Source organism: Perca flavescens, chromosome 15 (genome assembly GCF_004354835.1).
Source record: "Perca flavescens isolate YP-PL-M2 chromosome 15, PFLA_1.0, whole genome shotgun sequence".
NCBI classification, from domain to species: Eukaryota; Metazoa; Chordata; class Actinopteri; order Perciformes; family Percidae; genus Perca; species Perca flavescens.
Genome location: NC_041345.1, coordinates 28,569,904 through 28,713,254, shown reverse-complemented (window position 1 = coordinate 28,713,254; position 143,351 = coordinate 28,569,904). Strand labels below are relative to the sequence as shown.

Sequence of the window (143,351 nt, the reverse complement as noted above, 5' to 3'; positions counted from 1 at the left end):
CATTGCTTGTTGAATAGAAAACAAATGATTTCCATTTCCAGTTATTTATCAAATTTAATTGAACGTAAAAGGCGCCACTAAAAACAGAATGAGATTTCCATTATAAAGTGCAGTTTTCTACTGATATTTTCTTTCAACTAAAACATCAGAGTGTCTATCTTTCAGGATGTGTTTTTTGCGGCAGTTGATATCGCGATAAAAATAAAAAACAAATATATTGTGCAGCCCTAACACGCACCCACGCACGCACACCCATTAATGCTAACACCAGTTCCCATGGGTCGCTCTGTTCTGACCGGCCTAAGGCCCGGTTTCCAGTCCCAGTATAAAGGCGTGCTCTGCCTTACAGGTGCTGGTGAACAGTAACCGCTTAGGAGAACGCGTGGTCGTCATCCCGGGGAAGGTGGAGGAGGTGACGCTGCCTGAGCAGGTTGACATCATCATCTCGGAGCCCATGGGCTACATGTTGTTCAACGAGCGCATGCTGGAGAGCTACCTGCACGCCAAGAAGTTCCTCAAACCCAATGGTGAGGAGCTTTGGGGCACAGGAGAATGACATATGGGATAATACAGGAAGTGGTAGGATCAAGGCTGCTGAAGTAAAGTAGCAGCATATACAACTGTTTGTTTTCTTAGGGGCAATTTTCAAAATGGATATTTTTTTCTGTATATGCGTTACCGCAGACGGCGAACACAAAATGGAACAAATAAAATGCAGAACATCCATGTTATGTACTTCTTTACAAATGAAAAGTCAGACTGACATGTGATGTGCATTCTTTTTTAGAACACAATTAGTTTTTTAGAAATGTCTCACAATCTATTGTCTCTAGAAGTTAAAGATGGGAGAAAAAAAAATCACGGCACTCAATACTATACTATCAAATCACAATGCTTCTAGAATCGCAATACCAATCAAATGGGCCCCTATGTATCGGGAAAGAATGGAATCGGGCCAAAGGCAAATCGTCCCAGCCCTAGAAACTTTAGATAGTTGAATTGTTAGCATGACGAGGCCACAGTGAGTACACACAAATATATATGAGGGTGCCATGCGGTAATGTTTCAAAATGGGTAATCCAAATCTCATTCTGTGTTGTAAATTGCCACCAGTCCATTAGTCTTGTTTTTGACAGGCCTCGTCTGCGTTTCTGTTTCAGGTAAAATGTTCCCAACCATCGGTGACGTCCACCTGGCCCCCTTCACAGATGAGCAGCTCTACATGGAGCAGTTCACCAAGGCCAACTTCTGGTGAGGAGGGAAAGGAGGGTGGTAATGGAGGGGCTACAGCTTAATTGCATAACACCTAAAATAAGTGTTTAATATGCCGTGTTTCTCTATGGTTGGCTATCGTCTGGCTCGTAGCTGAGCCCAAGGGTTCTGTGAGCTGAGCGGGCTAAAAATATCTCCCAATGCCAGGCCGTATCTAAGGTCTGTCCTATTTACTGGAGCAGTGAATGTTTTCATTGCATAAGGACCATGTGGGATGAGAATGATTGTTCCACGTATTAACTCGAACCCTCAGGGGTTACCAAAAAAACAGACTTATTTTTTTGAAAGAACTTCAGATGTTCAGTGGAAAATGTGTGAAAATACGAATGAATGGTCTTCAAAAAATGTATTTGGCAAGTGGCCATGGTATAAGTGGGTTTATTGGGTAATTAATAGACTCAGGAGGAGGCAATCGTCCTTTGCTGCGCGTCAAACAGTTCTGGCCTCCCCGTTGTCCCATTACTTCCTGATAATGGACACTTTAGACACTTTTGGCATTACACCCAAGGTAATCTATACTGTACTTAAAGGAACACGCCGACTTATTGGGAATTTAGCTTATTCACCGTAACCCCCAGAGTAAGACAAGTCCATACATACCCTTCTCATCTCCGTGCGTGCTGTAACGCTGTCTGACGGCTCCAGCAGCATCAGGCCAGCACAGAACATGCAGGTGAATGGTTCCAGTAATCCTACTGCTCCGAATAAGTGACAAAATAACGCCAACATGTTCCTATTTACATGTTGTGATTTATAAGTCTGGCGTGTACAAAAAACAACGTAACATGAGACACAGCCGTCTTCTAACTGTAAACAAACCGGGAACTATATTCTCAGGCGGAAGAATATAGTACTTGGGCGGAGTGATATGCTTGCAGCAAGCCTGTCTGAGAATATAGTTCCGGGTTTGTTTACAGTTAGAAGATGGCTGTGTCTCATGTTACGTTGTTTTTTGTACACGCTGTGACTCTACAAATCTCAACATGTAAATAGGAACATGTTGGCGTTATTTTGTCACTTTTGTCACAATTGGGAGCAGTAGGCTAGTTGGAACCAGTTACCTGCAGGATCTGTGCTAGGCTAAGCTAATGCTGGAACCGTCAGACAGTGTTACAGCACGCACGGAGATGAGAAGGGTATGTATCGACTTGTCTTACTCTGGGGGTTACTGTGAATAAGCTAAATTCCCAATAAGTCGGCGTGTTCCTTTAAAGGTATAGTAAGTGATGTTGATCCAATAGACTCTGTCAAATTTAGCGACTATCTCCTCACGGTCACCTAGCTCTCTATTTTCTGTTAATACGCGGCCCTGGCTCTGTAAATGGAAAACAAACTGCCAAAAAACCCTATTCCAGCCAATCAGCAACCGGCAGCGACAGTTGATAGTGGGGGAGGAGGGGCAGCACGTGAATGTGCCTGCCGGCCAGTAGTTATCTGTCCGTGAATCTGGGGGGTGGAGCTTCTGAAGGGGAGTTAAGTTCAAATATCGACTATCTCTGCGCAGCATCACTTATTGCAGGGAGTCAGAACACACCTAAATCAGCCTGCTGGGGTTTGTGGTGTAATTTCAGCTCTTAATTTAGTAACGCAGGAAAGCTGGATGAATATCGTGACGATACTGCACTGATATTTTTGGCTGCTGCAATCGTAGTCGTGTGAAGGCGATATCCCAGAAACGCCTTGAGGGAATCTCTTCAAAGTTGGCCCAAACGTCGACTGGAACTCGAGGATGAACTGGTTAGATTTTGGCCGTAACTGAGGAATTCGTACGCTAATTATGACATAACAGGGCTCCAGACTAACGTTTTTCATTAGGAGCACAGTGGCCCCCTACTGAAACTTACTTTACTTTATACTTTATTAGTCCCATCACTGGGAAATTTGTCTTGGACACCGTGCATAGTCTAGTCATGCAAAGCAACATGATCAAAGTACATAAAAACACATGATCAAATACGTAAAAACACAATAATAATAGATCATTCACACAATACAGCATCCAAAAAAAAAAAAAAAAAAAAAAAAAACTTTTAGGTGCGCAACCAGAAAATTTAGGGGCACACACCGTAAATCAACATGCTAACCAAATATTCACATTTCTACTAATTTCCACTGTATTACTAATCAATACTTTGATAATAGATGCAGAAATTACAATGTGCGGTTTCAAATTCAGTGTCACTTTTGAAGATGCAACATAGAAGGCACCATTGCTGTCATGACAGTAAACTAAATATTTAAAAAAAATATACCAACTCTGGTCTACAACTACAATGAATTCACCTTAAAATTAAACATGCATTGTTTAGGCTACTACCCTTAGGGTTGGGTACCTTTCGCATCTGAACCAATATTGGTACAGATACCTGAAATTATGGTACATTTTTTCGGTACTTTCCCTCTGTAATTACAAAACAATTATTTCAGTTGTAAAAATAATTCCAAACCTATTTATCCTATGTACTTAGAACATTATGTTATTTTATTAGAATATGTTACTCTCTAAAGAAATTAAACAAAAATAAAACCCCTCCCTCTCTCCTTCCAACCCCGTCCCTACAACCTATTAAATTGAATAATTATTAATTTCTTACTCACTGTAACTTTTTTTAGCCTGTTGTATTTTCATCATGACCGTTTTTAATTGCTCTTTAATGTTTCATGTAAAGCTCTTTGAGTTGCCTTGTTGCTGAAAGGTGCTGTAGAAATAAAGTTGCCTTGTCTTACAGCCTCAGCCTGTCAGTCAGTCACCAGGGCACAGTTGCACACTGTTGAGCCTGCTGCTTGTCTCAGAGGAAGTGTAACGTCAACAGCACCGTGACTGTTTTTAATATCATAACGCAGCAAACGCTGTCTGTGTGAAGTTTTTAAAAACTGTTACCATACTTGAAACCACTTTATCGGCATCACTCGCTGTGACTTCAACAAAACAGCCGACGTAGTTTGTGCCGATCGCACCTCTACGTGTGTGTGCGAGTGTGTGTGTGTTTGTGTCGGAGCACCGCTCTCTGTCAATTTTCAGAGGACAGATAAGCTTGCGCTTACGCGCTCAGGTACCTACGTTTCGACATTTAGCATGTAAAAAACGGGGGCAAATTTGCTGGTCGCACATGTGCGACTGGATGTAAAATTCAGTCGCACACTCTCAAATTTTGGTTCGCAAAATGCGGCCATTTGGTCGCAGTCTGGATCCCTGCATAACATTTCACACAAATGTCTAATAGGATCAAATAATAAATGGAGATTTCATTTCCAAAAAGGTCAACTTCACCATGACAACCTAATGTTCTACAAAAACACTTTTCTGGCCATTATCCATTGCCATACCTCAGGAAGAGACCGGAAGACATTTGGTCGGATACTGAGTTAATGACTTATTATGAAACGGTGGTGATTGAATAGAACGTCTGTGGTGGCGGGTTAAAAATGTGTGTGACGCATCCAGCTTTTTTATTTAAGTCCTTTTTTAAAGTCTTCACTACAGACGTGGATGTAAAACTGCAACTTGACTGGTTGGCGGAGGCCTACAACCAGGTGTGTAGTCTTGTAGTTTGCTTGCTCGTGGGAAATAGTTGGGTCTTTGTAAATTATAGAGTTGGGTCTAGACCTTCTCTATCTGTTAAGTGTCTTGAGATAACTCTTGTTATAATTTTGATACTAAAAATAAAATTGAATTGAATAGTCATCTGGTGTAAAGGGTTAGGGTTGCTTCCGTTGAACCACAAAAAAATATGTTTTTGGTTATCATTTTGGGTCCAATTTAAAAGTGAAATGTGACTTTGTTGTTTGGCCCTCAGGTACCAGCCCTCCTTCCATGGTGTAGACCTGTCGGCCCTGCGGGGAGCAGCAGTGGACGAGTATTTCCGCCAGCCAATCGTGGTATGTTATCTCCTCTCTTCCCCCTCTCTCTACACGTCTCTACGATGTGTAACAGCCAATCGCCAGTATTATTAGGGCTTGGTAGAAGCATACTGCGTGTTTATTGGCTCACTGACGCTGAGGACATTTACTCCTTAGGTATTCAAATTGGGTATTGAATGACGAGGCATTCTTTGATACTTGATACTTTAGAGGCAATCGTTGGGTGCCTAAAAAAAGTATCGAATTTGGTACCCAGCCCTAGTTAAGTTGTGTGAAACTGGATTTGTTGTTGTGCTTTCCTCCATAGGACACGTTTGATATCCGTATTCTGATGGCCAAGTCGGTCAAGTACACAGTCAACTTCCTGGAGGCCAAAGAAGAGGATCTCTACAGGTCTGTGTGTGTGTGTTTAGTAGGTATATTAAATGTATGTCATACCCAGTGTAATTAATGTCTCTTTCCCTGCCCTTTCTTTTGGGTTCCAGGATAGAGATTCCCTTTAAGTTCCACATGATGCACTCGGGCCTGGTGCACGGCCTGGCGTTCTGGTTCGACGTGGCGTTTATTGGATCAGTGTAAGTCACCGACAGACACATGACATCTTAAGAAAATAAGCACCAAGCACAAGTGGCTGGTAAATTTGCTTCACTCATCCCCAAAAAAAATCAGTGGTTACCTATTGAGTGGCTGGTAAAAATGTAACATTCACTAGCCATTTGGCGGGTGGACGAAAAGTAAATTTTTAACCTTGGCCTTAAACGAGTCCCACAGTGTTTTCTTGACCTTCCACCGTCTCTGTGCAGGATTACAGTTTGGCTGTCCACAGCCCCCACAGAGCCTCTCACCCACTGGTACCAGGTGCGCTGTCTGCTGCAGTCTCCCCTCTTCACCAAGGCCGGGGATACGCTGTCCGGCACTGCCATGCTGGTGGCCAACAAGAGGTACGATGCTTCTAAAAGTGGTTCTCTGCGGCATGTTGATCCACCCCTTAAGCGTGATTTGTGGTTGTGCGGAGGCTCCACGCAGAGCTTTCGCCGTAGCCTACGTAAGTGGCCTGAAGTTTATACTTGTGCGTTGGTGTGTGTGTGCGTCGATGTCTTTTAAGAGAAAAGCAGGGCCGTGTGTGTGTGTGTGTGTGTGTGTGTGTGTGTGTGTGTGTTTTGAGTGCGTGGGTAGCGTGTGGTAGAGCGAGTGAGAAAATGACATCAATAAGCTTCTGGGCGAGCAGCGACTCTCGAGGCATAGTGGGAGAACCAAAGTGTCTCCCCTGTGCTTTCTGACCACGGTGGGAAATCTGTAGCAGGAGAAGTTAACCCTCTCCTTGATTTCATGTTGTTTATGGAGAAGGAGAACTAGGAAATGACTTGGACTTCTCTTTATAGATCCTTTTGGGATGACTCCCGCAGGGAAATTGGATTTCCAGCAGCATATTTCAGCTTACAAAATACTTGTATAGAAAATAAAGAGGTATAAAAATACATTATAGAAAATACAGTATAAGAATAACAATAAACTTTTAGCTAAATATAGGAAGTAAACAAAAAGTAAATAACTAATAGTATTAAACTATACAAATAAAGATAAATATATAGGACTGTGTATGGCATTGTGTTATTAGACAGTGAATAAATGACATAAATTAGCAGTTAAGAGCAGTTAGTGTCCAGTTATGTATATGAGTAGAGTAGAGGGGGGGGGAGAGATGCACCGCAAGTATTGTTTGTAGTATTGTTTGCCCTGTGTCGTTTTTACACTTTGGGTTTTGTACGGTTTAATACATGAGATATAATATGTTAATAAGTGAGCTTTAGAGGTGTTGGTAGGCGGATGTTGTTACACTTGGATAGAGCCAGGCTACTGTGTGCTAAGCTAAGCTAACCGGCTGCTGGCGGTAGCTTAATATTTACTTTTATAGACATGAAAGTGGTAGCCATCTTCTTATCTAACATTTAGCAAGAAATCTAATATGGGTGTTTCCCAAGATATCAAGGTCTTCATGTCAGCCTTTTGCTGATAAAGCTGCTCACGTGCATGAAAATCAATGATATGAATCATCATAAGGATATGTTAACATTACGTGATTTGTGTTTAATTTATTTGACAAATCTGATCTCCCTGTCAACAGACAAAGCTACGACATCAGTATTGTTGCCCAGGTGGACCAGACAGGATCAAAGTCCAGCAACCTCCTGGACTTGAAGAACCCCTTTTTCAGGTGAGTTGGTCTCTTGACCCCAGTAACACACCTGGGGATCCGGGTGGCACCGTTTCACCATGTGAGATGGGGAGCCCTTCCTGTCTCCCCGACGTTAAACGTGTGTGTGTTTTGCGTTTTGCAGGTACACAGGCACCACCCCCAACCCCCCTCCTGGCTCACACTACACCTCCCCGTCCGAGAACATGTGGAACACGGGGGCGGCCTACAGCATGAGTCAGGGGATGGCTGTATCAGGTGACCACACATAAACACTGGTAGATGAGCGCAATCGTCCACGTGTTCACACGGGGGCGCCCACCCATCTTCAGATTTTTCAAGTCACGGACATGCAGAGTATTTGACACGTTAAGAAGTTGGGACTATCGATACATTTTGGATAAAAAAAAAACTTTGCACTGGTAAATAACACCAGTAATAAAACAGGACGGAAGGACATTTTCAGCTAACAGCTCCACAAACCTGGTACACTGGGAGAGACTTCTGGCCGGCTACACACTGGATGCGTCGCGTGAGCGTGTTCGTTTATTTTTCGGCTCCCATGTAACAGGTTAGAGCTTGCACGCTGCCTGCGTGACGTCTCAGAAAACGCGCGCATGCTAGAAATAGGACAGACGTCTATTTTCACGCAAGCGTGTTGGAAGCGTTTCCAGACAAAATCGAATAGGAATGTTTATGTCATTTTGACATGAATACATTTAATAAATGACATTTTGATGCTTGAATGAAATTTATCGATTTTCAAATATTGCACCTGTCAATACAGAACAAAATATTCTGTAGCCTATTTTGCAATACTGCCGACGTTGTCTTTGCTGTAATCAAGTCAGTATATATTTATGTTTAACATGGTATTTCATTTTATCAATGGGAAACATCCATGTGTCCAGACAAGGCTAGCAGCGGTGTGCAAAGACATAGAAAACGCCACGCAGCCAGTGTGTAGCCGGCCCTAGAGATATATAGAAACTTACGGGTCCTAGTCTCGCATTGCTAGACCTTCCTGCACGGCGCTGCGGAGGAGGGTCTGGCTAGTCCGCACAGCAGTTGTTGTTTGGACAGACCTGCCCCCACTGCTCAAAAAAATAACTAAAGATAAAATTTCTAAAGGGAAACACTGGAAATTGTGAAACGCTTGTCAATTTGTTTCCATATTTGAAAAGTCTCTAGCTCTACCAATCAGACGGTCGGTGGTTCGATCCCTGGCCCTGCAGTCCCATGACGAATGTGTCCTTGGGCAAGACACCGAACCCCGAATTGCTCCCAGATGCTTCGCCATCAGAGCGTAAATGTGTGTGAATGCGTATCTGATGAGCAGGTGCCTCGGCCACCAGTGTCTGAATGTGTGTGTGTGAACGGTGAATGGTTCCTGAACTATGTTAAAGCTCTTTGGGTAATTGTTAAGACTAGAAAAGCGCTATATAAATACAGTCCATTTGCATTTTACTTGGTCTCGGTTTAGGTGGTCTTGACTTCAACACTGACTGCCAGTGTATTGTGATGCAGGAGGTTGCCCCCGGTTCTCTCTCCCCCCCCCACCCCCAACCCCCCCAATCCATGTTATTCGCAATATACATCCAATTGGTGCCCATGTATTGTGAAAGAATCAAATCGGGACAAAAGCATATCGTCCCAGCCCTACTGTGTATAATGAGAACGCTGAACGTAGCGGTTTCTTTGTAGTAAGTGTTGATTGGTTTGTTTTGTGTCTCCCCCTTCCTCCAGGGATGCCTGCAGCTTATGACCTCAGCACAGTCATTGGCAGCGGCCCGTCGGCGTCTCACAACAACCTCATCCCCCTGGGTACGAATCGCACTCCTCCCGACTTCTCAACATCTCATGGTACTTGAAGTAGCGGGGAACAAAAAAAAAAAGCAGAGCAACAGACACAAAGTCTGCAGTGCAAGACGCGCATGACAACAGCTGGTTTAAACAGAAATGTTCATGCACTGTGTGAGCACATGACCGATGAAACGATTACTCTGCGGAATATTTTCCCCCAAACCAAAGGCTGAAACAACCTTTTGAGGGACAGGAGATGGGCTACGAATCAACAATTTCACAATATCTTTGTGTAACTCAGTAGTTGATGTTTATAATGTGATAATTAAATGTTTCTACAAATAACTGTTGAGGTATATGCTTCTTCCCTTTTTAACTTTTGATGACATTTCAACTGCTATTAACTCTTACTCTTCATTCATGGCTTTCTCTTCAACTGACATTTCAACTCCTTTTAACTCTTACACTTGAAAACATGCTTCAGATCCTTTCAGGTCTTGTCCTTTTGAAAAACCAAGAAATTGTGTTCAGCTCTTCTAACAGTGAAAACACACCGGGCGCGTAAGCCCGCGAAGCGTAGATACGTGCCTGATCTGTGCGGGCCAACGCAGTCGCTTCTCGCCCCTGTACGGTTGCATAACATGGGCGGCGAAATAAAAATGGCTGCGCTACACGCCACCTGGTGTGTTTTCACTTTTGGTCCCACAACTTTCGCTGTTCACACACAACGCACTCCTTCATGCGTTCAGTGCTTCCACTTCAACTCACGCCATCTTTCAGTTCATTGATTTGAAGTGGCACTCCTTTCCTTCAGGTCTTCCGCTTCAACTAACACTTCACACTCAATGTATCAGCTCCACTTCAGCTGACGTTTTAATTTCATTCCCTACAGTGCTTCAGATTCTACTGAGAACATCCCACAGCACTTAGAGTTGCACTTAGAGTGAGCTATTTCAGCACTACAACAGTGTTACAGCTATTTCAAATGTTTCAGCCGCTTAATTTCAGCAGCTGGCACACTTGCATGTGAAAGTGCCATGTGATTGGTTGTCTGACAACATAAACATTACAGGTTACATTACTACTCGTGCGTTCGTTTGTGTGTGTGTTGAGCATCTACCTTGTGTTTTATAGCTACAAACAAGTAGAAACAGGCTAAAATGTGTTGTAGTGCTGCACATATTAACGGTGCTTTCCTCTCTGATTGGTCACAGTGAACACCGGAATTGTAAACCACACCCACTCCAGGATGGGCTCCATCATGAGCACAGGAATTGTCCAGGGTACGTCCATATGTCACTTATTTTTTATATATATAAAAACACCACAGTACAGACACAAATGAGTTACCTTGTCTTACCAGGGTTTCCGCGGGGTCTTAAAAAGTCTAAAAATAAATAAATAAATAAAGTAAAATTTTTAAAATCCAAATTTTATGCCTTAAAAAGTCTTAAATTCGCTTAGTATTGTGTTCTTTGTCTTAAATGACATGGTGCTCTTTGGATGCTTTTATATAGACTTTAGTGGCTCTCCTAATACTGTATCTGAAGTTACTTTTATATAGACCTTAGTGGTCCCCTAATACTGTATCTGAAGTCTCTTTTATATAGACCTTAGTGGTCTCCTAATACTGTATCTGAAGTTACTTTTATATAGGCCTTAGTGGTCCCCTAATACTGTATCTGAAGTCTCTTTTATATAGACCTTAGTGGTCCCCTAATACTGTATCTGAAGTCTCTTTTATATAGACCTTAGTGGTCCCCTAATACTGTATCTGAAGTCTCTTTTATATAGACCTTAGTGGTCCCCTAATACTGTATCTGAAGTCTCTTTTATATAGGCCTTAGTGGTCCCCTAATACTGTATCTGAAGTCTCTTTTATATAGACCTTAGTGGTAATACTGTATCTGAAGTCTCTTTTATATAGACCTTAGTGGTCCCCTAATACTGTATCTGAAGTTACTTTTATATAGGCCTTAGTGGTCCCCTAATACTGTATCTGAAGTCTCTTTTATATAGGCCTTAGTGGTCCCCTAATACTGTATCTGAAATTACTTTTATATAGGCCTTAGTGGTCCCCTAATACTGTATCTGAAGTCTCTTTTATATAGACCTTAGTGGTCCCCTAATACTGTATCTGAAGTCTCTTTTATATAGACCTTAGTGGTCCCCTAATACTGTATCTGAAGTCTCTTTTATATAGACCTTAGTGGTCCCCTAATACTGTATCTGAAGTCTCTTTTATATAGGCCTTAGTGGTCCCCTAATACTGTATCTGAAGTCTCTTTTATATAGACCTTAGTGGTCCCCTAATACTGTATCTGAAGTCTCTTTTATATAGACCTTAGTGGTCCCCTAATACTGTATCTGAAGTTACTTTTATATAGGCCTTAGTGGTCCCCTAATACTGTATCTGAAGTCTCTTTTATATAGGCCTTAGTGGTCCCCTAATACTGTATCTGAAGTCTCTTTTATATAGACCTTAGTGGTCCCCTAATACTGTATCTGAAGTCTCTTTCCCGAAATTCAGCCTTGGTGCAGAATTACAGCCACTAGAGCCAGTCCCACAATGAGCTTTCCTTAGTATGTGCCATTTCTGTGTCTGTAGCTATTGAGGAGGAGAGAGGGGGTAAGGTGGAGGGTGGGAGTGTGGCCTTGACCAACTGCCACTTTGCTCGTTTGAAAGCCATGATGTCTCTCTCTCATGGGTGGGCCAAATTCTCTGGGCGGGCAAAGCAGAGAAAGGGGAGGTAACCTTTTCTCTTATGACGTCATAAAGGGAAGATTCCAGATTGGCCCATCTAAGCTTTAATTTCCTCAAAGGCAGAGCAGGATACCCAGGGCTCGGTTTACACCTATCACTATTTACACAATATTTCTAGCCACTGGGGGACCATAGGCAGGCTGGGGGAACTCATATTAATGTTAAAAAACCTCATAAAAGGAAAATTTCATGCCATGGGACCTTCAAATAATTTTAAACCGGTCTTAATTTTTCCTACGTCTATGTAACACTACCTTTTAATGCTCATTGAAATGTTAGTTTTTTATTCCATGGCCTTGTAGTTCTTTCTTTCGCTCGTCCAAATATAATTCCCTGTATATGTAGAGATTATTATTATTCTGTGTCGCTTTTATTCAATTTGAAAACAATTATTTACTTTGCAAGTACGTTTGTGACTCTGCATTTTGTTGTTTTTTAATGTCGCGATATATAGGTCTTAAATTTGACTTGGTAAAACCGGCTGAAACCCTACTTACAGGAATGTACCATTCATGCATCTTCAGTGGGAATGTTGAATAGGGCCGGGCAATATATCAATATGAGGCTAGATATTGTCTTAAATTTTGATTTGGTAATATGACGCAAGTGGTGCCTTTTCCTGGTTTTAAAGGCTACATTGTAGTAAAGTGATGTCATTTTCTGAACTTGGCAGACTGTTCTAGCTATTCTATTATTTTCCTTTACCCACCTAGTCATTATATCCACGTTATTGATGATTATTTATCAAAAAATCTCACTGTGTAAATATTTTGTGACCGCAAACAACAGTCAATCCTACAATATTCGGTCCAAAATATTGCAATATTTGACTGTCTCCACATCGTCCAACTCTAATGTTGAACGGGATGCGTTGTTTGTTCCCATCCAGGAGCCACCACAGGCCAGTCGGGTCCCAGCAGCAGCGGTACTTACTATCCCGTCACCAACCAGTTCACCATGGGGGGCGCTGCCATCTCCATGGCCTCGCCTATGGTCATCCCCAGCAACACCATGCATTACGGCAGTTAAGACCAAGACCTCACACAGACCTCTTCGGCCTCCCCACCCCCGCATGACAAGAGATCCCCACCCCACACCCCTCCCCCCCAACCTCTCCCAGTGGAGAGCCTCAGTGTCGTCGTCGTCCCCCCCCCACCCCCCCTTTCAACCCTGACTGACGCATCAACTGCAGCCAAATCCAATTATACCAAAACCGGTGCTGTGCTGGCACTGCCTCCTCCTGTTCGTCGTCCTCATTCTACCCTGTTCAGTCCATCACTATATGAACGGTCGAACGCTCTCACATCCGTCCAGACTCTTGTCTTGCAAACAGACGAAACCTGCCCCCCCTCCCCACCCCCTCCCTTGGATCCATTGGGACTTTAACGCCTGGTCCGCTGAGATGCACAGCCGTTCTTGGGTTTCCACCCTCCTCCCTCAACATGTATCTCGATCCCTCCACTTCCCCTCCTGTCTCGTTTTTATTTTTTCTAAATGTGTCATAATGGACCCCCCCCCAAAGAGTTTCTTCAGAACCTTTCTTCCCTTAAGAATCACCTCGCTGCCAGATACCAGCACCAGTCCGTTCCTACGATTCTCCACACCTCTATGACAGATCTACACTGACGCTTTTCATTTGTACAGTAGGACACTATCATCATCATCTTCAATACTCCTCTCTGGGCGGCCATCTAGGCTTTTTATATCTGATCTAATCTTCAAGGCCCCACCGCACTCTCCTCTCAAGAAGAGCAAATCACAAGCGGACATATTTTCCCTGCTTAGTTATGGTTTTTAGGCAGATAGATATATATATATCTATCTATATCTATCCGCAAAAATGAAGCCATCTACCCTAAGGAATATGGGAAAATATGCTTATTTTGTGACTTGGACAAACTGACCTTCTAGTTCCGCTCAGTAGCCACTGCATGGTCCTCCTTGAAAGCAGTGGTGTTGATGTAAACGTCAGGTTGCGGGAGAATGGCACACTGGTCACCTTCCACGCTCAGTGATAGAGATAAACCGGCCCTGTAGTCGTCTCGTCTACTCTAGATTGGAGGTTCCAGTCCCAACTGCTAATACCTCAGCATACACTACACTGACTGGAAGTGGGCTCCGTGCTAGCATGTTAGCGTACATCACATCAATTGATAGTTGGTTAATGGTTACACAATTTTCTGTATTTTTCTTCTTTTTTTTTTTCTTTTTTTTTTTAAAAGCTGCATGAGTTGATATTGTTGATGCTAAAAAGCCCCAGGGTGTTCACATTACACACAGGTATTTGATCTATTGTTTAAATGCCAATATTGATTAGTGCAGCTTTAAATATGCCTGTACACACCTGTGATGTGGTTAGCCTAGCCTCACTCAAAGGCTGGACGCAATGGAAAACTACCCCACTGTCGTTCTCTAAACTCGAAATCCACACCCGTCTTTAATAGTCAGATGTTTTCAAAGCAGTGTGCCGGAGGAATTGTTTGACTAACACGCCGCACGTCTTCATAGTCGAGCTGCTGGTTTGAGCACCGTCCAAAGTGAAACAAAAACCCAGCTGATACTTTACATTACACTTTTTTTTTTATCTTCTCTTACAACCAATTAATAAAAGGGAGTTTTTGTAAGGTGTATCTTGTCTTGATTCTTCGACGGAGCTAGTCTAACGTTTTGTCTTGCCGTCAGTCTTAGCACCGAGATGTGTCTCTGTACCAGACTCACTGAAATCAAATGAACGGGTCTTTTCATCGGAGTGTGGGTTCGGTGAACAAACGAGCATATTTCTGGTAACGCTGGATGGGTTAGAGCTGCTATAGGTTCTAATTCGCTCACTTTTGAGGCAGGGTTCTGGCCGCATCGCGTACGATCGTGTCTAAAGGGAAATAAAGCGTAGGCCCTTGAGTCTCTGTAGTCGAACAACACACTGTCTCTCCTTAAAAGCATTCTTGTTTAGGGCTGGGTACCAAATTCAATACTTTTTAGGCACTGACCAAATTTCCTCTTAAGTACAGAGTATCGAAAAATGCCTCGTCGTTCAATACCCAATTTCAGTACCCAAGGAGTAACTCTCATTATCGTCCGTGAGCCAATAAGCACGTAGCATGCATCTACCAAGATCTAATAATGCTGCTGATTGGCCGTCTAACGTTACACGTCGTAGAGACACGCAGGAAAAACTCGACGATACACCGAGACAGAGCTCGCGTAGTAGGAGCTGAAAAATAAATAAAGATTTGTGCTGTAATGTAATTTATTTTTGTTTTTATAAAATTGGTATCAAAAAAAGTATTGTATCGTTTTTAGGAAGTTACGGTATTGGTATCAGTACCGGTATCTAAAATCTTTGAACGATACCCAGCCTTATTCTTCTTGCCTTTAAAGGACAATTCCAGCGCGAAATGAACCTAGGGGTTAATAACACGTGTTACCCACTCTGTCGTTCTCTGGGACATGTTTTCATGCTAATGTGTCTGTAGCTTGAAGCAAGCTAGCGCAGACCGCTGATTAGCTTACAGCGCTAGTATTCGGGGCACAGGGAAAGTAAAAACAAATTGCTATTTTATACCACTAAAAAGTCTCAAAATATCACTTCAACGTTAGCATAATGAGGGTCCTTAAATGTTAACCGAAGCATTGAGAACATTGTAAGTGTACAGATAGTTTATTAAAAAGATAGATTATAAAGACAGTAGCTCCCAAGACGGCGGCCGCCTGTATGCGGGAAGGCGACTGTCTTCATAACCTATCTTTTTAATAAAAGATATGTTATATCTTGAGCCTTATTAGTGGTATAAATAGCGATTTTGTTTTTACTTTGCCTGTGCCCCAAATACTAGCGCTGTAAGCTAATCAGCAGTCCGCGCTAGCTTGTTTCAAGCTACAAACACATTAGATTAGCATGAAAACCTGTCCCAGAGAACGACAGAGTGGGTACACATCTGTTATTAACTCCTAGGTTTGTTTGGCGATGGAAATATTCTTTAAAGTTGTACACACAAACGCCGAAAGTAGTAGTAATGGGGGGTAGAAGTTCAACACGTAAGGTGACCAATGTGACAGTCTGCCAAAACCTTTGTGTCTTAGTTGAAGCTAGAACTGTGAGCCTGCTGCTGCATCGCCCCATGTTTTCATCGAACACCCAGCTTTTTCTTAAATTTTTTTTAGCTGAGGACATATCGGCAGCTTCTCCCCCAGCCAGTCATTCGTTGAGCCAGATTGCTCCGGCACAGTTGGGAGGAGGAAGATTTTGTGAACGCACCAGTTAAGGACCTATGACCCAGGTGGCAGCCTGCTGGCTGCCGGAATGAGAGGAGCTGTGCTTGGATTGGCAGCATCCCAGTTTACATCCTTGCTTTTTATTTCTCTCTCCCCCCTCCCTGATTCTCCTCCCAACCTCCCTTTTTGAAACTGTGAGACTGTCGCAAAGAGACTTTGATGTCGAGGCGTGGGAGACTGGGCCGGTCCGCCCACTGCCTCCCTCCTCGTCTGTTCACTATGTATGATCTCCAACATATCATGCCCCCCCCACCCCGACTCGACACCTTCATCCCCCCCTTTTATCAGTCACGGAGAGAAGGACTGACACATGTATGCATCGCTTCCAGTGTCACAACTATCGGACTCGGTTCGTTTGTAATTTACGAGTTAGCAAGTTTTAAGAGAGCTGAGAAAAAAAAAAAAAAAAAAAAAAAGTCTCTTTGTAGGATTAACCTTTTTTTTTGTTATGTTTTATTTTGTTTTTGTTTTCCTTTACAAAAAAAACGACAAACGATGAAAAAAAAAAAAAGAGAGCAAATTAAATGTGGTGGAAGTTGTTCCAAAACCATCCTGGAATCCGGTGTTGTAGTACTCCTTAATGTGTCCAGTGGACTGTGTGGACAGACCAGATGTGGTAGCTGACCTATAGCGATCATGTCCCTTTTTTGTCTTTGAATCATTGCTCTGTGTGGTCAAATAGTGGCTTTCACTTTTATCATGGAGAAGTGTATGTGTGTCATGTTCTATAACTTCTGTGTTAACCAACCAGTAATAATACCTGGTTCACTGTTCACATTGACTCTTGTGCTCCAGACAGCATCAATACTGCAGTGAGCTTTCAATTTACTTTACATTACGTTACATGTCATTTAGCTGACGCTTCTATCCAAAATATCTTGCTCAGGGACACGTTGGTTTATGTATCGCAGTGGGAATCGAATCCAGGTCTCCCACACCAAAGGCATGTGTCATATCCACAGCACCATCACCACCTCAAAACTTCTGCAACAGTCTTAAACACACTCGGTCATGGTCAGTAGAGTCAGGGGTTTCAGCTCAACGTGTTATGGACACGACCCATATTAAAGGGTATGTTTGTGTGTGTAAGTGAGTGATAGGAACAACAACCTTTGGAATTGGTCCAGTATTAAGTTGTAACCGACAAAAAATGTTGTGGACTAAAAAAACGCGTCATATCACTTAGAGCACCTTTTAATATTCGAAGTGTCTGACAACATTATGGAAAGGATCCCTTCAGAGATAGACCTTTATAACCTCTTTAAGACCTTTCTATTTAACCAGAAACAGCTCTGAGGTCACTAGTGCTAAACCCACCAGACTCCATTTAAATAAACAATACTTCTAGCGTGTATAGAGCAAACCTATTTCCACATGTAAATCGGTAAACTATGTGTTTATTTCAACCAAAACTACAGTTGGGTTGTTGGAAAAGTGGAAAGACGACCCAAAACGGCATTTCGTAGTTTTATTTTGTTTTTCGACTTTGAATTAAGTGTATTTTATGATGCTGGTGGCTTTATGAAAGCAATTTTGCGGATGTTTAAAAAAGGATCTTACTCTTTAACAGGTCGACCTCCTTAGAAATCCTTTCCATAATGTTGTCAGACACTTAGAATATTAATCTGAGCCTGTCCGAGGCAAAACAAGCACTTTTGTGAATGTAAATACAAGCTGGACAATTGTCCCATTAACTTACACTGTAGCTTGTTTCTCCGCTGCCGACTGCAGCGATCTCGCTTAATACTGACCAACGTCAAAGATTGTTGTTCCCATCGGTCACTTAAACACACAAATATAGGAAAATAGGGTCCAGGTTGAAAACAACGGTAATTACCCTTTTAACATTGTATAATTAGTCGCCCTATAGTGGCCATAGTTATTATGACATTAAGACCGAGAAAGTCCGTTAAAGGTGGGCAGGAGGCATGGTGGGTGGTTCCAACAAACAGGACTTTGATCCAGGAGAACGATGATAGTGTTCCGTTTGAAAATAAAATAAACCAAGAGTAATTTAAAAATTTACGGAACAAACTGAACTACGTTACGTTCTCTGTCACGTGTAATTGGGTCATGTCCGTATGCACAGAAGTGAATATAACCAATGAAAGTTGGGAAACAATATACCAATTTCTGCCTGTGGAGATGGATGGCTGATTACTAAGTGAACTGTAATTATGGAATTCTCTACTTTATAAAAACGTCTGGATCAATGGAAGTACATTTCCAGGATATTTGCCTGACATCTGATGTCCCTCACCGTCCGCTCTCTGTGTTGCTGTTCTCAAACTCTGTTTGCTTCGGGAAAAAATTTTGAAGAAAAAAAAATGGATCGTGCAAAAAGGCAGGCCTGCTTGGTTCTTTTGGGGAATTATGGCAAAGCAGGGGGCTTCAACATTTTGTAAGCTAAAGAACCTTTAGCTGAGAGAGACAGAGCAGAGACCCCCTACTGCATATATTATATAAAATGAAGTTGCATATTAAAGGAACACGCCAACTTATTGGGACTTTAGCTTATTCAGCGGATCCCCCAGAGTTAGATAAGTCCATACATACCCTTCTCATCTCCGTGCGTGTCCTAACTCTGTCTGACGCCCCCACGGCTAGCCTAGCTTAGCACAGATCCTGGAGGTAACCTGCTCCATCTAGCCTACTGCTCCCAATAAGTGACAAAATAACGCCACCATTTTCCTATTTCCATGTTGTGATTTGTATAGTCACTGTCGGTACACGATGCGTTCTGCCTTCACGATCCGTTGTGCATATGCGCAACACATGCGCGATCCGTTCTGCATATGCGCAAAATGTTCGCGCATGCGCTGTAGTACGAGGATTCACGACATTGCACGATCTGTTCCACACTTCCGGTCGACAGCCAAGCTAACGTTAGTTTAGCTAACAGCTAATTCGGCTAACCGCTAGCTGAGACAGCATGTAATAACTTTAAAAGACCCTCAAAATAAAACTTGAAAATAAACGTTAACACATAGAACAGCTGTTACGTCAGTTCTACTTTACTTGTGCTCATTTAAAATACAATCAATCAATACTTGACTCCCACTGGAGGCTAGCCATAGGCTAGCGTGGAACCGATCGTGCAGGTCGTATCCTCGGTAAAACAGTATTATCTTGCGCATGTGCAGAACGGATCGTGTAACGACAGTCACAGCGTGTACAAATAACAAGGTCACATGAGACACAGCCATCTTCTAACCGTATACATACTGGGAACTATATTCTAAGAATGCAAAGCCCTGCTACTTGGGCGGAGTGATTAGCGCAACACCTCAAAAGCACCATTGTTACTCTCTGCTCCTCACCACGGTGCTTCTCAGGTGCTGCGGGCAAATCACTCCGCCCAAGTAGCAGTGCTTCGCCTTCTGAGAATATAGTTCCTAGTATGTATACGGTTAGAAGATGGCTGTGTCTCATGTGACCTTGTTATTAGTACACGCTGTGACTATACAGATCACAGCATGGAAATAGGAAAATTGTGGCGTTATTTTGTCACTTATGGCATTTTTTCCATTACGTGGTACTTGCTCGACTCAGCTCGACTCTACACGCCTTTTTTGGTTTTTCCATTATGAAAAAAAGTCCCTGGTTCCTGCAAACAGGTACTCTGTTTAGTACCACTTCTGTTGAGGTTCCGAGCGAGCCGAGGAGAGGCGATACGAAAAGGTGACGCGAAAACCTGCAGACTGCGGATTGGTCGGAGAGAATCGTCACTAATCACTGTGTCATTGGGAGCAGTAGGTTAGATGGAGCCGGTTACCTCCAGGGTCTGTGCTAAGCTAGGCTAGCGCTGGGGGCATCAGACAGACGTAAGACACGCACGGAGATGAGAAGGGCATGTATGGACTTCTAACTCTGGGGGATACGCTGAATAAGCTAAAGTCCCAATAAGTCGGCGTGTTCCTTTAAACTGGGCCTACAATAACTTGAAGCGCAGTCTAAAGACTTTAGCATACCTTTTTTGGCCATAAAATACGAAGGTATTAAAATAATTGTTAACATGATTTTATAAATCCTGTTTTAATGTTAAACATACACATGACTGACTGAATCCATAGGATGATGACCTGTGGATGGTAGGGGTGGGAATCACCAGAGGCCTCACGATACGATCTCATCACGATACCTATGTCAAGATACAATATTATTGTCAACCTCTGTTTTATCTAAAAATATACATTTCTCCGTTCATCTCACTTCAATTTTATTGCTGCAAAATGGGATTGTCAAGCAGACAGACTGACCAACACATGTATCATAAAAGATCGATACTTGGCATCTGTGTGTCGATACAGTATTGCCACGAAAAATATCGCGATACTATGCTGTATCCATTTTTTTCCGGCACCCCTAGTGGATGGCTACCTTACCTTACCTATAGGCCAGTTTGAATATCATCAGTGTATTTTCACTAATAGCAATAGAAGCTTGGCGCCGTCCAAGACGATTGTGATTGGTTTAAAGAAATGCAAACAAACCAGAGCGTTTTTTTTAAAAATTCTATCCCAGTAACCAGACGGCACTCCGCAGCGCTGTGGAGTGCCGTCTGGCAATGCACGACTGATAACGTTCTCCCCAGACCACCGATGCACGCACACTCGCTGTGGTAGAGCACTGAAGGCCGTGTGGAAAGCTTCTGTACACCCCAGAAAAAGCTCAAGTCTCATCACAATGGCCTGATGTACGCTGCACACTGATGCCATGAAACAAGCCATGCGAATTCCAGTTCAGATACCCCCTGTGGAGGAAATGCCAGACGACCCAGTTGGACACGCCAAACGGAGATGGCATCATCGATAGACTGCTTAGCTTTTGAGGTATGCTAGCATATAGTTTTGTAAACTTGTGTGTGACTTTAGCATATAAATGAACGTCTAATAGCCTACATACAAGTTCACACAATGCTGATGAAGCCTTCCACTGCCAGGGAAAGCAATCTGCGACTGTTGGTTCTAAGCATGGGCACGCGGAGGCAATGCAAATAAAAAGAACCACCAAAAAAAAAATCCTTCACTCCAAAAAAATAAGAATTTGTGCTTTGTCCTTGTCGATTCAAACAATCCTAAATGTGCCACATCTAAATAATGTTTATGAGAAGAAAATGCATGATATAGTCTACTGGTTCTTACTCCACCGCACTGAAATGCAAAATATTTTATCAATCGAAAATGTTAACTGCAATATTTTGAAGACAATCTCATGACTGTATGAGGATAATGAAATCAAAGTGTCCTTTACTGACTTGATATCTTTTGGAAATTAAGAAGTTGATCTACATGTTCCGTGGTGTTATTGTACTTCCTCTTCATTTATTTGACAGCAAAATTAAGATTTTACATAAAAACGAGAATATAAAATACCACCAATTAATAAACTTGAGGTTTCCAACCATTTGGCTTGGAAACGCTATGTCTAGTTGGATTCCTTTGCCATGTTTTAGATGTAAGGCCTCAACAGGTCAAATAATCAAATATTTCACACAAACAAATCAAAGATTAGAAAACAGTATAGAACCTCTGGACTAAACAACCTAACTGTAAATATATGAGCTAAAACTAGCTCCCGCTCGAGAGCTACAACAGTAACTTGCTGCTTTAACATTGACGCTTAAGTATGAACTATCTAATAATGTCATATATGATGCAACATCACAGAAACATTATACTGCCGAATAAGAACTTTCACTTTTGATGGTTAAAGTAGCTGATAATACTTCTGTGCTTTAAAATGTACGATTTTTCACTAGGGCTGCAACCAACGATTATTTTCATTGTCGATTAATCTAGTTGTTTGGTCTATAAATTGTCAGAAAATGGTGAAAAATGTCAATTGGTGTTTTCCAAAGCTCAAGATGACGTTCTCAAATATCCACAACTCAAAGATATTCACTTTACTCTCACAGAGGAGTGAAGAAACTAGAAAATATTCACATTTAACAAGCTGGAATCAGAGAATTTTTACTTTTTGTTTCATAAAAAATGACAAACCGATTCATCAAGTATCAAAATAGCTGGTGAATAATTTAATAGTTAACAATTAGTCTATTCATCTTTGCAGCTCTAATGTACACATTGCAGATTAAAGAAGCTACAGCAGCACACTCTCCATCCTACAGCTCACCCAGAGACACTGAGGATTGAGACCCAAAGAGGAACCATAACCCAAACCCAGGATAGAGGGGTTCTGTGAAAGTGGTGCTGAAGGTGTGGAGAAGGATCCGTTTGTCAGAGTAGACTCTGTAGAAGGACAGAAGGCCAGCAGGCCAGTCCACATACACTGCTACTCTGTGAGAGATAGAATGGGGTAGAGGAATGTCTGTCCTTGTGTTATTGTGACAAATCGAGTAACAGTTCACTTCAGAGCACTCCAGACTCCACGACTGCTCGTTTCTTCCGAACCTGCAGTCGTCGCTGTCTCCCCCCCGATAGATCCCGCCGTAAGTCACTGATATGACAGCCTCTCCATTCCAGTTCACCTCCCAGTAACAGCGACCGGTCAGAGCTTCCCTGCACAGCAACTGATGGCAGTGGTCGAATCTCTGCGGATGGTCAGCGTATGGCTGCTCGTCGTCCACCCAGGTCACCTTCCTGTTGTTGTTCGACAGCTTAAGGTATCTGTTTACGGTGTTTGTGTCCAGTGTGAGTTCACAGGCATCTGATGGGGGGGAAAAAAAGCAACCGGTTTATTAACTAACGCACTTTATACTGTATGTTGATTTATTTTTTACATTTTAGCTATCATTTAACATTGTTGTGGCCTAAAGTCATTCTTACATTCTACATTTATATAACATTTCAATTAATTAAATCTGTTAGATAAATATAATTTAAATCATCTATTCTTAAACTTGCAAAGACTGGGCCATAAAATGGCAACAAACATTACCATATTAATAAATGCTCATTTAGATCTATTAGTAATTTAAAAAAATCTAATTAAGAGCTGTTCATTTTATTAAAAACTTCATAATGACTTAATAATGACTTATTTTTTTCAAATAGAGTGAAATGCAGACATAGAAGCATTTTAATTCCACTTCCAACATGAAGGGATTAAGTGACAAGGCCTTTTTTCGATACTCAATACTTAATATGTAATTTGGTTGGTGCCCAAAAAGTATTGAATTCAGTAACCAGCCCTAGTAATAATAAACTCTACTGGTAAAGGGAGGTTTAGCCAATTCTCCATCAACTGCTAAGCACTCCGGATCTTGTTCAATAAAATATTGAAACTGTAACCTCATCTCATATTGTACTTTCAACGCCAGGAAGGATCTATTTTTGTACAAACACAATCTTATGCCATCATATAATCTTTCATTTTAAAATGCAACAGTTGATAAAAAAGTCAACACAATGTAGTTTTTACACTTACACTTCCTGACACCAGGTGTCAGCCTCTGCTCTCCGCAATCATCCATCCTGGAGGAAGAAACAAAGAAGCTTCCTCATCAGTAATCTTCATAAACTCGTGTGTATGTATTTCATGCACATTTAATGTTAGTGTATATACTTAATGGCTCTGACAATTATGTAAGGTAATTATGTAAAACCTGTCTCTAGTGTCTTGTCTTAATAAATCAAAGTTATAATCCTTTTCCATCCTAGTTGATTTGCGGGCACCTGTGTTTACTGGTGTTAACATTACACGTGTTGAACAGCTACTTACACAGCTACTTGAACAGCTGTAAGAAATACAGCAGAGACCTAAATTTAAAACTGATGCAATGTCTATTTGTGTGCTATTTGTCACTGGTGTGTTGTCTGCCCATACCTGAGTGTGTCCAGTCTCCACTTTGGATTCTTGAGTCTGGCAGAAAGCAGCTTCACGCCTGAGTCTCCTGGATGATTGTAGCTCAGATCCAGCTCTCTCAGATGGGAGGGGTTGGATCTCAGCGCTGACGCCAGAGAGGCACAGCCTTCCTCTGTGACCTGACAACCTGACAGTCTACTCACACACACACACACACACACACACACACACACACACACACACACACACACACACACACACACACACACACTTTGTCTTCTGTTGTCCATACCTGAGCGTGTCCACTCGCCACTTTGGATGTAATGAACAAATTGTTGAATACTGACCTCAGAGTTTCCAATCTACAGTACTGACTCTTCAGTCCAGGAGAGAGCAGCTTTACTCCAGAATCCTGCAGCTCATTGTTACTCAGGTCCAGCTCTCTCAGGCTGGAGGACTGCGAGCTGAGAACTGAGGCAAGAACTTCACAGCTTCTCGCTGATGCTTCACAGCCACTCAGGCTGAGGAACAATTTCAGTCAGACAAATCATATTTTTAGAAAGAAAACTAACTGTCTTACTCTTAATTTCCACTGGTTGCGGAACGGCCCCGTCAGTACCCACCAGTTCCGGATTTGTTAAGTAACGGCTGCGGCCATGACTGACAGCTGAAGTCACGAGGACCCACAAGTTCTCGCAAATTCACAAAACCAACAACAGTTTGTTACAATCCAGAGGAGTAGAAGGGAAACAACTCTGTGCTGTGTTTTCAAGGTGTAGTGCAGGGATATATGATCCGCTGTGAGCACGGTGTATTTTATTTTGAAAATTAACAGGATGTTTTATCTTGTTTCTGTGCTCGAATTCCTGTCCCGCACAATCTGAATTGTGCTGAATGGCTGCGGAGCTCTCCGGTGTCCGGTAAAAATAAATGCTCTGCGTATCGCCGGTGCTGGGACACAGTTGGAACGCAGACGTTCCACAGTCAGTGGAAATACACACATTGACTTTAAAGATTATTTTTTGGGTCTTTTCCCTTTATTATAGTGACAGGGATAGAGAGATGGGGGATGACACGCAGCAAAGGACCGCAGGTCGGTATCGAACCCAGGTCGCTGCAAAGGTCTCAGCCTACGTGGGGCGAGCGCTCTTACTGGGTGAGCTAGAGGCCGTCCATGGATGTTGACTTTAATGGAAACCTATTGACTCCGCCGCTGTTCCGCAGCCGTTCCGCAACCAGTGGAAATTGGGCATAAGACAGCAAATCAGCAGCATTATTAGATCTTGGTGGAAGCAAGCTGCATGCTGATTGGCTCACTGACACATATTTACTCCTCAGGTATTGAAATTGGGTATTAAATGATGAGGACTTTTTCCGATACTCGATATTTAAAGGTCCCATGACATGGTGCTCTTTGGATGCTTTTATATAGACCTTAGTGGTCCCCTAATACTGTATCTGAAGTCTCTTTCCCGAAATTCAGCCTTGGTGCAGAATTTCAGCCACTAGAGCCAGTCCCACAATGAGCTTTCCTTAGTATGTGTCTGTAAATATTGAGGAGGAGAGAGGGATGGGCAAGGTGGAGTGTGGGGGAGTGGCTCGTTTGAAAGCCATGAGCTTATGACCTCATAAGGAGCAAGATTCCAGATTGGCCCATCTGAGCTTTCATTTTCAAAGGCAGAGCAGGATACCCAGGGCTTGGTTGGGGGGACCATAGGCAGGTTGGGGGAACGCATATTAATGTTGAAAAACCTCATAAAGTGAAATTTTCATGCCATGGGACCTTTAATATGTAATTCGGTTGGTGCCCAAAAAGACTTGAATTCGGTACCCAGCCCTAGTAATAATAAAATCTACTGGTAAAGGGAGGTTTAGCCAATTCACCATCAACTGCTAAGCACTCAGGATCTTGTTCAGTAAAATATTGAAACAGTAACCGCATATATCAGCGCCAGGAAGGGGGTTACATGAATTAAACCTAACCAAGTAGTTTTGTTTGAATTCACAACTTAAGCCATGTGTTCCCCGTGTTTAAAACAGCGACTGTAGTGGAGTGTCACAGTTTGACACAAGGCTACCCATTGCGTTGACAAGTGACAAAGTGTTAGTATGTGACGCCTTGGGATGAGAACGTGTCCATAAGTCCAGAAGAGTTGTATCATTAAAGAATGAATTGAGCAGCCAGGACGTCTTTGAATTTAGTGTTAACTATATACTATAGATAGATAGATAGATAGATAGATAGGTTGATTGATTGATTCTGACCTGAGCGTCTCCAGTGTACAGTGTGGACTCGCCAGTCCAACAGAGAGCAGCTTCACTCCAGAATCCTGCAGCCCGTTGTTACTCAGGTCCAGCACTCTCAGACTTGAGGACTGCGAGCTGAGAACTGAGGCCAGAGCTTCACAGCTTCTCTCTGACAGATGACAGCCACTTAGCCTGAAGTGATATAGACAAACACTTACAGTTTCTATTGTCCACAGTGTAAAAGCAGCACAATGTATTGCTTATTGGTTTTTAGGTGGTTTTAACAACACACACTGCTTTAAAAAAGGCAAATAATGTGATTCTGTACTCGGAAACAAACTGGGAATGATCTTCTTGTCTGTGGGTACTACGGCTGCTAAGTCAAAAAAGTGTCTAGTCGAGCAAAGTATGTAAATTAGGTGCTCAATGCAACACACCCAGAGGGCATTTATAAGAGGCCTGAGGCTACATCCCCAATAATATGTTTTACCGCATAACTTTTGCTATGTTTACGCCTGGCGTCCACACTACTCTGGCTTTTATTGAGCCCCTAAAACAGAGACATTTAGAAACGCTGCTGACCCCATTTTAGTTTGAAAACTCCAGGGTTGCGATTTCATCTGGACGGGCAAAAACGGAGACCTTTTGGAAAAGAGGACGCAGACACCCATGTTCCCTTCCTTATTGGGACTTATTTAGCATGCCTGGCAGCTGGATTTTTGCAGTAGCACAAATCCTGCGGGAGAATCGCAGGATCACATATTGCACGAAAATTCATCTTGTCAGGTTTCAAGTAATGCGTTTGTGTCCAAAGCAGCGGTCCAAACCAATCAGCGTCCGGTGAGGAGCTAATAGCAGCCAGGGGTGTGGTTTAGGTGTGTGTATTGGCTGCAACTGTTGATTCAAAACAGTTTCCAATGACTGCTTCTTAGATGGTTCTGTGTAACAAACAATCTGGCTAATAAGGTTAGGTCCTATAAGTCCCGACGTCTCCTTCCGTGATTTGCCACACCCTATCACGTGACTCATTTTTGGAAGGAAACAAACATCAGCCTTGACTACCAGTGGTTAATTCAGCATGTATAACGAACTGTTGTGCAGTTAAATTTAGCATTTTATAATGCTACAACTGCCTACATTAACATTACATCTTTAAGTACAACGTGGCAATGGTTTGTATGTATAGTTATCAGTGCACCTACAGAGCTTTGTTTGAGGCTTTGATGACTGGCAGCAGCCTCAGGAGACCTTCCTCTGAAGCAGAGTACTTCTTCAGGTCAAACACATCCAGGTCTTTCTCTGATGACAGTAAGATGAAGGCCAGAGCTGACCACTGAGCCGGAGACAGTTTGTCTGTGGAGAGACTTCCTGAAATCAGGTACTGTTGGATCTCCTCCACTAGAGAATTTCCATTGAGCTCGTTCAGACAGTGGAACAGATTGATGCACCTCTCTGGAGATGGATTCTCACTGATCTTCTTCTTGATGTACTCAACTGTTTCCTTATGGGTCTCGGAGCTACTTCTTTTCTTTTTAAGCAGGCCTTGTAGGTGAGTGCGTTTTGTTTGCTGTGAAAGACCCAGGAGGAAGCGCAGGAACAAATCCAGGTGTCCATTTGGACTCTGTAGGGCCTTGTCAATGGCATACCTATGGACCTCTGCTGTAGATGTGCGGGAGAAATATAACCCCAGTCTTTTAATGGTTCCCTCTGTCTCAGGCATTACATTTTTGTTGCCATTAATGAGTGACATCTCCACATAAAGAGCAGCCAGAAACTCCTGAACACTCAGATGGACAAAGCTAAACATCTTGTCCTCATCCTTCCTCCTCCCTTGTTTAAAGATCTCTTTCAACACTTCTGAATACATCGAGGCTCTACTGAAATCAATGCCACTCTCTCTTAGGTCTTTCTCATAGAAGATCAGGCGGCCTTTTTCCAGTTGATGATAGGCTAATTTTGCTAATGACTGAATGTACAGAATTGTTTGGCCACACTTCTTTTTTGTCTGATCAATCTGAAACTCCAAGAACTCTGTGTACATCTCAGTCAGGGTCTTGGGTAACTCGCCATTTTCATCTGCTCTCAACACATTGTCCAGAACTGAAGCGGTGATCCAGCAGAAGACTGGGATGTGGCACATGATGTGGAGGCTCCGTGATGTCTTGATGTGGGAGATGATTCTGCCGGCCTGCTCCTCCTCTCTGATCCTCTTCCTGAAGTACTCTTCCTTCTGTGGGTCGGTGAACCCTCTGACCTCTGTCACCATGTCAACTAAGTCAGAATGGATCTGATTGGCCGCTGCAGGTCGAGTGGTTATCCAGATGCGAGCAGAAGGAAGCAGATTCTTCCTGATGAGGTTCGTCAGCAGCACATCCACTGAGTTTGGCATTGTCACATCAAAGTCGACTGCCGATGTTTCATCAGTGAAGCAGTCCAGTTGAAGACGGCTCTCATCCAGTCCATCCAAAACAAACAGAAGCTTGAATTCACTCTTGTCGTAGTTGGTGTTTCCTGAAGCCTGTAGTTTTGTAAAGATGTCATTGAGAGCCTCACGCTTGATGTCTTTGCTCTCCCTGATACATTTGTGAATGAGCTCTGCCAAACTAAACTCTACTCCCTTCAGTAAATTCAGCTGGCGGAAGGTAAAAAGGAATAGAAGGTGCACATCTTGATTGGCTCTTCCTTTAGCCCAGTCCAACACAAACTTGCGCACTAGGAATGTTTTGCCGATTCCTGCAGTTCCATTGGTCAGCACTGTTCTTATGGGTCTGTATTTCCCAGAGGGAGGTTTGAATATGTCGCTGGAGTCAATTGGTTTCTCTGTTCCTGCTTGCTTCCCTGCCATCACAATCTGAATGACCTCATGCTGTGTGTTGATGTGTACGTCACCCCCGACTGTAATGTACAACTTGGTGTAAATATCATCCAGAGGTTGCTCATCCTTCTTTTGTGCCCACCCTTCTTGTGCACATAAAAACGTGTCTTCGAGGTTTGATTGGAACTTTTGTTGGTAATATGTGATTGGTTGTAGTGATTCTGATGCTGGCAATGTCACATCTGTATGGAACAAAGTAACATGAAAAATAGTATTAGTATCGGTATCATGAAGCCATTTTCTGACTTTTTGATGATGGGTTACTTTTTGAAGGGAGCCAGGAGAGTATTGTAAGTCTGGTGAACACAGCGAACTATTATCAGGATAAATAGCACATTTAGAACATTTAAGTCCAGTCACCCTGCAGCCTGGTGGCTCCATTTAAGGGCACTACTACATTTTCATGTAAATACATCCACAATTTCTTACGTACACATGTATCCATATTGATCCTAATTATGTGTTGACATGTCAAGGCACTACTGTATTGCAATGGACTATCCATTTCCTCAAGTAATTATTCAATTTGTCCATTTGTAGGTTCAGGGAGAAAGTTAGTTTTTCCATATTATGTATTTCTTTTAAAATTCAAATCCATTCCCCTCTAGTTGGGGGCTCTTTAATTAGCCATTTTCTAGTTACAGCTTTCTCATCAGCTGCCAACATAATTTTTTATCAAGTGCCTATCACTAGAATTGATTATGGATGTGAGATTGCCAAGATATATTGTACAGAAAACATGTTTAATGTCAAAGCCCATTATTAATTTAATCTTTTCCACTATTTCTAAACTTATATTGCTGGGGTAGCAATATACGTTTAAAAAAAAATAGAATTACTGATCTGTTAAAGCCAAATCGTTGCAGTGTTAAATATAAATATTCCCACCGGACAGAATCAAATACCTTTTCGGCATCAAGGTGGAGAACTACGGATTTATCCTTTTGCTCATATGCTCCATTAAGTGTAAAGCCCGTCTTACGTTCTCTTGTGTTTGTCTGTTCTTAAGGAACCCCGTTTGGTCATCACCTATTATGTCTGGAATTATGTCTTCTAGTCTTTTTGCAATGATTGAGGTGTAAAGTCTGTATTCCAAATTTAGAATCGATATTGATCCGTACGAACTGCACTTGGATTTATCTTTACCCATCTTTGTAATTACTAAGATTATTGTTTGTTTCAGTTTACTTTCACACTGCACTCTGCCAAACGCACCAAACACTGTAAACACGTGGTTGAAACGGTGGCTTGTTTATTGGACAGAATATCCAAAACTCGCCGACACTTCTGGTCTCAGAAATAATGGAGCAGCAACAAATTTCTTTCAAACTTCTTGGGTTTTCTGGTTCTGCTTTAGGTTCTAATATTTTAGAAGAAGGTGAACATTGTGAGCAGCTGACAGACAACAAGTTAAGGAGAGAAAGGGCTCTGATGAGAGAGAGAGAGATGATGATGATGTGTTGTCACACAGACGGTAAGCGATGTGTGGTCATAATAGCTTATGGATCTGAAAGTCATCATCCATTAAATCATATATAAGTGTGTAAATTGTGTGCATGGTTGAAATTGCAGGCTAGTAAATGCTCTGTTTTTGGTTCACTTCCTGTATTTGGGTTGGATCGTGTTCTCACCTAAAGTGAACTGAAGTCTAGTTCACCTGGAAGCGAACTGAGACCACGGTTTTCTAAGGGCATTTTCACACAGACAGCCTTTAGTTTGGTTGAATCGAGCTAGAGTTCATTTGCCCCGCTGGTGCGGTTCGTTTGGGCAGGTGAGAAGGCGGCAATCTAACTTTGGTGCGCACCAAAAGCGGACCAAACAAGCGTACCGAGACCTGCTTGAAGAGGTGGTCTCGGTACGCTTTCAATCGAACTCTGGAGCAGTTTGTTTGTGGTGAGAACGTGATACGTACACGAACCGCACCAACTATATATACTCCGCAAGCGTAATGACGCAATTTGCTACACTTGGATTTTTCCAGGTGTCAAACCAAACCACACCAAACTGACCGAGGGCAAATCTCTCCAAGTTTACTAACTCACCAACTGATTCGCACCAAAGCAAACAAACTACGGGTTTACACACCAGCCTGAACAAACCGGACTATCCGACCAAACGCTTCGTTTTAGACTGACCAAACGAGGTAGGTGTGAAAGCAACCTAACTTAAGTTTAAGTTTAGACGTTTTCAGTTAGACTTCAAAACAGACATGAAAAAGGATAATGAGAGAACAGCTTTATGTAACATTGTTGTCAAATGCTTTAACTAATTGAGTTTCATTTTAATTTGTACCTTTCTTTAGTAAATTCTGTGCCAGATCTCTCATGTTGAGCTTCTCTAAAACCACGTGGGCCTCTGTCAGAGCTCCTGGAAGGCCGTAGGTCCGCACCATCGCATCCACCGTTTCCCGCCTTTTTGCTCTCTCCAGATGACACACTTTGATGCCTTTCTGACACAGGTGCCATTTGAAGTTCTTAAAATCCTCTTCTTTCAAATCCTCCAGAGTGTTAAAGAGGTCCTCTGTTGTCATTGTTGACCAATATGACAGCTGTGGACGTAAAATGCAGTATTTAGACCTCTTCACTCACAGATAATCATTTTAATATGGATTAATATGGTACTTTCTTGGCAATTAGTTCTACACACAATAACCAATAATGAGAAATCCCACTCATGATACCCACTGCTATAATTATGAGTCATATTTCTATATTCAATTCAATTCAATTTTATTTATAGTATCAAATCATAACAAGAGTTATCTCGAGACACTTTACAGATAGAGTAGGTCTAGACCACACTCTATAATTTACAAAGCCCCAACAATTCCAGCAATTACAGTAATTCCCTCAAGAGCAAGCAGTGCGACAGTGGCGAGGAAAAACTCCCTCTTGGGAAGAAACCTTGGACAGACCCAGGCTCCTGTCGAGCCAGGTTCCGTTCGAGCTTTCTGCCTGTTAAAACCCATTGGTTTGTGGACTGCCGTTTTGAAGCCTTGAGTTTAGAAATTTGGTGGTCACCATCTTGTTTTTTTTAAACCGGACGTGATGATTTTTTTGATGAGAGGGTGGAGCTGGGGATGATGATGCCGAGCCAGTGTTGTTTATGGTTGCAATGGCGCTGCGCTAATTTTAAAACGCTAAAGAGGGGAACTTGCAGACTTTCAACCCTTCTGAAGCAAGGCATCCAGTGGAAATACCCACAGGTAAACGTGGACCAACGGGTACTGGTGCCATTCATCTGCATGTACCGCAGTACAGAAAATCAGCAAACTTTCCCTTAAGTTACCAGCTAACGCTAGCAGTAGGTAGCTAGCTTGGTTGGCAGAACGCTTTACAAGACATTTTAGGCGGCAAAAATGTTCCAATTAACTAATTATTCGATAAAGTGAGAGGGTCAAAGTTTAAGATGAAAACACTAACAACACCCAAAAACAAGTTCAGGTCTATATTAATGTTAACCCATGCCATGGTTAGCATTGCTAAGCCTCCATTATGATTGACAGGTCGGTGTGTAGCCATGCCACCTAAAGCATCCCCTGCTTTATGGTTATTTTTTTAAATAAATGGGACCGTAATTTACAACAATGAACATCATGCTGAGTTGAAGAAGACTTAAAACTAGCAATTGGGGGTGACCTCTAGCTTACATATATTTTCAGACGATTCACCATTTCCAAATTAGGAATTACATCAATTACAACCCAGTTATTATGGAGCTGTTGATGGTTCACAAGACCATTGAGAAAATGCTACTCTAGTTGTAGGAAGAACTCAAACTTAGTTTAGAAGATAAAGGAGACTTTTGTGAATGTTGAGGTACCGCTGGCCTTTTTTAATCTCCTTCGTGAATGCTTTGTGAGGCATAGACAGTCCTCACTTTAGATGAGCTCACACAAAATACTAAACTAACAACTAGTAAATGCTTTCTAACTACCTGAATTAGTCAAGAATTACTGTATAAATACTCACTTTAAATGAAGTCAGACCTGATCCTTACCTAGTAACTGCCTAAATTAATCATGAATTGCAATATTATTAAAACATCTATTAACCCACTCACTAACCATTAGTGCTTGTCTAAATCATATTTATAAATACATGCATGTTTAATTAAAGTAAAGTATGGAAGTATTAGCAACAAATGTATTTAAAGTATCAAAAGTACATATTATGCAGAATGATCTTATTTTTTTATTGATTATTATGAATGCATTAGTGGTTGTATATGTATATATATATACTGTATATATAATGTTATATATTCCAACATTAATTTATAAACAGAAAATAATTAATTCAGTTTTCAATCAGTGGACATACAGTATGTGGCAATGAAGATGTTAACGCTGTATACTATTAAATTAGATGCTTATTTAAAAGTAAATACATGGTATTTAATAAAATATAATTCTACACTCATTTAGGTTTTTGGTTCTCTAATTTGCATATTGGATTCTATGACAGAACCTTCACTATTACGATGATGTTGATGTCATAGTTGTACATTCTGTTCTCCTGGAGCTTCAGGTTCAGCTAGACTCGAGAATCTCTCTTATTTGGTATCTGGACTGCTCAGCTATACAACCCCTCTAATAAGACGTATTCGTTCACTGCGTTCAACAAACCCGTTTACTGGTTTTCTCTCGTTCCGAACTTGACTTCTCTTCAAAATGGACACCCGCGTCATTGTTGAACAAATCCAAAGAATGAGACCGTCCTCTTTCTCAGAGGAAGAGCGACACCGCTACAAAGCAGAAGTGAGTTTTAAGTTTGTGTAAATGTAAAGGTGCACTGTTCATATTTATGTTACATTGTATAATGATGGTGTATCTGTGAGCTGCTTCAAACTGTGCGGTACTCAATCTGTGTTGCAGAAAATGATGCTGAGGCAGTTTCTGCTCATGAAGCAGCAGGATCAACTTCCTGATTATTTATCAGTCGGAGACATGAAGTCCTGGCTGCTGACAGGAAGAAGCTTCCTGGAGGAGTGAGTCAAAGTCATTATTGATGCGACCCATATGGAAAATTACATTAGAAGGATTTTAAAAATGTTTTAAAGTTGTAGAAATAACACACTCTTTTTGTTTTTGACAGGTTTCAGGAAATAATTGACAGGAGAGAGATTGATCATGTGTTCATAGCTGAAGTGGTGAGTACAATATAGAGGATCTTCAGACTTGAGAGCGATATTTAAATGTTAAATAGTTTAAATTGAGTCAGCTAACAGTCCTGTTGAGACTAACTAAAGAACGGTGTTGACAGGCCTGGACCACGGCGAGACTCTTCTGTCTTGGTCAGATGGAAGAAGAGCTCCTGGAAGAGCTGGACAAAGAACGGTGTCTTTCCCAGCTGTTCAGCAGGAAGGTCACACTGGAGGGCCTTCAGATGCTTGTCTCAGTCGTCCACCCGAAAGCAGAAAAGGATGCGCAAACCTGCCTTTCAGCCCTGCACAGCAAGCTGCTTGACATCTTTGGTGGCATTCAGATCGCCAGCGGCCCGCTCTATACAGGGGACGCCAAACCAGCAGAGCTCTTGGAGCTGGAACAGAGTGCTGCGGCGCTGTTACCAGAGGTGGTGGACACTGCTCTTAAGTTTCTCCTGGAAGAACCAGAGCGGGAAAACAAGAATGAAGCCGCCAGTGCTGCGATTGGCAAACTGCTGACTAACTCAGCATTTCCCTGCCTCTCTCGGCTTGGAAGGGTTTCTGAAACCCTTCTGCTCCGTGTCTGCACCGAAGAAGCTCAATCCATGGTCGAAGTCATCTCTAACAGGTTCGACAGGTGCTCCAAGTCCTTCAAGCTGATGGACTATGATGAAAGCTATTACAGTGCTACAGAGGGCGTCATCTCTGCCATTCAGGATATGGACCGTGAAATGCAGACTGATGCATCCATCCAGGCTCACTTTCAGCTGGAAGAGGGACCTGTGGAGGAGAGGGAGGCTTCTCCATGGGTTGCTCTGGATAAAGAGGTAGACTTTATACCAAAAGATGTTACAGAGGACACGTACAGAAAAGAGGCAACCCTGGTTCAGGACTCTGTCGTCCAGAGTATGGCCAATGACGAGCAGATGGATGCATCCAGCCAGGCTCAACTTCGACTGGAAGATGGACACCTGGAGAAGAGGGAGGCTTCTCTGGACGTCTCTCCTTTGGAGGAGCTGGAAGGGGGACTCGTGGATGAGAGGGAGGCTTCTCCACGCATCGATCTGGATGAAGAGGTTGACACTTTCCCAAATGATGCGACAGAGGACACATACAATAAAGAGCACAACCTTGTACTGCAGCAGGAGGAAGTGGAAGTATATGAGACACAGGACTTCCTGGTTCAGGACTGTGATAAGAAGAAGAAGAAGAAGAGAGTGCGTGCCTTTTTCTGTGGTTTCCGGAAGATGATGACATGTTGCTTTTGTTTCCACTAAGCAATAAATCACAGCACTCCCTCTGCAATAATATTGTTAAATACATTCAATAAAACTATTAATTTTAAGTCATTCATAATTCTCTCTGTAATTATACTGTTTTTGCATAGGTGTCAATTTTGAGTAATAATCAATTCAACATGCCTCATGAATGCACATGAAAACAAGTTAAAATTCCATAATTTTCAACATGAATTCCAAAAGTGTGAGGCTATTTGCACCCCTGGTACAATTAGCAGTGTATACTATTCATACCCTGGTGCAATTAGAAATGAACGCTATTCGTACCCCGGTGCACACAGCAATGTGTTCTATTAATACCCCGTCTGGTACAAATATCAATGTATGCTATTCGTACCCTGATGCAATTAGAAGTGAATGCTGTGTTCTTTTAATGACTGTTTCATCCAGACAGAAATATCATAAGATCAGTCTTATTTTTATGATTGCTGTTTGTCACAGTCTCACAGACTGTGTCTTTAACCATTGCCGCAACAACAGAGGGTTTATTTCGTATTAACATCTTTATTTGTATTCACATCTGTTCTTTACTTAAGTAATTCAGATTTTACATGACAACGGCATGCAAATTATCCAATCCAAAATGAAAGAAACAAGATCTCTTTACTGGGGAAGCATATCCCAGACTCCTGGGCCATAGCTCACTGTTCCAACCACTCACCTGGCAGTTCTCGTACAATGTGGTACAACCGTTGACCACTTGGTGTCTTTAAGCCTCGGTTGCTAGGTAACCATACTGTAAACAAAAAATAGGTAACTAACAAACTAACGATGTAGTATCCATTTCCGCTACAAATTCAATTGTTATAAACTTTAGAGACAAAACTTTCTTAATATGCCAGTTTCTGCTGTCAAGGAAGATGAACGTCCGCCATGATTTCCGTGCACGCCTGCAACGTGTTTTTGTTGTTACGTCACAGGGTGTGAATAGCTCAGATGTGTGGCCGAGGCTATTCGTACCGGGGTGCAAATAGACACTCCGATTCCAAAAACCCTCAATATACATGAAACATAAAGTTGGTTTGATTCAGGTAGCATCTTTTAAAATAATGTCCTACTTAGTCAGCATTTCATTCACTTGCTAGTCTATAGTCACGACATTCCACTTCCGATATTGCTCAGGTGCCGGAGGAAATTCTGCCGGATGCATGTCTATTCGCAGATGTCCGTTTCCTTCCGCTTTCTTCGTGTTGGAATTTTAAACTCTGGTCGATTTAACTGCTCCTCAGATCTCTGCAGGGTAAATCCAGACAGCTAGCTAGACTATCTGTCCAGTCGGAGTTTTCTGTTACACGACTAAAACAACTTTTAAACGTACACACGTTCCACCAAAACAAATCCCTTCCCGAGGCTATTTTGCATTGGCGCCGTGCGGAGCTTAGTACCACCCGTGACGATTAATGTGATTGGTTTAATGAAATGCTAATAAAACGCTGTGGGGACCAGCCAGACCCTCCTCCGCAGCGCTGTAGAGGAAGGTCTGGCAAAGCGAGACTATTCCCTTGCTTACATAACAGTATATGCAACAAAAAAGTCAGCTGACTGGACTGGACACCAGATGTATTCATGTTTCATAGTTTTAATACATTTTAGCTCTGTATTTTAGTCAGCTAAACACGTCTCTGGTTGAAATGGCCTACATTGCCATAGTATGTGACAGTTTGGAGTCAGTGTGTGTGTGTTGTCCTGTGCTTTTGTGGTAGGGAGAGTGCTGTCGCAGCAGCGCATGCGCCAATAACTACGAGGCCTACTACTTCTCAGCCTTGAGAATGACAGCTTTAACTGATGTGGAGACTATTAAAGTTCTGCCATTCACTCCCCAATGCCCGTTGCATTAGTAACATGTTTCGGAAAAGACAAATGTACAACAACTTGTCTCCTAATCAGTTAATCAATTTCAAGGGTTCTTTTTAGGAGGACTTTGACATTACTCACTGTATCTCAGACAGATCAAAAGATCTTTTACCTTGCTGCACGCAATTACCAAGTCAAGACATAAGCTGTGTTTAAACTGTTCCCTATCATGGAAATAGTGCACTATATGGTGTGTTTGCCATTTTGTAGGTGTGTTTGAATCCTCCGCGTTTAATTTCATTCACAATATAGTACACTATAAAATCAGCACAATGCACTGCTAATTTGAGTGTACATACAATGTACCCTACATTTTACTCCCGTGTACCAGAATGCAACGCTGTCCTGTTTTCCCGGAGGGACGAGAAGAAGAAGGAAATGGAAAAAATGGAGCGGGATTTCATTTCTAAACATTGGAAATGTAACATTTATACAACCTTTTACTCTTCTCCCGAGTGAGTGAATGAACGGAACGGTTTCGAACACAGCTATAGTAGGAGATGTCAGCCTCTCAAAACCCAGCTCACAGGGCCAGTAGAAGCAGAAAATTGTACTCAAGGAGGAGGTCTGCAAGATGTCTGTTTCTTCCCGGGGATCAACCCTCAGCTCAGTTTTTTTTATAGTTTCTCCCAAGCATCAGGATATCGGTTTACGTCGTATGTTATTTGGCCCAGAATGCTCTCAGGTGCCATGTTTACAGTGGGTCACTTTGACCTGCCTTAGGTCCGGCCTTGACTGTCTGCGTTTGAGTCCTCCTTCCTCTACAATCGATCCAGCTGATGTTTGGTTTTTATTTTATTTTGTTGAAGAAGACTATTGAGCTAATAATGATTATATAATCATAATGTGGTAACACGACTCGGGTCATCAAACTTCCTCAGATGAGCTCTAAACAATTCAAGGAAATAATTCTATTTTCTTATGAGTTAAACTGAAAGTACCCTACACTAAATGGTAAAGAACCCCCCAATCCTTTTAACAACAACAATTTTAAATGGAGAGATCTACATAAGCAAGCGTACAAGGTCAAACATAGGAATCTTACCTTGTAGAAGCTTGTAGAATATTTGAACCCGCGTACCGTCTGGCAGGAGTCTGGCTGCTGCATTGAAGTCAAAGAGGTTGAGAGGAGGAGACAAAACATGAGACCACGCTGACACTTATTCTGTGGCTCTGTGGTTTAACTTTATTAAGTAAAACTGAAATTTCAACTAAAGCTCAGTTTCCTTTCTCAGCACCATGCGAGAGTCAGAAAGCAGACATGTTTCTCCTGTTCTTGCCTCATACATTACAGCATCATCGAGTACTTCTATTGCGCACAGAGCTGTATAGTAACGAAGTAGAACTACTTCACTATTGTACTTAAGTACTAAAAGGCTGTATCTGTACTCTACTGGAGTATTATTTTTTTCTCCTACTTCCACTTTTACTTGAGTACATATTTTCGATGCGTTTAATACTTTTACTCTGATACATTTTTTATGTGCTACATTGTTACTCGTTACTGTTGTGAATTCCTCACGCTAAGGAGACTGTGTAGGTTACAGTTTGTGTAGTTATGGCTACGTTAGTTACGTACGATATATACAATATTCAGTATTTGTTAATAAGTGATTAATAACCCACTGTTATAGCAGATAATAGTAGTTATAACAGCTGTGACATTAATGTACCTTTTTGGGTTTATTTCAGAAACTTCCTTAATATATCCAGCAATGTGCAGCTTGTGACTACTTCCACTTCAGTGGGGTGCTTAAAGAGCACTTCAACTTCTACTCAAGTCACTTTTTTGAGAGAGCATTTGTACTTTTACTCAAGTATGGGTCTCTAGTACTTTATACACCTCTGATCAAGCAGCATCAGTCAATACGTATTTGAGTGAGACCCTATAGAGGCTAGAAGGTGAATATTTTGTCCAGCCGCCTCTCGGTCAGCTTTGCAAAATGTATGCTTTGTGTTGGTGCCGAGACAAAGGATGTGAAAATGCTGACACATTTTGTCTGTGGCTCTGTGGTTGAACTTATATGTAAAATTGAAACTTCAACTTCAGCTCAATTTCTTTTCTCAGCGCCGTGTGACAGTTAGTTGCGGTAGAACAGTAGAGCAGGCCAGAGCCGTGCAGAGACCTCTGAAGGGACAGGTGCTCAAGTATAAAGAACACATTACCATATGCATAACATCTCAGTCCACAACAATCCCCACCGATTGGTCCCAAAACGTTGGCATTTGCAGGATGGCTCGCCATCTGTCGTGGCCGACACCGAATGTTTTTGGTGAGCCGTATATGATGGATAATAAATGGAAATCTGCAGTTTACATTAAAGGGTAACTACCATTTTTCCAACCTGGAACCTATTTCCCTATGTTTTTGTGTCCGAGTGACTGATGGGAACAACAATCTTGGACAGTGGTCCAGTCTTAAGTGAAATCGCTGCAGTCGGCAGCAGAGAAACAAGCTACAATGTAAGTTAATAGGTCCAGCTTGTATTTACCTTTACAAAAGTGCTGTTTTTGCCACTGACAGGCTCAGGTTAATATTCTAAGTGTCTGACAACATTATGGAAAGGATTTCTAAGTAAGGAGGTTGACCTTTCTGTTAAAGAGTAAAATCCTTTTTTAAACATAACAAGTCCACCAGACTCCAAGTAAATAAACAGTAATTTTAGCATCGTAAAATACACAGAAATAAAATAAAACAATAAAAAGCCGTTTCTCTTTCTTTCCACTTTTACAACCAGCACAACTCTAGTTTTGGTTGAAACAAACACATAATTTACCGATTTACATTTACATTTACCGACAACATATTAAATATGTTGGCTCTGTACACGCTAAAAGTATTGTTTATTTAAATGGAGTCTGGTGGGTTTGGCGACTTCAGAGCTGTTTCTGGTTAAACAGAAAGGTCTCAAAGAGGTTTTAAAGGTCTATCTCTGAAGGGATCCTTTCCATAATGTCGTCAGACACTTAGAATATTAATCTGAGCCTGTCAGCGGCAAAATGAGCACTTTAGTGAAGGTAAATACAAGCTGGACAATAACCCCATTAACTTACATTGTAGCTTGTCTCGCCGCTGCTGACTGCAACGATCTCGCTTAATACTGGACCAATGTCAAAGATTGTTGTTCCCATCAGTTACTTAGACACAAAAAAATAGGGTCCAGGTTGAAAAAAAAGGTAGTTACCCTTTAAGCGGAATGTTTTTTCTGCTTAAAAAAAAAGTCTATCTTGAGATAACATGATTACAAATGGAAAATGATTTGCGTCATGGCTTCTGAAACGTTCTGATTTGATCCCTTTACAGCTGTTCTGTCTTATTTTTTTCTGCTGTAGGTAACCAATGGAATGTAACTAAGTACTGTACTTAGTACAAATTTCAGGTACTTGTACTTTACTGGAGTCTTTACTTTTCATGCCACTTTCTACTCCGCTACATTTCAGAGAGAAATATAGTACTTTTTACTCCATTACATTCATCTGACAGCTTTAGTTACTTTAAAAATTAAGATTTTTGCACACAAAACACATGTAGTTTACAAAATGCAATGTTTTATTATAACATTTAGAATGGCCTACAAGTCCAGCTGAAACGATTAGCAGTTTAAACCATTAATTGACAAAACTGTTTGGATCGTTTCCAGTTTCTAAAATGTGTGGACTTTTCTGCATTTTAATACTTTCCTGATGATACTTACAGTACATACTTTTACTCAAGTAACATTTTCAATGCAGGACTTTTACTTGTAACAGAGTATTTCTATAGTGTGATATTAGTGCTTTTACTTAAGGATCTGAATACTTCTCCCACCGCTGTAGGTAACCCAAATAAAGTGCCTGACGTCATACTGGAAATACCATGGAGCCGTGGCATGTGATGTCATCGATAACGGTGACCGTAGTCATTCAATAACGATGAGAAATGGGATGAAGCACGCTTAACTTTATTAACAAAATCCCTAAACACCATTACAGTAGGGAATAAATACTTCTGCAGACATAAACATAAACCTATTTCTCAATTTACAATAACTCCTAAATGCAATTAAAGCAACTGGAGTCACTTTGTGTTTCTTACAGGCAGGAGTGGTGTCATCAGCAGGAGCCCGTCTCCGGTCTAAGTTCATTACAGTCTATGATTGAATGCATTCATAAGCCTGCACTACTGTCTGGAATGGCTTCCTTCCTATAGTAGGCTAATTGGTTAATAGACAACATGTCAGTTATCAAGCAGTGAGACTTAAGGGTCTTCAGCCACTCTGTGCAGCTGTGCAACTGAGCTAATGTTAACTTCAGCATACTAAAAATGCTAACATGCTGACAGTTTTGTAGTAGTGCTTTGTGATGTGTTCATCTTAGCTGCGCATGTTCACATGCTAACATTCGCTAATTAGCATTGAACACAAAAGTACAGCATATGCTCGTGAGAAGGTCATTCCTTATTTAGTCAGAAACCAAAGTATTACATGGATAACATGGGAAAACACATGTTCTTACACTTTTGGCAACTAAATTTAAGGTAGATGCTAGATCGGATCTACTAGAAGCGTCGACATGGTTAGGTTTCGGTTAGTCTATATCCACGACGTTCCACTTCCGGGATTGCTCCGGTGCCGCCGGAAAATGTGCCAGATGTCTGTCATTTGGGCTAGCTTCCTCTTTCTTTGTGTTGTAAATGTAAACTCTGGTGGACTTGTGAGAACTATGGTTAGCTGCTCCTCAGATCTCTGCAGGGTGAATGCAGACAGCTAGCTAGACTATCTGTCCAATCGGAGTTTTCTGTTGCACGGCCAAAACTACTTTTGAACGTACACGTGTTGACAAGTTCTTTCCCACGGCTATTTTGCAGTGGCACCATCCTGCGCTTAGCACCGCCCAAGACGATTGTGATTGGTTTAAAGAAACGGCAATAAACCAGAGCACGTTTTTTCTCCCATCCTGCTGTGTGGACTCGCCAGAGCCTCCTCCGCAGCGCTGTGGAGGAAGGTCTGGCAACGCGAGATGAGGCTTAGGTATATGGAGTGGGGATTGGTTGGGGTAAGAATCCAAGGGGTAAGCCAATCGGAGGCAAAATAAGGCGGGCCACAAGGCACATCCTTTGATGTGGACACGTCTAGCGGATCCGATCTAGCATCTACCCGAGTGGGATGGCAATTGGCCCGTTTCATGGAATGTGACAGAAACATGTCTGTGCTGTGCAATGTAAACACAATTGGAAGGGCAAAAAAAAAAAAAAAAAAAAACAAGTTCACACATTAGTGCTAGCCTTGCAGTCACCTACATTATATAGCTTAAATGATCGGATATTAAATAACTTAAATTATCTGATTCTTCCATATTTGGAGCGGTTCAAACAAACCATGTAAAGTCCGCTTTTTTCTGTTCCTTTATGAACTCTACAATAACAAAAAATAATCATCAGCTTCATTTGGGCAAAAATAATCATGGCGGCAGCCCCTAGTTTTGCTGCCCTCACAAATGGAAGTTTAAACAACTTTAGAGAGGGGTGCACAATTTCACAAACTTCTTTGTCATCACTTTCTGAGAATTTATGATGATGAATTTATCCAGTTAACAAGTGCTGACGTGATGCCAGAGCCTGGTGTAACTAACTCTTTTCTACAAGTGTTGTCCATCTGATACCTCGTAAGAAGGAACGATTGGTAGCAGTTTGTTTTATGATTGTATTTAGTTTAGAAGGGACGAGTACGTCTCTTTAAAACTCGCGTTTGAATCTTCACAGCGTTAAGGAAGCCATGCTAGACTGATAAGATGCAACACTCCCTGAAACATCACAGTAGAAATGTACAATTATTGCAGTGGACAAGTGCTAGTTCGGTCAAGGGAGAACCACCTCAGGATCCGTTAGACAAACGACGCCACGCAGCCATCACCGCGCTTCATCACACAGAGAGAATTGAACAGATGACACAATGGCAATAATCAACATTGCCTAAACCCGCCCGGCTGTCTATACATGGTTTAATATCTGCATGTGATTTCCTAACACGACAGAGACATCCTTCATTTCCTCTCTCCTCCTTCCTATTGGTCAGTGGGCTTTGGTGGCCGTTGTTATGGGAACTGGGTGGCTTGTAGGGAACGTTGTCGGTACATGGACCGCCGTCTGGAAGAAGTACATCTGAAAGAAAAGAGAAAACGTGTACTAGTCCGTCAAGGTTTAATGTGTACAACTGATTAGGGCTGGATCCGGATATGTGAATATTCGTTGAATGGCCAGGTATTTGATTTTCAATTTTGGGATTCAAATTATTATTATTTTTTTTTTTTAAAACATGCATGCAGGCTGAAATTTACTGTGGTGTTTTGTCGGGATTAAGCTGCTTGCTAATTTCCCGCTAGCCGCTGGCTAATTTATGCAGCGCGGTGTCGTCCGTCTCGGCCAAGAACGGAGAAATGTTGAGTTACGAGTGAGCAGTCTGATGTGTGTAGAGGTCTGTGTGGTTATACTGTAGCAGCCTGGCGTCGTTTTCTAGGCGATTTGATAAAAGGTAAAGCTAGTACGACATACGTGCATAATGCCAACACGTGTGTACACTGCGTAGGTCGTCACTTGTCAGACAGTCGGGCAAAAAACGCAGCTCTTTCCGTTTGTTTTGAATGCCTGGGCCAAAAAGTTACGTCCAAATCAACTTTTAGAGAAAAGCAACCCGACCATCACCCTGCGGTGGACAATCGTGTAACGTTAACCGGCGGCTATCAGACTCGTCAGTTGCGGCGTGCGAGTCCCGTAACATTTAAGTAAAAAAAAAAAAAAAAAAAAAAAAAGGTACGAAGGTAACAAAAGCAAACGAGCACTGAAATGCCCAGGAGTTTGTGTAACAACAGGATGACTGTTTCCTGCAGTGACCAAAGCAGTCGCTTCATCTCTCGCTTCGTCGCATTTTATTTTTTCTCTTTTTCCAAAGCCGCCTTCAGGTGCAGTCGGAAAAATAGGTTTCCCCCGCCGCTGCTGCGGCCAACCGAAGCTTTGGATATTCGCTGTTGAAAAGCACAAAAGCTTCGAAGCTTAAAAAAAAATTGTATTCGGTACAGCCTGCAAAGAAAACTCCCGCACACTGTCTAGCCTGACTTGCAAAAAATATATAAAGTTTATTAATAGGCAACGTTTGGGTACAGTTGGTACAGCCTGCCAACTATTACGAGGGCCAATCCAAGGAGCTCACTAACCTTGCAGCCGACGGCCAGCAGCGTGTGCAGAACCAAGATGGTCACAACTGTCGCCACCGCCATCGCCTTGGTGTCCTCCCGGACAACAGGCCAAAAGGTGAGGACCAGGACGGAGCCGGAGATCACCATGGCAACCAGGATCAGTGTCCAGCGCAACCACTCAAATGGAATGATCCAGAGAACCTGGAGATGACAGGGTTACATGTTGTTCACTGACTAGGTTGACATGCACATATTATTAAAGTTTTTTTATTACGTGGCTCTGACGATTGTGATTGGTTTAAAGAAATGCCGATAAACCGGAGCACGGTTGCGCTCCCATCCCCGAATGCGGTGTGGACTAGCCAGACCCTCCTCCGCAGCGCTGTGGAGGAGGGGTCTGGCAAAGCGAGACCACGGTGACCCCTGACATGCACGATGGACTCACCGAGGTGGGGATATAGATGGAGAGGGAGTAGCCGTAGACACACACTGTCTCCAGGAAGGAATAGCCACCGATCTGCCTCTCGGCCCCTTGCCGCCAGGTCAGGAAACCCCAGACGCCCATCGGCACCAGCCAGGCGTACACGAAGATCACTACTGCAGCGATGGTCACTGTTGTTAGCAGAGAGCAGACTCAGCATGACTGGGTAAAACTGAGCCAAAGTGGTTTCCGGTTGATCGAAGAAGAGCCTTGTGTAGGACTCACCTCTGTGGAACTGCGGTCTGTAGTGGTACGAGGGGTTTCCCAGCTCGCTGAGGAAGGTGGACAAGTTCCCGCTGATCGCTACCGAGAACACCAGAGTCACACAGATCCAGAATGGACCTGCACACGCACGCACACACAATTATATATTACTATACACGAAGACTTGAGTGACTGCTTTGATGATCTAACTTAAACTACAGACGCTAATTGATTTGAGTTAGTTTTTAAGAAACATTGTAAACATTCCAATTCTAGCTTGTGAAATGTGACTATGTTCTAGTTTCTTCTCTCCTCTGTGACAGTTAACTGGATATCTTTGAGTTGTGGAGAAAACAAGACGTTGGAGGAACGTCATCTTGGGCTTTGCGAAACAGTGAGCCACATTTTTTTTTTTAACCATCTTCTGACATTTTGAGATTGATCACTCCCAACAATCTCTAACGGGCATCAGAAAGGTGTCAAGGAAAAACACAAGCAGCCGACAGCTGACCAGTCACACTTCTCCGTAGTTGCTGCAGACCCGGCGTGTGGTTCCATTTTAAAAATTTTTTTTTGAGGAGATGCACGTCAACTAGCGCAGCCTACGACTCGGCTACACACGCTACAACACACAACTAGAAATCTAGCTTTAATAGCACATAAACCATCTGTACAGAGGCTCTTTAACTGTAGAGAAAATGAAGAATACTAAAAGCGAATGTAGAATATATTACGTTTTAAGATCTCAATGTGCTTACCATACAGATCTGGGTTACTCCTAAGGTGGTGTTTGACAAAGTTTCTTCCAGGTAATGGCATCACTGAGCCCTTAACTCTGTCCAGAACCTGCATCATATGATGGGGGTGTCAAGCAAAAGAACAGCCTAAAAGTCAATGTCATGATAAAATATGTACATGTATTTCTCTGAGCTTGGTTTATCATAAAGAATGTCTTGTATCCGTTGGTCAGTAACAACTGCAGCTGTATAAAGAGTGTAGTTGTAGAGAGGGGAGGGGCTCGTACCTGCACTGTGTCCACGTTGAAGAAGGACTGATAGTACTCAAAGGTCCAGAAGCCACCACTTGGTTTCTGTCCTCCTAATAGCTGGACACACGGACACACACGGACGGACACACACGGACACATACACACACTTCAGCTGCTGTCAACTGAAAACATCAAGACTTTGTGAGAACCAGTGTCATGGTGACATTGGGCAAGTGGGAATTTCATGGAAATGGGAAAGCGGGAATTTCAAAATAAAGGCGCGTCTTAAAGATGACGATATGTATCGATATTTTCACGTTGTATCGATAGAATATTGGATCTTTAATGATCGAATCGCTATATCGATATATCGTCACTAGGGCTGGGTACCCAATTCAGTACTTTTTAGGCACCGACCCTTATTGCCTCTATAGTATAGAGTATCAAAAAAATGCCTCATCATTAAAGATCCAATTTCAATACCTAAGGAGTAAATCTCATCAGTGTCAGTCAGCCGGCCAATCAGCATGCAGCATGCTTCTACCAAGATCCCATGTTTGTGATTGGCTGTCTAACGTTACACATCGTAGAGGCACGCAGGAAAAACTCTATGTTACACAGAGAAGACAGGGCTCAAGTAGTAGGAGCTACAAAATGTTAAAACATTTGTGCTGTAATGTGTAATTTTGTAATTTCTTTTTGTTGTATAAAATTGGAATCAAAAACCAAAAAGGATCGTTTAGGAACCGGTCACGCCATTGGTATCGAAAAAGTTTGAACGATACCCCCCAGCCCTAATCATTACAGGGAACATACGTCAACACAGATACTTAACTCACCTCTGAGCTCTCCTCCCGGCCCTCCTCATCCTCAGAGAGGTCTAGTTTCACATCCTCCCCTCCTACCGTTGCTGCTGCTGGAGTGCTGGTGTTTGAGGCAGACATGCTGAGCGTGGAGGCCCCCGGGTCTGCAGACAACAGCTCTGCCGCTTCCTCAAACTCTGCATGCATGCATGCATCAACAAACACAGGCAGTTAGTAATAGTGGTGATGCTACAACGGGCCCCAGACTTCAGTGGACCGGCGGGCGGGGGGGGGACCGGAAAACTGGGTGCACCATTTTGCTACGGTTTCCGGGTTAAACATGTTTCTTCGGAACGGTGTGAAACGTGCGCAATGGGCTTAGAGGAATGTTTTCTCTCGTTTAGTGGCTGTGTCACAGGTGACACCCAATCAGCAGAGATGTGCATGTAAACTAGCCCTAAATTCGCCCCTTTACTGTTAAGAGGACCATGACCATCATTTACTGAAGTCTTTGTCCAAAAAAACCACGCCCTTCTATTGCTATTCTGTTAGTGACTGCATCACCACTGTTTTACACCAGGACTTTTATTTATTTTTTTAACCATTCACCATCTAGTTTAAATATTGGATCTGTGTTAACTGGAGGTCTTGTTAAAAAAGCACCATAACATACACTTCATCATTAACATATATCATGGAATATATCCAAACCAAATATAGTCTGAAGTAGGGCTTTGGTTTACAAACGCATTGTAATTATTTCCATTCAGCCACACTGTCCACAATCCTTGTACACCTGGTAAAAAAAATATATATTTTTGATTTAAGATATATTTACATTTCATAACATAAATACATAATTTACACTTTGCCTATAAAAAGGCCCCAAACATTTAGCTTAAATACCCTTAACCATGCATCTATCAGTCTAGGAATGACAGGAAGGGAATGGAGGGAAGGACAAAGCAAAGCCGGACAGATGGAGAATTAAAACTGACAAAACGCTACAGCAGAGTGGTTAATTTAAAATGACACAGTCTTTACCTTGGAATTGTAGATCATTGGGACTGGCCATTGCTTCAGTGATCAAACAGCAACCTCACGCAAGACCTGGGAGAAGATGAACACATGTTCACATACCTGCAGGCTGCTGGGTAGACCTTACTGACTGATAGATCATCTCTTCACAGATCAAACAGCAACAGCAAGCTCACCTATCAAGTTCTTTTACGTATACACTTCAATGTTCAGCGATCCCCAAAAGTCCCCAAGTAACACGTTACCATTCTGCCCCCGACTTTGTACTCTTGAGTAGTGACCAGCAAAGATTAAACCAACCTGTCCGCAGGCAGCAGGATGTCCCCGGTGGTGATCAGGATGATGATGGCGTGTCAGACAGGGGCCACAAAGCTGTGACAGCTAACACTAGCTAAGCTAACGTTAGGCTATGTTCACACAAGCGCTCATGTTTCTCATTTGTTTGAAGATGCTAGAATGTTAGCTAACGTAAGAATATGACACAGTCCGAATAGGTTTAATAAACTACTAGTCATACACCGCTAACGCCAGTCTTTCATAAGGAGCGCAACTGCTGTCTGTAAGCTGTATAATAAATAAGAAGTCTGTACGCTGTGAATGCTAGAACGTAGTTCCGGGACACGTCACCACGTAAACAAAGCAGTCACGTGACCCAGCTTCGCCTTCTTTTTTTTAAGGTTTGTTGATAAAAAAAACAAAAACAAAAAAAACACAACACACAAAGATGACGAAGAAATGTAGCATACTGTGTAATGCACAGTTATGCGACACACTGGATGCATTTACAATTTATAAAATATATATATTTTATATATGTGTTACAAATACAGTAATCTTTACCGGATGTACAGTCAGTGCGGGGAAAGCGAGTGTTCAAGTGACAGCAAGCGGAACGTTTGCGTGTAGAGTTTTCTGTCGGAAGATTAAAAACGAGTCACCTTCGGGCGGGTGCGCCATTTTGGCTCCATGTGAGCTGTCTTCTTGACAGCAGCCAGCATGTTTCTTGTGCGTGAAGGTGACCGCACGAGTGAATAAATAAACCCGTTGAAATGGCTTCGTTGCGTGTAGCGAGGAGGATGTTCTGCGCGGCGGCAGAAACGGCAGCAGCTCCGGTCACAAGCAGCAGATGGGAAAGGCTGAAAAAGAGTAAAGCTGGTGAGTAACGCTAACGTCAGTGTGGCTAATAAGGTTACACAGGGGAAACCGCTAACGTCAGCTAACTTTCGACATACGTTAACATTAGTTTATCCTGCTGCCCAATTCACTGGTCATATGATGTTTGTAGAAGGTAAACAATATATTTGTATTACTGTTGTAGCTTGGTGCTGCCTTTATAATGTTGCTAGTGTAGTTATGCCATGTTTTCATACCACTTAATAACCCCAGCAGTGCATTCAACCTTTATTCAAACTCGAAAGATCATTGAGGGGCGGCCCTCACTTACAATGACATCGACTACAACAACACAGGTAATACTGGCTTGCATAGCTTGATATTTGTCCAACACCAACAACCAACATTTTGGAAACCAAATTAGCAATTAGTGTCCTGTTTTTTTTTTTTTTTTCTCGAACAGTGGCTGCATCTCATAACTCTTAATTGATGGACCTTTTTTTTCACAACAGACATTTGGACTTGTCATAGTAGGAAAAGCAGAGCTGAAATTGATAACCTTAACGATGGCTCAATTCCATCAAGTGTCCCAGTAATCTATTTCAGTGAGTCAGCATGCACAATACCAGGGCCTCTCCTAAGTGGAATGCAGCCATCATTAATGGTTTTGAATACACCTGTGCTTTTCCTACTATGATATGTCAAACATGTCTGCCGTGAAAAAGGTCTATAGCTCCTCGACTTGGTCCTCGGCTGAACCGGTGCTGTGTTCCTACTGGTTTCCAAACTATCTGGTTTCCGTATATTGTGTTTACCTAACAGCAAACATGTCACCTCAGCTTAATAATAAACTCCTTAAATAATTTTAATTGCGTTGCTCTGTTGGAGTTTGATTAGAACATCGCTTTGGATATGAATCATTCCATAGAGACACATGCTTGGTTAATTCGGAGCAAAGCTCAAATAACGCTGTATTGCAAGCACATTTTGCAAACACAGGTATGTTTTGTGTATGTTTACCGTTTTATCTGCGTTAGAGCTAGGGATGGCGAAAACTAAAAATTTTCTTGACCGGTCACCGAGCCTCATTAACCGGTTGAAACCGGTTAACCGTTTAGTTTAAAATATGCTACGCTATTTGAAATAACAGCCATTTCGAGCCGCGCCTGCAATTTCTCAACTCTGAACAGCGATGTGCGCGCACACACACACACACACACGCACAGCAGAGCCGAGGTGTGTGCGTTACTTCATGCAGCACATGTACCGGTAACTGGCTGGAAACGATAGCTACAGCTTATACATTATTTACTTCCGCTGGCGCAGATGAACTAACGGTACACTCGTTAACTGTAAAAAGCCTACAATAAACCCTCCATGATTAAAGAGTCAATATTTATCAATACCCACCTACCTGTTCTACAGGCAAATTTAAACATGTAAAAACCGATATTTCAGTCTGCTCTGCATGCGCTGTCCACTCTTGTTCACCGCGCTGTGCAAACAAAGCTCTACTCAGCAAATAGCGACTTTACAAACGAGCTAAAATGAAAGATGTCAGTTTGTAGTCTGTTTCTTAGTTTGCAACTAATCTTGATTTTTGGACAAACTCTTGTAAACGTAGCTGCAGTCTAAACGAACCATCCTCTCCGCTGGAGCGGTAAACCTGTGGCTGTATTATAAGACCAAAACAAATACACGTGGCTACTTAATATGCACGTGAATTACATGTTTTCAATTTATTAAGTGACAACTATACATGTAGTAACAGGTAGGCTATGTTATGAAAATATTGAGTATCCATCGCTACTGTAAAGGCAAAAAAAAAAAATCCTACTTATCCCATGCTGCCACTGGGAAAAAAATACAAATAAAAAATTAAATAAATTCCCTATCGACCCATGACCTCAACAGACAACAAACCGGAGGGATTATTTCACTTCACAGAAAAAAAAATATTGGAATGAGATGGCTAACTGTAGTAGCGTTTATTCCAATATCTATAATTGACTAATTTAGAGATCACTTTTTATGTTTTTAACCGACTAACAATAATTTTGACCGGTTAATGTTGAAACGGTCAACCACCGGTCAAACGGTCATCGGTTAACATCCCTAGTTAGAGCGTCACTATTTCAAGTTATTTATCAGTCATAGGCCTGTGTAGTGTCGTAGGGGGCTCTGCTGTAGGCTAGTGGTCAACATAACCGTAGCCTCGAGGAAAGAAACCGTGATAAATACGTTTGGGTATCCATCCTACCAGGTAACCAGTTTTTTCAGATCAACCCCAAGACATAACATGTTACCTGGATGCTGGCGTAGTTACTTAATACGAGACTGGAAGCAGGAGAACCGTTACCGATGATGTGTGCTTTTGCCACAGGGAGATAGAAAATTTCTTTTCTATGTGGCTGTGATGTAGTGATCACTCGTACCATCATATTCGCCGCAGTAGATCTGGGAAGGTATTTCAAAATCGCCAGTAATATGTTTGTGATTGTGTGACGAATCTGGCGAGAGAGGCAGGCAACCGCTGCTGCTGTTAGGTAAACACAATATACAGGAAACCAGTTAGTTGATAAACCAGTAGGGACACACCACACCGGAAGTTGTTCTGTCCCTCCTCGGTGAAGGCCGTTTCAAAGCCCTTATCTCTGCCCCGAGGAGGGATCACAGAGGAGCTATAGCAGAGGAAACTCGACAGCACACCTCCCCGGAAGCCGTGCAGCTGAAAGGGTTGCTAACTCCGCCCAAACAGCTGGAGTAGAGTCGGGGAGGCAATTTAAGGGTTGTGAGATGCTACCCATCACTTCCGTTCATATCAAATCTGCTCAGTAAGAGTTAAACTAGAGATTTCGGACCCTCGCTGAAAGTATCGGTGCGTCAGTAGATGTGCGGTCGTTTGTGGGCCAGAGGCGGGCGCGCCCAGCATCATGTAAACAAACGGAAACAAAAATACTTCTAATACGACCCTCAAACCAAGCAAGCTGAGTAAAAGGTTGTGTATATAAGGGCTGTCAACGAATATTCTAAATTCGAATATATATTCTAATAGTTTTAAAAAAACGAATTTCGAAGGAGAAAATTAATATTTGAATTTATAAAAAAAAAAGCTGTTACATACTGGACGCAGCCCAGCCGGCGCATACAAATGTGACATCATGAGATCGCCGTGACTATAGACGGGTTTCCTGTTTACAAACATTACGGGGTGCGTGCGCATACCAGGGGCAGAAAGCCAGATTGGTGAGCTGGTCCGATAATGCAAACGCATTTTTGTCTCAGTGCACATTGTCTTAATCCCTTCATTTCGACATGGCATTTATATAACACATACTATATGCTCTTACAAAGCTAACGTTTTTGACAGATTAAAATTTAATCAATGTTTGTGAGCTGGAGAGCTCTCTTATGAGAAGCTATAGCTCTGTTTGCCATTCATTCCAATGGGGAAACATCGCGGCTAGACTTTCGACATACATTGCATATATTTACACTTTGAATTTCGTCATGGCATTTATATAACACATACTCTATGGTCTTACAAAGCTAACGTTTTTGACCGATTACAATTTAATACATTTTTGTGAGCTGGAGAGCTCTCGTTATGAGAAGCTAGCTATAGTTCTGTTTGCCATTCATCCAATGGGGAAACATCGCTGCTAGAATGTCGACATGCATTCCGGTGGCGTATTCCTTTTGTTTGTATATAACTGCTGACTCAAATAAAACATGATTTTAGTAGCATCTGTTTGTCGGTCTTTAATTTTGCAGTGTTACTATGATATATATGTATGGCTATAATTATCATTTTAGGCTAATGTAATAGCCCGTGTTAGCAGCAGGGTTACTCCTGAGTGTACCCTTATGGTTGGTTTATGCCTTAAAATAATGGCAAGGATTTCTGGGAAAAGGTACGATATGTTAGTTTCAAAACATCACTGCAGGTTGATTGTTTTTCGCAGCAGAGGTTGATTGTGGGCGAGAGGGCGACAACACTGTCTTGGTTAGCTCGCCGAAGCTTTACTGCCACTGTCTCGGCAACATTAGCTAATGTCCGCTAGCTAATGTAGGCTAACTATAGCCAGTTAGCTTTGTATGTAACGTAACAAAAACCCACCCATCTCAGAGGAGCGAAGCTTAATATTTCATTCAATAAAGTTATGTACAAAAGGAGCACTAACGCCACAGGTCCTATGTTGGCAACGTGGACGCAGATATAGTAAACTCCGAAGGCAGTCGTAATATTTACCTAGTAGGCTAGGCTAACACTGTTGCGCTAACGTTAGCAAAACATCGGCGTAGCTTTAGCTAGCTGTCTAAACTTGTCTTGAGTCCGGACCTTTAATTGTCTATGGACTTGAGTACCACAGCCCTGACAGGTAGATATCACTTAGCTGAACAAGAACAAGCTGCAACTTTTCAGATTGATACAATGGGAGCCTGACTCTTGCATATGACCCCAATCTGCCCCTCTTATGGCTTGAAGCCATAACCTCTGCCGGTTTTTGGCAAAAGCATGCTTCCCCCCCCAGGTGTGTTAAACATCAGGCACCCATGACTGGCTCTGTTTGTACAATTAACTACGCAACAACTCCTTGGCATTTTGACTTACGCTATGCCGCTACTAGCTAGCTAGCTAGCTACACAAAAGCACAAAACACGTCTTCTTTCTGCCCCCCGGTTGCGTGCGCAAGCAGTGATGACGTTGCCGAGAAACCCATGTATTTATACCTGCGCTGGTGGTCGCGACACTAGCTGCAGTCTTCTCCTGAACAGCGGTGGCGCTAATGAGCAAAGGCTACCAACGCTGCCCTTTATACGGACTAGAAGAAGAAGAAAAAGGTAAACAACGGCAGAACTGGCAGCAGCATTGCCGTCAATGCTTCTTTTTGATTCACTGACCTACTTGGTGGGATCAAGCCTTTCATTCACCATAAAAGACTTAACCCGGTAAGTTTACCAGAGAGACCTGCAGTCACTCTGAAAGTCCTGTTGTTGGCAAACTCAAAAAACGAGACGTGCGCGACGTCGGCTTGGCCAGATATTGCATAATTTTGACGTCATGATGTCGTGCGCCACCTTGGATACATACACAACCAGATGTTTGAATAGTTCGAATATTCGTTGTTATTTTAGAGGGAATATTCAAACTTCATTTTTAAGCAATTTTGACAGCCCTAGTGTATATACATGAATGTTACAGTGTTTCCTTTTAGGATTTTCTTTTTTAGCAGTGGGGGGAGGTCTGTCTGAACAACAACTCCCTGTTTTGACAATAAACTCCATCAACACAACAGTATGTGGAGTAAAACTGGACGGGCCCAATAACCTCTGAATACCTGTTGTTAAATTGAAATGTGAGCGGCAGGATAATTTAAAAGGCAACCGCGACTACATTTACCGCCCTATTTGTGATACCGCGGTGGCAGAAATTTTGCCTTGGTTGGCCGCCACTATAAAATCAACATAGAGGAAACACTGTTACGTGTTACATTTCCACTGTTTGGCGAAAACAATTTAGAGTGCACTATTTCCGTGATAGGGAACGGTTTGGAGCACAGCTTTAGCCTAGTTCTAACATAAGTGTTTAGTTAAGTGGAGATTTACGAATGGCTAAATTAGAACAGGTTGCACCACACAAACTAGTTCTTACCTAGAGATTAGTTGTTACTAAATATTTCCACTCAGCAACTGTTGCATGGCTCACCAACTGGCAAAGCTAACGTTTAGGTTTAACAGAAACCGGTAGTATGAAATATGTTTGTCATATCTAACCTGACACTTGTAAATGCTGATTAATAATGAGGTAAAGCCCGAGGGTTTTGAATTGCCTTTGACACAAACAATATATATATATGTACACAATATAACTTAACGACAAATGTTAGTCTAGTAACGTCAGACTACATAAGTTGCTAAAAAAGTAGCGTCATTAGATAACCATACATTATTTCCCACTTGTTCTTAATTACATGAATACTACTCACTCTGAAGCCCATGTTTCTCCATGTGTGATGATAGAAATAAACCAAGTGTTAATTACATGAACAAAGCAGGTGAGTTTATCATGTAGATAAACCCTTTTTAAAAGTAAGGCAGTTATGTTACAGCTTGCGAGGCTACAACACGGTTGATTGCTTTTAATTGGACACGACAGATGTGTCTGGACAGCTGACATTCCTAAAGTCTTAAGGTTTAATACTGCAAACCAATTTAGTAAATCACTAGTTTAGTAGTTAGTCAGAACTTAAAGGGGCGCTATGCAGTTTTCTCTCTTTTTGCTCACAGGTTTCTCTATAGAGCCCCCCCTACAGCTTCAGAATAGATATTTGGCAGCTCCTATGTTTCCTCGTGTCTGACTCCTCTCTCGGTCAGTCTGCCGTTTCCTCTTTCTCTGTTCCTCCGACAATGCTTTCCTAGCTTTCTGCTTCTTTTTAGCCGGCTCAGCCATGACGATAGTGTGAAAAAGTCCATCGCTACCTTGTTAGTCGGTTCCTGAATGGGCGTATGTGAGCAGTGGCGTGAAGCAATTCGCTACGTCAGCTCGCTGGCCCAAAAGGTGGTTTTTCAGCTCACAGGCGCTAGGGGGGAGCAAGACGACCACCATTCAACAATGAAAAAAAAGTCCTATAACCATTCCAATGACTCCGAAGCTGTTCAGTTAAGGTAAATTAAACTTAAAAAAAAAAGGTCACTGAAACGACCCATTTGTGTGACGTCCTTTTGTGTTCTTTAACCCCCCAATATAGCGCGTGGATTATATTTCAGAGTTACTCTTTTACGTCAGAACCTTTAGAACTCAACGTTTCCAACCTGCACTTGAAGGCAGCTTCATTTTGTTTTTGTTTACGCTGAGTGTCCTTTCCTGTGCTGCATCCCTCCCTGTGTCGTTAGGTTCGTGGTGTCGCGGCCTGGTCTCGGACTACAAAGAGGCATGTCGGGAGGTGGTCGTGGGCTCGTGGGAGCGGCCGGTCAAAGCCTCGGCGTACGCCACTCTGCTGGGCGGGGCCTGGGCCTGTTTCTACACCAAACCCGACCGCTCGTCCTTTGACGCCACCCTGCTGGAGTTCTCCAACCAGCTGGGCCTGCTGTCGCCGTGGATCCGCAACGGGACCTCGGACGGCCACGTGCAGAGCCTGGTGAAGCTTCGCAACGAGGGCCGGCTCCGCCACGCCAGCCTGGGTCTCCTCTCCCTGGTCTACAGCGCCGACTACGACGCGGACGCCACGCTGTACGAAGCCCAGTGCTCCAACCTGTCGGTGCCCTGGAGGGAGCTCCCTCAGCGGGTTCTGGATGTGGGCTTCATCGGCCGCTGGTGGGTGCTGGACTCAAAGATGAAGAACTTTGACGTGAACGAGGACGAGTTCAAGAACCTGCCGGCGCACATGCAGGCGACGTCGCCGCCCGGCGTTCAGGAGGTGGAAAGGAGCGAGAGGCTGCACAAAGAGTCCTGGTTAGCCCTGACAATGGAGGAAGAGGAGAAGGAACCTGATGCGGTGGACAGAAAGGAGGAGAGCGTCAGTGAAGAGAGCCAAACACAAGCACTGAAAGAGGAACAGACTCAAGCGTAAGTGCTGCGTGGCTATTTCACACTGCACGGCAAAAACCTGCTGGATTAGAGGACTGTACCAGGGTTGTTCTTCTCATTTTACATGCAGCGTTGGATTCAACAAACCGCTTTTAGCTTCCATTTTTTCAGCTCTGAACTGTCCCAACTGTTTACTGCCTCCACACACGGCCAAGGAAGGAGGGAACGTCCACAGCTTTGCTCTCGTCAAAGTAAAAGTAGCCCTTCAAGATCTTATTTTCTTTGCTATGTTTTTATTTATTCCCACCTGTTTTTTTTTTGTGTGTTACAAAAAGGTAATGCAAATGATTTATACCATGTGTCAATAAATCTGTCAGTCAGTCATCTGCATATGTCTTACCATTGTTTTATCTCACTTGTCTCACAACTCCAATAAGCTAATCATACAGACCTTCAGCTTTTCACTTTCAGGGATTTTAAGATATCAACTTTGTCCACTTTTTGAGGCACCCACTTTCCTTCGTGAACGAATTGACCAAACGGACGCAGGATATGCGAGGCAGCCGTCATGTGTCCCCAGCGGCGTACTTAAAAGTAAGTAGAAAAGTAGCAGTAAGCAGCACATCTCCGGCTTTAAAGGGATACGCCACCGTTTGTTGAAATAGGGCTTATCGCGGTCTCCCCTAGCTGTAGATAGGTGGGCCAACGCGTTTTTTGTGCATGCATTGTTTTAGCCCGGTGCAACACCGGCAGCGCCGCCGCTAGTTAGCTTAGCCTAGTGAATGGAATCCTATGTTGCCGGTTAGCATGTTGTGAGTAAAAGTGAGCCAACAAAAGACAAAAACAACCTAATTACTTGCACTGACAAAAAACAAATCCTATCTACAGCCAGGGTAGAGCGCGATAATCCCTATTTCAACAAACAGTGGCGTATTCCTTTAAATGTCAGCCTCTAAAAAGACGTCTCTACTCCTTTCATTCGGATGTTTACCTCCAATGTATGTAATAAACAGAAGTCCATTTGTAGCTGCAGTAGCAATACAACAATGGCACATTGAGTGTGTTTACAACGGTATTAATTTTTTGAGTATCACAGTTGTGTTTGGGCCATGTAAACATCATATCCTTGTTTCATAAACCTTGATAAGCAAATATAAGTAATTCAAATACAGTACCTAATAGGGCTGGGCGATATATCGATATTATATCGATATCGTGATATGAGACTAGATATCGTCTTAGATTTTGGATATGGTAATATCGTGATATGACACAAGTGTCTTTTCCTGGTTTTAAAGGCTGCATTACAGTGATTACAAGTGATGTACTTTTCTGAACTTACCAGACTGTTCTAGCTGTTCTATTATTAATGATTATTTATCTAAAATCTAAGTGTGAAGATATTTTGCGAGAGCACCAACTGTCAACTCTAGAATATATCGCCGCAATATCAATATCGAGGTATTTGGTCAAGAATATCATGATATCTGATTTTCTCTATATCGCCCAGCCCTAATATTAGAAAATATGGGATGTAGAAATAAGCGCTGAAAATGTGTAAAAAAAAATTTAACAATTTAAAACGTTGGAAAAAACTAAAACAAACCTTTTATGGAGCTTTGATTTCAAAAAAGGTACTCCTGTTGTTATATAGTATTTATGTTTACATTTTATTGTTATTTTAACAGCTGAGCATTGAACCAGGTGAAGAAACCTGTTTATTTATTCATTTGATTTTGCAACTGTTCACTGAAATAGCCGGTTTCTATGAAACTACATGTGACATGTCATATTTGGCTTTGACTTTGACTGAACATTTGCTCTCACTTTGCGGAAAAAATATCGGGATATATATCGTATATCGATATTCAGCCAAAATATATCTGGATATGACTTTTGGTCCATATCGCCCAGCCCTAGTTCCTACCTACCTGGACCCTGTTTCAGAAATGATGTCTCCCTAGGAGAAATTTGTCTTTGGGCGTTGCAGAGAATACAGGTATACAACCTATAATGTATAGACACACACACACAAATCACATATCTATGTACAAACAAACTTCAGGTAACATTCAGTAACACACAGATCCTCTGATGTCTCTTGAGTGGAACTACTAAACTGCTAAAAACTGACATTTGAAACGTGACAAGGGGCTCCAACTAGCCACAGCCAAAAAGGCTGAGAGCCTCTGGCTGTATTTTATAAGCTCATCAGATGTTTATTTAATTGGACAATAAGTACAATGCTTTCCTTTGAAATGTAGTGGGGTAGAACAGAAGTAGAAAGTAGCGTAAATGTACTTTTTGTAAGCTTTTGATATATCCATACCGTTTGTACACTGTTTAGTTAATCTTGGTGTGTAAGCTTGTAGTACTACAGCACATTCATTAGCCGTTGAGTTTGTTCCACAGATACCGTATGAGGCAATATTCGGGAGTCTGACCCCTTGGACTTGACAACCCAGCCATGGGGGGGGGGGAGAGGGACATTAAACCACACTGGGGTCAAAGGTGACTCATGATGTCACTAATCTGACTCACTGGCAGGGGCTATCACATGTCACCTGGAGGGAGTCACAGGTCAGGGGCCAGCCTGAGCTTTTTTTTTTTTTTTTTAGTAGTAAGCAGAGTTAACTGCTTCCGGATTCTAGGACTGGTGGTGTGATAAGATTTAGCCACCAGATGGAGCTGTAATGCCAAAGAATGTATGAGCCCAGCTCCAGCACGGTCCATTGAACTGGATGTTGCTTAAGAACCACCATTTTACATCCCATTAAACACTAACATATATATGATGGGAGGGGCCATTAAGGGCATTATTCACAATTACCTCAAACACATACAAGTGGAATGCTCTTTCACACACACACACTACTGAAATGCCTTCATATGCACCATTAAAAAAAAAAAAAATAGCGTACTTACTATACTAAAACCCTCATACACTACTGAAACGCTCCCCCAAATAAATATGTGACAGTGAGTACATACAATCAAACAGTAGTAAGCCCCCGTTGATGTGAGTTTGCATGTTCTCCCCGTGTTAGCGTGGTTTTCTCCAAGTGCTCTGGCTTCCTCTCCCAGTCTGAAGAGGTTAGTTAATTGTTGACTATAAATGGCCCTTAAGTGTGAATGGCTGGCTGTCCCTATGTGTCATTGAATTTGATCAGAATACAGCATAGAACATCGGCTTAGAAATATTGGCTTGTGTAGAACAACACATTTAATTTATCTAAATAAAATACATTGCATTCATTAATAATTTTACTAGTTTTTTTTTGCAGTAAATTGTGTATCCAAATACAATACACATGTTGGGCTCTTAAGGCAAAGAATTTGGATAGTCATCATGGAAACATGAATTGGTCATGTGACAAGGGCTGGGTGCGCAATTAAGGCTTGTATTGTGTGGATGCCACAGTGGTGTTATCATTACTTAGAATTTGTCATGGGGGAGACAGAAACTACACACTATAGCTTTAAAGATAGTTGAGATATTACCATTGGGACCAAAGTGGTGGATTGAATGGACTGACTCAGCGGGGCTATTTTTTGCTATTAAACTTATAATCATCATTTAGCATGAATATCTTGAAATATAAACAAAACATCATACATTCTTCTCTTCATTCTTCTATCATAGCTGTTTGCTTCATTGGGATTAGGGTTGCAATTATCCAAATTTTTTATCGTGATTTGGATTTCGGATCCTAGCAATCAAATAAAAACAAAACGATTATTTTGGCCCATTACGTTTTGCAAGTAAACTCTTTTTGTTCTGTCTCGTGTTCTGAATGTTGCGCGCACTTGACCCACGCACTTTCGCCTCTCCCCGAAGGCTAAACTCACTCCGCCATCATTTGAATATATTTTTTCACGTTATTTATTTAAACGGGAATTCAAAAACGTTCAAAGTGAAAAGTATTAAGGGAAATTTTACAGATCAAGGTGCTTTCACTCTTGATTTGTTTAACTGTTTCACAATTCTTTTTTAAGTTCAATAAATGCAATCAAATTTCAAGAGTCAATGAGGAATCCTGTTAAATAATCGTGATTTCAATATTTACCAACATAATTGTGGTTATGATTTTTTATTATTTTTTTTCCCATAATCATAGCAGCCCTAATTGGGATTATCCACTTCACTTCATGTTTTAGTGTGTTTTAATGTTCATGTGTTGCTGTGTCTACCACTGCAATGTCACCAAGCTGAATCCATGGTGTTGCCCCCCAATCTTTTTAAGCTTCCTCTGTGTGCATCTCCCTCAATCTTTGCCTTGTGACCTCTATGGACCCCGGCACTCCCATCCATCCTGCCCCCCCATCTCCACTCAGACAGCCAGTCTGTCGGCCGGAGGGGGTCAGCGAGGGCGGTCAGCGTCAGGTGGTGTTTGAAAAAACACAAGACAAGATTGGTGAGGCGAGGGACATCACATGACTGTCCTCAGAGAGTAATCTGCAACATTTGCACATATCTGAATGCCTGTTTTTGACTTTAAGATTAGGACATACTTTATTGATCCCGGAAGGGGAAATTACATTTGTTTCCACTCTGTTGTTAGTTATTACATACATTACCAATTAGCAGTAGCCAAATACCTGAAAATTGTCATTTACAGAGCAATTTTTTTCATGGCATAATCTCCCAAGTAGCATACTTCACTTTTATCGAAGGAAAGGCAAGTTTTAAAAAAAAACCCGCAAATCTCACCTTTACTTCAATTTGTTTTTTTTGTTTTTTTTTAGCTAGAGGTTTTATATCTTATTTTTCTTTGGTGTAATGCATATTTGTTCTCTTTCTTTGTCTTTGTGAGCTAAATGTTAGCTCCAAACCCATGTGTCATGTTGTGTAATATAGTGTGATGCAATTTAGTTTTTAGATCATTTTTTTTCTGGGTGTTTCCGTGTCATTTTGTTTTCTATAGGCTAGAGTTTGTCATGCTTCTTTTCTTTTCCTGTACGTGTCACGAAATGTTTTAATACGGTCCGATTTAAAGTTGTTTTGGACCGCAGGAAGACCAGCTGGCCAGCCTAGGGCGTCAGCCAATGGGGATCCTTCAAAAATAAACTTAAACTCAAACATTACGCACAGGCCCCCGAAATAAAAAACACACACGCACAGGACCTATACGTCCACTAATGGACAGATGTCAGGAGGTATTGCAACTTCCTTCCACCTAATGGTTCCGTTCCCGGAGAAAATTCTAGAGATTTGGATGGTTCACCTGGGGACGGAATAAGGAAAGTGTATATATATATATATATATATATATATATATATATATATATATATATATATCTATATATATCTTGCTTCTTGCCACACAAACAGCTCGTGACGTGACGCCGTGGTACACATTGCAAGCCGGTGTGTTTATTTTCTGTCTGCTGCTATCAAGCTGAGCTTTTTAGGGTGAGCTCCTGAGGGATGCTGACATTGTCGTTCAACGCTTCCTTTACCTCGACTACACTCGCTAACCCTGAGAAGGAGGCGATGGAAGAGGAGGGGGGGGGTAAACCCAACAAAGAGAAAGGGGGTGGGGAAGTCTGTCTGGCCACCATGTTGACCTCGTTGACCACAGCAGGACCAGGCATGTATGCATACACACACACAGAGCGACCTAATCAATATGTAACTAAGGAAGGAGGGAAGGCGATGTAGGGAGTGGGGGGATAAATTGAAAAATATGGAGGAGTGATGAGGAATGGTGTGAATGAAAATACAGGTAAACATGGCAGTGTTTGGGTGGTGTCGATGGATGCTAACCACACAAAATACGCTTTCATAACTGTCGAATTGGCTGAGGCACAGATTATGGTAAACGGAATAGTTACAGCATGACCACGTGAAACTGGCTTTTCATAATCTTTAAAGAAGGGTCTGTCCATTTTCCATTTTTTCCATTTTTTGTTTATTATACAGGAAAAATTTAAAGTAACAATAAGTTACAATATAAGCAGACCTGACTCAGTTTAAAAACTGGTTTGCAGCAGGTTCCTGTTCTGCAGAACCATAAAACATTGAACATCGTTACGGCACATGAGGACAGAGACATTTGTACAGGACATTAGCGTGGGCTAGACAGATGCAAACACATAACACACACACACACATCTTGATAGATACAATTTGTAAAATCATGGAGAAAAAAAATGTATGCACAGGGTAAAACAAATACCGTTCAGGTGCTCTGTACATTCTACATAAGATAATAATGTGTTTCATTCTGTTGTTGCTTTTCTGGCTTAACACACACAACAGGCATCAATGCAGAGAGATGTCAGAACAGCACACTGAGCAGTTAGGGGTTTGATGCCTTGCTCAATGGCACCTCATCGTGGTCGGTCCAGGACTTGAACCGGCAACCCTGCGGTTCCCAAGCCAAGGCCCTGGGGACTCATCTACTGCTGCCTCGAGATAAGCTCACCACGATGTGTCAATTTCAAATATTTCATATGATCTAACCCACTATCACCCACATCACACGTGAAACAAACTTTCCCAAAGTTATATGTGAATATATTATAACTTACAATAACTTTGAATGCACCGTGAGCCTTTCTTTTGTTTTTTGTTTTTTTTAATTGCAAGTGAACGCTATGCCAGACACACTTTACACTTTTTAGCTGTTAGCATTCTAACCGTGTGCAGCTACCAGCTAACAGTAGGCTAACGGTACCTGCTGCCATAGTGAGTTTTAATGTTAACTAGCGTCCCATGCAGCGATGGTTGTGTGTTCTCTAATGTCTAATGTGCAGCGCAGGCATTTAAGGAGCACCGAGACCCGCGTTGCTATTCGGCCCGGTAGATAACGTTACCGGTCACACGGTCATTTAGGCAGTAGTCAGAAAAAAACTTCACCCAACTTCCGAGTCCTATATCATGAATGCTCGAGTCCAATTTAATAAATCCTCGAGTCCAAGTCGAGTCACGAGAATAGCGACTCGAGTCGGACTCGAGTCCGAGCGCTCCATCACTGACTCACAACGTGCACGTGTGAAACCCATCAGGTAATCCACATATTACATTTAACACAGCATTCTTAAACATCCACTTCACATATATCACATTTGAAACACACATTTGCCTACATTCCACATGTAGGCTTTTCATATGGGAAACATCATAGGCACTTTTATTTTTACATGTGACTTTTAGATCATCCGTGTCTAAAATGTACAAATCACATGGAAACACCATCTCCTATGAGATGAGTTCATGTGATAAACCCACTTATTTCAGATATTTTGCAGGATAAACCTTAGAAATAGAATGAGTAGTAGTAGGGCATTCCAATTAAAATCAACACGGCAGGGTGGCACATATTGAACGTAAGACATCACGTGTTAAAACACATTTCACATGACATGAAATACACATGTTGGTACATAGTGGGTTTGGGACAGGTACAGTACTTGTGATAAAGGGTGATAGAATGACCCTAAAGATTTTTGACCTGTAGTAGTTTGTGCACTTTAGGACACTAAGACAATAAGGAAAGAAGAATTCATACAGGACTGGGTGTAACCATAACCATAACCTGAGTCTGGACCCACGGCAGGACATAATCAGGATAATTGCCTGACGTCCCACGCGTGGCTACACGAACCGGACGTCCCTCGCCTTCCGCTCTCTGCGCGTCGCCGTTCCACAAACTAAATCTCTCCGCATCAGGGGAAACAACAACACACTTTGAGCTAGCGAGCTACACGCTGAAAATGGCAACTTTTGAAGAACATTTGGCTCGCGCAACAAGGCAGGCCCGCTTGGTTCTTTCGTGGGAATGATTGTAAAGATTTACAAAGAATATGTTTACAGCATTTACTCTCTAACTGGGATGTTTTTGACTTACTTCACAGCACAGTGGAGATAGATGTGGCAACGCAAGACTAGCCTAACCCTAACAGCATACTAAGAAGATTAGAATAAATACAAACAGACAGGATGTGCAGCTGCATCAAAAGGGTTAACTGTCTGGGTCCGGGAGAGTGAGATGTGTGCACATTCGTGTGAGTGTGTGTTGAAGATTGGGGGTGGGGGGGGGGTGTCAGTGAGTGAAGCTCTATAATGTCAGTCAGTCTTGGAGTGTGAACATGTTTGAAGGAAGAGCGAGGGAGGAGGAGATAGCGAAGGAGGGCAAGGCGAGAGGAGTGGAGGAGGGGAGGGAGGGAGGGAGTGGGGAGAGAGCAAGAGAGGGGGAGGAGAGACAAGCAGAGTGTGCACAATATTAATTCAAACTGACAGAGGCTGTGTGTGTCCTGGCTTGCACTTCCCATAGCTCCTCAGTCTCTCTCTCTCTCTCTCTCTCTCTCTCTCTCTCTCTCTCGCCAGACAGTCTGCAGTTTACATCAGCAGTAGGAAGAAGACACCGGAGAGAGCCACGAGAGAGGGGAGAATGAAAGGGGAAAAAGAGTGGGATCAAACGGCGGACAAGGAGGAGCAGCAGGAAGAGAAACGAGGAGAAGTGAGGAAGAGTAGGGATTTGGGGGAAGAGGAGCTGAGTGGAAGATGAGAACAGAGGATGAAAGAGCGAGAGAGAGAGAGTGTGGTGGCTTGGTTTTTCAACGGGAGGGGTAAAGAATGAGCTTTAGAGATAGGGGAATGCAGAGAAGAAGAACAAAAAAAAAAAAGATGGGAAGAAGACACTAATGCCCCTGCAGAAGAGGATGTTGGTAAGTCAGTTTGCACCTTTTTTTTTATTTTTTTATTTCCTACATTTTGGTCCAGGTTGATTGTTGTGCCCGGAGCAGGGCTCTGATCCCAGAGCAGCCCTGACATCTCTACTTTCCATTGTCACCCCCCCCGTGGGAGAGGCTGCTTGCCGGCAGACATGAACGCGATGTGACAATGTTTCAGCGGATGTTTGCCGACACTGATGTGCACGCATGATGCAAACGGCGAGGAGGGGACGCCCCAGAGAGGCAGGGGGGAGAGTTGAGCATGGAAGTGGATGTAGTAAAGGACACCATGGCTGCATGCTGACATAGCAGTGAGTGCATTCACACAATGGGGGGATCATGGGGTTGGCTGTTTGGATGTGTGAAGGATGTGCATGTTTTCTATTTATCTAAGTGTGCATTTGTTATGTGGTAACCTGCATAGATATGAATGTTGCATGTGGTCTGTGTGTTGTATGCATGTTGCATGTGCTGTGTGTGTGTGTGTGTGTGTGTGTGTGTGTGTGTGTGTGTGTGTGTGTGTGTGTGTGGGGGGGGTGGGGGTGCTGTTTGGCTGTGCCTGTGAAAGTGAATGACAATAAGATTAAAGTATTGATCCAGTCTGGGCCCAGGTAGCGAGATGCAGACATTGGTCACACACCCAGCAGCAAGGGTGAGGTGGGTGGGGGTTGGGGGTTGGGGGGGGGGGGGGGTCATGCTTTGTGCATTCAGAACTCCCATTGAAAAATTCACTTTTTAAAGAAAAACACAGGATTTCTGTCTGCAAACACAGACAGGCACACACACACACACACACACACACACACACACACACACACACACACACACACACACACACACACACTGATATCTATAGGCTATGCATGATTAATGTATGAAAAACCTCTGATTCAGAACTACCACTGTAAAAATCTACGTTTAAGAAACAGGAATTTTGTCCGTAGACGCGTCTACACAGAGTCACTAAAACACACACACACACACACACACACACACACACACACACACACACACACTGGCTCACTCAGGTCACTTGAAAACACACTCTCTCTCACTCACACACACAAACCAGTTTCCCGGTGCCTCCCTTGAACTCATTCACCGGAGGGGTCACAGGTTCAAGTCCCATGTGGGGGAGGGGGCTTGAGCGAGTGGGAGAGTGAGTGAAGGGCGGGACGGAAGGAGGGAGGGAAGGAGGGAGGACCGCCACTCACTCACTTACTCCCCCCCACCCACCCAGCCTATGTCTCTGCATCTCCCTTCACCCTCCCCCTTCTTATTTATCTCACAGTCACAATCTGTCTTCTTATTCAGACACACATGCATTCACACGCAACCATGCATGCTCGCACGCACGCACACGCACACACACACACACACACACACACACACACACACACACACACACACACACACACACACACACACACACAAAGTAGTGCAAATTCAATAGATGCAACCCTGACATAACACAACACCGTACCACTGTGTGGGTGTGTGTCTGTGTGTGTGACCACGTGTGGTATGTGTTACTCTGTGCTTCATGGTGTGTGTGGAGGTCAGCAGTGTTACAGGTTTAGTTTGGCTGCTGTTACCTGAGCCATGGGCGTTGAGACACCACTGTCTGTGTGGTCGCAATTAACATATTTACCTGTCTCTATCTGTGCGTGTGTGTGTGCGTGTGAGTGTGTGTGTCTAGGCCCATGTGTGATGATAAATATCCACGTATGCCTCCATGAATTAAAGCACAGCCACGCAGGTGAAAGGATCCATCTCTTGTTTGAGAAAACATTGTTTGCGTGTGTGTTGTCATCACCACGTCAATGTGATGCAGTTATGTGAGCAGCCACAGGCTGGGAGGAGCTGAATACAAACAGACAGCCCCCCCACACACACACACACACACACACACACACACACACACACACACACAGTAGTGTAGGGCAAATGTGTCAGATTTTTACCGGCAGCAGCAGGGACTATTTTTGGCTTTTCCCCACGTGCCCTTGAGCAAGACGCTCAACCACCTGCCTGCACAAATTAGTGTTAGCTGTCGTTAGAATTCAAAATGTCCAGCAGTTCAGATCTTCACTGAAAAATACTTGGATTGGAGTAGTGTTTTTTTTCCCGTAGAAGTAGCTGGCAGGTTTTAAAGTTAACAGTGTCCACTGGAGGTTAGGACAGCACAAACAATGCTTCCACTAACAGAAAAAGTAAAGAAAAAATAAAGAGAAAAGGCCAAGGAGTTGTGGTTATGTTGCTCCAAGGTATTTAATCAGTAGAGGTATTGAGTTTTCCTCATTGTGTTTTCATTAGTAATGCCTAATAAATTCAAGCATTTCTAAAATAATAATGCTTAGCTGTGAATAGGAGTGTGTAAAATGAAAACACACACACACACACACACACACACAGCATCTCTTTCATAGGAAACAAGAGTAGCTAACCTTTGACCTTTACCATTCAGCCTGTCTGGAAATACCATGCCTGGAATCGATCAACACTCCCCTCACCCAGACAGCCCCCCCCAACCCCACCTCCAACCACCCACCCGCCTTTTCATTCTCTCCACTCACCATTGACGCTCCTCCCTCCTTCCCTCACACCCACCTCTCAAACCCCAACCCCCCCTCCTCCATCATCACACAATCAACCCACCTAAAAAAGCTAAAACAATATTTACTAGAAGGGCACAGACCTCCACCAAGGCCAGTGGTCCAGTCTATGTCTATGACATGCGAATGTATAACTGCAGCCATTATATACAGTATGTCTCGATATATCTACGTAAATATTGGAACCAGCAGTCAGGACCACTATTAAACTTATTGCATAATGCACAATTTGAGGGTGACGCGGTGTGTGTAACGCTAATACTAGGAATACAACGTGATAATTGATCACACAAACTGTGCAATTTGTGTACCTCTGCCTGTAATCCGCCGCGTCAACGTTTAATGGGTTCTGGTTCTACCCTTCCACCAACGTTCATGAAAATCAGTCCAGTTGTTAGTTCTTCTGTAATCCTGCTGCCGGAAACAAACACAGGAAGCAAACAAGGAAACACACACACACACACACACACACACACACACACACACACACACACACACACACACACACACACACACACACACACACACACTATATACTTTATTTGATTCCACATTACAAGTCAAATTTCATTAGGAATCAAATTTCCTGAAAGATTTAAACAGATTAGCACACTGTTATGAATTATACAATTCTAAGGGAACAGGAAACAGCGCCTTTTCCAAATAAACATGCATCTATAGTTGCTGAGGTTGAACAGTTCTTTGCCAACAGTTTGGCCCCTCTTTTAGCTAGCCCCCCCCCCAATGCAAAGTCCACGGATCGCCAGCCTATGTACATAACCTCGACTACCAAACACTAGCGCGATGAGCTTCCATTAGTACCCAAGGGTCTCGATGGTCGATAACAATGACAACAATATTTTAGACACACACAAACACACACACACACAAAATGTGATAATAACATTATCATTTAGATGATATATATATTTAATTCCATTAGCACTCATATATACTCTGGTATTTCTAGCTCCTTTGCATGTGTTGAGCAGTAATTATATATAGTGTATATTGGATTGGTTACTTCCTGTTGTGACCTTAATATCTGTAATTTCTTTGGCACTGTGTTTCAGCTGCAGCTTTATGCGGAGCCCTGTTCTTCCATGCTGTCAGCTGTTAAGTGCAGGTAAGTCTTTCTAACCTATAATCACATAGTCTCGCATTGCCAGACCTTCCTCCACAACGCTGCGGAGGAAGGTCTGGCTAGTCCACACAACATTCCAGGATGCTGATACCGCCGGATGCCCCTCTTTTTGGCTGGATGTCCGTCCCCCTTCCTCTTTCTTTGTGTTGGCATTCTAAACTCCGGTGGATTTGTGAGGACTATGGTTAACTGCTCCTCAGATCTCTGCAGGGTAAATCCAGACAGCTAGCTAGACTATCTGTCCAGTCTGAGTTTTTTTAAAACTACTTTTGAACGTACACACGTTCCACCAAAACACGTTCCTTCCAGAGGCTATTTTGCAGTCACCGCGGCTCCGTCCGGCGCTTAGCTTCGCCCAAGACTATTGTAATTGGTTTAAAGAAATGCCAATGAACCAGACCCCGTTTTCCTCCCGTCCCGGAATGCTGCGTGGACTAGCCAGACCTTCCTCCGCGGCGCTGTGGGAGGAAGGTCTGGCAATGCGAGACTATTGTGAGACCAACAGACACCATCACATTCAAAGTCCTGAATCCAGTCCAGTGATTAGACTGAGGCTTTCCCCTCTGAGATGAAGTACATTGGGGTTCTTATTCTGTTTAGTGTCTACACATTTCAAATAGAGATACCTCAAGTATTGCATTGTGATGCACTATAAGGACATATTTATAAAAATGATCTAAAGACAAACCCGTTTGCTGTTTTGCATGTACGATAACACACCCAAATTCACATATTCCCTGCGTTATTTGTAAGAGCTTCCAAGCCCTACAACATATCCGCAAAAAAAGAACGATATTGCTTTTATCCAAGACGATTGGATGATTCAATTTCAGAATCATAATACCATAAGTCATAGTTCTCCACAGTAACAACAACAGCTATAGGCATCACCTACTCCATAAAGAAAGAAAGATGTACCTGTAACTGGTCTCAGTAGGTTTGCTGTCCACCGCATCACTGGTTAAAATGTGTGCGTGCACCTGCGGAGCTCTTGTCTCTTCGTGTTTAGCGTCACCCCCCCCGGTTCCTGGCGCTGTCATGGCTGTCCACTCCTTGTAGCGCTGGAGGACTGGGGGCTGTTTTCTTAGCTCGCTGTCAACCCGGAGTTCTTCAAGAGTTGGGGAACATTCAACGCTGTCGGTGAGTTTGTGACTCAGAGAAACCATCGAGTGTTGAGTGTACCCTTACACTTGAGCTCACATCACTCTAAAACACACACACACACACACACACACACACAGTGCCATGGGTGCGTGCCTTGCCAGACACAGGCGTAACTAATAACCTAATAACATTAACAATGGCTGCATTTCATTGAGATGCTCCAGTTCGAGGCCTCCTGTTGTAAAAAAATGGCACACCCGCTCCACTTACTCACTCTTACGCTTGTCCTACTTAATGCGGTGAAAAAAAAAGCTTATTAAAGCAAGCACTTTGATATTAAGCATAGGCGTAATTTACAGGGGGGATGTAAATTACGCTACCCCCACCCCCAATATTCAAAACTGGCCAGTGCAACCTACCCTAAAAACCTATTATAATTCTCTATCCATAGATAAAGACATTTGCAACATGCATTGAAGCAGAAAAGGCACAAATTGTTGCAGAGTCAATTCACCAGAATGCAGAAAAGGAAGCCTGACGAGCGTTAGTCATCAAGTTCAAACTGATTTTCAAGCAGTTACAATATAACCATAAATCAGAATCCCCATCATTAATACCATTTTCATGACATTCATGCATTACTTTTGTCATTTTGGCGCAGCGCCGTCATTATAGGCTTTGTCAACATAACGAGAAAACATTTTTGTAACGAGAAAACGTTCCCCGTCGCGATGAGAGAATATTTCCCCATGTTCGATGAGTTCGAAGTGTTAGCGCCATCCTGTTGCAGAAATGATTGTGGCAGCTCTGTCTCTCCGTACAACATGTACAGTATTGTTGTTGTTATTGTGCCATGTTATCAGAAATGAAAATTCTGCTTTTTTGTTTAAATATTTTTGTCAGCATTCAACTCAAGACATTTCAACATTGCAACCCCTTAAGGAAGCTATATGAGTGACAAATAACTGCTAAAATGACTTGTCAAGTTGTACTCCACACAACAGATATTAGCTCACATTGAAACATGCATCTTAAAATATAGGCAATCATCTATGATTCCTTCCCACATGCAATACAGACCTCCATAGGTGATGCAGGGGATATTTAAAAGACAAAAAAGACAACCCACTCCCCAAAAGAGGTAAAAAATAACCGTTCAGGGGGCTCAAAACATGTACGGAAAGCAAGAACTGTGTCTACTTGTGCTACATCGGGGGTTAAAGAACACAACAATAGCATGACAATTAAAGACGTCATGTCTTTTATGTCGATTTTTTTTGTAGAAACTTTGGAGCTTCTGGCTTTAACCAGGTGTCATTCTCTTAAAGATTAGCTGTTGACATGTACATGATTCCTAAAAAAAAACCATCCCGAACCATGTGATGATTTGAATATGCAAAAAGGTTTTGAACAATACAGGAGAATAAGAATTTCCTTTCCATAAGTAAAGACATTTTGCCCCGCAAATTGTTGCATAAACATTCACCAAAATGCAGTAAAATGAAGTGTTTGACACTCCAAATTTTCTGGGGTTCCCATGTGTCCCACCCAGCGTTGAAACAAAACCTACGCCCTTGCAGACCTCCACCAGCGCAGGTTTTCCGGTTCACATTCATCGCTGTCGGTGGGTTGGTGATGATGTCAACTCGCCGGCCGGTGAATGACAGCCGTGTCCATGCATGGCCACGTTTCCTGAAAGCGCTGCCCGGATCATCTGCATCAGCTGTTTGCATCCGCCCAGTTGATGGGTTGTCTAGGTACTAAAGTGTGTTTTAGTTTTTTTTGTTAGGAAATGTGTTGTCAAAGAGATCGAGACATAAATAAAGACTTTGGAACATGTTGAAATTGTCATGTGCTTTGTGATGTGTCGCGACTACTCTACGCCTACCTGTACGGGAATTTTGTGGACCAAAAAAAGTGGTGGACCAATTCAAATTTTTGGTAATTTCAATATTGAACATGGTGGGGATACTAAAATCTGCAATGGAAAACGGACGCACAGCGAGTCGAGGCGAGTAGAGTCGAGTAGAGTCGAGGCGAGTCGAGCAGGTACCATGTAATGGAAAAACGCCAAAAGTGATACAAAGAGACAGTGGAGGAGGGAGAGAGTTTGGAGAGAGAAAAAAAGAGAGATTGGAGATGACATAAGGCAACAGGACTCCAAGTTGCCTTCAGGCTCTGTAACAAGGTCACTGAGCGAGCTGCCTTTACATACTGCATGCAAAGCCACTCTTCAGCAACAGAGGAAGAAGCGCCCTCTGCCGTGGACCTGAGTCCCGATCCCAAGAGCATACGTCGTCCTGGTTAATTTGGTACTGAGCTGTAACCATGTGTGTATAAACTGTGATGTCCAGTTAGTGATCATCGTTAACAGACAGCTAACACAAACAGTACATCTGTTTATATTTTCATAAATATAATATGAAGATAATATTTCATTATATCTTTTATTGGGACAACACTGAAGAAATTGCACTTTGCTACAATATAAAGTATTAAGTGTACAGCTTGTATAACAGTGTAAATGTGCTGTCCCCTCAAAATAACTCAACACACCGCCATTAATGTTTAAACCGCTGGCAACAAAAGTGAGTACACCCCTATGTTAAATTCCCATAGAGGCAGGCAGATTTTTATTTTTAAAGGCCAGTTATTTCATGGATCCAGGATACTATGCATCCTGATAAAGTTACCTTGGCCTTTGGAATTAAAATAGCCCCCCCCACATCATCACATGCATGGGGTACTTTCCATAAAATCATCCCTCAATGCAAATCAAACCAGCTATTAGGTTAACCAACTTAAAAATATGCCAATCTCTAGGTATTGTGAAGGCTATGTGATGATGTGGGGCTATTTTAATTCCAAAGGCCAAGGGAACTTTATCAGAATGCATAGTATCCATGAAATAACTGGCCTTTAAAATTAAAAATAAGCCTGCCTCTATCAGAATTTAACATAGGGGTGTACTCACTTTTGTTGCCAGCGGTTAAGCTGTGTGTGGAGTTATTTTGAGGGGACAGCACATTTACACTGTTATACAAGCGGTACACTTACTACTTTACATTGTAGCAAAGTGTAATTTCTTCAGTGTTGTCCCATTAAAAGATATAATGAAATATTTACTAAAATGTGAGGGGTGTACTCACTTTTGTGAGATACTGTAGCTAGGCCTTTTTTTTGCAGGTCAGGGGGTATTTGGATGGAAAACAATTCTACGGGGCTGCATTATTGTACATTACTGTATTGACAAAAGTTTGAGAACTACTAATATAGGGAACTGAGATACTAGTAAAGCAGCTCCAGTACCATTTCTCCCAAGTGTTTACATTGAAAATAATAAAGGCATCTTGCTGTCTAAAAGCACCCTAGTTGTAGTTTATTTGCAAAAGACTTAAACTGCATTTCTTCTGTAATCGACGACTTTTCATTTCCAGGGATGTCCCCTCACCTTCCGCTTTCTTTGGCGAGGGACATCCGGCCGATATAAGGGGCATCCAGTGGGATTTCTGGAAATAAAAAAAAAAGATGTCAAAAGCTATTCTGATAATTCCTGATAATGGACACCTCGTCTGCGTTAACCTTTACATGTTGAGCGTAGAAAGCATTTAGCTAAGCATTGATCTGATGTCATTAAGCACAGCTATTGGATATTGCAGTATTTATCATGAAAACCCATGTGTCTGAAAATGAAAATGCTCAACTGTTCATTAAAGGCATTGTATATATTCATATAAAAAATAAAAAATAACCACAAAAAAAAAGCACTTTTTCTGGAGGAAGACAAAGGGCAGGTGCTCAAGCCCCATCTGATGTCCATGTGTGCTTGTTCCTGGTTCTTGTACTGTGAGTAGCAGTTAAGACTAGAAAAGCGCTATATAAATGCAGTCCATTTACATTTAAGTTGGAAGAAAGTCTGTTATCGGACCCAGGATTGAATCATCCTGTATCCTTTATCAAACAAAGCAACATTAATTGATCAATCTTTGAATTTCTCTTTTAATGTCAACTTTGAATTCATCTTTGAAACTGAATCGATGTACGCTATGTCATTTTTTTTGGGGGGCAGCGGAACAAACACATTGATAAATCATCCCTTTATTAGGTACATCAAGCATTAACCAGTGTTACTATGTATTCAAGCAAGGGCGTAACTTTGGGTTCAACATTGGGGGGCTGGGGGAGGAGGAGATGTTGAGATCTCCAACTATCTAGGGAGGTCTCGGGACATGTATGCAGGCCTCCAGAAAGGTGACAAAAACGTATCCTCAGACAGATACACAGAGGCAGAGATAGAGAGAGAGATACACAATACCACAGAATAGCTTTGGGGTCAGGTTTAAGCTTAAGTCACTTCCTGTAGGAGGCAGATGGTTGGGATGTTGACCTTTGCCCCACCGCCAGGACCTCACTAGCTTGCAAAGGCTGTTATCTGCCGGACATCTCTAGCCGCTGACATCACTTTGGACAGGAAAGAGACAGACAGAGGCCACTGCGGGGAGATCTGTGATGGTGATGGCACTGGGGGAAAAGAGGGAAAGGAAGAAAGGTAGCCTCGGGATGAAGTGGTATTACAGCAACTATATCTGTTGATGTTTTTGGTACAGGGTTCATTCATGTGCCAGAATGGACTGCAGGAATAGTGGGGATAAGGATGGAGAGAGGGTTTGATAGACAGAAACAGCATGATAAAGAACAGAATTGGTCCATAACATCCTGAGCAGGAACAAATCCAGATTCCCAAACAATAGGAGTAAAGTAAGGAAATAAAATGGAAGTTTATATAGCAACAGAACAGAACTGGAGTAACTACTAGAGATGGTCCGATACTTTTTTTTCCTTCCCGATACCGATTCCGATAACTTACGTATCGGCGATATATCTGATACCAGTGGGTCATATATTTTGTTATATTGCAACAGCTGTATACTACTAACCCTGTATGGATTCAATATGATTTCAATCTTTGTTGTTAATCTCTTTGTGAAACATGAACAAACACAAACAATATATGCTATGTCTTTTATTATCTACTTTGACGGTCAGTCTTAACGGAAAAATAACATTACAACATAACAAATTACTTTAACATACATAGATTTTCCTCAGTGATAAATGACGTGGTATCAGATCAGTACATTAACTCAGGTACTTGCCGATACCGATAGCAGCAGGTATCGGAGTCGTTTCCGATACTGGTATCGGTATCCGAACATCTAGTAATTTCTTGTCAAAACTCAGATTCTAGTCAGAATGTTCTGTTGAATTCGCTGTCGATATCTTCTCTGACAGATGCAATGGCGGAATCTACACATCTCAATTCTCCAGCGGCATCCATCTTTGTTAATTCAACCCAAGCGCCCTTTAGTGACGTAGTTGATTCCGTTACTGTTGATCATCTGACCATCATCGTATAAAGCCCGCCCTCATAATTCGATTGGTCCAAACAGATCTTGTTCGAGCATAATTGCTCCTCAACGGATCAAGTCCAGACCGAACTTCCCGACCTCGAATGTTGTGGCTGGCATCCAGGCTAGAGTTTTACTGCACCCACTTGATAAATACAAAATAGTACTAAATAGCAACTGAGTTTAAAAAGTGAAGAAAATGTTGGAGATGTTCTACCAGTCTGTTGTGGCCGGCGCTCTGTTCTCCTCCGCCATCTGCTGGGGGCAGCAGCATCGGAGCCAGCCACACAAACAGACTGAACTAACTGATCAGGAAGGCTGGCTCTTATTGGCTGCAAACAGGAGACATTTGAAGCGGTTGGTGGAGAGGAGGTCACTGAACAAACTGTTATCTATCATGGATACCGGTAACCCCCCCCCACTGGTCCAACAGAGGAGCACCTTCTCTTTTTTACACATCACCGAGTGTTAGATAAGACTCATAGACATCACAACTGAACTGAATGCACCTTGCACAATAGGTTTATCAATACTAGTTAAACAGTTGCACATTTTTATTCCCAACTTGTATATATTTAAAATTCTTTGTTCTTATATTCTATCCTATTATTATTTCATGTATATTGTATCCTAATATTTCATGTATATTTGTATGTGTGCTGTGTGTCTTTTTTCCAGTGTTTGCTGCTGCAACACTGGATTTTCCCATTTTTTTGGGATCAATACAAATCTATCTATCTATCTATCTATCTATCTATCTATCTATCTATTTATCTATCTATTTTGATGTGAGCCTAAATAAATAAGTGAAATGATAGTATTTTGTCCTCCTTAACTTGGTAACTGTTCCTTTGCTCCACTTTGTGGAACATGCCTATTGGATTTTGGGTTTAGCACTTTACTGAGAATCTCCATTGTTGAAGCAACCTCCTTCTTCAACTCTGAACAACTGAGTATAACTTTGATATTGCTCTAATTAAAATTGTGGTTTGAAAAAATGGATAATTCAGACCATACTTTTGTGCAAAATTGCTTTGAATGTGCTTGAATTGAATACAAAAAAAAAAATCCAGTACATACGGTTTGTCATCACAAAGGAAATGTTGCTATTCTTCGATCCTTTGTGGGGCAAACCTGTAGAGTTTAGTGGAAGTAGGTTAGTTTTAACTTTGGTGCAGCCAGGCTAATGGTTTCCCCCTTCTTACAGTAATCAATGCTAAGCTAGCGTAATGGGGTTTGCGTGTGTGCAGAACTTTTGGTATTCAGCCATGCACTGTCTGCTCTTGAACACACCTCCCTAGTATCCAATTAGCTCCCCCCCCCCAGACCAAACCGCCCCTCATTACCTGAGCTTATATAAGGCACCTGTGCCATCATGGCTGCATCTGGTGTTTGCTGCCTGTCAGTTGCTACGTGGGACCCTTTCTGTGACCATTTTAGGTAGGTGAGTAGATTGAAGCCATTTTTATGCTTTTAAGACTTACACATTTTGATGCAGTTTGCCTGTCTGACAGGAATCCAAAGTACTATGATACAGTATATTTATTGGTCTACTGAACACATGGTGTAAGGTAGGAATAACCAGCAGTAAGTTATGATGGCTACTGAAGGTGAAAGTTATTCCACATTACTGGCAAACCTGTTTTTAATGTGAACATGTTTTCGGACGTGTAGGTTGTCAGCTGCTGTTTTGCTTTATTTTATATATATATGACCAACACTGTTGTTTTTATATCTGTACTTTGTTTCCAATTACTATTTGTATTGATAATGGCTCTGGGACATGATTTGCAGTGACTTATCGATTGCAGTGAGCACATGTGGTGGGTACGTTGATGTACCCCTGGAACACACCTGGAGTTAGATTGCCTATCCACAGCTGGGCTCTGCCCACTTCCCCTTTTCATTTGGTCATTTTAAGTAACTTTGAGTGTAGTCGTTTAAAAAAAGAATTTACCTTTTTTAAATTGTCGACATTGTAATAAACATTTAGTCTTTTCTACTTAAATTTGATTGTCCTAATTTGAATCACCTACATTTCTAACCACCCTCTTTTCAGGCACTTTAAATTATTTCTTTATTTTTGGAACCACGTCTCTGTATTGCTTCAGTTAACGAACCTGTGTAGCCTTTGTATAACTGGGTATTAGTTAAGGTAGAATTAAAGCATATCTTTGGGGTGAGAGTCCCCAGGTGGTGTCGGATAGTTAGATTCTGGTGGTGGTTACTGCTGTGGAGCCACCGCACCTTGCCACACTACGTAGGCTAACACACCCCAACTCTTTAAACCTGACTCATCCTTACTCACCTCACACTTGGAAAGATAGCAGATTATTCCCAAAATGTGGGAATCATTCCTTCAAAGCATGTACTTATGGAATTTGAAACTTTCCCTCTTGGTCCTGCTCAGTTGAAGGAAAAAAGAAACCGTGGCAAACTATGCAAGCAGATTGGGATTTTGTTTACAGGTCAAATATAGGATATTAATAACTATGCTTTGTGTTCATTCCTTATTTATGAAACATTTTGCTGGTTTTTGGTTTGTATGTGTGTTTTAGAGCAGCCAGTGGGTTGCTATTAGCCAACTTTATAATCCGTGACGGTTTCTTAGAATTACATTCACTAAATTCAATCCAGAACAATCTTAACACACATTTTTTTTAGATTAAAAACATAATTCAAAACATGTGTAATTGCTATTCTATTCTGGCAATGGGAATTATGCAGGAGAAAGTCTTTACTGGTACAAGCCAAAACATGGGGAACATAGACCTCTAGTGTTCCATTTACGTTACTACATTCACACGATCAGAATATTTTATTGATCCCTTCAGGGAAATTATTTAGTTGCCGTTGCTCCGTCAAATTCAAGGTAAAAATGAGAGTAGGAAAAGAGTAAGTGTATAAAGTAACATAGCTACAGTAAGAAATAAATAAAAATGTTAAGTAGAAGTGAGATTAGGTTAAAAAGATGGTTTCAAAGGGACTGTACAAATTCTATTGTAGTGCAGTGGCAACATAAAGTGTGGATATAAGTTCCAGCAGTGAATAAATAACAAATTGCACAAAGTAATTATTGTATATAATTGTCCAAGAATATTGAGTGAATGTGTGGAGATATGGAATGTGATACCAGTTTTGACACTTAAGTGTGTAACACTCAGAGGAAGGAGTTATATAGTTTGATGGCCACCGGCAAGAACTACCTTCTGTGCTGCTCTCTGGTGCATCGTGGGTGTCGGAGTCTGTCGCTGAAGGTGATCCTCAGACTGAGCAGTGTGGAGTGGGTGGGATGAGTTTTTTGGATAGCCTCCTCCTCTCTGACACGGTCTTTAAGGAGTCCAGCTCCACCCCAACATCATTACTGGCCTTGCGAATCAGTTTGAGTCTGTTGGTGTCTGCCACTCTTATGGCGTTTTTCCCTTACATGGTACCTGCTCGACTTTATGGGGGAAAAAAAAAAAAAAAGTCCCTGGTACCTGCCAACAGGTACTTTTTTGGCCTTGAGCACCCTGGGGCTCACACCATCGGGGCCTGCAGCTTTCCCTGCATTGAGTCCTTCTGGCTGTCTTCTCACCTGGTCAGCCGCGAAGCACATCGTTGTGGTAACTGGGGGTGGGGGGTTGAAGTCTTTGGGGGGAATTGTAGGCCCCCCATCTGGAGGAGGGAGAGCAGATAGGAGGGGAAGGGGGGGGTGTAGTGGCTTGATCATGGAGTTGACCCTGGAAGTCGGCAGGGTGGGGGCTGCAGAGTTAATTTGCCTTATCCACTCCTCCCTCAATCCCATTGCCAGCTGACCTGAAACCAGTGATTCAACTCATGTTTGGCTGGAGTTTCCACACCAGCTTCCTCCAGTATTTCTCGTTGGCCTCCTTGATCTTAAAGCGCCCATATTATGCTCATTTTCAGGTTCATAACTGTATTTTAAGGTTGTACCAGAATAGGTTTACATGGTTTAATTTTCAAAAAACACCATATTTTTGTTGTACTGCACAGCTCTCTCTCACTGCTGCAGATCCTCTTTTCACCTGGTTTCTGTTTTAGCTACAGAGTGAGACCTCTTCATCTTCTTCTTCTGTACTAGCTTTGATTGCACTGCACATGTGCAGTAGCTCAGATGTAGAGCATGTCAGCTAGCTAACTCTAGAGACGGTAAAAGAGAGCCTGGGCGTTTCTCAATACCAAGAATGCAAACTATGGACTTGTGTTCTGGGGAGAACGTTCTTGCTGGTTGTTCTTGGAAGAATTAACTCGCAAGTTCACAAGCTCAGAAAACGCTGTTAACAGTTTGAGACGATGCGTTCTTCCTGTTATTGCTCAACACTCCCAGTACAGAGGCTACCTGCAGGGCTCCAAAATACCAGCTAGAAATAAAAACCACAACAATACAACCACTTTGTATTCAAACAATCTAACGGACAAGAAAACCTCATAATGCTACAACTATTGCAATAATATTGAAAAATAAAACTAATTGAGCTTTAATTTTATTGTTTATGGTTTAGCTCAAACACCTCTTACTTATTCAAAAGAGTGGAACGCGATCCCTACTATTAGTGTATAAGTTTAAGTCTGTTTAAATTAAACAAATAAATAAATAGGCATATGCACTGGTGTGTCCTATGTGTGCCTATTAGTATTATGTGGAATTATCATTTCTATATTGTAGTGCACTGTATATGCCCAGGGAGATGGAAATTAGAAATTCAAGGTTTGTGTCTCTCCTTTAGTCTACGTGACATGTCATAGCATGTTACCACTTCATGTACAACTGTTCATTTATCATAAAGACTGAAACTCAACTTCTAATAAATCAGAAAACAAATACACCAAAAATATGAACTAACTACAGGTAGGCTATAGCAAATAATTTAAACAAGGCGTGTGCGCGCGTGCGTGTGTGTCAAATTAATGTAATTCTGCCAGCAGTCTTAACTTAAAAATTCTAGTGGAAAACGTTAACATGTTTTTTTTGTTGATCCAATGTTTTATTTTTTTAGAGTGCATGTGGATGAATCCCAGAATGCACTTGCTTCGCTGCTTTAGCGTCTACTCCCAAGCCATGCCTACCCTTTACAGACGGACAGTGAGACCATCAACTCAACAAGTGTTTGTCATTTCAACCATATACATGAAAAAACATTTCACCGTGGCTCAAGTGGTGTTACACATTTAAAACATGATTTTTTTTTTTTTTTTTTTTTTTTTTTTGCCACAGCTGATACATTATCCAGACTTCTTTCAGCGGATTGATAGCTCCAGAGTGAACGGAACTGTGTCCATGTCCTGCTATACGACGGATGCTTCTGAGGTGAGCGATGCATGGCAAAGGTTTTATATCAGGTATGAGAACAAGGCACGGCAACAAGTTGTGGTATACCCTGGCAATCACTTTGCCTCATGATTTGAGAGCAGGGTCTTCTAAAAAGCAGCTAAAGATGTATCTTTTTTTTTTTTTTTTTTTTTTTTTTTTTTTTTTTAGCCAGGCATTCAATCAGCCATGTTGTTGATTGTATTATATCAATTTGGATGTTTCTTGCCTTAATGATTTATTAGTTGTTGGGATTTTTACTGGGTATTGATGGGTTTTAATGTATTAAAGGCCCTGAACGCCCACACGCGTTGTCAGTTAATCTGACTGACTGGACCTCTTCCCAGGAATGTGTGGGTTTGGTTAGACTGAGTGATTGACAATTTCCTCAGTCTCTTTGTTGCATCTGTTAGGGCAGGACAGATGACAGCTTTGTCATTCTTAATGGCATTCTTAATTCTTTTTCATTCTTAATTTGTGACCTAATAAATTCCCATCAAAGCTCTGGCCCACCTTCAACCCGAGCAGAGGTCCAGTAAATAACTGAAATCGCCTGAGTCGGTGTACAGAGGCTTTAATTAAATTGGCATGTGTCTGTGATTGGTGCTACATAAATAAACTTAAATGTTAAAAAGGTGCATTTCCATGTAAATTCACTGATTTCAAAATTGAAACACAACATAAGGCATTACATGATATTATTTTGCAGCAGCACACTGTCACATTAAAGCATGTTTTCATTAATAAGAAGAGTAATACAGTAACACATTTCAATGTTTGCGGCAGACTCAACTCTGGGATGAAATAGATGTATGATTCATTTCTTGATTTCTTCAAGAGATGCATAAATCTTTCAATATTTTGTGTATCACTGTTGGGTATGTTACTCTCTAATTCTTTACTTTGCAGCCTGATTGTATTTGTTGTGCTAAATTGTGTGATTGTCTTGATTTTCCCATGTGAAAACACTTGTAAATAATGCTTATTATTATTTACTAGTATTATATATTCAGTCTCATTGAGTAAGCTGTCTTTGATAATCCCCAGAAAGCCATCCGTCAGTCCCAGTCTCTGTGTGCTGGGGAACAGGAGTATGTTCACCAGAGGAAGAGAGTTGTTCTGGAGTCCCTCAGCAGTCTGGGAATAAACTGTACTACAGTAAGAAAGAATACCTCTCACACTTCAGGAAAGACAATTTTTCTTTCTTTCTTCAAATAAAACTTATTTTTGTTTAGGAATCTATGTTTGCACAAATGTCCTCTGCCAATGTACATGATGTGATAATTTTCATGCCATGGGACCTTTAATACACCATGAGCTTTATTTTGTAAATTAGGGTCCAATTTGTTTTTAAAATAAACATTAAGCAGAGGAGGTCTTTAAATGTCTTGTTCAAAGTTCGGTAGCACCTTGCCAACCAAGGCTAGCTAGCTACAGCTAGCATTAGCTGGTAACTTAAGAGAACATTTGCTGATTTTTAAGTATTGCTGTACATGCAGATAACCGGCGCCACTACCCAAAAGTCCGGTTTTTCCCGTCGGCCACACTCTGTTGAAATTTGCCTACTTTCCCTCTTTAGTGTTTAGCGCAGCACAATTGCAACCATAGTAAACACTGGTTGCTACTTCATCCTGCGTAGCTCTGCCCTCTCATTCAAAAATCATCACATCAACACTTATTTTTGGAATTCCTGGTCAATAAACCTCTTTTTATAGCAAATCATACCTAATTTCTGAGTAAGAAAAGCAGAAATTACGTATTTTTGACCAATATTTAAGACAAGATAGACTTATGTTGATGGATTATCAGACTTGTATATGTCAAAGTTTTGTCAGGATACTGTTTTGAAACAATTTTATTATTTTTAATGTAATTTTTGGGCAATGTGGTTGAACAAAACTCACATTTCTGAAATATAAACTTTGAAAATAAGTCAAATTTGACCCGAGGACAACTTGAAGGTCAATCTTTAGGACAGCTTTGATATGAAAGGGTGGGGGACTGGCCCATTTCTCCAACGCTCTATTGTTCCGACCTCTCAATAGCCCAAAAAATTCCCTTTGGTCGTACAGCCCACTAGTCCGACGTCCCACTGGTGGCAAAAATACGAATCCCACAATGGCCACGCCAAGACCCGCCCTAGGAAGCGGCTCGATTGGTTGGGGTTAGGTATTGACCTCAAATGGTTGAGGTTAGGATAGCCGATTGGTCAGGGGATAGGACCTGTACAAATGGGGTTACCTTGGGTAAGCATGGATGCCTGGCCAATAAATGCTATTGGCGTGGCCATAGTGGGACTGGTAAAATCGCTGGTGGACATCGGACTAGTGGGCTGTAGGACCAAAGGGAATCTTTTTTTGGTAATTGAGTTTGGAACAATGGAGCGTCGGAGAAATGACATGGCACCGAAGACATGAAGGAAATTTGCTGCTGGTCGGATTCAAACTCTGGGCCATTGAAGAATAAACTTCTACACATAGGCGTGCTACTGAGATACCCAGGCGCCCCAGTTGCTAAATTTTTTTTAAACTCATAACCTCATGAATAACTCTTACAATGAAGTATGTAAAAATAATAAGACATTGTCTTATAGCTGACTTAACACATTAACCCTCTCTCATCATGTCTCCACAAGGATTCGGTTCCCCACATCGCTCTGTTGGCATCAGGTGGGGGTCAGAGAGCAGCTGTGGGGCTGCTCGGTTCCCTCTATCAGATGGAAGAGGAACATCTGGTGGACACGCTGCTCTACCTGGGATCAGTTTCTGGGTCAACATGGTAACAATAAGCACACGTAACACAGATAGAAATGAGTGCCCAAACTTAACTGTCATTGCTGCATGATGCTCACTTTTTCTGGCTAAACTCCACTACTATGGCCCCTGAAAGGACCGCCTTCAGGCGGTGCCTGTAGCCGGTTCACAGAACAACTGCCGCTGGTAGCCGGCGTCCTGGAGCTCTGTAGTGGCTAAATACAACCGGCAACTGCCTGTTAGAGTAGCGATGAGGAGGCAACAGAGTAAAAGATTTTACTGAACAAAAGGCTTACAAACTGAAGTTGTCCTGAGGGCGGGCATGCATGCATGCATGCATGCATGCAGGCAAGCAAAACGAAGACCAAAACCCACTAGAAAAACAAAAGACACGGACCAGCAAGGAGCGAACGCAGGGAATGAACAGGGAGAGAAGGCGACGAACCGACAAGAAAGCAATGACTAGATACATTACCTTTACATTACATGTCCTTTAGCTGACACTTTTATCCAAAGCGACTTCCAATTAGATAAGCGCTTTGAACCTTGGAGGTGCAAACATAAGACAACTAGTAGGAAGTGCAAGTACATTAGCTTTAAATGAGCAAAACTACAAAGAGCCATATGAAAGTGCAGGGGGACATTTTGTGTGTAGTGCTATTTGTTTGAGTACCAGAGCGACTAGGCTGCCAAATCTCATTCTAATGTTGAATTGTTTTTTATGCTGACTTTTGTGCTTTTCTTTTACTAAATGAAGACCTTTCCACCATACATTTGTGCATAGAAATTCCCATTCAATGTGAAGCCCCATGCCATGTCGAAATGAAACCTGGTTTGAAATAGTTTTATGATTTTAATTTATTCAGATAACTGCATTTTCAAATTTTGTGTAAAGATTGGTTGATCTGGAATGGTTATTTAGATTTTAAAGACCACCGAAGCGTTAAACGAATCATTCTAAAGACCATCTTCTCTGAGTGAATTGATAATTTACAGTATTATACATTTTAGAAATCCCGGAGTATTTAACATCTGCATGAGTGTATGGGCATTGAAATAAATACATACGAGTAACATGCTGTTTAAGCCCCCAGTTTTAAATTAGACTGCTAAAATGTAAGTATATTATTTAATAACATTTAATTAACATTTATACAGTTAACATTTAACTGAGACAGCTGTATTGTTTCAGTACGTACAGAAAAAATGCTTGGTTGTTCTCAATGTTCTAAAGCTCCTTGACCTATGTGTCCCCTGTGATAGGTCCATGTCCTCCATCTACAGCAACCCACAGTGGAGTAAAAGCCCTGACAGCCTGAACACAGCGGTGTCCAGGCTGTCGGGCCCTGAGGTTCCGCTGGAGGAAGCTTTGGCCTGGTTGGATGAGAGGGCAAAGGAGGGGTACTTCTCTCTCAGTGATGTCTGGGGGGTTTTGACCTCTGCTGGGATCATGAAACAGGTGCCAGGGCGATGACCAACACACTATTACTCTTATGTCCCATTTGAAACGCAGCACACTCTGTTACGAAGATTATATATGTGTAGTCCTTCACAGAAATATCTTGTGTTTTATTAGATGGACCTACGGCATCTTTCAGACGAGGCCAGCAGAAAAGCTACCAACCCTTACCCAGTCTACACCGCCATAGAGAAGTACTGCTACTCAAACGGGCCCATACAAGGTACACATACACAGGGTGCAATTTGGGATCATGAACAAAACACGCAAGAATGAAATGCCCCTTGCAAAACAATGGGTATAGTGCCACTCGGCCAGGCAAGCCAAACACCAAGTATGCTCTTCAGTAATCAATGGAAAATACAGCGCTTTCAAGCCGGAGAGCGCAGTTCATTTCGCGGCTTAAACAAAATAATTTTTGTTAATGTCTTAATCCAAACTACAATCTTTTTTTTATTTTTATTTTTTTTCTAAACTTAACCGTGCCTAATTTCCACCTGATGCACAATTTTTCTGGCTAAACTCAACTACGTGGCCCCTGAAAGGACAGTCATCTGGTGGTGCCTGTAGCCGGCTGACAGTCACCTACCAATTGCCGCTGCTGTTTGTGATTAGTTTAAAGAAATGCAATCATAGGCGGTGCTTAGCTCTGGACACATTGACAGTGGCTCTGCAAAATAATCTCAGGAAGGAACTTGTTTTAGTGGAACATTTGCACCCCGCAAAAGAAAAAGGCCACATACAATATTAAGTGAAGGTAACGGTTGACACAATATAGTAAGGTGAGCTATTTAAATTAGCTGGATACATGGTTAAATGTAATTTGTAAGTGTATTGTCAATAGCAATCCCACCAATGGCATCACACAGAGCGGAAGGTGAGGGAAATGTCCGGCAGTTACCCAGGAAATGTACTTCCGTTGATCCAGACCAGCACCTTAGTGACTTAATGGCAAGTGTAAACTGATTTTCTCTCTTTCAGGGAAATGGTTCGAGGTGACCCCGCACGAGGCTGGTTTCACAGAGTTGGGTGTCTTTGTGGAAACTTCTCTCCTGGGGAGCAAATTTCTGAACGGAAAGCTGCTGGTGAAGGAGCCAGAGATGGACATGGTCGAACTACAAGGTGTGTGTTCACAGAGTAGTATGGACTTACAGTAACTAAACACTAAACCAATTCATACCTGGCTTTTATTTTGAAGTTATTTAAGTATTTGAGGTCTTGATAATCATATATGCGTTCTTACTTTTCTCTTTGAAACCAAATTTCCAGAGGTTTTAACAGACTGGATCAGCAAGTACTGTAACTACACATGCTTTGGTTATAAAAATCAAAGGCATTAGGATTTGGTGTCTTGATTGATTCTAACATTAATGAAATAATGTGTGCTGCACTAACAATAACCGCATTTAATCACCAATAATACTCAGTAACAGGTTTTCAAAGAGAGCTAGATCAATCTAAAAGCTGCAACCGCATATAGAAACTAATTCATATTAAAATATACAGTAGTGGCATCATGTCAAAATGCATCATGGCATTAAAAGGCTTACAATTCTTAAAAGGAATGAGTATTTCAAAATCGTAATACAAATGCGGTAACACTTTATTTGAAGGGTTGTGCAGAAGACTGATCTGACACCATCATAATTATTAATCTTGACACCTGTTTTGAACATGAATGAGTCTTTTTGAATGTTCACAACTGTTGTCATGAAGTGTAATTCAGTAAATTGTGACACTTTGAATGTAGCATTGTTTGAGATGTTTATTAAACTTGACATCAAGCAAGACAATGTAACCTGTCAATGTCTTTTCTAATGAGAACTTGACATCAACCTAGACAACATTACTTGTCATACATATATCATGGCAGGCCTACATTTTAAACTTTAAGAAACTACTTAGCTCTGTGTTAACATTACATTAAACTGTCAGGTGGTTTAATTGGCAGTAAAGTGGAACCATTTGGACTGCATCATTAAGATGTCATAAACGTTATAAGACCAGTTGGATAACACGTATCAATAGATTAAAATGACGTGACCATTACACGTACTGCCAACTGGGTTGGGATAACAGCAACAGCTACTTGTTGCTAAAGTAACTGCTAACTGTAGTTGGCTGCCATTATCTAGTTAGCTCGGATAGCTGTACAGCTGTTCAATTAGCTGACTCTCTCAGTATCTCCCAGGGGAACTGATCATACGCCTTCTCCAGATGCATAAAAACACATGTACAATGGATGGGCAGACTCCCAGGCCCCCTCCAGGATCCTTGCGAGAGCGAAGAGCTAGACTGTGGTTCCACGACCAGGATGGAATCCGCATTGCTCAGATTGTTTAGGGTTTCCAATATTTTAGAAAAAAGCTAAAGCACAACCAGAAAACCCAAGAAGTTCTATAGTTGGTGTTCCATTATTTCTGAAACCTGTAGTGTTGGCGAGTTTCGGATATTCTGTTTGGTGCGTTATACAAATGGCAATGTGAAAGCAAACCGAATCGTACGGAGTCTCCGGAACTAAAGGTGTGAAAGCACCCTTAGTTAACAATTGATACATATCTAATGAACTTCAGACTTTGTGAAACTAAATACATGAAAAAATCTTAAATCTAGTGTCTAAATGTTGATTTCCCACACTGGTCCAGCAACTCCAAGTAAGCTAAAGAGCTAGCACTGTGGATTTCACTTCGAAGCTGCCCGTGAAAACCCAGCGTAACGCACATTCAGCACTATTGGCTACTGTAAACCCTAACCAATATATAAAAAGTCCCTCTTTGGCCTTTGATTGGCTAGTACTTGTTCCCTTTGTTGGTTATATTTGTTAGGTTAAGGCACAAAGCGTGAGATGGGTTAGGGCAGGGGGTCACCAACACGGTGCCAGTGGGCACCAGGTAACCCCCAAGGACCACATGAGTAGACCTCAGGCCTGTTCTAAAAATGAAAAATGTATATTGATATTATCGGTTTCCCACTTTTTTTTTAAGTCATTTTTTGATAATTGTGAGAAATCATTAACATGATCAGTGTCTTCACATAGATGAGTATCATTAATCATTAATAATCATATATAACTAAAGGCAAACTGAGCAAATTTGTTCCTTTAGAAGAGTGTATCAAACTGGTAGCCCTTCGTATGACTCAATACCCATGAAGTAGCTCTGTTGCAAAAAGGTTGACCCCTGAGTTAGGGTAAGAATACCAGGGTAAATCAATCAGAGGCAGAGTAGGGCGGGGACATGCCTTCACCAGCAAATTTACTTACTGTGAACACTGCTGAATGGGATCAAACACAGCAGAGGCCAGTTTTATGATTACACTACAGAGATGTGTTTTTTTTTTTTTCTTCAGGTTTGGCTTTTTGAACCCTGGGGCTGAGTCAGTAATTATACAGCTGTACAGCTAACTAGCTAACAAGAGCTAACTAAGTTAATGGTTACTTAAGCAACAAGTAACGTTAGTCTTAAGTTAACGTCATCTGTCCAAAACTCAGTAAATCAAGTCAATCACATTCAACAATGAATGGAATCACACTGAATCTTTCCATATTAAAATTAATCGTCCCTGAACCGTATCGTAGCCCGTGTATCTACATAGGTATGGGATTGTCTCATAAGGGAGAGATGCACACCCCTACAGAACACTTGATCTGCAGGTATTGATAGATTGATGTCGATTGTTGATCACATTTGCATATTATTAGTCTTTGTCAATCTTTGTGTGTGTGCTGAAACCGTGCAGGTATTTTAGGTTCTGCGTTGGCTCTAGACCAGACGATCAAAGACCTCATCCCTCCCTGGCTGAATGGTAATCACAGGTTGACAGTGTCATACATACATAAATGTAAATACTTTTCAAAGCTGTGGAGATAAATCTGTGTGTCTGTGTCTCAGTGTCTGGACAGATAGACCGTGCTGCTGAAGACTACCTGCGTGTGTACAATGCTCTTGATAAACTTGTAGGCCTGACCAGAAGCACCACAATGAAGGATCCTACCGCTCTGTCTCACCTGGACAAGTTGCAGAAAAAACTAGAAGGTATTGTGGATGATAAAGTTGACACTGCTAAGATGATCCATAACAATGAACTATTAAATCCAATAGTTTGCAAGATGTTAGCTACTGATACCCAGAAAGTAATGCCATCAAGTTTTCAATTTTCTTCCCTTTTCAACTCTTGTGTCTGTGATGTCTGTGAAATGTCTTATTAAAATGACAGTCCATTAGATTCTTATCTTTTCCAGACATGCTAAATCATGATAAGTCAGTGTGGCTGGAGTCCAAGAGTTCGGGGGAAAGAAAAAGTAGTTTTGGCAAGTGGAGTCTGGAGCTGATGGCGGCGGTACAGACCTGGAGCCAGAGTCTGGAGGACGGAGCTTTCAAAACAAATGGTCAGTGTAAGGCAGATAAACAGACTGGTCTGTTGTAGACGAACAAACCCATTTTATCTCAAGAGATATAATTCTTTTCAATGTGTTTTCCCCCAGTCTCTCTGCTTAATAAGCACGTACTACCCATGATTAGGAAATGGGAGTGGGGAACTACCGGGAACTACCTCTACCAATACCAAGGTGAGAAGACAGACCTCTTCAGCAATTAAGCAATCATTCAATCAATCAACATTTATTTGTATAGCCCTTACAGCAACCAGCAGGTATCCAAAGTGCTTTACATCAAGGACCAATAATAAAAACACAACCTTATTATATAGCTTTTTCAGGTTGATACTTCTGAGTTTCTACTAGAACATGTTTACATGCTAAAATGTACAAACAAAACACTTTATTTTTCTCATATTGCCCAAGGCTGTTGCACCTATGTCGAGACGCTCTGTTGGAGCGTGAGTCTCTTTAAGCACTTTCTACCATTAAAGAAAAATCCAATCCATTGCAAATTAGTTCTATAAAACAATGGAGCAGATGAAAGTGTAGGCACCTGACATCACACAATCGCAAGTGACCAAAACGGTTTGTCCCAATGGGTAAGGTATAGGGCTGGGTACTGAATTCAATACTTTTTAGGCACTGACCGAATGGCCTCAAGTATCGAAAAACGCCTCGTTATTCAATACCTAATTTCAATACCTAAGGAGTAAATCTCATCAGTCAGTGAGCCAATAAGCAAACAGCATGCTTCTACAAAGATGTAATAATGCTGCTGATTGGCTACACATTGTAGAGACACGCAGGAAAAACACTACTTTACTCACAGAGACTGGGCTCACGTAGTAGGAGCTGAAAAATAAATAAAAATTGGTATTGAAAAAAGTATCCTTTAGGAACCAATATCTAAGTCATGGTATTGGTATCGGTATTGAACATTTTTGAACGATACCTGGGCCCTTGTAAGGTAATGTTTTTACAAATTCCAGCACACACAATAATTGGCAAATGCAATACAATAATGAAGAAAATGCCTGAAGATTGGATGCAATTTAAATACTTTCAACTTCTGTTGCTGGGCAGATTCCACAGTTCCACCTTACCTCCGCTCTACAGAGACATTACACCTGATAGACGCCGGGCTGCTGATTAACGTACCCTACCCTTCATTCCTGGGAGAAAAGAGAGATATCGACCTCCTCATTGCACTGGAGTACAGCGCCGGAAACATGTTTGAGGTACAGAGTGTGTGTGTGTGTGTGTGTGTGTGTGTGTGTGTGTGTGTGTGTGTGTGTGTGTGTGTGTGTGTGTGTGTGTGTGTGTGTGTGTGTGTGTGTGTGTGTGTGTGTGTGTGTGTGTGTGTGTGTGTGTGTGTGTGTGTGTGTGTGTGTGTGTGTGTGTGTGTGTGTGTGTGTGTGTGTGTGTGTGTGTGTGTGTGTGTGTGTGTGTGTGTGTGTGTGTGTGTGTGTGTCTGTGTGTGTGTGTGTGTGTGTGTGTGTGTGTGTGTGTGTGTGTGTGTGTGTGTGTGTGTGTGTGTGTGTGTGTGTGTGTGTGTGTGTGTGTGTGTGTCCTTTTGGTATAACCCTGACCTCAACAGAGGGGTAACAATAAATGGGGACAGAATGTCCGGTTCCATTGGTACCATACATAGCTTTTGGCAATTGAAACGCAAATATTACCGTTCTTATGTGTAACAGACTTTATTGAAATGAGGCCTTTCAGTCTGTTTGAACATTAAATTGGCAGCAGTATTATACAATATATTGTATGGGCCTTTGACTGCAATCCAATAAAATCAAAGCTATTTTGTAAGTAAAATACTTACAAATGAAATACTGATACTACTATTGGGCCATTGTTGAACAGTCCATTATTTTCATTATGGAAGGTTATTTCTTTTACTACACTTAATGCAACCGAGTCTACAGTTCATTTTAGATGCTTTAATGCAAACGCCGGTCTCCCAACATCACGGCCCTTCACTGTGAGACTATGAAGCTAGACATATAGACTATGAAGGTACTAAAACAAACTTTACATTAACCTTCAGCCAAAATCTGTGATGTGGAGATAAGTTAAAACTAAAAAGACCCCCTTGTCCCTTCAGTAAATGTGAAAACAAACATTTTAAACATTTTATGGTTAGCTTCGACTCTCTTTCCATTTTTGATTGAAAGTGCAACAACAAATGGGTTATGTTTTATGTTCCAGCTTTGCTTAATGTTATGTAATTTGATCAAGTAGGATTTATTGCGCAAACCAGCGTGAAAGCTGTGAAACAATGTTGATCCTCTACTCCCTTCAGACTCTGACTCTTGCCAGAGACTATGCAGCAGAGGTGAAGAAGCCTTTCCCAGAGATAGACGCCAAAATCCTGAAGGAGAGAGACTGGCCAAAGGGCTGCTACGTGTTGGAGGGAAAAGGGAAGGAGCCCACCATTGTTTACATGCCGCTCTTCAACAGAGACAACTGCAAAGGTCTGTTACACGCACACACACATACATGCAGATTGCTCTTACCAGTGTATCGCTGTGTGTACTTCGTCCGCAGCAGTCCTCTCCAATTGCTCCCAAAATGCCCCAGTTAAAGAGAAAGTGCCGTAAACATATTCTTTGTAAATCTTTACAATAGTTTTCCGAAAGAACAAAGCAGGCCTGCTTATTTCCACGATCCAAATTTTCTTCAAAACTTGCCTTCTTTAGCCCAGTTCAGACCAAAGATTCGCAACGAGCCGAAACATTTAAGAACTTCGCAGAGAAAAGTTGCAGCAGTCTGAACCGGCTCCACTCAAGCCGGCTGGCGTTGCCTGCGAATCAGTTGGTCTGGTCGCAGAGGTTGGTTTTAGAACGTTGGCGAAGTCAGCTGGTAAAGTAAGCTACAAACTATAGAAAGAAATAAAATGATCCATAATCCATTTTATTCCTATGTTCCAAACCGTCAAAAAGCTGACAAAGCTAGTGGACATGGCAGACCTTTATACGGAGGCTGAACGTGTGCTACAAAGTAGGCTACAAAGAATCGTTATGGAGCGGACGCCATCTCGTCGCATTGGTTTGAACTGTCCGGTTTAAGAACGCTGCCGACCGGTGCGTTGCAAGTAGTTGCAAGTTTCAACTTGTCTTTTGTTGCGAATCTTTGGTCTGAACTGGGCTTCGTCTGTGCTCATTTTTCAAAAAAAGCTTTTAGCGCTACGCTTTTAGCAAGGTGTCAAGAAGGGTAGCAGGTGATTGGAGCCTGAACAGGTCTTTACGGTTTTCTGTAGATGCAGCGGCGTTCAAAGCAAAGATGGAGGAGTTCTCCACCTTCCAGCGTCCCTACAGCCAGAAGAAGATTAAGTTTGAGTTGGAGACGGCGAAAGCCAACATAAAGACCAACAAGGAAACTCTGCTGCGGGAGATCAAGAAGGCTGTTCTCCGCCGACACAACAAGATATAGGGTGGGGGCACCATCAGGGTAGGACCAAGGGTATAATCATGAACGAAATAACGAAACTTAGGTGGGAAAAACATTGTCGTTAACTGAAATAAAAATAAAAACGAGGCATTACAAAAAAGATTACGAATGTAGAATAATGTTACTAGTTGCACTTAAATATAATAAGAATGTAAAAAGTTTCCATAAGAGACAAAGTGTGTTTTGGTGTATGCTTATTGCACGGAGTTGTGTGCTGTTAGAGACGGTGGTTCCCTGAATATAGGAAACTCAAAACATAATACAGTGGCCCCCACCCTGGCGGGTGTTGTGTTAAGATGGCAGTCCCAGTGAGGAAGAAGAGGGGGCCCAAGAAGGAAAGGATAAGAAATGAGGGAAAGGTTAGATCGGGGCTGACATGGTCTGACAGTCTAGAGATACGTGGACCGGCTCTGGCTTTTTGTCTGTTGCTAGGGAAACTTAGTCTCTGCATGCTTTGTGATCCCACTGATCTGTGTATTGTAACTCTGATGCTTGACTGATTAAACAAATGTATTTGCCTTTATCTTATCTTATTTGGCTCTTGATTATGATCCATGTCATTCCAATTTAACGACTGAGTGGGGATATATAGGTCTTTTATTGGAGTCAGACACAATATCCCAAAAGGGGGGGGATGCAGAGGAGGAAATCCCAACACTAACTGAAACTGTAATGTCTGTTTCAAAACTAACAAAAGGATCACGTAAATGTCCTTAGTTTTCGTCTTTGTCAACGTCTTTCATAGAGAAAATAACTTTATATCTTTCAGAGTTGACATTTCTGACCATAGACCTGTTTTATACGGTCTATGCCATAGATGTATATAGTTTGTGATGGGGAACCCAGAAATTCGACATTCCGCGTTGAATTGAACACAACATAGTCCATGCCCCTCGCCTGGCATCATGGCGGTACTGAAAGTCGGAAGAAAACAGCAGGATTTGATTAGGACTGTCAGATTAAAAGTGTGCCTTGCAGTGGAAGGTGGTATAATAATAATAATAATAATAATAATAATAATAGGACAATTTATTCAAGGGAAAAATCCCACTAATTTAAAAGTACATTTGAGAAGCGCACACAAGGAGGCTAGCCTAGCTTACCTTAACAAGGTAAAGGAGAATGCAAAGCCCCTTTTCCTGAAACAGAAGCTAATGTGGATGTATGGGTACAGGACATGGATGTATGGGTACAGGGCATGGATGTATGGGTACAGGACATGGATGTATGGGTACAGGGCATGGATGTATGGGTACAGGGCATGGATGTATGGGTACAGGGCATGGATGTATGGGTACAGGGCATGGATGTATGGGTACAGGGCATGGATGTATGGGTACAGGGCATGGATGTATGGGTACAGGGCCAGGCAGCATGACGGAGAACCGCAGGACAGAGCACTACAGGCAGGCTTTCACCGGAGACCCGATAGCTGCTGGGTAGTAAATATGCAGGAATGCAAGCGGTGGGAAGTGTGGGTTAATGTGTATTGATACTGGGATGTCTACACCAGAGATCTTCAAAAGGGGTCAAAGATTCCTAGGGGTTGTAGAGTCACTGTAGGGGGGGTCTCCAAATTACTGTAAATTTTTGAAAGTTAAAATTTTTTTTTTAAATGTCTAAACAATTCCCACATATTGGCAAATATAAATCTCCACTGATAGGCTTACAGGCCTATAGGTAATGTAGTCACTAAGAGCCATGCCCAGATACAGTTCATCCTAAAGATTCACTGTGCCCCATAAAAGAGGATTTATAAAATCATGCCAACAATTAATATTTTATTAGCACTAAAAAGGTATGTATATAACCTTTAAGCTGCCCTCCACATTATTGTAGCCCCAGTTTATTTAACATTTTATACAATATACTGGATGCAGTAGGGGGTCCCTGCTCCATCGCTCCTTCAGTTAAGGGGTCATTGGCTTAAAAATATTGAAGACCCCTGGGATGCACAACGGAGTCGATTGACTTCAAAAAATTACTCAAACCAAAGCCTGTTGATGTGTCTTCTTTAGTTTATTGGCTATTTAGGTTTTTCCTGTCACACGTTACTTACACATTGTGCTCTTACTGCGGCGTCTTGTGTAGACGGTATACATATGTGTGCTCATATGTACATTTTATGTAGCCTACTGGTGTTATTGTTGAATACATGTTAATACATATTTCTAAAATTTTGTTTTTGAGTTATTACACAATACTTTTTCTGACCTTTTTGAATCTTGGCCCTGACAAATATTACAAAAAAGAAAAACTAAATAAACTAAACTAGCAAACCGGCTTTAAAAACTAAGCAAAACTCAACTGAATTTGAAAACAAAGTCAAAACGAAATAAAAATAAACTAATGAAAAATGCAAAACTATAATAACCTTGGGTAGGACACGCCCAGATCTCTTTTTATGGTCATTGCAATAGAGCTGTGCAATATACTGTATCAATATTATATTGACATCGATATGAGGCTAGATATCGTCTTCAATTTTAGATATCGTAAATGGCTTAAGTTTAGTATTTTCTGGTTTTAAAGGCTACATCACAGTAAAGTGATGTAATTTTCTGAAATTACCAGACAAATTATTTTTTTAACCTGGCAATATAGTTTCGGTTTAGTTTTTTCTTCAAGGTTTTTAGTTTTTTGAGTTTCAGTTTCCTCAAAATACTTGTCACTGCTCGTTTTCATTTTTAGACTGTCAAATTCAATCTAAGGAGCCTGACTACTGACCCTTCCGATCTCAGTCAGATGTCTGAAATGTGGTTATGAATAAAATGGATCATTCCATTCGGCAGAATGTTGGTTTTTACATAGAATTCCTTGCTTTTACAATACATCATGATACATAGCTTAATATATAGACAAAAATCAGAAGTGCCGGTGTTGTGCCTAAAAGTGATTATCTGCAAAACTTGATTCGCAATGATCGTGCTGTTAAAGCTGTATTGCCCAGTTTATATATGCCCGCAGCTCACTTGGAAAACTGCTGGAAACTGGTTACTATTAGCCCTTTTAAATGTTTTTGAAAAGTACTGGGTGGAGTATAATCTGTCAAATGTTTGTGCACGATCAAAGTTCTTTGATCATGCATGTGGTCTCAAACACTCTGTTCTTGGTGAGGTCTTGGTTTAGGTGGTCTCGACTACAACACTGCTCAACCCATTCAGCCTCTATTTTCTTATGCAAAAGTTATTTTGTATTTGTTTCTTTGTTTATTTCATATTAATGTTCAATATGTTTGTTCACCAATGCAAATTCCACATAAGTGTAACCTATTGTGGCAAGATATAGAGTATGACATAGTCTATTTTGATGTTTATGAAACAGCTTCTGTTTTAATCCCAAATAGAGAGAATATTGAGTTAATTCAAATCCATGTAATCAGGCAAATTTTAATTGAAAAGCACTTCCTGTCAGTCTAGCTAGCTAGCAGCTATAATGTTACCCAGCATGCCGTTCGGCTGTGTAAATTTGTAGGCTAAATGTAAAATTATTAGTGTTAGAAATTGTTAAAGCCACAAATAGTTGTGTGCTATGGTGTTTTATCCTGTTAAAGAGTTAGTTGTGGGTTATTAATTGTCGTTATAAATTTACAACCATGAGTGAGAAGGGTACAAAGTTAACACGGATCCCGTTCTGAAGTCACTCGTAGATCAATTTGGCCGTAGCGTACTCTGCTGCATTGTATTACTATATGAAAAATTAGGGTCATATGGGAAATACCGGTATGCTGCCCAGCACTACTACAATGAATCAAAAGCACGAAAGTGAATTGTCAATAAAATTCTTATTTGAGTATTAAATTTTGTATTTTCTGGGCCATAGACTAATTATTCCTAAGAAACAATATTTAGATTTAATTCATTGCGTTGATTAAATTCAAATCGATGTGCAGATTTAATGTAGATGATTATTTATTCAATTATATATCATTGATATGTAGAATTAAAATGTTTATAAGTACTATTTTACACATTAGGGAGTTTATATTTTTCAAATCAACTCTATTTTTTTTAGGTTATAATTAATTCTGTACAGTTTTCTATTCAAATATACTCATATTAAATGGATAACTATTAAGGGTCTCATTTAATTAGTATTTACTCAATACCAAACCATGTGAAATTTAATTAATATTGCTTATAATCTGTTGCCTCATTTTTGAGTAGATATGGTGTATCTTTTCTTACAGTGTATATGTGTGCTGTCTTTTTTTCCAGTGTTTGCTTTTTGGGATCAATACAAATCTATCCATCTATATATTTTGATGTGAGTCTAAATAAATAAGTGAAATGATAGTATTTTGTCCTCCTTAACTTGGTAACTGTTCCTTTTCTCCACTTTGTGGAATATGCCTATCGGATTTCGGGTAAAAACACTTTACCGAGAATCTCCGTTGTTGAAGCAACCTCCTTCTTCAACTCTGAACAACTGAGTATAACTTTGATATTGCTCTAATTAAAATTGTGGTTTGAAAAAATGGATAATTCAGACCATACTTTTGTGCAAAATTACTTTGAATGTGCTTGAATTGAATAAAAAAAAAAAAATCCAGTACATACGGTTTGTAATCACAAAGGAAATGTTGCTATTCTTCGATCCTTTGTGGGGCAAACCAGTAGAGTTTAGTGGGAGTAGGTTAGTTTTAACTTTGGTGCAGCCAGGCTAATGGTTTCCCCCTTCTTACAGTAATCAATGCTAAGCTAGCGTAATGGGGTTTGCGTGTGTGCAGAACTTTTGGTATTCAGCCATGCACGGTCTGCCCTTGAACACACCTCCTTAGTATCTAATTATAATTATCCAATGACTACTGAAGGTGAAAGTTATTCCACATTACTGGCAAATCTGTTTTTAATGTATTTGTTTTCGGACGTGTAGGTTGTCAGCTGCGGTTTTGCTTTATTTTATATATATATATATATATATATATATGACCAACACGGTTTTTATATCTGTACTTTGTTTCCTTTTCAGTAAAGCTAGTAGCCAGCTTACGGTGGGGGCTAGGCACGCTAGTGAGGGGTCCCTGCACAGTTTGTAGTGATAATGGCTCTGGAACATGATTTGCAGTGAGCACATGTGGTGGGTACGTTGATGCACCCCTGGAACACACCTGGAGTTGGATTGCCTATCCACAGCTGGGCTCTGCCCACTTCCCCTTTTCATTTGGTCATTTTAAGTAACTTGGAGTGTAGTCGTTTAAAAAAAGAATTTACCTTTTTTTAAATTGTCGACATTGTAATAAACATTTAGTCTTTTCTACTTAAATTTGATTGTCCTAATTTGAATCACCTACATTTCTAACCACCCTCTTTTCAGGCACTTTAAATTATTTCTTTCTTTTTGGAACCACGTCTCTGTATTGCTTCAGCTAACGAACTTGTGTAGCCTTTGTATAACTGGGTATTAGTTAAGGTAGAATTAAAGCATATCTTTGGGGTGAGAGTCCCCAGGTGGTGTCGGATAGTTAGATTCTGGTGGTGGTTACTGCTGTGGAGCCACCGCACCTTGCCACACTACGTAGGCTAACACACCCCAACTCTTTAAACCTGACTCATCCTTACTCACCTCACACTTGGAAAGTGTGAGGTGGGAATCATTCCTTCAAAGCATGTACTTATGGAATTTGAAACTTTCCCTCTTGGTCCTGCTCAGTTGGAAAAGGAAAAAAACTGTGGCACACTATGCAAGCAGATTGGGATTTTGCTTACAGGTAAATATAGGATATTAATAACTATGCTTTGTGTCCATTCCTTATTTGTGAAACTTTTTGCTGGTTTTTGGTTTGTATGTGTTTTAGAGCAGCCAGTGGGTTTCTATTAGCCAACTTTATAATAATCAAGGTAAAAATAAGAGTAGGAAAAGAGTAAGTGTATAAAGTAACATAGCTACAGTAAGAAATAAATAAAAATGTTAAGTAGAAGTGAGCTTAGGTTACAAGTAAGATTAGGTTAAAAAGATGGTTTCAAAGGAACTGTACAAATTCTATTGTAGTGCAGTGGCAACACAAAGTGTGGATATAAGTTCCAGCAATGAATAAATAACACATTGCACCAAGTAATTATTGTATATAATTGTCCAAAAATATTGAGTGAATGTGTGGAGATATGGAATGTGATACCAGTTTTGACACTTAAGCGTGTAACACTCAGAGGAAAGAGTTATATAGTTTGATGGCCACCGGCAAGAACGACCTTCTGTGGCGCTCTCTGGTGCATCGTGGGTGTCGGAGTCTGTCGCTGAAGGTGCTCCTCAGACTGAGCAGTGTGTAGTGGGTGGGATGAGTTTTTTGGATAGCATCCTCCTCTCTGACACTGTCTTTAAGGAGTCCAGCTCCACCCCAACATCACCGGCCTTGCGAATCAGTTGTTTGAGTCTGTTGGTGTCTGCCACTCTTATGGCGTTTTTCCCTTACATGGTACCTGCTCGACTCTACTCGTCTTTTTGGTTTTCCATTATGAAAAAAAAAAAAAAGTTCCTGGTACCTGCCAACAGGTACTTTTTGGCCTTGAGCACCCTGGGGCTCACACCATCGGGGCCTGCAGCTTTCCCTGCATTGAGTCCTTCTGGCGGTCTTCTCATCTGGTCAGCCGCGAAGCACATCGTTGTGGTAACCGGGGGTGCGGGGTTGAAGTCTTTGGGAGGAGTTGTAGGCCCCCCATCTGGAGGAGGGAGAGCAGATAGGAGGGGGAGGGGGGTGTAGTGGCTTGATCATTGAGTTGAACCTGGAAGTCGGCAGGGTAGGGGCTGCAGAATTAATTTGCCTTATCCACTCCTCCTTCAATCCCATTGCCAGCTGACCTGAAACCAGTGATTCAACTCTCTCATGTTGTTTGGCTGGAGTTTCCACACCAGCTTCCTCCAGTATTTCTCGTAGCAGCGGTCTGTTATCAAGAAATAACAGACTACATTCTACATTAGAATTCAACCAAGCCATAAAAGAAGGCTAACACATAGCTACTAGCATTAGCTCTTGGTGGGCTGTGGTATAAACATCGAGTAGAAACACAGCCGTAAATTTGAGAGGGATGTAGCTAGAATTGTTGGCATTTTACAGTCATAAAGTTGGATGTAGTCCAGTTTGTTTAATGAGCAGGATTAGTGGAACAGGTGGCCGGCTAGCGTTAGCTTTCCACCGGCACACTCGTTGAACACTCCCCGCTGATGAGGTCTCTTTACCGGCCAGAGGCATCGAGCACCACCGCTGGTCTCCGTGCAAGCGAAGCTCGGGTAGTGTGTGGAGTATTGCGTCTGTAATAAAGTGTCCTGCATATTCTCCGATGTGTTCCAATGTATCCCGGTGGTACACGTGTGCGGTAGTTTGAATGCACATAATTGTTGTTCTAAAATGTCTGTCGGGATGAACAGTTTCTGCTCCTTCTGAGAAGCTAAGCGAGGATTCAAGATGGCTGACACTCGTTTTTTCCTCGCAATCTCCGGAAAAAGCCGACAGTCCAACCCCCTTTGGGCTATGCGGAAGTGGCTCCTAATACACAATGAATACAGGCTGTAGTCTTTTGCCTCTGGGCAAAAACGCCTCAGATGACGCAAAAATCGTCATTTTGCGTCATCTGAGGCTTTTTTCCAGACCCACAATACAGAGATCTCCCCTCTCAGGGGGATATGAGGGAGGGAAGCACGGTCATTCAAAAATACTACTGGGTTTCTACTAATACAAAGCTTAATGTAAAATCTGTGAAGTTTCCCTTTAAGTTTCAGGTTCACCTGGAACTTTTAAGCTCCTCCCTATTACCAATACCATTAAAATGTCCTTAATGTCCCTTGTTAACCATGGTATGTTATTTGAGTAACAATAAACAGTCCTTGTTGGGACAATGGAGTCCACACAGTCGGACCACGAATGCCGTGTTTGAGCTATGTTACTGGTTGCATGGCGTTCGTCGTTCGACTGGTCCAAGACGGCGCCCATATCTATAAATGAACGCTACTGTCTTTATAATCTATCTTTTTAATAAACTGTCTGTACACTTACAAAAATCTCAATGCTTCCGTTTACATGTAGGGACCCTCATTATGTGGTGCTATTTTTGTCGAAATATTTACTCTCTGCCCTGAAAGCTAGCGTAAGCAGCTAATCACCGGTTTGCGGGAGCTTGTTTCAAGCTAGGGACACATTCGATTAGCATGAAAACATGTCCCAGAGAACGGTCGACTCAGTACACCTATGTTATTAACCCCTAGGTTCATTGTGCGCCTGAATTATCCTTTAACCAGGAGCACATAGCAGCATGATACAGGAATATGAAAGTTTGTGCACATCAGTCAAAAGAAAGACTCTTTGAAATCATTGTCAATCCAAACAATTTAACACATAAAGCAATGAAAGAATAGACAAAATCTTAAAATACTATTTCCCTTATTCATGTCTCAGTGCTTGTTTGGTAGGCCAGACTCTGCAGAAGACCTTGTTGTAACAGCCTTAAGAAAATAAGAAGATGAAGTTGAAGGAGAAGAGGAGGAAGGCCAAGAAAGAGGCGAGAAGGAAGAACTGGAAGGTGAGGATTTATTAATCCCGCACTGGGGAAATTCCTGTGCTACAGCAGCGCAAACAATTTACACACATCAGAATAACACAAATACACATTTGGAAAAGAAGAACAGGGTTGGCTTTAGTAAAAGAAAGCGACGGGTGAGTTTAGGAAACGTGACACGCGGGACATGATCCCCAGTCTCCTGGGTGAAAGTCGTGTATTTGACCTATCCACCACCCCGACCAACCTCCCTATGCGGATTTTCGCCCTTTCGTACTACTCGCTACGGCGTAAATTCACACGCAATCGCAAGGTAATGTAAGTCAATGGAGGCCAAACTGCTTTGATAAACATGCTAAAAAGCGAGTATGCGTCAACAATGGCATACTAATTGGCGTGTCATACATGCGCCACTTCATGAAATCAGTCTGGAACTGGAGATGAATGGGGTGGAGGAGCCTTACATCGATTTTTGCCTGAAGGTAAGATAAAAAAAAATGTATTATCTGGAAGGAAATTTGTCTTGGACAAACAATATCTGCTGTTAAAATAATCCAACACAACATAGTGCCTACATACACAAACCCATACATAAAGTACACAAACACAGACTGATGCATCAATCACACGGACATGCTCATGTTGCATGTAGAGACAAAAATTGCACACTGCCCGTGTGTGTGTATTTAAGATAAAAGCAGCATTTCAGGCGTTAGACTGGCCTGCCATTCAGGGCTTTGATGGATATGGGGACAAATGAGTTTTTAAAGCAGTTGAGTCTGCTCCGAGAGAGAGAGAGAAAAAACATGCTGAGCTTTATTTTGATAATTGTGCAGCCCTAGTCCGTTTAGAAGTCCTTGATATGGAAAAGTTTGGGAACAACTGTTACATGGCGTTTGTAAAGCCGTGGGTTGATACCATGTCACGACATGTAGATTGAATAACAAGTTTTTCATGCTCACAGATTTGCCATTTCCTTGACATTTAGTTTCGGTAAAAGCAAGGCAGCTTTATTTGTAGAGCACAGTTCAGCAACAATTCAAGTGGACAACATGGAGCAGAAGACAGCCGCTTCTAAGGTGAGAGATGCATGGCAAAGGTTTTATATCTGGTATGAGAACAAGGCACGGCAACAAGTTCTGGTACTCTCTGGCATTCACTTTGCCTCATGATTTGAGAGCAGGGTCTTCAAAAAAGCAGCTAAAGATGTCTTTTTTTAGCCAGGCATTCAATCAGCCATGTTGTTGATTGTATTATATCAATTTGGATGTTTCTTGCCTTAATGATTTATTAGTTGTTGGGATTTTTACTGGGTATTGATGGGTTTTAATGTATTAAAGGCCCTGAACGCCCACACGTGTTGTCAGTTAATCTGACTGACTGGACCTCTTCCCAGGAATGTGTGGGTTTGGTTAGACTGAGTGATTGACAATTTCCTCAGTCTCTTTGTTGCATCTGTTAGGGCAGGACAGATGACAGCTTTGTCATTCTTAATGGCATTCTTAATTCTTTGTCATTTTTAATTTGTGACCTAATAAATTCCCATCAAAGCTCTGGCCCACCTTCAACCCGAGCAGAGTCAGCCAGAATAACTGAAATCGCCTGAGTCGGTGTACAGAGGCTTTAATTAAATTGGCCTGTGTCTGTGATTGGTGCTACATAAATAAACTTAAATGTTAAAAAGGTGCATTTCCATGTAAATTAACTGATTTCAAAATTGAAACGCAACATAAGGCATTACATGATATTATTTTGCAGCAGCAGACTGTCACATTAAAGCATGTTTTCATTAATATGAAGAGTAATACAGTAACACATTTCGATGTTTGAGGCAGACTCAACTCTGGGATGAAATAAATGTATGATTAATTTCTTGGTTATTATTCTTGGTATTTGTGTATCACTGTTGGGTATGTTACTCTCTTTAATTCTTTATACTTTGTGGCCTGATTGTGTTTGTTATTGTGCTAAATTGTGTGATTGTCTTGATTTTCCCATGTGAAAACACTTGTAAATAATGCTTATTATTTACTAGTATTATTACATATTCAGTCTCATTGAGTAAGCTGTCTTTGATCATCTCCAGAAAGCCATCCGTCAGTCCCAGTCTCTGTGTGCTGGGGAACATGACTATGTTCACCAGAGGAAGAGAGTTGTTCTGGAGTCCCTCAGCAGTCTGGGAATAAACTGTACTACAGTAAGAAAGAATACCTCTCACACTTCAGGAAAGACAATTTCTTTCTTTCTTTCTTCAAAGAAAACCTATTTTTGTTTAGGAATGTATAATGTTTGCACAAATGTCCTCTGCAAATGTACATAATGTGATAATTTTCATGCCATGGGACCTTTAATACACCATGAGCTTTATGTTGTAAATTAGGGTCCAATTTGTTTTTGAAATAAACATTAAGCAGAGGATGTCTTTAAATGTCTTGTTCAAAGTTTGGTAGCACCTTGCCAACCAAGGCTAGCTAGCTACAGCTAGCATTAGCTGGTAACTTAAGAGAACGTTTGCTGAACATGCAGATAACCGGCGACACTACCCAAAGGTCCGCGTTTCCCCGTCGGCCAAACTATGAAATTTGCCTACTTTCCCTTTTTAGTGTTTAGTTTAGCGCAGCACAATTGCAACCATAGGCAACATTGGTTGCTCCTTCATCCTGTGTAGCTCCGCCCTCTCATTCAAAAATCATCACGTCCATTTTCAAATAACCAAGATGGCAATGGCTAAATTGCCAAAGTCAAGGTTTCAAAACAGCAGTCCACAAACCAATGGGCGGTGTCACGGCTGCTACATTTAAAAAAAAATGTCTTCCTGTCAACGTTGCACTTTTGGTCCTCCCGGGTCGAAATTTACCCATCTGTTTTGTCTGTTTATAGGGTATAAATTATCACCCAATTCTGTGTTACATCTTTTAAGCCAGCTTTAACACTTACTTTTGGAATTCATGGTCAATAAACCTCTTATAGCAAATCATACCTAATTTCTGAGTTAGAAAAGCAGAAATTATGAATTATTTTTTACCAATATTTAAGACAAGAGAAACGTATGTTGGATTATCACAGACTTGTATATGTCAAAGTTTTGTCAGGATACTGTTTTGAAACCATTTTATTATTTTTAATGTCATTTTTGGGCAATGTGTTTGAACAAAACCCATAATTCTGAAATGGAAACTTTGAAAATAGGTCAAATTTGACCCGAGGACAACTTGAAGGTTAATCTTTAGGACAGCTTAGATATGAAAGGGTGGAGGATTGGCCCATTTCTCAAACGCTCTATTGTTCCGACCTCTCAATAACCCGAAAAATTCCCTTTGGTCCTATAGCCCACTAGTCCGACGTCCCTCTGGTGGCGAAATGACGAAATCCAGTATGGCCACACCAAAACCCGCCCTACGAAGCAGCTCGATTGGTTGGGTTTAGGCATTTGACCTTGAATGGTTAAGGTTAGGATAGCCGATTGGTCAGGGGATAGGACCTGTACAAATGGGGTTATGTTACCTTGCGTAAGCATGAACGCTTGGCCAATAAATGCTATTGAAGAGCGGGTCTTGGCGTGACCATAGTGTAATTTGTAAAATTGCTGGTGGATGTCGGACTAATGGGGTGTAGGACCAAAGGGAATTTTTTGGGTTATTGAGAGGTCGTAATAATGGAGCATCGGAGAAATGACATGGCACCGAAGACATCGGTCGGATTCAAACTCTGGGCCTTTGTGTTGAGGAATAAACATAAAGGCGCGCAACTGAGATACCCAGGTGCCCCAGTTGCTACATTTTTTAAACTCCTAATAACCTCATGAATAACTTACATAACTCTAACAATGAAGTATGTAAAATAATTATAATAAGACATTCTTTATAGCTGACTTAGCACATTAAACCTCTCTCATGTTTCCACAAGGATTCGGTTCCCCACATCGCTCTGTTGGCATCAGGTGGGGGTCAGAGGGCAGCTGTGGGTCTGGTCGGTTCCCTCTATCAGATGGAAAAGGAACATCTGTTGGACATGCTGCTCTACCTGGGATCAGTATCTGGGTCAACATGGTAACAATAACCACACTTAACACAGATAGAAACGAGTGCCTAAACTTAACTGTCATCACTGCATGACGCTCACTTTTTCTGGCTAAACTCCAGTACCACGGCCCCTGAAAGGACCGCCTTCTGGCGGTGCCTGTAGCCAGCTAACAGTCACCTATTGGCGACTAAACAACTGCCGCTGGTAGCCGGCGTCCTGGAGCTCTGTAGCGGCTAAATACAACCGGCAACTGCCTGTAAGAGTTTGTGAGGCTTGGACCCAAAACTGCAGAGAAGCAACGACAGTGGCGAGGAGAAACTCCCTTTTAGGAAGAAACCTCGGCAGACCCAGACTCTTGGTAGGCGGTGTCTGACGGTTGGGGGTGTGATGAACAGTGGCAGTAATAGTCACATTAAAGATAATGGAACAGTGACTTCGAAGGTAGTCGTTGTAGTTCATGTTATAGCAGGGCACATCCTGTCATACTGAGTAGTGCAGTCTCCTATACCGGATCCTGACTACTCTGTGCGTATGAACATCACAGCAGTGCGTTGCGGGATGTAACGTGGCGCTGCAAAGCATGGGTGGATACAGCGGACGCGGCTGGGCATTGCAGGGAATCTCAGAGCATAGCTATGCGAAGAAGAAACATAAGGACTCCGGGGAGTAAACTCCCCAGAGCTAGGTTACTAACAAGCAGTTCTGGGACAGGATGCATACAAAGGAAACAAATGAAAACAGAGATGAGAAAGAAGCTCAGCGTGTCATAGGAAGGAAGGAACTTCCCCGGTAGTCTAGAATTATAATAGCATAACTAAGACACGCAGGTTAGCTTAGAGAGAGGTGCCGGACCGGGCTTGAACTCTCCCCTGCCGGATCGGGCTGTACTGGCCTGCCTCCCTCTACTCTCACTATATTATTGATTATATGATAAATAAATCTGATGACTACGAAGAGAAGCAGGTGGGCCGGGTTAGGCGGACGCTGCAACTCCTCACTCCCTAACTATAAGCATTATCAAAGAGGAGGGTTTTCAATTTACTCTTAAATGTGGTGACGGTGTCTGCCCCCCGAACCCAGACTGTGAGCTGGTTCCACAGGAAAGGAGCCTGGTAGCTGAAGGCTCTGGCTCCCATTCTACTTTTACAGACTCTAGGAACCACAAGTAACTCTGCATTCTGGGAGCGCAGTGCTCTAGTGGGACAATAAGGTACTAAGAGCTGTTCTAGCTGTTGTAGGGCTTTGTAGGTCAGGAGAAGGATTTTAAAGTCAATCCTGAATTTTACAGGAAGCCAATGCAGAGAAGCTAATATGGGAGAAATATGATCTCTTTTCTTAGTTCTTGTGAGAACACGCGCTGCAGCATTCTGGATCAGCTGAAGAGTCTTAAGGGACTTATTTGAGCAACCTGACAGTAGTGAATCACAATAGTCCAGCCAGGAAGTAACAAATGCATGGACTAGTTTTTCAGCATCGTTTTGAGACAGGATATTCCTAATTTTGGCAATGTTACGAAGATGAAAAAAGGCTCTTCTTGAGGTTTGTTTCAGATGGGCGTTAAAGGATAACTCCTAGATTTCTGACAGTAGTGCTGGAGGCCAGGACAATACCATCCAGAGTAGCTATATCTTTAGATAATGAAGTTCGTAGGTGTTTAGGGCCCAGCACAATAACTTTAGTTTTGTTAGAGCTCAGTGCTGTTAGAGTTACAGCACTGAGCCTTGTGGAACGCCATGGTTAACTTTAGCGTACTTGGAGGATTTATCATTAACATTAACAAACTGCGATCGATCAGAGAAATAGGACTTAAACCAGCTTAGTGCAATTCCTTTAATGCCGACTAAGTGTTCCAATCTCTGTAACAGGATTGTATGGTCAATAGTGTCAAATTCGGCACTAAGATCTAGTAAAACAAGTATGGAGACAAGTCCTTTGTCTGCAGCAGTTAGAACGTCGTTAGTAATTTTCACCAGTGCCGTCTCTGTGCTATGATGCTTTCTAAATCCTGATTGAAAGTCTTCAAACAAACTGTTGCTATGGAGAGAATCACATAACTGATTGTTTCCATATGTACATAAACAATGCTTAATTGTTCTCTATGTTCTACATCCTCTTGACCTATGTGTACCTATGTGTCCCCTGTGATAGGTCCATGTCCTCCATCTACAATGACCCACAGTGGAGTGACAACCTGGGCACAGCGGTGTCCAGGCTGTTAGGCCCTGGGGTTCCACTGGAGGAAGCTTTGGCCTGGTTGGGTGAGAGGGCAAAGGAGGAGCATTTCTCTCTCAGCGATATCTGGGGGGTTTTGACCTCTGCTGGGATCATGAAACAGGTGCCAGGGCGATGACCAACACACTATTACTCTTATGTCCCATTTGAAAAGCAGCACACTCTGTTACAAAGATTGTATATGTGTAGTCCTTCACAGAAACATCTTTTGTTTTATTAGATGGACCTACGGCATCTTTCAGATGAGGCCAGCAGAAAAGCCACCAACCCTTACCCCATCTACAGTGCCATAGAGAAGCACTGCTACTCACACGGGCCCATACAAGGTACACAGGGTGCGATTTGGGAAAAAAGCAGAACAACAAAACATGCAAGAATGAAATCCCCCTTGCAAAACAATGGATATAGTGCCACTCGGCCAGGCATGCCAAAAACTAAGTATGCTCTTCAATAATTAATGGAAATACAGCGCTTTCAAGCCGGAGAGTGCAGTTAATTTCTTTAAACCAATCACAATCTGGATGCAGTAACGGTGGCTCTGCAAAATAACCTCGGAAAGGAACTTGTTTTGGTGGAACATTTGCACCCCGCAAAAGAAAAGGCCACATACAATATTAAGTGAAGTTAATTGTTGACACAATATAGTAAGGTGAGCTATTTAAATTAGCTGGATACATGGTTAAACATAATTTGTAAGTGTATCATCCATAGCAATCCCACCGATGGGTCCCAAAACATCCCAGTTAGAGAGTAAATGCTGTAAACATACAGTATTCTTTGTAAATCTTTACAATCATTCCCCAAAGAAGCTGGTCCGCCTTGTTGCACGATCCAGATTTTCTTCAAAACTTCGCATTTTCAGTTTCGAAGTTTGGTTGTTGTTTTTCAAAGCGAACAAAGTTTGAGAACGGCAACAGACAGAGAGCGGAAGGTGAGTGAAATGTCCGGCAGTTACCCAGGAAATGTACTTCCGTTGATCCAGACCAGCACCTTAGTGACTTAATGACTTGCAAGTGTAAACTGACTTTCTCTCTTTCAGGGAAATGGTTCGAGGTGACCCCGCACGAGGCTGGTTTCACAGAGTTGGGTGTCTTTGTGGAAACTTCTCTCCTGGGGAGCAAATTTCAGAATGGAAAGCTGCTGGTGAAGAAGCCAGAGATGGACATGGTCAAACTACAAGGTGTGTGGACTTACAGTAACTAAACCAATTGATATCTGGCTTTTATTTTGAAGTTATTTAAGTATTTATAAGGTCTTGTTCAAAAGAGAACCATGATCATTATATATGCTTTCTTACTCTTTGAAACCAAATTTAAAATTTAACAGACTGGATCAGCAAGTAACTACTAATGCTTTGGTTATAAAATCATAGGCATTAGGATTTGGAGATTTTGACTGATTCTAACATTAATGAAATAATGTGTGCTGCACTAAAAATGACAGTATTTAATCACCAATAAATACACAGAAACAGGTTTTCAAAGAAAGAGAGCAAGTACAATCTTAAAGCTGCAAAAGTATATAGAAACTCATTAATATTAAAACATACAGTAGTGGCATCATGTCAAAATGCATCACGGCATTAAAAGGGTTACAATTCTTAAAAGGAATGAATATGTAATGTAATGCGTTAACATTTTATTTGAAGGGTTGTGCATAAGACTGACATGACACCATCTATTAATCATGACACCTGTAATGAACATGAATGAATCTTTTTGAATGTTCACGACTGTTGTCATTAAGTGTCATTCGGTAAATTGTGACACTTTTAATGCAGCATTGTTTGAGATGTTTGTGTTATTAAACTTGACATCAAGCAAGACAATGTAACCTGTCAATGTCTTTTGTAATGACAACTTGACATCAACACAACATTACTTGTCATACATACAGTATATCATGGCAGGCCTACATTTTAAACTTTCCCAGATAGCAAGCACATTTGGGCCGATTACGGCTGAAAAGCGCTACTGTCGGCTCAGTGTCGGCATCGGAGTAAAGATAATGGGCCAGAGTCGTGCCGACTGTGTACACAACACTTCTGGCTGGCATATGGCTTTTTATGAAGAGCCAGTGTCGGCTAAAAGCAGTTTTACTCGCGCTGGCTCAAATACGGCGTTTTATGAATGGGCCAGTGTCGGCTAAAAGCAGTTGTACTAGTGTCAGTTCCGTACTCGTTGTAGCTGTGTATATTTACCGTCGGCCCGAGTTCGTTTTGTCACAGTCGGGCCACAACGAGAATTATGGAACTCAGCCGCCTTGAAAAAAAAAAGGTTTTGGCGGTTAAATTCTAGGACTCGGCCGGAGATTTGCAGTCTGCAGAAGATTTCATTTTCGGGAGGAACATTTTCAGCGGCAGAAAAGGCAAGTAATTTAATTTAATGTTTATTAAAGTGTTGTATTACATTTTGAAGATTTTGTAAATGTCAAGAAGAATTGTATTTTAATATCTTTATAACAATTAGATCGTTGGTGATGATAAAATATCAGAAAACATTCTGATATGTTATCACAAATTGTGTAAATTTAATTAACATTATCTTGTTTTATTATTATAACTGCTCCAGTGCACTATAGCTAATCCAATGATTTGGAGTTATTTTTAGTGTTCAACGCCAGCGTTGATTCATCTGTTGAATGAATGGGCTATATCAGGCCTAGCATTCTGTGACCCATTGAATTACATAGCCAATTCTGTCGTCAGCTAACAATGACCTGGCGGTCCACCAGCGTTTATTTGGCGGCGCAAAGTCTGCGGCTTGACGCGGTCTGATCGGCAACCCCAACAATCTGAAAATGCCGTCGGTCTGCCAGAAAACACTTATTATGAACCAACTGCTGGGTAGCGGACCACCGTCGGGAAAGCGTCGCTGGTGGTCCGCTGGAATAACGATGAGCAAAACGGCAGTGGGCCGCCAACTTTGCTGTAGGGCTGGACCTATGTTAGCTGTTACAGTCACGTGACTACCACGGAGGCCCGGAGGGCACACATAGCTACTACATTACGGAACTGTCATTTTCCATTTCAAAAGAAGAAACTCAAAAACATTTTAATAAAATGCCAGTATTACATATCCAGCACCTAGCTGCTGCAGTATTTCAACTAATAAAACAGCATGACGTTTTAAAACACCCAGTGTGAAAGGGGCTTCAATTTATAACAGTGATTATAAAAGATCAAATTCAGTATAACTTACCTGATTGAAGATACTATGCAGGCAAGCAGGTGAATATGAACATACCGCAAAATAGTAGGCCTAATGGTTTTATGGAAAAACACTTTGTGTTTATATTCGGGATTTATCTGCTTTCCTGTACAGTAGGCTATGTTTAATCAATGAGTTATACTGAATTTGGTATTTTAATATAATTGTCCTACTAATTAGTAGCCTACTTAGCACTAACCTGGTAAAAATTACGGTCAATCATGGAGGAAAGCTTTTTGCCCTCCAGGAGGGTGTTTCTATATTGGTGTGACGTCACGTGAAAACTATCCGTGCGTTCATGGACATCGGAAAAAACGTTTTTCCGAGTGAAAACGTCACCATTCACGTAACTTCCTGTGGGAATCAGAGGTGGGAAACTCGGGCTGGATTTTGATAACCGAGTTTCCCAGTTCGTGACGTGTTGTTGACAACTAACGTTTGATGTAGGCGACTTTTGGTTCACTGAACATATTTCAATGACAAACTGAATAAACTGTTTATTGTGGACAAATGCCTCTGCCAAGAAACATGCACAGACATAACATGTTTGAAATTATTCATAAATAGGCCTATGTATAAAAACACATTATCCATATCCTTTCCCGTTCGTTCGAAAATCTTTTGTTATTGTGGCCTCCATGTTTTCACACACCTGATGCTCTAGGCTATGGCCAACCGTTGGCGGCAGTCATGCAAAAAGTTGTTATGCCAAACGCCAATATAAGAGAAGAAGAACATGCATCCCGACCATGTGAACGCCGCCAGTCGGAAAAACAACGTTACCAGGGGGGCGGTGCCTGTTATTCCGAGGTGGCTTGAACGCAGCATATGAGTGGTAGGTGCTGTAGTGACGGCATGGTGGGTTATATGCTCTATGGTTATGTCACTAGCACCTACTTTGGTCACATAATTCAATGGGTCACAGAATACATATATATATATATATATATATATATATATATATATATATATATATATATATATATATATTCATACATATATCTATCAACTAAGGGTGATAGATAGATAGATAGATAGATAGATAGATATTAATATAATATTAAGATAATATAATATTAAGAAAAGTTTGCTTACTCAAAGTGTTTTTTTGTTTGGCATTAATGGATGTGTGTGTGTCATTTCTTCCTCCAGAGTCAACATTGGAACCAATTTTTCCTTCCTATATTATAAACATATTTTATTGTTATTGTTTAAAATGCGTTGTTAATATTATTGTTTAAAATGAGTTGTTAATGTTATTAATGTTATGTTATAATGTAAATGTTCATTTTATAGTTTATTTGATCATTGTTTATACATATTCATGTTATAGTGTATTTGTTATTTTTTTAATAAAAGCCTTTAATCTTTTGTAAATGTTTGAATTTGTGTTTTCTTGTTTTCCTGCTAAAATGTGTTACATGTCGTAGTTTCTGGACCACATCTGGCCCGGGGACCAAGCCGAGTCTCAGCCAGATCTGTCTTACAGTGTCTGGGCCAGAACTGGGCCACATAACACTGTCACTTTACAGTGTCTGGGCCAGAATTGGGCCACATAAACAAAACAAATCATTTTACAGGGTGTGGGCCTCATCTGGGCCGGAGGGACTGTTTTTGTTTCTATTTTCCATGTGTGGACCAGTTTTGGGCCGGGGGCCCAGCCAGAACTGGGCCAGAATTGTAGCATGGATGTGGCCCTGTGGTGGGCCAGACAAATTTTGCTATGTGGTTTAGCTCTGTGTTAACATTACATTAAACTGTCATTAGGTGGTTTACATTTGCAGTAAAGTGGAACCATTTAGGCTTGTTATTAAGATGTCATAAAAGTTATAAGATCAATTGGATAACAGTGGATGCAATACCAAGGTGAATTAATGAGTTTTGGGCAGATAACGTTAGCGTTAGGCTAAAGCTACTTGTTGCTAAAATAACCGCTAACTGTAGTTAGCTGCCGTTATCTAGTTAGCTCGGATAGCTATACAGCTGTTTTTAATTAGCTGACTCTCGCAGTATCTCCCAGGGTACCCGGTCATACGCCTTCTGCAGATGCATAAAAACACATGTAGACTGGATAGGCATACTCCCAAGCCCCATCCAGGATCCTTGCGAGAGTGAAGAGCTGGTCCATTGTTCCACAACCAGGACGGAATCCACATTGCTCAGATTGTTCAGCTTTCTCTAAAATATTAGAAACACTAAAGCAAAACCAGAAAACCCAAGACGTTATAAATTTGGTGTTGTTCCATTATTTCTGAAACCTAGTGTCGGCGAGTTTCAAATATTCTGTTTGGTGCGTTTGACAAAGTGAAATGTGAATGCAAACCTAACCAAATGAAAAAATGCAACAATGCTGCAACATTACCTCCTTACACAAAACTATAGGTGTGAAAGCGCCCTTAGTTGACAGTTAATACATATCTAACAAACCTCAGACTTTGTCAAACTAAATACATGAAATAATCTTAAATCTAGAGTCTAAGTGTTCATTTCCCACACAGGTCCAGCGACTCTGAATCAGCTAAAGTGCTAGCACTGTGGAATGATTTGAATCACTTCGAAGCTGCCCGTGAAAACCCAGCGTAACGCACATTCAGCGCTATTGGCTACTGTAAATCCCAACCAATATATAATAAGTCCCTCTTTTGCCTCTGATTGGCTAGTACTTTTACCTTTTTTTGGTTATATTTGTTAGGTTTAGGCATGAGCGGAGTGATATTGGTTAGGGTAAGAATACCAGGGTAAGCCAATCAGAGGCAGAGTAGGGCGGGACATGCCTTCAGCAGCAAATTTGCTCGCAGTGAACACTGCTGTACTGGATCAAATGCAGCGGAGGCCTGTTTTACGACAAATACACTACAGAGATGTTTTTTTTCTTCAGGTTTGGCTTTTTGAACCCTGGGGCTAAGTCAGCTAATTAGACAGCTGTACAGCTAACCAAGCTAACTAGCTAACAAGAGCTAACTAAGGTTACATGTAACGTTAGTAAATCACGTCAATCACATTCAACAATGAATGGAATCGCACTGAATCTTTCCATATTAAAATGCATCGTCCCTGAACCGTATCGTAGCCCGTGTATCTACATAGGTATGGGATTGTCTCATAAGGGAGAGATGCACACCCCTACAGAACACTTGATCTGCAGGTATTGATAGATTGATGTCGATTGTTGATCACATTTGCATATTATTAGTCTTTGTCAATCCTTGTGTGTGCTGAAACCCTGCAGGTATTTTAGGTTCTGCGTTGGCTCTAGACCAGACGATCAAAGACCTCATCCCTCCCTGGCTGAATGGTAATCACAGGTTGACATTGTCATATATACATAAATGTAAGTACTTTTCAAAGCTGCAGAGATAAATCTGTGTGTGTGTGTGTGTGTGTGTGTGTGTGTCAGTGTCTGGACAGATAGACAGTGCTGCTGAAGACTACCTACGTGTGTACAATGCTCTTAATAAACTGGTAGCCCTGACCAGAAGCACCATAAAGGATCCTACCGCTCTGTCTTACCTGGACAAGTTGCAGAAAATACTAGAAGGTATTGTGGATAATAAAGCTGACACAATGATGATCCATAAAAATTAAGTATTAAATCTTATTGTTTTTGTAGCTGCAAGCTCATATTGCAAGATTGTAGCTACTGATAACCTGAATGTAATGCCATCAATGTTTATATTTTCTTCGCTTTTCAACTCTTTTGTGTCTGTGATGATGATGTCTGTGAAATGTCTTATTAAAATGACAGAGTCCATTAGATTCTTATCTTTTCCAGACATGCTAAATCATGATAAGTCAGTGTGGCTGGAGTCCAAGAGTTCGGAGGAAAGAAAAAGTATTTTTGGCAAGTGGAGTCTGGAGCTGATGGCGGCGGTACAGACCTGGAGCCAGAGTCTGGAGGACGGAGCTTTAAAAACAAATGGTCAGTGTATGGCAGATAAACAGACTGGTCTGTTGTAGACGAACAAACCCATTTTATTTCAAAAGAGATATAAACACGCCTGTGTAATTCTTTTCAATGTGTTTTCCCCCAGTCTCTCTGCTGACTAAGCAAGTACTACCCATGATTATGAAATGGGAGTGGGGAACTACTGGAAATTTTCTCTACCAATACCAAGGTGAGAAGACAGACCTCTTCAGCAAGTAATCAATCAATCATTCATTCAATCAATTAATCAACATGTATTTGTATAGCCCTTACAGCAACCAGCAGGTATCCAAAGTGCTTTACATCAAGGACCAATAATAAAAACACAACCTTATTATATAGCATTTTCAGGTTCATACTTTTGGGTTTCTACTAGAACATGTTTACATGCTAAAATGTACAAACAAAACAAAACACTTTATTTTTCTCATATTACCCAAGGCTGCTGCACCTATGTTGAGACGCTCTGTTGGAGCGTGTGTCTCTTTCTACCATTACAAAAATCCAATCCATTGCAAATTAGTTGTATAAAACAGTGAAGCAGATGAAAGTGTTTTTGCTAATAGACACCTGACATCACACCATAAAGCATCTTATATACTAGATGCATCCAAGGTGGCGTGTGAACAGAGGTTGCGCACAGCTCTTTTTTTTTCAGCAGTGCGCAACAAAGCGGAAACAGGAGGACTGAACGAGTTTGCCGACAATCGGATGCCCGGACTCTCAGAGTGACTGCAATTCTGTCTTGTAAACTTACTGGGATAAGATGAGCTCTTTTATGGTGAATGAAAGGCTTGATCTGACGAAGTAGGTCATCCAATCAAATCAAAGCATTGACGGCAATGCTGCTGCCAGTTCTGCCGTTGCTTACCCTTTTCTTCTTCTTCTAGTCAGGTAGAAAGAGCAACGTCGGTAGCATTTGCTCATTAGCACCACCGCTGTTCAGGAGAAGACTGCAGCTAGTGTCGCGACCACCAGCGCAGGTATAAATAGTTACGGCAATCCCATGACGTCACATTTACACGCGCCAGCTGGGTAGTATACCCTAGTATATAAGACGCTTAACAAGTCACCAAAATTGTTTGTCCCAATGGGTAAGGTATGGGGCTGGGTACTGAATTCAATACTTTTTAGGCACGGACCGAATGGCCTCAAGTATCGAGTATCGAAAATGCCTCATTATTCAATACCTAATTTCAATACCTAAGGAGTAAATCTCATCAGTGTCAGTGAGCCAATAAGCATGTAGCATGCTTCTACCAAGATGTAATAATGCTGCTGATTGGCTGTCTAATTTTACACGTTGTAGTAGGAGCTGAAAAATAAATAGAAATTGGTATTGAAAAAAGTATCCTTTAGGAACCAGTATCTAAGTCATGGTATTGGTATCGGTATTGAACATTTTTGACCAATACCCCAGCCCTTGTAAGTTAATGTTTTTACAAATTCCAGCACACACAATAATTGGCAAATGCAATACAATAATGAAGAAAATGCCTGAAGATTGGATGCAATTTAAAAACCTTTTCAACTTCTGTTGCTGGGCAGATTCCACAGTTCCACCTTACCTCCGCTCTACAGAGACATTCCACCTGATGGACGCCGGGCTGCTGATTAACGTACCCTACCCTTCATTCCTGGGAGAAAAGAGAGATATCGACCTCATCATTGCACCGGAATACAGCGCCGGAAACATGTTTGAGGTACAGACTGTGTGTGTGTGTGTGTGTGTTTAGCAGTGTTCCAGCAAAACCTTTCGGTATAGTACCTATAGAACCATACGTAACCCTGACCTCAACAGAGGATTAACAATATACGGGGACAGAATGTCCGGTTCCATAGGTACCATACATAGCTTTTGGCAATGGAAACGCAAATATAACCGTTCTTATGTGTAACAGACTTTATTGAAATTAAGCTTTTCTGTCTGTTTGAACACTATATTGGCGGCAGTATTATACAATATATTGTATGGGCCTTTGACTGCAATCCAATAAAATCAAAGCTATTTTGTAAGTAAAATACTTACAAATGAATTACTAAAGAAATACTGACACTACTATTGCCATTGTTGAACAGTCAGTGATTTTCATTATGGAAGGTCATTTCTTTTACTAGAGTTAATGCAACCTAGTCTACGGTTCATTTTAGATGCTTTAATGCAAACGCCGGTCTCCCAACATCACGGCCCTTCACTGTGAGACTATGAAGCTAGACATACAGACTATGAAGGTAGTAAAACAAACTTTACATTAACCTTCATCCAAAATTTGTGATATGGAGATAAGTTAAAACTAAAAAGACGCCCTTGTAAATGTAGGCTCAAAAGCATGTGCTTCATACTTTATACATTTTATGGTTGGCTTCGACTCTCTTTCCCTTTTTGATTGAAAGTGCAACAACAAATGGGTTAGGTTTTATGTTCCAGCTTTGTTTAATGTTATGTAATTTGATCAAGTAGGATTTATTGCGCAAACCAGCGTGAAAGCTGTGAAACAATGTTGATCCTCTACTCCCTTCACAGACTCTGACTCTTGCCAGAGACTATGCAGCAGAGGTGAAGAAGCCTTTCCCAGAGATAGACGCCAAAATCCTGGAGGAGAGAGACTGGCCAAAGGGCTGCTACGTGTTGAAGGGAAAAGTGAAGGAACCCACCATTGTTTACATGCCGCTCTTCAACAGACACAACTGCAAAGGTCTGTTGCACACACACACACACACACACACATACATGCAGATTGCTCTTACCAGTGTATTGCTGTGTGTACTTCGTCCACAGCAATCCCCACCAATCACTCCCAAAACGCCCCAGTTACAGAGAAAGTGCCGTAAACATATTCTTTGTAAATCTTTACAATCATTCCCCGAAAGAACCAAGCAGGTCTGCCTTTTTCCACGATCCAAATTTTCTTCAAAACTTGCCGTCTTTAGCCCAGTTCAGACCAAACATTCGCAACGAGCCGAAACCATTTAAGAACTTCGCAGAGAAAAGTTGCAGCAGTCTGAACCGGCTCCTCTCAAGCCGGCTGATGGCGTCGCCATTTTATTCCTATGGTACAAACTGTCTAAAAACAGACAAAGCTAGTGGACATGGCAGACCTTTAGATGGAGGCTGAACGTGTGCTACAAAGTAGGCTACTAAGAATCGTTATGGAGATGACGCCATCTCGTCTCGTCGCATTGGTGTGAACTGTCAGGTTTTAGAACGCTGCCGACCGGTGCGTTGCAAGTAGCTGCAAGTTTCAACTTGTCTTTTGTTGCGAATCTTTGGTCTGAACTGGGCTTGGTCTGTGCTCATTTTTCCAAAAAAAAGCTTTTAGCTCTACGCTTTTAGCAAGGTGTGAAGAAGAAGGGTAGCAGGTGATTGGAGCCTGAACAGGTCTTTACTGTTTTCTGTAGATGCAGCGGAGTTCAAAGCAAAGATGGAGGAGTTCTCCACCTTCCAGCGTCCCTACAGCCAGGAGAAGATTGAGTTTGTGTTGGAGACGGCGAAAGCCAACATAAAGACCAACAAGGAAACTCTGCTGCGGGAGATCAAGAAGGCTGTTCTCCGCCGACACAACAAGAAGTAGGGTGGAGGGGGGGGAGGGCACCGTCAGGGTAGGACCAAGGTTATAATCGTTAACGAAAATTAACAAAATAACGAAAACTAGGTGGGAAAAACATTGTCATTAACTGAAATCAAAATAAAAACGAGGCATTACAAAAAAATTATAACTAATGTAGAATAACGTTCTTACTAGTTGCAGATAAATATAAGAATGTAAAAGGTTTCCATAAGAGACAAAGTGTGTTTTGGTGTATGCTTATTGCACAGAGTTGTGTGCTGTCATAGACACGGTGGTTCCCCAAATAAAGGAAACTCAAGTACATTGAGTAATAATAACAAATGAGGACGAGACATAATACAGTGGCCCCCACCCTGGCGGGTGTTGTGTTAAGATGGCAGTCCCGGTGAGGAGGAAGAAGAGGGGGCCCAAGAAAGAAAGGATAAGAGATGAGGGGAAGGTTAGATCGGGGCTAACGAGCTCTGACAGTCTAGAGATACGTGGACCGGCTCTGGTTTTTTGTCTGTTGCTAGGGAAACTTAGTCTCTGCGTGCTTTGTGATCCCACTGATCTGTGTATTATAACTCTGATGCCTGACTGATTAAACAAATGTGTTTGTCTTTATTTTATCATTTTATTTGGCTCTTGCTTAGGATCCATGTAATTCCAATTTAACGAAGGAGTGGGGATACAAAGGTCTTTTATTGAAGTCAGACACATTGTCCCAAAAGGGGGGACGCATAGGAGGAAATCCCAACACTAACTTAAACAGTAATGTCTGTTTGCAAAACTAACATATAAAATAAAATTATCGAGTAAATATCCTTAGTTTTCGCAAATATCTTTCAGAGTTGACATTTCTGACCATAGGCCTGTTTATACAGTCTATTCCATAGACATATATAGTTTCCAACGTGGGAACCCAGAAATTCAGACACTCAATGTCAAATTGAACACAACATCCCCTCACCTGGCCTCATGGCGGTACCGAAAGTTGGAAGAAAGCGGCAGAGTCCTATTTGATTATGACTGTGTCAGATAAAAGCAAGTGCCCTGCAGTGGAAAGTGCTAAATATGTGGACAATTTATCAAAGGGAAAAATCCCACAAATTTGAAAGTACATTTTAGAAGCGCCCACAAGGAGGCTAACCTAGCTTACCTTAACAAGGTAAAGGAAAACGCAAAGCCGCCTTCCCCCGAAACAGAAGCTAACCCCAGGCCGGAGGGCTTTCACCGGAGACCTGATAGCTGCTGGGTAGTAAATACGCAGGAACACCACAAGCGGGAGGAAGCGTGGGTTAATATGTGTATTGATACTGGGATATCTACACCAGAGATCTTCAAAAGGGGGTCCAAGACCCCTAGGGGTTCTACAGAGTCACTGTAGAGGGGTCTCCAAATGATTGTACATTTTTGGAAGTTACATTTTTTTATGTCTAAACATAAGTGCCACATATTATTAGCAAATATAAATCCCCACTGATGATAGGCTTACTGGCCTATAGGTAATGTAGTCACTAAGATAGCCATGCCCAGATACAGTTCACCCTAAAGATTCACTGTGCCCCATAAAAGATGATTTATAAAATCATGCCAACAATTAATATTTTAATAGCTTGGTATTCTATGCACAAAAAAGGTTATGTATGCAAGCTTTAAGCCGCCCTCCACGTTATTGTAACCCCAGTTTATTTTTCAACATTTTATACAATATACTGTATGTAGAAGGGGGTCCCTGCTCCATCTCTCTTTCAGTTAAGGGGTCATTACATTGAAGACCCCTGGGCTACACAACTGTGTGAGTCGATTTGAAAGGTTCGCCACTTTACTCGAACCAAAGTTCAAAACACCTGTTGATGTCTGTCTTCTTTAGTTTATTGGCTATTTAGGTTTTTCCTGGCACACGTCACACATTTTGCACTTACTGCAATTTAGCCCTTTAAATTTTTTTGAAAAGTACTGGGTGGACTATAATCTGTCAAATGTTTGTGCATGATCAAAGTTCTTTGATCATGCATGTGGTCTCTATACACTGTTCTTTGGTGAGGACTTGGTCTCGGTTTAGGTGGTCTCGACTACAACACTGCTCAACCCATTCAGCCTCTATTTTCTTATGCAAAACAGTTATTTTGTATGTATTTGTTTCTTTAATTATTGTTTATTTCATATTAATGTTCAATATGTTTGTTCATGTTTGTTCACCAAGGCAAATTCCACGTAAGTGTAACCTATTGTGGCAAGATACTGAGTATGACATAAAAAGTCTATTTTGATGTTGTATATGACTCAGGGGAGTTAAAGGAAGAAGCCATTTAAGAGCCAGCATCTGTTCAGAGAAATGTAACTGCAGAGAAGTCCCATGAAGGCAGGATTTCATTAAACCCTGAGGGGCTGTTACCATTCCAGAACATGAAGACAGGAAATACTTTTTCAGGCTCAGGGATTTGCATCTTGCTTGTGGATTTCAGTAGTGCTGGCAAAAGCAGTGGACAACATGGAGACTGGAAATACCTTTTCGGGCTCAGGGATTTGCCTTTTGCTTGTGATTTCAGTAGTGCTGGCAAAAGCAGTGGACAACACGGAGGGGAATACAACCGCTTCTGAGGTGAGAGATGCAAGGCAAAGGTTTTAGGTTGTATTGTAGTAGCAGGATGCGTATAATCAACTGTCTCTGTCAATGTCTCTTGTCAATTACTCCATATCAGGTTTCCCTACGCTGAGACCACGTTTGTCCAGGCATTTTTAGAACAAACTGTTCACAAAAACAATCATCTAAACGGCGTTCTAAGAACTACGATTGATCCTAGTTCTTGCTTTGCGGAAACGATACAAAGGGGGGTCTTAGAACTATTAAAAAGGTTTCTCAGGCCAAAAATGTCTTTTGTCTATGAGGTACAGGGGCATACTTACAAAAAAGAATTTAAAAACGTTAAAAATAATTGCTTAGGCATTTGGCTATACACTTTTAATGACTGCCATGGCAACAAGTTGTGGTGTTAATTCTTTCTTTGGAAGATGTTAAAATGTGCATTTTCATGTAAATTCACTAGGAGGAAAACTGCTTCTGTTTATTTGTTATTTTTGGGGGCTTTTCCGCCTTTAATTTGACAGGACAGCTAGGTGAGAAAAGGAGGAGGGGAGACATGCAGGGAATTGTCACAGGTCGGATTTGAACCCTGGACCTCTGCTTCGAGGCATAAACCTCTCAGTATACGCGCGCCTGCTCTACCCACTAAGCCAACCTGGCCACAAACTGCTTCTGTTTAAACAAAAAAATTGAAACGGAAGCTGTTTTATAAGGCAGAAGATTTTATTTTGCCACAGCACACGACTAAATTAAAGCATGTTTCATCAATATGTATAATAGTGTAACACATTGGATCTTTGAGGCAGATTCAACTCTGGGATAAAATTAATTTTTCTTGGTTGTTTCAAGAGATGCATAAATATTTGTGTATTTAGTTTTTCACTTTTTTTATTGTATATTGTTTCACTGTTGGGTATTCTATTTAATTATCTGTGCTTTGTGGTCTGATTTCATTTAATGTTCTGCAGATTTTTTTTATCTTGATTTTCCCATGTGAAACACTCTGTTTTAAAGGTGCCTTGTGAATAATGTGTAATATTATTTACTAGTATTATTACCTATTCAGTCTGATTGAGTTAGCTGTCTTTGATCATCCCCAGAAAGCCATCCGTCAGTCCCAGTCTCTGTGTGCTGGGGAACAGGACTATGTTCACCAGAGGAAACGAGTAGTTCTGGAGTCCCTCAGCAGCCTGGGAATCAACTGTACTATAGTAAGAAAGAATACCTCTCACACTTCAGGAAAGACAATTTCTTTTTGTCTGTCTCTTTTCTTTCTTTAAAGAATTTTTTTGTTTTGTTAAGGAATGTATTTCCGGACATTGCCATTGTCTTGGCCAAGCTTAAAGGTCCTATGACATGGTCCCCTAATACTGTATCTGAAGTCTCTTTTATATAGGCCTTAGTGGTCCCCTAATACTGTATCTGAAGTCTCTTTTATATAGACCTTAGTGGTCCCCTAATAGTGTATCTGAAGTCTCTTTTATATAGGCCTTAGTGGTCCCCTAATACTGTATCTGAAGTCTCTTTTATATAGACCTTAGTGGTCCCCTAATACTGTATCTGAAGTCTCTTTTATATAGGCCTTAGTGGTCCCCTAATACTGTATCTGAAGTCTCTTTTATATAGACCTTAGTGGTCCCCTAATACTGTATCTGAAGTCTCTTTTATATAGGCCTTAGTGGTCCCCTAATACTGTATCTGAAGTCTCTTTTATATAGGCCTTAGTGGTCCCCTAATACTGTATCTGAAGTCTCTTTTATATAGACCTTAGTGGTCCCCTAATACTGTATCTGAAGTCTCTTTTATATAGACCTTAGTGGTCCCCTAATACTGTATCTGAAGTCTCTTTCCTGAAATTCAGCCTTGGTGCAGAATTACAGCCACTAGAGCCAGTCCCACAATGAGCTTTCCTTAGGATGTGCCATTTCTGTGTCTGTAGCTTTAAATGCTATTGAGGAGGAGAGAGGGGGAGCAAGATGGAGGGTGGGGGTGAGGCCTTGACCAACTGCCATGCTTCGCTTATTTTCAAGCCATGATGTCTCTCTCTCTCTCATGGGCTGGCCAAATTCTCTGTGCGGGCAAAGCAGAGAAAGGGGAGGTAACCTTTCCCCTTATGACATCATAAAGGGAAGATGCCAGATTGGCCCATCGGAGCTTTCATTTTCTCAAAGGCAGAGCAGGATACCCAGGGCTACAACATTTTAGTCACCTAAAAATATCTTGTTCAATGTACAAGCACCTTGCCAACCAAGCTAGCACTAGCATTAGTTGGTAACTTCAGGGAAAATTTGCAATTTCTTTTGTACAGCACATGCAGATGAATGTCGCCAGCACTCAGGGGTCCGTGTTTACCCGCTGGCCAAACTCGGCTGGATAACTCTCTTCAGCTTGTTGAAATTTCGGCAACTTTCCCTCTTTAGCGTTTAGCTTAGTGCAGCACCATTGCAACCGTAGACACCACTGGTTTAGCAACTTCATCCTCCCCAGCTTCACCCCTCATTCAAAAATCGTCAGATACGGTCATGTCTGGTTTCAAAAATTTAAGATGGCCATGGCCAAATTTGAGGCTTCAAAATATTAGTCCACAAAACAATGGGTGGTGTCATGGCTGCAACATTTTTTATGCATAACAACCACAAATAACCTCAACAATGAAATATGTCAAATAATGAATAATAAACTTTACTTTTCTCTGTCGCCCCGGACTGCAGGAAGGGCTCACTTTGCTCCGGTGGGTAGGCTAGGTCCAGGTTCTTCATCCGGTCTCCTATCTCTTCCATATCTTCAGTAATCTGCCCGCGCCAACAGTCCTAGATCCTTGTGCGAGTTCAGACTGTGGTCCCTCTTTTGTCCTTCTTAATGCCTCTAGTGACACTCTCCGTACCTCCTTTCGATTTGCCTCCTTCTTGCCTTCTGTGAAGCGCTCCTCGCCTTCCGTATGCTGTTCCTTTCTTTCCTGGACTTGTTCCAGGTCCTCCTCATCACTGGAGGGTTATCATCCGCATTAGTATTCTCCTCCCTCTCACTCACTTCGTCTTCGGCCTCTTTAAAGGTGCCATAGATAAGATTGCAAAGGGACTTAGCCAAAAAATCCCAAAACTGTCTCCTAAGCCCCTCACCCCCCACAATGGAGAATGAATGTGTGTGCATGAGCAGTGATTGACACGAAGAAGGCGATGCAATATGCATCGCCTTCTTCGTTGTATTGCTCCTGTGAACTTTCAAAATGTCCTTTTATTGTTACCCTTTCACCCACCATAAATTAGAGCGCATCATGGGGGGAAGAGCAATCTTCTTCTTCCCTGTGGCCACCATCCCATCATCACGTCATGCTTTAATCGTCTTCTTTATTATGGCCTTCTATATTAAACAACTTTGTAACAACAATATTGAATAATATCTGATGTGAAACATGTGCTTTGGTATGTCACAGTTAAGTCTATTTTGTATTACTGTGAGGGCATATATATACATACATACATACATACATACATACATACATTCTCCTATAGGCCAGTTAACCCTCTCTCCATGTTTCCACAAGGATTCGGTTCCCCACATCGCTCTGTTGGCATCAGGAGGGGGTCAGAGGGCAGCTGTGGGTCTGGTCGGTTCCCTCTATCAGATGGAAAAGGAACATCTGTTGGACACACTGCTCTACCTGGGATCAGTATCTGGGTCAACATGGTAACAATAACACTTACACACTTAAACACAAGTTTGTGTATGAATGAGAGCTGAACAGGTGGACAGGCCAGAACACAGGGCAGAACAAAACGATTGGATTCAATTCTGAGGTTTATTTTACAGCATTTCTGCTTCACTGTGAAGAAAGTACAGCGAAACATCCTCCAACATTTAACCGTGCGGTCATACTGTAGATGCCGTCTACCACTTAAACAAATAGCACTACAGCTCTGGTGGTAGGGACATATACCCCTCAGGATGGGAGAAAACCTGCTCTGGTGTATTGGCATTTCTTTGGTGACTCTGCAAAATAGCCTCAGGAAGGAACTTGTTTTGGTGGAACATGGTTACGTTCAAAAATTGTTTTAGTCGTGCAGAGATCTGAGGAGCAGTTAACCATAGCCCTCATAAATCCACCGGAGTTTAAAATGCCAGTACAAAGAAAGCGGAAAGTGACGGACATCCGGCGGAATTTCAGGCGGCACTGGAGCAACCCCGAAAGTGAAACTTTGTCGATATAGACGACTCAATGCATGAGATAGAGTTGTGATACAAGCAGCACATCTTGGAATTTCAATTTTACAACTTTGATCAGTTTTTCTCCAAGACAGTTTCTTTTGACCTATGTGTACCTATGTGTCCCCAGTGATAGGTCCATGTCCTCCATCTACAATGACCCACAGTGGAGCAACAACCTGGACACAGCGGTGTCCAGGCTGTCAGGCCCTGGGGTTCCGCTGGAGGAAGCTTTGGCCTGGTTGGGTGAGAGGGCAAAGGAGGAGCATTTCTCTCTCAGCGATGTCTGGGGGGTTTTGACCTCTGCTGGGATCATGAAAGAGGTACCTGGGCCAACACACACACACACTTTTACTCTTATTATGTCCCATTTAAGATAAAATAAGAGATAAGGTAGACTTTAGTACCAGAACAGCATGAAAACCAAGGCACTCTTGCGGAACAGAGGCCTTCTTCAGATAGATACTTTATTAATTTCCAAGGGAACCCTAAAGAAGGTCTGTGTGCCGTATTTTTTACCTTTTGCAATGCATTAGCCGCATAAATAAAGGCTTTTTAAATATTTTATTCAACAAGCGTGCCTTGGTTTTCATGCTGTTCTGGTAGTAACAGATTGGATTACCCCTTGTTAGACTTTTTTCCAACCACCACCAAAAAGAAGCACTCCTTTTCTCTGTCTTCCCCCATAAGATAGACTTTATTCATCCCACATTGGGGACATTCAGAATAAGGAAAATACACATTAAATAGAAATAGAATAGAAAAAATATGTATAAAAATATAGGGAAAAAAAAGAATAAGAATAGTATTTACACTATAAACACTTCTATTACTGTATATGCAGAGAGACACACACGCAGATATACAGATGAGATGCATTTGAAACGCAGCACACTATATTACGGAGATTGTATGTGTAGTCCTTCACAGAAACATCTTGTGTTTTATTAGATGGACCTACGGCGTCTTTCAGATGAGGCCAGCAGAAATGCCACCAACCCTTACCCCATCTACAGCGCCATAGAGAAGCACTGCTACTCACACGGGCCCATACAAGGTACACCTACATATGTCACTGTACTGTTCTCTTTATGTGTTTGCTTCCAAGGGTTAACATAAATAAACAGCCAGCCAAACTCCTTTTCAAAAGAGCCAGGAAGTGAGCGTTCTTGCTCCTTTATTGACTTCTGTACAACAAGATGGCACAGTTGAATCGGTGTAAAACTAGAAAAAAGGAAGATAAAAAAGGATAACTAAACACATGTCCAGCCAAATAACAGGTAAGTATGTTCAGCGTAAAGTAAGGTAAGCACTATACTGTGTATTACACAAACATTAACTTTGCAGGCTTCAGAACATCATAGCATTTAAATCGTACAAACTCTGATATATTTCCATAAAAGAAACATCAATATAGTCTGTTAAACATGTAAAGGGAAATAAATGCTTACAGTCATTGCTTTCTGAAGGATAAACGTGGAGGATTGCTCAGGATTCTACTTCAAGCATTAAGCAAATGCAGCCATGCCACTCCCATTGTTGACAGGTCTCTTAATTCTACTTTCTGTTTCCTGTTTCCTCACTAGATTTTCATTTCAGAATAAAAGCTCAACACTACTTTGTATACTTAACAATAAAAGCATATTTAAACGGTCAATTTAGTGTCTCTTTTACTACAAACATCTAAACATCTTTGGGCAGAACACTCCCCGTCTGGCATTCAGTGATGCCACTGGAAACTTAATCATAAATTGAATCTCAACTGTTGCCTGGCAAAAGCAAGACAACTTCCGAAATGGGCCTTAAGAATGTCTTCACTTTGCCTTTTGATGTTGTTCTGACCTCTAACTTGCAGACCTTCCCATCACTGCTTGGAATTACAGTAGTGACGAGACCCAATGGCCATTCGTTGCGAGGTAACTGACTCTGTTTGAGAAGCACAATGTCTCCAACTTGCAAGTTCCGACGCTGTATGCCACTTCCGTCTTGGTTGGAGAGTATGGAGGTATTCAGTTCTCCATCTGGCCCAGAACTCATTTGCTAGTGCCCGCACTTGTCTCCAATGACACTTGAAAAGATCCTTTTCACTGAAACTACGGGCTGGAGCAGAAACACCTGGTTTTTGGGTTAAAAGCATTGCAGGAGTCAATAGCGTCGGCGAAGCAGGATCAGAGGAGACAGGGACTAATGGTCTCGCATTGACTATAGCAGACACTTCTGCCATCAGAGTACAGAGCACTTCATGAGTCAGGAGAGTATGTTTAGTTCGCAGCAACATGGAGTCAAGTATCTTCCGAGTTACGCCAATCATGCATTCCCATGCACCTCGCATATGAGATGCATGAGGGGGGTTGAACTTCCATGTACAACCTTTGTCATGAAGGTACTTTCCGATGTTCACTTGGCTTGGATTGTCTCGTCCCATACCCAGTTCCGAACTTGCTCCGACAAAGTTCGTACCTTGATCCGTTCTTAGCTGCTTCGCTGGTCCTCTAACAGCAAAAAACCTCCGCAGAGCATTGATGCAACTTGCTGTGTCCAGGGATTCTATAACTTCTATATGCACAGCTCGAGTGCTCATGCATGTAAAAAGAATAGCCCACCGCTTACTTTGAGCCACACCGCCCCGGGTGCGTCGGGTGATCACATTCCAGGGACCAAAAACATCTGTACAATGTACAACAATAATGTAGGACTGAACCTATCAATCTTTTGCCAGCAACTATCCACAGCCCAGCAGCCCTGATTGCGCCCTCTGTGAATTGTTGCCCTTGGTGTTCCACCTTTGTGTGGTAATGGCTCACCAGTAGTTTTGTAACATGGCTTTGTTTTGGTAGAATGATTGGTTTTTTTTTCCTCAGAGTTAATTGATGCATGTCTTAGACGGCCCCCAATCCGCAGGAGACCATCACACATGAAAGGGTCAAGATCCAAGATTGCACTTGATTTTGAGATTGGTCTGTTTCCTTTTAGTGCAGAATACTCTTCAGGAAAGGCATCTCTCTGGACAGATTTTAATATGGCCAACTTCGCTACAGACAGCTCTTCTGGGGTACAAAGTTCGTTACACCGATGCCATCCTTTACAGATGCCCGATGAATCTGCCCTGTATGAACGACTTTGGTGGACCAAATAAGAAATTGCTCTCAGCAAAGATTCCCAGGTGGAAAAGCGCTGGAACCGTTCTGGGGTAAGCTGAACTTCACTTATGTGAGTGACAAAGGTGGTCAGCTGAGGTCTCACATCCACGTCTGTTTCAGGATCCACCAGCTCGAATGACTTGTCTGCTTCGGATTGATGGATTTTATAAAGAAACTCTGGACCTGTAAACCACATGGTGTCCGTGAGCCGAGATGCAGAGACAGATCTGGTAGCTAAATCAGCTGGGTTTTGATCTGTAGGCACGTAGTGCCACTGTTGAGGAGAAGTTGTCCGGCGTATACGATGAACACGATTATGAACGTAAACAAAGAAACGCTTATTGTCATTGTGTATATATCCAAGGACCACTCTACTGTCACAGTAAAACTTCACGCATTAGGCTTGTGGTCAAGTTCAGCAAGGATTAGTTCCGCCATCTCAACTGCCAGCACAGCACCGCAAAGTTCAAGTCGAGGGATAGTGGGCTCTGGTTGAGGAGCTAGCTTTGCCTTTCCAAGCACAAAGCCGACTCTACACTGTCCATCTGTTAAGATGACCCTCAGGTAAGCCACTGCTCCTATGGCCCAGTTCGAGGCATCAGAAAACAGGCATAACTCTGTGTATGTGGCACTGGAAAGGGACTGCTGGATGTATGAGCGGTGAAGATGAAGGTGACTCAGATCCTGTAGGGATTTTTCCCATGCTTCCCACCTTTTGAACTTGTCTGCAGGAAGTTCTGTATCCCATTCTGGAACATCGACAGAAAGTTCTCTCGCAAGTGCTCTCCCCTGAATGGTCACTGGTGCAACTAAGCCTAACGGGTCAAAGAGGCTATTGATGGTAGAAAGCACTCCACGTCTGGTAAACGGCTTGTTGCTGACTGCTACTTTGAATGTAAAAGTATCAGAGTCAATGTCCCAGCACAACCCAAGACTTCTCTGCACAGGTAGAGCTTCATCACCAAGGCTCAAGTACGGAACATTAACTTTGCAGGCTTCAGAACATCATAGCATTTAAATCGTACAAACTCTGATACATTTCCATAAAAGAAACATCAATATAGTCTGTTAAACATGTAAAGGGAAATAAATGCTTACAGCCATTGCTTTCTGAAGGATAAACGTGGAGGATTGCTCAGGATTCTACTTCAAGCATTAAGCAAATGCAGCCATGCCACTGCCATTGTTGACAGGTCTCTTAATTCTACTTCCTGTTTCCTGTTTCCACCCTAGATTTTCATTTCAGAATAAAAGCTCAACACTACTTTGTATACTTAACAATAAAAGCATATTTAAACAGTCAATTTAGTGTCTCTTTTACTACAAACATCTAAACATCTTTGGGCAGAACAGTCACATTAGCACCTTAGTAGTCTTACATAGCCAGACCTATCTGTGGAGTAAGGTCTGGTTACACCACGTATACATTCTAGGATAGGAAAAAAAAATGCCCTGGGTTGTTCGCGTTTCTTTAAACCAATCACAATCGTCTTGGGTGGCGCTGAGCTCCGGACGCCACAACGGTGGCTCTGCAAAAAAGTCTCGGGAAGGAACTTGTTTTGGTGGAACATTTGCAACCCGCAAAAGAAAACGCCACATACAATATTAAATGAAGTTAACTGTTCACACAATACAGTACAGTTAACGTGAGCTATTCAAATGAGCTGGATACATAGTTAAATGTCAGCTGCTCTTACTAGTGTATTCGCCAAAGCCGGTCTACGGAAAGCCTTTCCACTCCCTATTCAGCCCCATTGTACCGAATTTGGTTGCAGTTCCACCATAGTTCCACTGGGGGTGATCGCGGTCCAGTGCAAAATGAATGGGACTCTATGGAGCTGGACGGCTAAATGTGTCTCTTTCGCCTGATTGTCGTTGAACAATCTCAGATTTGATTGTAGGTTTTGTAAGTTCAGCATAGATTATAGATCAAAAGTTGAATGAACGAGTACTATCTCCCTTGCCCAGGGACCACAGATGTAAATTAGCTGTATAGCTAACTCTGGTACAGGGCCTGAACTGTGCATGGTCCCTGACAAATAAACTAATAAAATACCCCAAAAAAAATACTAATGTCCTTTTGATTTCTTACAGGTTGAGTCGTTGTTGCCCATAACACGCTAACATTCTGCTAATGAATGCTGATTGGTCAGTGAAGGACTGATTACGATCGGAGATCCCGCTTGACGGCATCCAAAGCAGAGCCTGAATGTCAGAGTGAATATTTTGACATGGTCTTTAAAACATTAGCAAACCTCTTTCTAGCAGGTGTATTGACAGGGAGAGCCTAACCTGTCAGCTGTGTTGTCGATGCCTTGAGAGAAAAGGAAGCGACTCAGAGCTTGCCGTAAAGCAGTATTTCTTGCCGTACGATGTGTATGACGTCATTGACATTTTAAAAGGCTTTATTGAACAAAAAAGCCACTTTAAAAAAAATCTAACTCCCAGCAGTCTGTATTTTCTTAGCCTCCCCTTTTGAATGCAACATTCAAATTACTAGACAAAAAATTATATCCTGAGAAAAGTGGATTTTGAGGGGTATAGCTCCATGCAGTCCCATTCATTCTGCACTGGCCTGTGAGCACCCCCTATATGGAACTCTGGTGGAACTGCAACCAGTTCAGAAGCCGGAAGTAACGAGAGAGTGGAACTTCTTCCTATATTATAAATTCTTTGGTATCGCCGTGTGTAATTTGACCACAACAATCCCAACAATTGGTCCCAAAACGTCCCAGTTACAGGGTATAAGCCGTAAACATATTCTTTGTAAATCACTACAATCATTCCCCGAAAGAACCAAGCAGGTCTGCCTTATTGCCCCATACACATTTTAATGACTTATTGCAAGTGTAAACAGACTTACTCTCTCTTTCAGGGAAATGGTTCGAGGTGAGCCCGCACGAGGCTGGTTTCACAGAGTTGGGACTTTTCATCTCAACATCTCTCCTGGGCAGCACATTTCAGAACGGAGAGCTGCTGGAGGAGAAGCCAGAGATGGACATGGTCAAACTACAAGGTGTGTGTTCACAGAGCAGTATGGACTCACAGTTACTAAACAGTAGGCCTACAATAAAAAATATGGTGTTTTTTGAAAATTAAATCACATAAACCTTTTCTGGTACAACCTCTAAATACAATTATGCATAGCATAATATGAGTTCTTTAAGGCTGCATCAGTCAATATTTGTATATCAACGATAGTTCAAATGAGTATTTATATTGTGAAAGGAGTCACTTTAGTAACAAACCCAAAGAGAATTATCACCCAACTCTGTAGTTTCCCTCAGCTCGAAAGAGCATTTTAGCCTCTTTTAGCTTATTTTTTTGTTTTTTTCCTCACTCACTAACCTTGTTTTCGTCCACAAAAGGCAGAGTATTTTCAGCGAACAAGCTCTGATGAACCCACTGTAACTCTTCCTGCTCAGCACCAAACAGCAGACACACAAAGTTAGCAACTAGCTGCCTGGTGAACATAATGAAACATTTAGCAGCTAAAGAGCAGCTATTTATTTATGTTGTTATTATTTTTATTAAAACTGTGCGTGTGTGTGCACTGAAACCGTGCAGGTTTTCTAGGTTGTGCGTTGGCTCATGAGGAGACAATCAAAGACCTCATCCCTCCCTGGCTGAATGGTAATCACAGTTTGACATTGTCATACATAGGCCTACTTTAAATGTATTTTTTTTTTGAAGCGGCAGAGATAAATCTCTTCCGTGTGTGTTATTCTTTTTTTTTCTTCAGTGCCTGGACAGATAGACAGTGCTGCTGAAGACTACCTGCGTGTGTACAATGCTCTTAATAAACTTGTAGGCCTGACCAGAAGCACCATAAAGGATCCTACCGCTCTGTCCGAACTGGACAAGTTGCAGGAAATACTAGAAGATAGAGGTAATAATAAAGATGATGCACAGATGATTTACCAAAAAAAAAATCACTATTAAATCCAATTGTTTTGGTAGCAGCAAGCTACTTCCCAGGATTGTAGCTACTGATGGCCAGAAAGTAATGCCATCAATGTTTACATTTTCTTCCCTTTTCAACTCTTTTGTGTCTGTGCTGAAATAATGACGCAGCAAATGTGTTATTAAAATGACAGAGTCCTTTAGATTCTTATCTTTTCCAGACATGCTAAATCATAATAAGTCAGTGTGGCTGGAGTCCAAGAGTTCGGAGGAAAGAAAAAATCTTTCTGGCCAGTGGAGTCTGGAGCTGATGGCGGCGGTACAGACCTGGAGCCAAAGTCTGGAGGACGGAGCTTTCAAAACACATGGTCAGTGTATGGCAAATAAATAGTCAGACTGGTATGAACAGACCTATTTTATTTCAATGAGATGTAAACACGCCTATGTAATTCTTTTCAATGTGTTTTTCCCCAGTCTCTCTGCTTACTAAGCAGGTACTACCCATGATTATGAAATGGGAATGGGGAACTACCGGGAACTTCCTCTACCAATACCAAGGTGAGAAGACAGACCTCTTTAGCAATAGTGGCAGTTAACTTAGTAATTTAGTAGCTTAGTAAAAAACATTATGTTGTCTATCTTAAAAAAAAAAAGGAATAGTTTGACATTTTGGATAATACGCTTACCATATTGTCTTGAATAATGGCCGGGGGTGTGGTCGACACAAACAAATGAAGGCTGGCCCCCAAATATTGGCCGAGGACAAAAACTAAAGAGGTATTAACTCTCCTTTTGCATATCTAGTGTAAAGAGCCATTACCCGTCCCACCGCCAACTTTTGGTCACAAAACAACTAGTCTTTATCCTTCTCTTTCCACTTCCGGGATTGTTCCGGTGCTGCAGGAAATTCCGCCGGATGCATGTATTTTCCATTTCCTTCCGCTTTCATGGTGTTGGAATTTTAAACTCCGATGGATTTCTGAGGACTATGGTTAACTGCTCCTTAGATCTCTGCAGGCTAAATCCAGACAGCTAGCTAGACTATCTGTCCAATCTGAGTTTACTCTCGCTATTTTAGAGCGGCTCTGTGCAGAGTTTAGCACCGCCCATGACGATTGTGATTGGTTTAAAGAAATGCCAATAAGCTAGAGCACATTTTCCTTCCATCCCGGAATGCTATAGAGAGCCGAAGTCACGCCCCTTCCGGTGGACCTCATGGGACCTTAATTCGGAAAAAATATGAACGAGAGTCAATGGAGAGATAATAAATAATTTTTGATCCTGTTTGAACTGAGCCATGGATTACAAATATGATGTTCGTCAATTTAAAAGATAATTTTTCAACCGAAGAAAGTCCGTTAGCCGTAGGTTTGTCATATCACCACTTAGTTTTGTTTAAAACCGCTTCTACATCTCCCGTCTCACGCAATTTACGTCACCTAGCTTGATGCTCGGCTTGCTCGCTAGCTAACTAGCTAGCTTAGCTCTGTTCCACAACACATGTAACGTTATCTTACCTGATGTGTTTTTTCCAGTGACGTGTTTTCAGCAGATAAGCAAAAGAAGAACCGAGATCCTTTGCTAATTAGAGTAACGTTACATCCCCGGTACGATACACACAGACATTGTAGCTTCAGCGAGACGTCATCCGTGCGACTTTGAAGTGTGTAGTCTTTCTAATTACGTATTTTCACAGTCTTTTACTTCAACAGTTTAACAACAAACCGAGACTTTCTTCGGTTGAAAAATGATCTTCTAAATTGACAAACATCATATTTGTAATCTCAATTCAAACGGTAAAAAAAAAAAATTATTATCTCTCCATTGACTCTCGTTCATATTTTTTTCCGAAAGATAGGTCCCATTATCCGGAAATAGAAGAGCGTGACTTCAGCTCTCTGTGGAGTAGCCAGACCCTCCTTCAGCGCACTTTGGAGGAGGGTCTGGCAAAGCGAGACTACAAAACAACTGACAATAGTTTTTTTAGATTGCAAATTAGATGCTTGTTAGAGTGCACACAATCACCTCAAGTGATCAAAACGGTTCGTCACAAGGTAATTTATTTATTTTATTTTTTTCACAAATTCCAGCACTCAGTAATTGGCAAATGCAAAAACAATAATGAAGAAAAATAGTAGATAAGTTAAAACAAGCTTGCCTAAAGTTTTAACGTCTGTTGCTGGGCAGATTCCACGGTTCCACCTTACCTCCGCTCTACTGAGAGATTCCACCTGACAGACGCCGGTCTGCTGATTAACGTAGGATACCCTTCATTCCTGGGAGAAAAGAGAGACATCGACCTCATCATTGCACCGGAGTACAGCGCCGGAAACATGTTTGAGGTACAGTGTGTGTGTTTGTGTGTGTGTTTGGCCATGTTTCCATCCAACACTTTCAGCATATAGTACTTTTAGAACTGTACGTAACCCGTACAGACACGTACCTAAACATTAGATCTGTTCCGCCTTTCCACCACAGACGACACCCCTAAATGTAGGCGAGTTGTTACCGGATGGTTAGAGCCATGGATAGCCATGCGTTGAAAAAAAAACAGTATTTCCTATTCATCGACGATGCAGGTGAACGTCTGCACCAATGGTGGACTGTAGTGTTTCTAGCTCCACCTTTTGTCAGGGATTGTGCAGGCTTGGGCCCAAAATGCAGAGCGTAAAGGTGAAGAGGCAGCGGGAAGTTTTTTGAAGGTTAAGTGATATAAATAGAAATGGCCTACAAACTAAAGGTGTCCTGAAAATGGCCAGCCTGGTCTCACAGAATTCCGTGAAGTTATCTTGAATTGTTAACAGCTCATTACGTGGTGGTGGCACGGAATGTGTGAAAATTCTGAGTGTCCACCACGGAAAACAATGCCAATGTAAAGTCAATGAGAAGATGACGTAGCATTATGAGCGACTACGGTAGTGAGTAGTATGTAAGGCCAAAATTCCGCGTAAGGAGGTTGGTTGGGGTGGTGGATGGGTCAAACACAGGACTTTCACCCAGGAGACCGGGGTTTGTGTCCCACATGTCACGTTTCCTAAAGTCGCTTCCTTCTTTTCCTAAACCCAAGCGTCCCGTTCTTCTCGTGTGTGACGGAACCGTAAGCCCACCCATGACCTTTTCCTTAACTTAAGGGGCCGTGTTTATTTAACGGAATTCTTTTGTGTGCCCATCACGGACTTTTCGGCGATCCGTGTTCATTTCACAGAATTCTTCCGTGGGCCCATCACTGAATGTTTTGCGATTCCGTGAATATGCCACAGATTTTGAGTTAAGGGGCCGTGTTCCTTGCACGGAATTCTGTGAGATCAGGTTGAAATGGCAGGTACAAACTTGCAAAAGACAGTCAAACTAAAACCAATACTCCAGTAAAACAAGCATAAACCAACCACATAGGGGAAAGGCGCAGGAAAAGACACATGGAATGATGACGTTCGGACAACAGACCAAGAAAGCACAGATGCTAAATACACAAGTTAACAAGGGTGAAACACGGGACCGATGACATGAGGGCTGAGGAACAGGTGGAACACATTAGGGCGGGGTGGACAATCACAGAGGCAAACAGGAAAACACGAGGCAGGAAGCTGTGTTTGAAACCGTTCCCTATCACAGAAATAGTGCACTATATAGTGTGTTAGCAATTTTGTAGTGGTGTTTGAATTCTCCGCAGTTAATTTCATTGACTATATAATCCACTATAAAATACCCACAATGCACTACTAATTTGAGTGTACATACGATTTACCCTACATTTTACTCCGGTATACTACAATGCAACACTGGTGTGTTTTTTTTGTTTCGTTTTTTTTACATGAAGCTGGGCGGCGCACGCCTACGTCACACAAATAACCGCATCTACTGAGGCAAGTCACGCAGCGATGTGTTTTCAGTGAGCGTCCGATATCTCGTTTGTTCGTTCCCTATATAGTATTTAATAAACACTATATAAGCAACGTGAAATCATGACTTCACGTAAACATACACGCCACTGTCCTAAAGCCAAGTGGCGTGTTATCTGTACGCATTTTGAGCTATCCACGTGTATATCTATTGAGGCTACGGTTGGTTTTAATGTCACACGCGGAGTAAAAGAAAACCGCTTGGGATTAGGAAAAAGAAGAACTGGGTCAGGTTTAGGAAAAGAAAACGTAGTAAGGAAACAACACACGCGGAAAATGAAAAAAAAAAAATCACACGTGGAACGTGATCCCCGCTCTCCTGGGTGAAAGTCCTGTGTTTTGCTCATCCACCACCCCGACCAACCTCCCTACGCGGATTTTCGCCCTTTCATACTACTCGCTACGGCGTCAATTCACACGGCAACGCAAGGTAATGTAAGTCAATGGAGGCCAAATGGCGTTGATAAACACGCTGAAAAGCGAGTGTGCGTCTTTATAACCACAGCAATAACGGCATACCAATTGGTGTGTCATACATACGCCACTTCATGAGATCAGTCTGATATAGGGAATAGTGAGTGAGTGAGGGAGCGGTTTTGAACACAGTTAGAGAGAAACAGACACTACAAAGTAAAACAGGAAACTGAAGCATAAAAACACACACATGGTAAACCACAGAGAATACAGAAACACATGAGACGGTAAACAACAAAGAAACAGGGAACCAACCCAATAAAACAGGAAAACACTACAACCGAAAACCACAACCATGACCCCTTTTAGTATCGGACCAGTGTGCTAGGTACCTCAACAGAGAGGTAACGAAAAAAGAATGGAGCCATTCTTTCAGTACCGTCTACTAACTTTTGACAATGGAAATGCCAAAATAACCATTCTAACGTGTAACGAACTGAACCGAACTGGACTGCTAGGAGGAAACAAGGCTTTTCAGTCTGCTTGAACCCTGGATCGAAACTAACTGATAATGCCGGCAGTATAATACCATAAACTGTATGGCCCTTTGACTGCAACGCAATCAAACCATTGACCCATTGTTTAATAACTATTAGTAATCTATTTATCATGGAAGGTAATTTCCTTTACTAGACTTAATGCAACCTAGTCTACGGTACATTTAAGATGCTTTAATGCAAACCTCTTCACTCCAGTCTCCCAACACCCTGGCCCTTCCCTTTGAGAGTATTCGGCTAAAGTTAAACAAACTTTTCATTTACCTTCAGCCAAACTCAAGTTTCATCTGAAAGATTACCCTGCTCCTTTAGTAAACGTAGGCTCAAAAGGATGTGCTGGATACTTCCTTCCTATAGGTCCTTTGTTTTATGGTTGGTTCCGACTTTCTAAACCTTTTTGAACAATAGAACTAGCCTGGTTGACACCAGACCCTTCTCAGTTGTAACTGAGAGTGGGTCTGGGCAAGGTTCATTCACATTTCCAAAGGGGCGCCACCAACGGACGCCGCTCAAATGCCTCTGGGCGCAATTGGATAGTCCTTCAACCAATCAGGACCAACGATCTGGGTGACGTAGCGGCGACAGCAGCATCAATGGGTTGCTGCCGAAGCGGTGGCCGTCATGTTGAATGTAAACAAAAGACTGCTTGCCTTCGCTGCGCTATCGTCATCGTGTAAAGCCCGCCTCAACGGTTGTGATTGGTGCCTCGATATGGAAAAATTGGAAATGGGCTTGAATGGGCTCTTGGCCAGAGTGACTTGCAGAGCAAATCTCAAATTTGCCTGAAGTTCGTCAGGGTTTTCCCAGGCTACAATGGAACCATTATCTTTCAAGGAGTGATTTAAATGTAATCTGGAGAAAATGGACCCACAGCCCGCTGCTCTGAAGCCTGGCATCAGCACAAGCACCTGGAACTCCCAGGCAGAAAGCATGTTTAGTTACATTGGTTTCTCTGTGCCGTTGTTTTTCACGTAGAACCGGGCTGGTTTAAGTTAATGGACGTTATAGAGGTCCACTAAAACAAAGCGCTAAAGTTAGCTAATGTCAGCCATCAGGGCTAACGTTAGCTGACGGCTGTGACCGACAACGGCACTGAGAAACAGACTCACTTGCGGTTTGGGAGTTCCAGGTGAAGTCTTGAAAGCCGCCGGCGTAGATGTACAGTAAAGCCAGAAGCCGTCAGTAAGCACCGTGCAAGGAGATGGGGGGGGCTACTCTGTGTTTTTCCGTGCTGGTCGGCGTTCTTCTTGAGCACTTAGTGGCAGTCTAGAACATTTGTAACGTTAGGCGTATATACTGCCCCCGTCAGTTCCGGAAGGATTGCATCTCCAGGTACCTACGGCACTGTAGTAAAATGACCATCAAGTTTTCAGAATTTTGGTACAGAGTTGGTTCCAAAGTACCGGTTCTCGTGACATCCCTAGTGCAATGTATGTTCCAGCTTTGTGTACATGTAATTTAACTGACTGATCAGTATCACCTTGTCTCGTTCCTGCACATATAGATATCCCCCCTAACCCTTAGTAAGATCCTAATACTTAACCTTTTATAAAAGTATGCCAAATAATACAGTGGTACCTGCCTAACTCAGGTATGATTTATTGCAAACGAGCATGAAAGCAGTGAAACATTATGACCCTCTTACTCCCTTCACAGACTCTGACTCTTGCCAGAGACTACGCAGCCGAGGTGAAGAAGCCTTTCCCAGAGATAGACGTCAAAATCCTGGAGGAGAGAGACTGGCCAAAGGGCTGCTACGTGTTGGAGGGAAAAGAGAAGGAACCCACCATTGTTTACATGCCGCTCTTCAACAGACACAACTGCAAAGGTCTGTTATACACACACACACACACACATGCAGATTTCATGACTTTTCTTCTCAGAAGCAGAACTGCTCTGAAGGCAAAACATAGACTGTAAAAAATAATGGACGTGGCTTGCCGGCTCCATTAAACCTGCATTCTATTTAATTTCCAGCAGGGGGCAACTCCACTGGTTGCAAAAATAAGTCTGTTTCTAGTCTATGGGGAAATGACCCGTACTTCTCACTTGATTCATATCCTCAGTAAACATTTTCATAATGAGTTTACTCGCTACTTTCAGTAAGTAGGTTCAAAATTACTTTGGTTTAACAGCGCTCTCCTGGGTGATATACCTGTGTTTGTTTCACCCATCCCTCCCTACGCAGACTTTCTTGCTCGTTCTACCACCTCACCTGACTTACTAGGACCAGTAGAGGCCACTATAAACGTAAATATGGGTCGTAATAAGCTGCTTGTACAAACAATCTATGGGAGTGTTTTTCAGGGGAGGACAGTCTCCTTTAGATAGTCTGGAAAGGCCACAGAGGCAACACATTCTCACTCCCATCGCGTAAAACATGGAAGCTTGGTCAGGTGCCTTTGGCGTTGTTATTGGTGCTAAAAGTCTCCTTTAGCGTCAGATCTAAACACACTTTATCTAAACTCATTGGGTCGGGACTATTGGCGTCACTTTTGACACAGTTAGGTTTAGGAAAAGATTGTGGGTGGGCTTATAAAAGGTACGTTTCTGTGACATGCAGGACAAGAACGGGACAGTTGGAGCGTCTGTCTCTTTAATCCCTCCTCCCGAAAAAGTCTGCTCTGATTGGCCAGCGCGCTTGCTGGAAACTCCGGACCCTCCGCTCCGTGCTTCACTGGAATGCGTAGCTCCTATGGCGCCATTTTGATGCTAACAAGTGATCACCGACCGTTAGCTTTCCATTGACTCTCATTCATTTTGACGTCACTTTGACAGCGAATAACTTTACATCTGAAGCGTTTAAAGACTCTATTTGTCCATTGTTTATTTCTAAAGAAACACAACAATGTATAAAAGGCTCCATTACCTTGTACCTCACGTTATGGCTCCGTAGCAGACGTTTTCGTAAAAATAGGCTAACGATTGTGTCATAACCAAGCAACTTACTGTCGCATAGTAGAGGAATTACCGTATAGTACAGAAGAAGCTCGCAGGCAGTTTGGACTTACATTAGCTGTTTAGGTTTAATTACTGATGTTAACTAGCATTTTAGTTAGCAATAATTAGCCTGTGCCTATGTTATCTCCTTACATATACCTACGCTCTCGGTCTCTGTAAGACTGGGAATGATTGAGATTTCTCAGTTGGAGGCTGCGCAGTAACGTTAGCGCTCACCGAAAAAGTGCTTCTAATATCCTTCACTGGTCTCCGTCCAGAGCAACGGGGTCTGTCGGTCCAGTTTATATATGTCAATGGTTTCACTAAATGAAGCTGGACCTACTGCAACGGAGTATATAGCAGGACATTTTACCGTGAAAAATCACCAATAAAGGCTTCTAAACCAAATATTACACAACCGGACGTGTCCCAGCAGTAATGTGACCGCAATTTGAGGAGAAATTACCAGCATTGGCCGAGATTACAGCTATGTTGCGTCAGCATGTAGCTACTTAATAGTTAGAAGTACGTTAACGTTAGATTGTAGTGGCGCGAAGCAGCACTTTCTACCGTCAAAAATCGCAGATAAAGGCTTCTGAACCAAACACTACCCAATCGGACATATTTTGGCAGTAATTGGGGAGAATTTATCAACATTGGCAGCCCAGATGACATTGTTTACTACTGTTAGCCATGTAGCTAGCTACTTTAGTTAGCAATTGACACTTAATAGAATGTAGCAGCAATTTCTACAGTCAAAAATCACAGATTAAGGCAAAATACTAAGCAAATACTACTAACAGAAAATGTTTCAGGAGTAATGGGACCCGGAATTGGGGAGAATTTAAAGACAATGGCAGCCAAGGGGACTGGCACTGGCAGTTTCATGCAACAATGTGAACACCGCAGTGGCTTAAAAAAAAACACTCCAGTCCTGCCTACTTGGAGCAGGTGACCAATCATAGAAGGCCGGCTTAGAGTAGAAGGCCGAGAGTAGAAAAAACTGTTGAAACCGGAGCGTTCAGAATAGTTGAATCTGAATGTTTTAGCTCACAGGGATTCGTCTAAAAAACATTTACCTCATTATTTCAAGTGTTGGTTTAACGTGAAAATCCAACATTATAACATTGTAGATATGACAGAAAACACGGAAAAGCATATGTGACCTTTAAGTTCAGAAAAAAAGGTTGTGGTTTGGGTTAAAGTGATGGTTCGGAGTAATTTCACCCTAGGGTCCTTTGCACCATGACCTCGAGCCAAACACCCCCCCAAGAAGCTTTTTTCACCTGGGTCAAACATTGGGAGAGTTAGCGTAGAGTAGCGTTATCAGCTGAATAGCTTAGCGCAGGGGCTAATGGATCCAGTGATGTATCTCGTAAGTTACCCCACTAATAATGCCCGAAATGATACCAAACTTCTACACTAGTACAAATAGGTTATAAAACGATGGATTGTAAAGTTTGTAAGTACACCAGAAGTTTATGTAAATAACACTTGCCTGTTGGCTTCTTGTTTCTGTTGCTGCTGTTGTTACTGTGCTTAGGGCCGTCTACAAATTACAACACCGAAAAGAGATGCATCAAAAATATTTATTAATTTAGTGATTAAATAAGGTAGTGTCTCCAACACAACAGCATTTACTTAAAAAAAAAAAGTTAATTAATAAATATTTTTGTTGAATCTCTTTTCGGTGTTGTAATTTGTAGATGTCCCTATGCACTCTTATTGACCGGTAGTAACAACAGCAGCAGCAGCTGCAGCAGAGATGAGAAGCCAACAGGCAAGTGTTATTTACATACACTTCTGGTGTACTGACAAACTTTACAATCCATCGTTTTATAACCTATTTGTACTAGTGTAGAAGTTTGGTATCATTTCGGGCATTATTAGTGGGGTAACTTACGAGATACATCACTGGATCCATTAGCGCCTGCACTAAGCTATTCAGCTTATAACGCTAACCCTCCCAATGTTCGACCCAGGTGAAAAAAGCTTCTAGGGGGGGTGTTTGGCTCGAGGTCATGGTGCAAAGGACCCTAGGGTGAAATTACTCCGAACCATCACTTTAAAATCAGACGCTATTTTTACTTTGTTTCTAGTTACGCACCTGCTGCAGAACGTGACATGGCTCTGTTTGTTTTCCGTAAAAAAGTTTTAAAAAGACATAGTACTTAGTGAAAGTCCTGTGTGTGTGTTTGACCTATGCACCAACCCGCCAACCAGAGCCTGAACAGGTCTTTACTGTTTTCTGTAGATGCAGCGGAGTTCAACGCAAAGATGGAGGAGTTCTCCACCTTCCAGCGTCCCTACAGCCAGGAGAAGATTGAGTTTGTGTTGGAGACGGCGAAAGCCAACATAAAGACCAACAAGGAAACTCTGCTGCAGGAGATCAAGAAGGCTGTTCTCCGCCGACACAACAAGGTGTAGGGTGTGGGGTAGGACACACCGGAATCTCACATCTTGGTACAGCGTGTGATCTCTGGGCTCAGTGTGTCTGTGTGTCTGAGCCTGTGTGAATTAGGGATAGACGGACTATCGGCAATGGCTGTTTTTGGCAGTTTGCAGATTATCTGTATCTGCGTTTTATTTGCCTGGTAACTGATAAAATTAATGAATTAAAAAGTGCGCTACTTTGGCTCGGCTACAGCTCTGTGTCTGTCCCTCTGCTTCAGTTTCACTCAGCACTGAGTCTGATATATATAGACATATATAGACATTTTATTCATTTTATGTTATGTTGAGTACAAACACACTTCACAAAAAGGTTAAATTAAATTTAAGTTATTTACTTGGTAAATACTTCTTTTCTCGGGCTTAAAATCCACACTGATTTCCCAATATATGGCCTTAAAGTAGGCATTAAATTCCATCCTAGGTGGTATTTTAAAGGTCTTAAAAAGTCTTAACTTTAACTTGGAGAACCCTGGGGGTACCCCGGAAAGGAGATGGACGGATAAAAAAGTATTCAATAATTGGAGTTCAATGTAATATCTGTGTGTCAGTGTGTGTGTGCTCGTCTCAGACAGAGAGAGACGTGGATGGCTGATGAATGAATAACTGACCAGTGGTGGATTGTAACTAACTACATTTACTCCAGTACTGTACTTAATTACTATACTTAAGTACAAATCTTGAGGTACTTGTTCTTTACTTGAGTCTTTTCTTTTCATGCCTCTTTCTACTTCTACTCCGCTACATTTCAGAGAGAAATATTGAACTTTTTACTCCTCTACATTCATCTGACAGCTTCAGTTACTTTACAAATTAAGACTTTTGCACACAAACACGTTTTATTATG

General features: G+C 41.8%; 8 protein-coding genes across 12 annotated transcripts in view; 6 read left to right on the top strand and 2 right to left on the bottom strand.

Annotated features, from left to right (window-relative positions):
• Positions 1–12,991, top strand: part of carm1 (coactivator-associated arginine methyltransferase 1) — a 25,870-nt gene extending 12,879 nt beyond the window's left edge. Inside the window, exons 6-16 of one of the 2 annotated variants that reach the window (XM_028600050.1) lie at positions 350–527; positions 1,161–1,251; positions 5,070–5,151; positions 5,441–5,526; positions 5,619–5,708; positions 5,937–6,074; positions 7,259–7,348; positions 7,473–7,585; positions 9,074–9,151; positions 10,345–10,413; positions 12,784–12,991. In XM_028600050.1, coding sequence (XP_028455851.1) covers positions 350–527; positions 1,161–1,251; positions 5,070–5,151; positions 5,441–5,526; positions 5,619–5,708; positions 5,937–6,074; positions 7,259–7,348; positions 7,473–7,585; positions 9,074–9,151; positions 10,345–10,413; positions 12,784–12,923 — 1,155 coding nt within the window. In that variant the 3' untranslated portion in view covers positions 12,924–12,991. Of the gene's footprint in view, positions 1–349; positions 528–1,160; positions 1,252–5,069; positions 5,152–5,440; positions 5,527–5,618; positions 5,709–5,936; positions 6,075–7,258; positions 7,349–7,472; positions 7,586–9,073; positions 9,191–10,344; positions 10,414–12,783 lie in introns of both variants that reach the window. The other variant, XM_028600049.1, reaches the window with a different exon arrangement.
• A 9,299-nt stretch (positions 12,992–22,290) lies between these two features.
• On the bottom strand, positions 22,291–30,205 carry LOC114570212 (NACHT, LRR and PYD domains-containing protein 12-like). The gene is made up of 7 exons (XM_028600468.1): positions 30,202–30,205; positions 27,383–29,138; positions 26,199–26,372; positions 24,281–24,454; positions 23,955–24,128; positions 23,556–23,602; positions 22,291–22,835 (listed from the first exon to the last, which is right to left on the bottom strand). Exons 1-7 carry the CDS (start codon positions 30,203–30,205, stop codon positions 22,291–22,293), a joined length of 2,874 nt encoding a protein of 957 aa, XP_028456269.1.
• A 3,365-nt stretch (positions 30,206–33,570) lies between these two features.
• LOC114570313 (uncharacterized) lies at positions 33,571–35,549 on the top strand. Its single transcript, XM_028600576.1, has 4 exons — positions 33,571–33,814; positions 33,932–34,044; positions 34,152–34,206; positions 34,320–35,549. The coding sequence occupies exons 1-4, from the start codon at positions 33,728–33,730 to the stop codon at positions 35,475–35,477; spliced, it is 1,413 nt and encodes a 470-aa protein (XP_028456377.1). The 5' UTR covers positions 33,571–33,727; the 3' UTR covers positions 35,478–35,549.
• A 6,838-nt stretch (positions 35,550–42,387) lies between these two features.
• On the bottom strand, positions 42,388–48,657 carry yipf2 (Yip1 domain family, member 2). The gene is made up of 9 exons (XM_028599736.1): positions 48,337–48,657; positions 48,043–48,108; positions 47,035–47,195; positions 46,232–46,312; positions 45,966–46,053; positions 45,229–45,345; positions 44,968–45,134; positions 44,541–44,723; positions 42,388–43,491 (listed from the first exon to the last, which is right to left on the bottom strand). Exons 2-9 carry the CDS (start codon positions 48,071–48,073, stop codon positions 43,402–43,404), a joined length of 918 nt encoding a protein of 305 aa, XP_028455537.1. The 5' UTR covers positions 48,074–48,108; positions 48,337–48,657; the 3' UTR covers positions 42,388–43,401.
• A 228-nt stretch (positions 48,658–48,885) lies between these two features.
• Positions 48,886–57,070, top strand: timm29 (translocase of inner mitochondrial membrane 29). The gene is made up of 2 exons (XM_028599830.1): positions 48,886–49,191; positions 56,047–57,070. Exons 1-2 carry the CDS (start codon positions 49,086–49,088, stop codon positions 56,721–56,723), a joined length of 783 nt encoding a protein of 260 aa, XP_028455631.1. The 5' UTR covers positions 48,886–49,085; the 3' UTR covers positions 56,724–57,070.
• Positions 57,071–77,001: 19,931 nt separating this feature from the next.
• Positions 77,002–93,507, top strand: LOC114569540 (cytosolic phospholipase A2 gamma). Its single transcript, XM_028599433.1, has 15 exons — positions 77,002–77,070; positions 80,631–80,737; positions 80,849–80,941; positions 81,989–82,099; positions 83,577–83,719; positions 84,958–85,153; positions 85,271–85,376; positions 86,135–86,275; positions 88,892–88,957; positions 89,044–89,187; positions 89,394–89,540; positions 89,637–89,720; positions 90,615–90,769; positions 91,837–92,008; positions 92,794–93,507. Exons 2-15 carry the CDS (start codon positions 80,636–80,638, stop codon positions 92,964–92,966), a joined length of 1,833 nt encoding a protein of 610 aa, XP_028455234.1. The 5' UTR covers positions 77,002–77,070; positions 80,631–80,635; the 3' UTR covers positions 92,967–93,507.
• Positions 93,508–101,407: 7,900 nt separating this feature from the next.
• LOC114570149 (cytosolic phospholipase A2 gamma) lies at positions 101,408–118,457 on the top strand. Of its 3 annotated transcripts, none has more exons than XM_028600394.1 (13): positions 101,408–101,497; positions 103,560–103,670; positions 105,380–105,522; positions 107,645–107,831; positions 107,949–108,054; positions 108,768–108,908; positions 114,167–114,232; positions 114,335–114,475; positions 114,710–114,856; positions 114,969–115,052; positions 116,411–116,565; positions 117,387–117,558; positions 118,262–118,457. In XM_028600394.1, exons 1-13 carry the CDS (start codon positions 101,438–101,440, stop codon positions 118,432–118,434), a joined length of 1,686 nt encoding a protein of 561 aa, XP_028456195.1. In that variant the 5' UTR covers positions 101,408–101,437; the 3' UTR covers positions 118,435–118,457. The 3 variants fall into 3 exon arrangements, with proteins under 3 accessions (XP_028456195.1, XP_028456196.1, XP_028456197.1); XM_028600395.1 differs by lacking the exon at positions 101,408–101,497 and adding an exon at positions 101,866–101,955; XM_028600396.1 differs by lacking the exon at positions 101,408–101,497 and adding an exon at positions 102,483–102,552.
• A 2,409-nt stretch (positions 118,458–120,866) lies between these two features.
• On the top strand, positions 120,867–142,656 carry LOC114569983 (cytosolic phospholipase A2 gamma). Of its 2 annotated transcripts, XM_028600165.1 has the most exons (13): positions 120,867–121,015; positions 122,098–122,208; positions 124,542–124,684; positions 125,337–125,523; positions 126,152–126,257; positions 131,216–131,356; positions 131,908–131,973; positions 132,083–132,229; positions 132,465–132,611; positions 132,718–132,801; positions 134,431–134,585; positions 138,770–138,941; positions 142,308–142,656. In XM_028600165.1, the coding sequence occupies exons 1-13, from the start codon at positions 120,905–120,907 to the stop codon at positions 142,478–142,480; spliced, it is 1,743 nt and encodes a 580-aa protein (XP_028455966.1). In that variant the 5' UTR covers positions 120,867–120,904; the 3' UTR covers positions 142,481–142,656. The 2 variants fall into 2 exon arrangements, with proteins under 2 accessions (XP_028455966.1, XP_028455967.1); XM_028600166.1 differs by lacking the exon at positions 131,908–131,973.
• Positions 142,657–143,351: the final 695 nt, after the last annotated feature.

Excerpts from the sequence above, each read along its gene's own strand:
- LOC114570313 (XM_028600576.1), top strand. The coding sequence starts at position 33,728 with ATGGACACCCGCGTCATTGTTGAACAAATCCAAAGAATGAGACCGTCC. Across the intron at positions 33,815-33,931 it reads GACACCGCTACAAAGCAGAA|AAAATGATGCTGAGGCAGTT; the intron begins GTGAGTTTTAAG and ends TCTGTGTTGCAG. Across the intron at positions 34,207-34,319 it reads ATGTGTTCATAGCTGAAGTG|GCCTGGACCACGGCGAGACT; the intron begins GTGAGTACAATA and ends CGGTGTTGACAG.
- LOC114570212 (XM_028600468.1), bottom strand. Across the intron at positions 24,129-24,280 it reads TGTAGATTGGAAACTCTGAG|ACTGTCAGGTTGTCAGGTCA; the intron begins GTCAGTATTCAA and ends GTGTGTGAGTAG. Across the intron at positions 23,603-23,954 it reads TGGAGACTGGACACACTCAG|GATGGATGATTGCGGAGAGC; the intron begins GTATGGGCAGAC and ends TTCTTCCTCCAG.
- LOC114569983 (XM_028600165.1), top strand. The coding sequence starts at position 120,905 with ATGGAGACTGGAAATACCTTTTCGGGCTCAGGGATTTGCCTTTTGCTT. Across the intron at positions 124,685-125,336 it reads TCAGTATCTGGGTCAACATG|GTCCATGTCCTCCATCTACA; the intron begins GTAACAATAACA and ends CCCCAGTGATAG. Across the intron at positions 132,230-132,464 it reads GGAAATACTAGAAGATAGAG|ACATGCTAAATCATAATAAG; the intron begins GTAATAATAAAG and ends TATCTTTTCCAG.
- timm29 (XM_028599830.1), top strand. The coding sequence starts at position 49,086 with ATGGCTTCGTTGCGTGTAGCGAGGAGGATGTTCTGCGCGGCGGCAGAA. Across the intron at positions 49,192-56,046 it reads GCTGAAAAAGAGTAAAGCTG|GTTCGTGGTGTCGCGGCCTG; the intron begins GTGAGTAACGCT and ends CTGTGTCGTTAG.
- LOC114570149 (XM_028600394.1), top strand. The coding sequence starts at position 101,438 with ATGAAGTTGAAGGAGAAGAGGAGGAAGGCCAAGAAAGAGGCGAGAAGG. Across the intron at positions 107,832-107,948 it reads CTGCTGGGATCATGAAACAG|ATGGACCTACGGCATCTTTC; the intron begins GTGCCAGGGCGA and ends TTGTTTTATTAG. Across the intron at positions 108,909-114,166 it reads GGACATGGTCAAACTACAAG|GTATTTTAGGTTCTGCGTTG; the intron begins GTGTGTGGACTT and ends GAAACCCTGCAG.
- LOC114569540 (XM_028599433.1), top strand. The coding sequence starts at position 80,636 with ATGTGGATGAATCCCAGAATGCACTTGCTTCGCTGCTTTAGCGTCTAC. Across the intron at positions 83,720-84,957 it reads TCAGTTTCTGGGTCAACATG|GTCCATGTCCTCCATCTACA; the intron begins GTAACAATAAGC and ends CCCCTGTGATAG. Across the intron at positions 88,958-89,043 it reads CATCCCTCCCTGGCTGAATG|TGTCTGGACAGATAGACCGT; the intron begins GTAATCACAGGT and ends TCTGTGTCTCAG.
- yipf2 (XM_028599736.1), bottom strand. The coding sequence starts at position 48,073 with ATGGCCAGTCCCAATGATCTACAATTCCAAG. Across the intron at positions 46,313-47,034 it reads GCCGGGAGGAGAGCTCAGAG|CTATTAGGAGGACAGAAACC; the intron begins GTGAGTTAAGTA and ends CCGTGTGTCCAG. Across the intron at positions 45,135-45,228 it reads CAGACCGCAGTTCCACAGAG|TGACCATCGCTGCAGTAGTG; the intron begins GTGAGTCCTACA and ends TGCTAACAACAG.